Source organism: Antedon mediterranea, chromosome 8 (genome assembly GCF_964355755.1).
Source record: "Antedon mediterranea chromosome 8, ecAntMedi1.1, whole genome shotgun sequence".
NCBI classification, from domain to species: Eukaryota; Metazoa; Echinodermata; class Crinoidea; order Comatulida; family Antedonidae; genus Antedon; species Antedon mediterranea.
Window position 1 is genome coordinate 8,931,749 of NC_092677.1, and position 115,948 is coordinate 9,047,696.

At 35.1% G+C, this 115,948-nt stretch overlaps 3 protein-coding genes and 1 non-coding gene across 6 annotated transcripts; all 4 read left to right on the forward strand.

Annotated features, from left to right (window-relative positions):
• The first annotated feature begins 5,434 nt into the window (after positions 1–5,434).
• LOC140056689 (uncharacterized) lies at positions 5,435–85,361 on the forward strand. Of its 3 annotated transcripts, XM_072102146.1 has the most exons (124): positions 5,435–5,786; positions 7,112–7,211; positions 14,344–14,431; positions 14,829–15,190; positions 15,553–15,875; positions 16,276–16,386; positions 16,662–16,874; positions 17,526–17,672; positions 17,925–18,093; positions 18,701–18,979; positions 19,190–19,318; positions 19,569–19,753; positions 20,189–20,422; positions 20,747–21,038; positions 21,696–21,922; positions 22,362–22,508; positions 23,022–23,186; positions 23,428–23,577; positions 23,823–24,200; positions 24,944–25,161; positions 25,539–25,731; positions 25,937–26,119; positions 26,442–26,561; positions 26,657–26,887; positions 27,222–27,446; positions 27,873–28,058; positions 28,553–28,780; positions 29,133–29,249; positions 29,804–29,996; positions 31,846–32,021; positions 32,293–32,554; positions 32,757–33,034; positions 33,742–33,837; positions 34,145–34,288; positions 34,622–34,783; positions 34,895–35,063; positions 35,183–35,361; positions 35,580–35,735; positions 36,715–36,828; positions 37,184–37,411; positions 37,547–37,915; positions 38,012–38,176; positions 38,810–39,094; positions 39,340–39,579; positions 39,761–39,922; positions 40,433–40,600; positions 40,836–41,069; positions 41,245–41,403; positions 41,563–41,859; positions 42,088–42,336; positions 42,530–42,706; positions 42,917–43,168; positions 43,428–43,730; positions 44,151–44,334; positions 44,501–44,787; positions 44,899–45,045; positions 45,275–45,472; positions 45,999–46,194; positions 46,463–46,668; positions 46,948–47,187; positions 47,618–47,989; positions 48,236–48,518; positions 48,672–48,922; positions 49,137–49,274; positions 49,394–49,583; positions 50,069–50,250; positions 50,495–50,719; positions 50,875–51,018; positions 51,289–51,417; positions 51,798–51,966; positions 52,300–52,394; positions 52,729–52,887; positions 53,301–53,453; positions 53,647–53,826; positions 54,054–54,275; positions 54,366–54,476; positions 54,733–54,969; positions 55,210–55,497; positions 55,839–56,131; positions 56,438–56,741; positions 56,922–57,135; positions 57,608–57,786; positions 58,148–58,327; positions 59,826–60,176; positions 60,272–60,409; positions 61,051–61,206; positions 61,388–61,603; positions 61,910–62,095; positions 62,187–62,564; positions 62,778–63,100; positions 63,259–63,766; positions 63,926–64,157; positions 64,314–64,513; positions 65,073–65,267; positions 65,504–65,605; positions 65,777–65,977; positions 66,245–66,502; positions 66,776–66,988; positions 67,160–67,300; positions 67,442–67,579; positions 67,800–67,925; positions 68,266–68,379; positions 68,719–69,234; positions 69,628–70,016; positions 70,122–70,422; positions 70,642–70,921; positions 71,401–71,563; positions 71,799–71,987; positions 72,289–72,484; positions 72,752–72,888; positions 73,106–73,243; positions 73,419–73,529; positions 73,810–73,922; positions 74,165–74,325; positions 74,450–74,677; positions 74,983–78,479; positions 78,731–78,910; positions 79,119–79,433; positions 79,576–80,064; positions 80,224–80,440; positions 80,662–80,859; positions 81,984–82,372; positions 82,550–82,762; positions 82,972–85,361. In XM_072102146.1, exons 1-124 carry the CDS (start codon positions 5,648–5,650, stop codon positions 83,440–83,442), a joined length of 29,979 nt encoding a protein of 9,992 aa, XP_071958247.1. In that variant the 5' UTR covers positions 5,435–5,647; the 3' UTR covers positions 83,443–85,361. The 3 variants fall into 3 exon arrangements, with proteins under 3 accessions (XP_071958247.1, XP_071958248.1, XP_071958250.1); XM_072102147.1 differs by lacking the exons at positions 5,435–5,786; positions 7,112–7,211; positions 14,344–14,431; positions 14,829–15,190 and having other exon boundaries at positions 15,599–15,875; positions 16,314–16,386; XM_072102149.1 differs by lacking the exons at positions 5,435–5,786; positions 7,112–7,211; positions 14,344–14,431; ... (24 more) ...; positions 29,133–29,249; positions 29,804–29,996 and adding an exon at positions 30,621–30,693.
• A 631-nt stretch (positions 85,362–85,992) lies between these two features.
• On the forward strand, positions 85,993–93,143 carry LOC140056740 (uncharacterized protein CXorf65 homolog). Its single transcript, XM_072102214.1, has 5 exons — positions 85,993–86,394; positions 87,139–87,225; positions 87,651–87,767; positions 87,917–87,991; positions 92,385–93,143. Exons 1-5 carry the CDS (start codon positions 86,370–86,372, stop codon positions 92,522–92,524), a joined length of 444 nt encoding a protein of 147 aa, XP_071958315.1. The 5' UTR covers positions 85,993–86,369; the 3' UTR covers positions 92,525–93,143.
• On the forward strand, positions 91,957–92,147 carry LOC140057859 (U2 spliceosomal RNA). The gene has a single exon (XR_011846979.1). It is a non-coding gene; the product is annotated as a U2 spliceosomal RNA (small nuclear RNA).
• Positions 93,144–93,633: 490 nt separating the features above from the next.
• Positions 93,634–115,178, forward strand: LOC140056674 (transmembrane protein 145-like). Its single transcript, XM_072102123.1, has 13 exons — positions 93,634–93,773; positions 95,577–95,651; positions 97,978–98,064; positions 99,096–99,326; positions 100,220–100,298; positions 102,590–102,661; positions 102,986–103,054; positions 103,234–103,393; positions 105,671–105,764; positions 106,136–106,308; positions 106,681–106,801; positions 110,715–110,957; positions 111,525–115,178. Exons 1-13 carry the CDS (start codon positions 93,684–93,686, stop codon positions 111,570–111,572), a joined length of 1,542 nt encoding a protein of 513 aa, XP_071958224.1. The 5' UTR covers positions 93,634–93,683; the 3' UTR covers positions 111,573–115,178.
• Positions 115,179–115,948: the final 770 nt, after the last annotated feature.

A 115,948-nucleotide genomic window follows, 5' to 3' on the forward strand; every position in this document is an offset into this window, starting at 1 on the left:
CTGGCGTGTATACGGTACACATTAATAAATGGTTACCGAACTGACAAGTACCCATTTCTTTTGATATAGGCCTACCATTGAATATTGTAAATGTAATTGTACTGAACAAAGTACGGTTTATTTTATTTTCCTAGATACGTGTAAATACAGTGCGGTTAAGGAATGAACATAATCTATAGTATACAATTTATTTCAGAATGATTATACGGCGTTCGCAACAACCCATAGATGATAGACATTGACACCCACGCCCTCACACAAAAGACATCCGTGATTTCCGGATTATTTGGGAACTTTTTATATTGTGAGCAGTGATCCTCACACTATTGTGTAAATAAAGGTATGAGGGACAGTGTTACAACCGCTAATGTAGAAAACGCCAGCTAATGTCGAAGCAACCGTTAATGTCGAACAATACACCGATAATGTAAACCAACAGCTTATGTAGTAAATAAAATCAACACCAGATAATGTAGAATGGTCAACTTAATGTAGTAACGGCAGCCTCACACGCCTAAATTAAGTTACAATCGCCAGCAAATGTAGAAAATATTATATATTTTACAAACCTATGGCTTTCAAAAAGCGGCCATCTCGTAGGCGACCACCTCTCTTAAGAGATTTAGCCATAGGTGGTTTGTAAAATATATTTCATTTCATTCATTATATAATATAATAATATTTTTTACATTTGCTGGCGATAATAACTACATTAGCTGTGAGGCAATTTCCGTAACTACATTAGCTGTTGACTTTACTACATTAACTAGTGTTGATTTTTTATTTACTACTAAGCAGGTGTTCTATTAGCTGTGGATTGTCTCTACGGGTGCAGGTCAAGTCGGCCCTAAACCGTCTCGGCCAAAGTCAAGTCGGCCCCACGTCAAGTCGGCCCCAAGTCAACTCGGCCTCAAGTCAACTCGGCCTCAAGTCAACTCGGCCTCAAGTCAACTCGGCCTCAAGTCAACTCGGCCTCAAGTCAACTCGGCCTCACGTCAACTCGGCGAAAAACTAATCGGTCAACTCGACCAAAATAAAGTATGGAACGCAAAAAGTGTTTAATATTATTATGATTCCTACTATCCATGCTTTTAAAAAAATGAAGAAATAAAAAAAATAATATAATTAAATAATATCATATAAAAAAATGAACTCATTGCTGATATGAATATAAGTACCCGCGTGTTACAAAAACACGTGCAGGTACCGCATTTTCGTAAATCGAAGCAGGGGTGGCGCCAGGATCTTCCCGACGCGGGGGATACATTCCCCGACGAGGGGGCTATGCGAGCGAAGCGAGCATCACTAGGCTGGGGGACAGGGGGCCGCCAAGGGCCCCTGGTGGGGGTCCAGGGGGCGAAGCCCCCGGAACCATGCGTTCTAGCGTCATTTGAGGTCATTTTAATCAGATTTAAGGTAGCCATTTTTTCCATTTTTTATAATGCATAAATAAAATACTGCGTGCTAAAAAACGATGCGCGATGACTGTTTCAATCCATATTTTTCAATTAAAAAAATAAAAGTTCAAAGAAAATTTAGAAAAAATAGAGTTGGAGGTCCCGGAAATTGGACTTATTATACTTCAAAACATGAAACAAAATATATAAGTCCCTATCATGGTTGTGACTGAGCTAAGAAATGTTTGAAAAATAGAGATGTTAGGTCCCGGAAAATGCACTTCTCGTTCTTCGAAATATGACCAGCTTTATTGTTGGGGCTGAGCTAAGAAAATGTTTAAAACTAGAGCTGCAGGTCTTCAAAAAATTGCATTTTATACTTTGGAAACGTCAGGCCTAGAGGCTTAAAAAACGCAAGCGTAGACCTTTTTCAGTCGGGGAAATAAGTTTATTCCTCCCAAGTGTATGCGTGCGTACCATCTGGACTTCCGAGTGGTGAGAAATTCATGACATACAGGATATTGAAAATGTAATAACTTAGCTATAATAAGATGTTGGCTAAGCGAAAATGGCATGTTTTTTTGTTTAGTACGGAATGGATGAAAAATTTATTTTAGGTGCCCCACGGTACAGAAGGTTACTTGTAAATTAAAAAATTGGTGAACATACGAACAATTAACATAATTCGTTTTTGCTGTAGTGTAGCGTACGTCGACGCAGTACACGACGTAACCGTCGGTAAACTTCGCCTGGAAAATAACTACAGTACACATTTTGGTCCCTGGATGGAACAACATGATATCACGCGTCTCGACCCAACGTTGAACGATTCGTACAAAGGGATACCGCCAGACAAGTGCGTACCTAGCTATTGTTTAGTAGTAAGTTTAGATCGCTGGCAATAATGAATGCATATAAAGTGCATAATATCACTCTGACGTACTCTCACGGTCAATGAAACGTCGCGGTTTTCTAGGCGCTGAAGCTAGCTACGAAGTGAACGCGAACGCTTTTTACTGTATATTATATTCCCCGACAAAAAGTACCCGTGTTCCCTTCGGTAACCGTCGGTATACTTCGCCTGAAAAATAACCACATTACACATTTTGGTCCCTGGATGAAACTTGATATCACGCGTCTCGACCCAACGTTGAACGATTCGTACAAAGGGATACCGCCAGACAAGTGCGTACCTAGCTAATGTTTAGTAGTAAGTTAGATCGCATAAAAGTGCATATTAACCCTCTGACGTACTCTCACGGTCAATTGAACGTCGTGGTTTTCTAGGCGCTGAAGCTATAGGCCTATGAAGTGAACGCGAACGCTTTTTACTGTATATTATATTCCCCGACAAAAAGTACCCGTGTTCCCTTCGGTAACCGTCGGTATACTTCGCCTGGAAAATAACCACATTACACATTTTGGTCCCTGGATGAAACTTGATATCACGCGTCTCGACCCAACGTTGAACGATTCGTACAAAGGGATACCGTCAGACAAGTGCGTACCTAGCTAATGTTTAGTAGTAAGTTAGATCGCATAAAAGTGCATATTAACCCTCTGACGTACTCTCACGGTCAATTGAACGTCGTGGTTTTCTAGGCGCTGAAGCTATAGGCCTATGAAGTGAACGCGAACGTTTTTTACTGTATATTATATTCCCCGACAAAAAGTACCCGTGTTCCCCGACGGGGGGGATAGGCTCCCCGACGAGGGGGCTAGAGCCCCCGTAGCCCCCCCCCCCCCCCCCCCCGCTGGCGCCACCACTGAATCGAAGACGGAGGCCTACGTTCCACCATTTGGCCATAGAAAAATTGATCGTACATATCGTTTTTGTCCATGATTTGCGTTTTTAAAAAAGGGCAATCCCCCGGTCAGTGAAAACACGTAGCAGTTGTAGATATCGAAAAAGGTGCCAAAGGCGCAGGGAGGCGCAACTAGGAATTGTTTTCAATTGTGCAATTTGAAATTTTATTAAACGTAAATAAAGGAAAGTTGGTGAAATCATTCCTATTTTTTTTGCAATATATTATTGTCTAAATATTAATATTCATTAAAAGTCAGAATTATTTATAGTTAAAAAATTGTGAAGAAATATTATTTTATCAATCCCCTTCATTTGTACTTTTTGCGTTCCATACTTTAACGGGGTCCGAGTTGACCGATTATTTTTTGGCCGAGTTGATGTGAGGCCGAGTTGACTTGAGGCCGAGTTGACTTGAGGCCGAGTTGACTTGGGGCCGACTTGACTTGGGGCAGACTTGACTTTGGCCGAGACGGTTTAGGGCCGACTTGGATCGAATGGATCGAAATCGTTTCTACATTAACATTGATTCAGCAGCAATGATGGCAATAGCAGAACATCTCCTTTACATTATAGAACGGATGTTAGTCAGTGAAAACACATTCTATTGCACAGTACTGTACACCATACCGCGATACATTCATGTCATTGGCGTAGGTTGCGAGGACGCCCCACTCCCCACCTTTCCAAAAAGGCAAAAGGTCACTTGCAATTTATTAAGACCTGCAGCTCAAGTTTGCAATATTTTCTTAGCTCAGGCAGCCCCAATCATAGACGCTGGTCCAGGAGACTTATATATTTTGATTAATATTTCAAGTAAATACTTTAAGTCCTTGTGTCACACAATATCAGAAGTTCATATTTAAAACTTTTCCTACCTACAAGCTGATGCATCATGATGTGAGTGATATCAAAGTCATAATAGAGTCACCACCCGAGTCACCAACAACCAATATTAAATATCTCAGGTTTAGGAGGACCTACGACAGCAGTCTTCTTGGACATTAAGACTTATTGATTGATTTAAAAGGGTGTTGCATTTATTTGGATTAACATGCATCACGTGATCGGTGGAAGTCGAATGATATTCTTCCACGTAACTTTGGTTTTTTTACTGGAAATTCCCAAACGATTATGTATGAAACGCCCAAGGGGACAATAAAACGTGTCACAATAAAAGTGCCCAAAAACAAGCCTACACATTTCATCCCTTAATTCCACACAATATTTGTCTGCACCGTAAGAAGATCTCAAACCAATGAAAATCTAATTACATTAGAACCTCTATTAAGGGGACACTTTGTTTGAGCCCAAAGGGCTACAAGGGTTTGCCTCTTAATTTCAAATTTCGCCTTCTCGTTTGTGTGTCAGTGTAAATTCTAGACTGACGTATTTCGAATCAATATTAGCAAAAAGAATAAACAGACTTGGAGCAAGTCTGGAGTGTGTCCCCAAGGACAATATTTGTAGCGCCGCCTATTCAGGGTTCTATTATGGAACGAAGTCCTAAAAAACAGCAGCCTCACATTTTAAATGCGATTTGCAAACACAATTATTATAATAGGCCTAATTAAATTTATTTTTGGAAATATGTACTGTCTACCATAAGTAATGTTGATATTAATTTGTGTATGACTAAGCGGTCGGTTTGGATTGGTTATGTGATTAGGCTTTGAATAGGCCCGGTTGTAGTTTTTTATTAATATGAGTAGGCTTAATTACTTCGTAAAAAATAAAATAATGATATTTTACTTATAAAAAGACAAATTAAACTATTAAGCCTAAATTAACCAAAAACCATTGTCTACAGACCTATATTTGCTTTTTTGTTCAGGTAAATAATCTTTTTTTTAATGGCAATTTGTTACCATTATAGGCCTATGTGAATAACTAGGCCTTGTATGTGACAATAAAATGGCATATATTTTCAACAACAAAAAAGGGACAACTTTAATATCTATAATATGACTAAAGAAGGACAAAAATTGAATTGAATATAATAAATATTGAAGGCAGATTGTATCAGGGTCAGGTAGGCCTACACAGGGGCTATAATGTCCTAGTTGGTAACACTGGCTGTGCAAACATACCTGTTGAAATATTTATGCAATTTAAACTTTGTACCAATGGATTTATCTTTGTACCCTACGCAACACCCGGACATTTTTATGAAAAGATAAAAGGCCTATCATAATAGGGCCATAGCGATAATGACGTCACTGTTCAGTGAATGAGATTAATTAACAAGCAACAACTGAAGTATAAACTAAAACGAGAACGTAAGAAGAACAAGTTGAACATTTGAATTTAATATTACTAGTACTACCAACGTAACTTTCGATTAAAGATTGGATATTTTTACAATACGAGAAGGGATTTTTAATGTGCATACATTTGAACTATCTGTATTTTTAAATAGTTGAAAAAGGATAATTGTCGGTATGAAATGAGTCTACCGAAACGCGGCGAGCCACGAAGGTTCAACAACCGTTCAATTTGTATTTTGTCATCAATGAATTTAAATATATTTTATACTTTATATATTTTTCTACTGCTTGGTTTATTATCTGTAACTAGTGTTCAAGGTAACTATGGTTTGTTGTTTTTGTCTTTTATTTATAATTGTTTCGTTGATTATATTATCGGTTTTACAACAAATTTGTGTTCAACTCAATATGGCGGCGCCCATTGCTTGGACACACGACGCTTTTAGTGCCTAGTTACAAGGATACTGCATGCTGTGTGTGTGGATCCTGTCGGTTCATTACTACCTAGGCCTAGGCCTAGGCCTAGGCCTACTTAATTCTCATTTTAGAATAATTGTTAAAATTATTTAATGGAAGAGGTAAATTAAGTATGCTTGGGCCCAATATAGTGTATTTAGACTTAACTAGCGGTATAAAATAACCTCTAGGCCTAGCTAGTAGGCCCTACTAGCTAGGCTAGGCCTAGGCCTAGTAGTAGCCTAGGCCTAGCTAGAAATAGAAAAAAAGTATCCGTGACGATTGGGCTCAGACAGTCAGGGGCGGCAGGCAATGCTTTTTAGGTCATATACCTAGGCGAGTAGAAGATATATTCTAGCCTAGTAGTCCTAGCTAAGGCATAGTCCTAGACATACTATGTCGTGGTATAAAAAACAAGGTTGGCATTTAGGTCCCAGGCAGGGGTATACTTTTTTGACCTAAAAAAGTGTGTTAAAAACCATGAAGACCCTCAGATTAGGTCTCATATGTCCCTGCGGCTGTATTGTTGTAGGCCTTCCCTGCCCGGACCCTTACTAATTACTTAGTAATACTGTAGTAGGATTGGACAGCATTTAAGGGGATCAGGGGTCGGATCAAAGATCGATGACACAGACTGCAATGAACTTTCATGTACCAGGACTGAATGATTAAATCTGGTCTATATATTGTAGGTCTGTTTTATTGGTTGTTTGATTGACAATTGCCTCATAGATATTCATATTTCATATTTTTTCTTAACTTAAACAACTCCACATCTCCCCATTATCAAACACCTCCCCATTATCAACACCTGAAAAACCAAACCTCTCAAGATCTTGAGTCAAGTCTTGAACCAGGGCAGGGACCTTGAGATCAAATGCACAGCATTACATACACTTACCCTAAAGTATAGCCTGCTGCTAAACCAGAAACGTTAATACTAGTTAGTTGCCCCATTCTTTTGTAAAATGATTATTTGCAACACGATATTTTGTCAGGTATTCAAAGAATTTATAAAGCCATAGCTTAAACATTCACCTTTATTACATGTTTGTTATGTTTTCTTGAGCATACTTTTTTTTTCAAATGAGTTTAGGACTTCGTTTTTAAGGGACTTTTTTCAAAGTGCAAGTGTAAGAAATTAAACCTTAGTACTATAGTATGATATATTATTGTTTATGTTGCAGGACAATGTGATTGTGAAGTTGATTGTGTTGCCAGTTGCTCTGCTGGTTCATATTGGGACACAAATGCAACAGCTTGTATTGAGTGTCCACCAGGTTCATAGTAAGTATACTACAGTGTAGGCCTACTGTAGATTTCTCTTGTTGAAGGTAATCCTCTATAAGTTGAGAAATATTGATAAGAGTTTATATCATGCTTAGTTTACCTGGATAAACAAACAAATTAGCTTATGCTCTCTCTGGAAAAAGCCATGATATGAAAAGATCAAAATCCCTCTACAATAATAGACTAATCCACCAACCAACACTCACATGTGCACGCTCCCCGTCGTACCATGGCCTCATCAAAATTTGGTAAAGTATTTACAAACTAGAAACCGTCCTAAGATTTCTCAGTCTTGGTGTATCATTCAAATTCATGGTTCCATAAAATATTTTTTCCACTGAGCTATCCCATGTAATTTTAAGTAGCCATCAATTCCTTGTAATTTTACAATGTTTAAAATTGTTGATCTATGCCAATTAATTGTATCAACAGAATAGCTACCAATAAACACCTACAATAATTACTGTATGTAAAGGATTGACAGGGAATAATTTCGCCAGTGTAGCATAGCAAAAAGCTATACAAAACAACAATATTGCTACACATTTCTAAAATTGTTTAGCAAAAAATACAATACAAAACTATGTTTCTTGACTCAAAAATCAGTTTGATTAGCAATTTTGCTAAACAAAATTACAAAATGAAATTTTTCCCTGATTGATTGATAAAGACAGCAAATGTAGATTGTTAATTCGAACATTAATCTGTGTAATATTACACTCTCATTGACAATTAACTAAAAAGCAGAAGAATTTAATTTGATTATCTGATATAATTATATAGATTTAACTACTGTATTCCACATGACTCCACCAAGATTGAATTTGACAGAATCATGTAGGCCTATACTGTAGTTCACATATAAACCTGATTGAAGCTCCAAAAAAAAAAAAAAAATCGTAGATTCAAATCAAAGGAACGTATTTGATTCAATATTTGATACCAAAACTGTATGTAATTATAATTCAGCGATGGGAATACATGTTTGTGATTGGTCAAAATGTTTCACATGATTTACTACTAGTGACCGTAAGTAAGTACCATAAGACCTACTGCACTCAGCTCACTGTAACATCATTAAACCCCTTACTTAGTCACTTAAGTGTAGTGAGCATGTTTATTGAAAACATTGCAAATATCATTTTGTTCGTTTCTGCTTAAATGAACATTCTTTTCATTTATAAGTAGTCTTCTAGGCAGGCCTAACAAATCAATGTTATTTGATACCATTTATCATCACCTAGGAAACATCAGTATCACAAATTAAAAATCAAATTGCCAGTTCACAATACAGTAGTAGTAATTATATATTCTAGTTATACGCCAGGGAAGTTTATGCGGAGTTGATTTTTTCCGGTGTAATAATATGGTAACATGTATCAAATAAATACCTGCCAAATAAAAAATAACGCAAAGTCTACAGTATTAAGAAGTCAAGAAAATACATTAAAAATTGTATCAACATGCTTGGTAAAATTGTAGATCATGTCATTGTCAATCAATAAAGTCTACTACTGTAAAATAGAAATACGTTTGAATACAATATTGTGTATTATGTGGCAGAGCATTTATTCAAATAATAATAAATAAACGGCCTGGGACTGCACTATAATTCTGTTTGTGCTCCCCATGAGATATACAGTACATTAACCATCTAAATTGAACACTTTTTTCTTATGTTTGCTAATTATCAATGATAGACTTATCTTCACAATTCATTTGATTTTGAATGTGACTGTCGGAAGCCAGAAGGTCATTTAACAGCAGAAACCAATACAAATCAATTGGACAATCATTGTATAATAATTCCAAGTCTGCACATTCTTAAAATCACCTTGCATTGCAATTATTATTTCACCGTCCTTGTGTTAATGTGTGTAGTGTTTACATGCTCATTAGTTATTTAATGAAATAATTCTATATTGTCAGCGAAATTAGATTGTTATGGGCTGCATAATTACTCTTGTTTCATAATATTGTTCAAAGGCTTGCAAGCCAAATAAACACTATTCTCCTTTAGTTATTGATGATACCCTTGATATTTTTTTCAGATTCATTGAAACAGTTTAAGAACAAAGTGTTAAGTTTATTATAATTTTCAAATGCTACCTTTTTGGCATTATTTTGTGTTCATGTATTTGTATCCGTTTTGTGTTTACCCTCCTGTTATTGGCGAATTTCTTTCGCTGTTGGTTGGGTTTGGAAATAAAATAAATAAATATAAAGTAAGGTTTGTGGTACAGCATGTTTCCAAATAGAAAACAAAGTTAAAAATGTATTGTTATTCTAAAATGCAGCTTCAATACAGAATGCTGTAATGACTAATGTACTCTTAATATATTTGCTATATGGATAAATGTTTTTCTTTCCTACTGTATTATTACCTTAATAAATTAATCTTGGAATCAAATTAGCCTTATTCTGCTCTAAATTGAACATTTAAATTGAACTTGTCCTAAATTTGGCAATTTCAGAGTGTTCTTAAATTTACATACACTAAAGGTAGTTTTACTTTTATAAATTAGTAATAATTTGAGTTAACAAGAAAGGTTTGGTTTTTAAAATGTATCTAGATTTCATACTACTATAAAGAAGCTCTTAATAATTCATGAGATTGCCTTGGCACAAAATCTATATTTACCATTGATTTTTCTTTAGAAAAAAACATCTGTAACCGGTTTGATTGAAAATGATGCAAGTTTGTTTATATATAATGTAGCCTACTGTTAAACAGCAATCTGCCATTAGTAAATTAAATATTTAAGTTTGTAAGAATTATCATAAATCCTATGATGAATTTTTTTGTTTTTCAATACATGTATATTCAGTAAAAATCAATTTTCGATTGGTAATTTTTAGAAAACCCAGTCTAAACATTTTGTGTATTTTTGCTCATTTCTCCCACTCTCCTATCATCTCCAGAATTATATCATGAATCCTATGACCTTTTGGGGTTTTTTTTAATGTATATTCAGTGTATTAAAATAATTTTTAGACTGTAAATTTATAGAAAACCCTCTCTAAACATCTTGCATCTTGTGTATTTTTGCTCGTTCCTCCCACTCTCCTATCATCGTTTCAAAGCAGAATGTTACTTATTAAGATAATTAATAATAACTTGTTTTATAATGCGCCAATAAACAAATATGGTATCGTTCTCATAGAGCTTTATATTACACCGACAACAACATTCATTTTAATAAACAAAAGCTTCTTTAAATATAATTAAGACAGGGTTTAAAATATTTCATAAGCTACACTGTACATTGTGTTATATCACTTGAAAGTCTGTTCCACAATACTGGCCCACGAATTGCGAATGACAAGCTTCAGATTCTACGCAGACCTCAGAGAGCGCGATGACACTTGTTGTTGCAAGAGTGATTTAATATATTCTGCTACCTCTCAGTGTATGGATTTAATTCATCAATTTAATTAATTTTCAAAGAATATGACGATTTAAAATCAAAAAATATAAATATTATTAGTATGTACCCAATTTGTATACCAATAAAGTACATTTTCTAAATATATTTTAGACTGTATATGTAAACATTTCCATATTATACTCTATTTTAATGTTTGTGCTCCTTCACGATTTTTCTGTTTTGTTAATTTTGGTTTTAAGTATCATCAGTAGGTATGAATTAAATTTATTTTAAATACAATTTAATTCTTCCCATCAGACACTGAAAAATATATAAATAATAATTTCAATTTTATAGATTAGTACATTACTGCAATAACCATTTTTCATGGAAATGACTTGACATTTTGTCCCTTTAGGCTTTCCTCTAGGCACATGTATTTGCCAATATAATAGCTACTATATTTATAGATTTTAAACACTATTGTTTGTCATGATAGAATTTTGCTGTATTATCTGGGTGTTTCTATACACAATCACTGGAGCATATCAATGCAGGTTTGAAGTCTAAACATTGTTTACACTTTATTGAAGACTGTTGCTATGAGAGTGTTTGTACAGTTACCATAGAAACATATTACAACCGTTGTGTACGGTATAAAACCTAATACATTCTATTGTTAAGTACTTTACGACTACTGCACGATTGAAAATACAATAATTATGAGGAAGATATTGGAAACAATTTTTTTCGAATTATTTTATTGATTTTACATGATTTATAGTTCATTTGTTAGTGTCCTTGTATCGGTTTTTGGAAACTTGATAATACTACTGTGTAGTAATGTGATAGATGCTTTTGAATGTGTAGGTATGAAATCGTTATTCACCTTGAATCGAGACAATAGATATATGATGAGTGCTCTTCTTATAGCTTCTAATTACTTCTTTCCACTTAATTAGTCTCTATTGATGAGAAACAGTTGAGCATTATACCTCCATAAGTCAAGTCACATAAATGAATGTAGTTTCTTCTTGGCATACAGATATACTGTAGGGGTTGTAAACAAAATAGAAATGTTTATAATGCCAAACAAAATAGAAAATGTTTATAATTTCTAATCTCCTCTCTCATCAAATGCATGACTTATTTAACTGTTAGTATTATAGTCATAGTCATAGTCATATATACTTTATTGTCCATTTAAAAAACAGAAATGTGATTTGAAAACTGGCAAAATACAAAAATATAAAATACAATTTACAAAAACACACACAAAAAGTTAAGAGGCTAAAAATTGTTAAAATTAGATAAAAATTATCGGTTACATTTTACCTTTGTACTCTGGAGTTATATAAGTGTATAGCATTAGGTACAAACGAGCACCTAAACCGTTTTGTTTTGGTATTAAGTGCACGTAGTCTTATGCCAGAATTCATGAGAGCAAATTGTTTGTTAGCTATTTTATTTTTAAATAATAATGTGAACATCTTTTAAACATCTCATTTAAACAGTAGGAGCGCTACACTGTTAACATTACATCGGTACTGAATCTTTTATTGTTAATGTTGTTTGTACAGTGATCTGTGTATTGGGTATTCATCTTATTGATCATGGTTTATCCTTCTAAGGCTGTTGCTAACCATAGAGAGTTCTTCATTATAATATCTCTATGTGCAAACCTAAACTTCAAATCCTTTATACTGTATACTATAAATACATCGATTGAAAGATATTAGAATATTACAACATTTGTAGAAAGTGTTGCTGTGGAGAGTGTGGAATTAAATCATTTAACATTACCATGAAAAAGAAACCCATTATTTATTATTACAAATATTTTATTGTTGGAAATAAAATGTTGAAGTTTGAAAGTTGAACTTTCCCTTTATATATAAATTTCCCATTCATATTATGGGACACCTGATGACCTAGACTTGCCCCAAGTCTGTATTATCTTTTTTTTTTTTATTTATTTGTTTTTATTTCGACCGCGATTTTTGTCTGAAAATAATCAAGTAGTATACGTATGAAACGCCATATGTGCCAAAATATTTATCTTTTTACTAATATTAAGACAAAACTCCGTCTGGAACCCAGACTACTGATGACCCAGCAAATGAGTATCTCTGAATAGATGTCCCCTGATTAGGGATTGACCTCTTAGTGCGCATCATCTTAGTTGTTGAGTCTTTGAAATTCTGAAATATGAATATTAAAACAGTGTACGAGTGAGTAGCCAATCGCATGCAGCTGAAACTAGTCAACCGGATAATCGTATGCACCAAGAATTCTTGGTGTCAAACCACGTGACTTGTGTGTGTTTCCCCAGACGGAGTATCCAAAATCAAGTAGTATACGTATGAAACGCCATATGTGCCAAAATATTTATCTCTTTACTAATATTAAGACAAAACTCCGTCTGGAACCCAGACTACTGATGACCCAGCAAATGAGTATCTCTGAATAGATGTCCCCTGATTAGGGATTGACCTCTTAGTGTCCCCTGAATAAGGATGTCCCAGAAAAGAAGTTTTACTGTATTTAAAAATTGAGTAGAAAAGTATTTCTAATTGGTGCCTAGGTAGTGAATAAACTTGACATAGAACATAGCCTTGAAAAACACACAAACATGATAGTTTTTTCTACACTTAATTTTTATCATTCTAAACATTTAATAAATTTATTACGTGTATATTTTATTAAAATTAATCAAAAGCAGTAAATTGACCATGATTGATACATAATTAAGTTTTGCCAAAACCACAACTAAGCTAGCCGGTTAAGTCTAACAATGCAGATTCAATTTGTTGTCTAGCAAATCCAAACTGAATAGGAATCTTTCAAAGTATTTGATGTTACTATGCAAACAGGTTTTGACAAAAGCGTGCTGAGTTTATCAGTCAATAAGAGTGCATTGTTATTGATCAGACATGTTTCCGTGTTGCTTTTATTAATTATTACCTCTGCCAAGGAGGTTATAGTCGATCGTGTGTGTTTGTCTATTTGTTAGCAGGATTACTCAAAAAGTTATTGCCAGATCTTTACCAAATTGAAATCACAGATAGATATGTGGTCAACGACCACTCCATCCAATCCTGTCCAGGATCCGAATTCTTAATGTTTTCTTTGGACCTTAATAATAAAATGTCTCATTTAACTGAGAACATTTTCAATCAATAAATATTATGTACTTTAAAGTTGCACTTAACTGTACTGTGATGTATTAAATTAGTGTAATTCATGAGTGCTATTGTTTTATTAGAGAAAAAATAACTGGTTTTACAGTATATGCTACTGTATATATTTTTTATTAATTACCTACATTTTAGAGGAAAAATTAATTTAGTGGAGTAAATACAGTCAACTCTCTCAATATGTGACATACTATAGGCTTATTTTATTATACATGTCAGATTTTCCTGAAATGTTTGTATTTCAAATGTGTTTTTAATAGTATAATTGGGAACCTTTAGACTTCAGAAGTGTCTACAGTAGTATTGGGAGTCGACTCTAACACCTGGTTACTGTAAATATAGTGTTTTTAGTATATTACAATTGCATTTTTATAGCAGCAGACAGAGTACAAAAGTTAAATAACCAGTTAAATTGCATTCTCAATCTATGTGTGTTTATGTTGATTTTTTTTTTAATTGATTATCTAATTCTAATTTGGATAGCAATGTGCTATATAGAAAAACATCATTTTTTAGATTCTAAACTACCAATATAGAACTTCATTCAGTATCTCTTTGTTTTAGCTGTGGTGGAGGAAGTGGAGCACGAGTTCCATGCCCTACAGGTACTTACAACGCACTGTCTTCCCAAGATGAAGAAGCTGATTGTAAGGTAATATTAAATGCTAAAACTAAAAACTATCATGCATATCCCACCTACAATGAAATGTAAGATGATGTTCTTTGATATTTCAATAGAGAGCTTTCAATTACCTTTGACCTACACATTTTGTATTATTATCGGTCATTTGGACCAAGAGTCTACTCCAACGATGTGGAGAAATAACCGTGTGATAACATGAACACAAATGTTTTCAAATCTGCAAAATGAATTAACATGACAAAGCTAGGTCTTGGGTGTGTCATAAATCGTTTGTTTCCTAAAATTTAATCAGTGTGTACGTTTTACAATAAAAAAATGTAAATAACGCTGCAACAATTTATTCATTAACTCTATCTATTTTAAATTTTTTTAAAAGCTAACTACTAAACTGTCTTTTTACTTACAGGATTGTTTAGCGGGTTTTTATAGCTATGGGGGAGCAGAACTTTGCGAGTTATGCCCAGCCGGTCATGCATGTCTTCTTAATGGCACAGCAGCCCCAGTTCCATGTGGGTTGGGCCAGTATGCCCTCAATGGCAGCAGTCAATGTACCACTTGTCCAAGTGGTTTCAAATGTCCATCAACTTATGAGGCACCTGTGTATTGTGAGGAAGGATATTATACTAGTCTGACTGGACAACGTGAATGCTCGATCTGTGAAGGAGGGCGTGAGTGCATACATCGGAATGCTTCTAATGAATGCTCAGCTGGATTTTATAGTCCAGAAGGGCAAGCTGTGTGCTCTCCCTGCCAAACAGGATATTACAGGTAAATTTTAAAAAGGGAATTATGAAGGTACTAAGAGAGGTTCTTCTAAATTAGGTTATATTTGCATAGCTGTAGAATGTGAAGAACATGTCCCAAACCCCAAAATTAGCATAGGCCTAAAGCAGAAACTTAATATGCCATGCACCTTGCCAGGGTTTGGTTTCAAAACTACTAACACCTTTACCTGATTTACCTTGATGTTTAGACTTATAGTTTGTGTGTCCCTCAGTAAAGTTCTATCAAGCTATTACTATATGGGACAAACTTGCATAAAGAATGACATACTTTATATGCTTTCCAGCCAAAGCCTAAATTAATGAATTACATTCGATGACTGTTGATTGGAATACATTTTCTTACAGTTCTGCAGGTGCCACACAATGTAAAATTTGCCCAGAAGGCCAAAAATGCCCAGATCCATCACAGAGCCCTGTGGATTGTGAGCAAGGATTCATAGCACTGGAAGGGTCAAACAACTGTACACGATGCGAGTACAATGAAGTAAATGACGGGAACAACGTGTATTGTCTTCCGTGCCCAGCAGGCATGGTATGCACTGATCCAACACAGGATCCAACAGATTGTAGTGATGGAGAATATGCTGCTCTTGGTGATGGTGTATGCTCTCCATGTCCTTCTGGTAAACGATGTCCAACTGCTACAACTATGTACGATTGCCCATCTGGTAAATATTTTTTAAATATTTTATTTCAATCCATGTCTTGTTATTCAATTTTAACTTTTCTTTTAAAATATTCCTCCTCTAAAAACTGATGAGCTTATTACTCATAAAGCGTTTTTACGTCTGCTTCAGTCCAGCTCTGGCAAATAAAATCGCATCTCAATGTTTTTTTTTTATGACACTCCACACTAGTATGCATAAATATAATTTTACTTGATATGCACATAGCCACGTCATGAAAAAATGAAAAGTTGCCAATATTGCATGCACAATCTGACACAAACCTGAACTGGTGCTAGACTCAGGAAGGTGTGAAATACCCTTAATATAAATTTATGGCATTTGGAAAAAATGTGTTGTTAATAATTTATCATCTACAGTAATACAATCTCCTTTCTTTTAGGAACATATTCAACTGGTAGTTTAACATCTTGTTTACAGTGTCCAGCAGGATCAAGCTGTACCAACACAAGTAGCACACAGTGTTCTCCAGGACAGTACAGTCCTGCAGGAGGTGAGAAAACTTTATTGATATTTTAAGACCACTTTGTATTTTATTTTTGTGAGTTGAAAAAATATGTAAATCTAAAGAGAATTCTTCATATTCACTTATTCATATTGCATAGCTAGCTACATACGGATGAATATAGGCATGCACTACCATGTTGAAAAATCAACTAAATTCATATCATTCAATACAAAAATACCAAATTGGTTTCTACATTTGACCATTTGACATTTATGTTACCAAGGCAACTTTCCTCATAATCAACTAATTTTTCTTTACAGATCAGAACTGCTATGACTGTGCAGCAGGGTACTATTGCGGAGCGCTGGCCTCCAACCAACTTCATTGCCAATCTGGGTTCTACTCCAATTCTTCAGCTGTGACCTGCACTGAATGTCCAGCTGGCTATCAGTGTACAACCTCTACCATTCAAGAATGTACATCAGGATACTACTCACTGGCACAGGCTACTGCATGTCAACCCTGTCCTGCAGGTATATTTCATATTTGCATGCTCACTTAAATGGATAACTATAATTCTTAATTCTTACGTTCTTGGAATTTGTGACATTGATTTGGGTGTGAAGTGTATCTAAGGAAGCAGGCACGTTGCCCCCAAATATTGTGCTCTACATTATTCAATCATTCATGTTTAAGTGTTCATGATCGAAAGATTGGAAATGAGTGTTTTGACCTCCTAAACTTGTATCTTCTGTTCCTCCCTTGTATATTATCTTTTTGGAACTAACTAATATACATGTGTGCTTAATAATGAAAAATTGTTATGTGCAATTCATAAAACAGGATATATATATATTTTTTTATTTATTCCGGTATGGATACTCAAAATGCCAACAAACAGCCATGAATGATTTTGTCTTCATGTCCAAGTATATTTTTCTGGTTCTTCTGGATGCTTTGAGTTAATTACAAATTGCATTTTTTTTTTTTTTATGAGTTACATTTTCTGTACATAGATTTGCATTTCTTTATATTTACAATCTTGATGTTTAAAGCGAGCGCGTCAAATAAAATGTAGGCCTATCAAGTACAACAATGCGTAGAAGTTGACATTCTTACTGTATTAGTTTACAAAAAAAACAAACAATATATGATTCTATTTTTATTTATTTTTTTAATTATAGGGCATCAATGTAATGTGACTAATGCCTCCCCAGTTGCTTGTAACCTTGGATGGTACAATGATGATCCCATGAATAAGATGTGTCGTCAGTGCCCTGAGGGTTCTTACTGTTTAGATGCCACACAAGCACCTCAAATATGTAACACCGGTAAGTAGATATACACATGCAGGTAAAATGTTTGTAAGCTTATTTTAATGAGATATTAATTCATTCTATAACTGCATTGGCCAAAAACGTGGTCGAATAGTCTTGGAAAAAAATGATTTAAGGAGAGCGGAATGTTAGAAGCAGTCAACATTGCCAGTAGTATCCTTATAAATTCCTCCTGATCCCTAGACTCAAATTAAGCCTTTTTTATAATTTTCCATGATATTTTACTTATTTTCCTTTGTTTTTTAGGACAATATAGCAGTGAAGCGGCAACTGCATGTACTACTTGTCCTCCAGGCTATGCTTGCCCCAACACTCTTATATCAAGTAAGGTTGAGTGTGCTGATGGGTATTATTCAACAGGAGGAGCAACTGCATGTGTTCGATGCTCGGCAGGTTTCTACTGTCCAAGTAAAACGTAAATAAATGATTATGTTTAATTTTGTTTCATTCCATCAACAGAATAAACGCCAATAATAAGATTAATCTATTTTGTGCCTAGCTTACCTGGCTAAACAAACAAATGCCATATCGAAGAGTGAAATATACTATACCTGTAACATACAGTGTAAGAGCTCTTATTCAATTAGTGGCAGAATATAAGTTCCCTAACTTGAAACAGTGCTTTTTATATTCCTACAAATGCAACTACACATTTATGATCATAATTTGGAATTATTTCAATCTATGCGTAATGCTATTTCTTGTAAATATAGCTATACCTGTTTTAGTACTTCATTTGAATAATCACAAAGAAGATGTTACATCTCCAATGGTTGTTGGTTTCTCGTATCAAGGCTAAACATTGACAACAGAGATATACTTTCCTTAAATAGTCCTTCAAGGGATTCCATTAGAATGCAATAAAAGATATCAAAAGGCAAACTCTATGTGAAACCCTATTCCAATGTTTATTATGACACAAGAGATGCAAGGGTGCAGTTCCTGCATTCAATAGTTAACAGACCTCCCAATTTAAATGCATGTACAGTTATGACATTCATACAAACTATACTTGCTTTCAGAGATGATATTGTTACTGCATGCGACGATGGAACATATTCTGGTGCAAATGCCACTGAATGTACACAATGTCCTGCTGGATCTGCGTGCCCAAACAAGGACGGCAGCGACATACGTGAATGCCAGCCTGGTGAATACAGTATGTCACGCATGACATCATGTGTGGTATGCCCTGCTGGCTTTGCCTGTCCATTTACCAATAGTGATTATAAGCAATTATGTGAAACTGGTTTTTACTCAATTGGGCAGCAGACTTCATGTACAGGATGCCCTGCTGGATAGTAAGTATAAAATTGATGTCACCTTTTAAAGAAGCATGTTTTAAAGAAGCATGTCTTTGTACATGCAACATATAGAGAAGCATGTAATTTCTTATTAAGCAGCCTCATGCTGTCTGTGATTTATTTTGTCTATGAAATCTACTTTTTGCAAAACTTAGGTTTGACAAAGATTGTTCAAATTTCATCAACTAAATAATTCTTCTTCTAAAGTTTGTGTCCAGTGAACAACCAAGAACTGCTAATTGAATGCCAAGCTGGCCACTATTCATTGGGCAACCAATCGTATTGCTTTGCTTGCCCAGCTGGAAGTGCATGTCCAGATAAAGATGTTGAACCAAGGTAAGATGGTTTTTTTTAATGACCCCATGTTTTCTTTTATTATAAAAATAGATTAACAAACAAGGTGACAATGAAATCCGATGATTAGAAGATGTACTGTTGTTATTCATTATTAATATTTTGTAATAAACCAAACATTTTGCATTCAACCATCATTTTATACAAAGGACACAGAAGCATGGTGGTGCATAGCTGAGCAAAAACTTTTAAAATAAATGGTATTATTAACATCAATTTTCTGTTTGCCTAGTATAACTTGTGAACCAGGAACATATTCACTTGGTACTGCAACATCTTGTACCGATTGTCCACCTGCGTATTACTGTCCGGCGACTAATAGTGGACCACAACGATGCAATTCTAAGTATTACTCAGAGCAACGTGCTGTTAACTGTACTATCTGCCCTGCTGGATTTCAGTGCTCTAATCAAGAAGGTAGGCTTAGTTGATCTCTTTTTTAAGTCTCAAAGGTTATTCTGAATTTAGTAGCATTTGTTTATACTCTATTTCCTTACGTCTTACATTACTGCTACATTCTATGGAAAGGGGGAGATGGTCAATAAGTTTTTAACTCCGTCTCCGTCTCGTTTTTCTGCAATGTTCATTAAATTGTCTTGAAAAAAGAAATTATGTTATGTTATATTAATTCTTGTTCAAAATAAACATTATACATTACATTGTTAGATTCACAATTTGAAGTATGTAACAGAATAAACACACATAAGCAACATGTACAATTATCCATTTCGAGACCTGGATTTTGTTTATATGCCTTATATCTAATCTTGCCTATATTAAGACATTTCTGGGAGTATAGAATATCTGTTGACTTATCCACTAATATTTTCTGAACTTTTTCATTTGTTCTAGTTCCTGAGGAGTGTCCGATAGGCACATATTCATATGAGGGCGCTGTCAATTGTGAAGCCTGCAATCCTGGCTACATTTGTGATGAAGCCTCCACATCTCCCTCCCCTGATGATGGAGTTTGTGATCCTGGTGGTTGGTGTGATGGAACAAATTTTTATTCTTGTCCATCTGGAACATACAACCCTAACAATGGATCTAAAAACCAGATTGAGGCTTGTCTTCCATGTCCACCAGGTATGAGAGTGCACAAACTACTACTATCAGTTAGTTACTACACCAAAAATTCTCCAAGCTAGCCTGCCTCCACCCACAGACAAATCTTGACACTTTATACTGTTCAATGAAAATCTCCTAGGACTAATTCTAAGAAATACAGAACAATACAAGAGTGCCTTCCTAGTGCTAATACCAAAACAAATTATTTTATCAGAGACATCTTAATCACAGATTAGGACATGCACCTGTTTGAGGTTCGGTCCCCAAGGCATAACACATTTTTCTTATTTATTTTTGCTTTTTTCTGCTTTAACCCAACTATTTTTCATATTTTTTATGTAGGATTTTATTGCGCTGGTCCTGGCGAAACTAAATATATTGACAAAGAATGTCCGACTGGTCACTATTGCCCACTAGGAACCACTTTCTCAACCGCGTTCCCATGTCCAGGAGGAACTTACAATGACGAGGTCAATCAAACATCAGCTAGCAATGGCTGCAAAAATTGCCCTAGTGGTTACTATTGTGGAGAGGGGACATCTGAGTATGACGGCAATGAATGTCCAGCTGGTTTCTACTGCTTGGAAGGACAGTCTAGTGCATATCAAAATTCTTGCCCACTTGGTACTTATGGGTAAGTATATTAGGCCACTTTTTTTTGTATGAATTTTGTGGTAATTTAATAAACAAAAACTATAATTTTCAATGTTGAATTTGTGTTCTCAAACAAAAAAAATTCTAAGGAGTTGCTTTTTTTGCTTTGAGCTGGAAAAAACAAAGTTAAAGATGTATTGTCCCTTTGTCAAATTCCAAAAAAAATTAAAATAAAAAGATTTCGATAAAAAGTGGGTCATTTTGAAGTATTATAATAGTTATTAACTTTCACCAAAAATAGTTTAAAAAATAACTTTGACTTCCAGTCAAAGTTTTCGATCAAAACATATCTCATAATGCAATGCGCATATTTGGCTACTCTGTATGCATAATCATAAAACTTCCTCGCGATCTGTGTGAAAACACCTTCTCAACCGTGACAAGTTGTAAACAATCCTAATTAGCATCATGCATAATGTATACTCATGGTTTGAAATCTTTGTTTACTTAATTGTTTTCCAGACGAAATGTAATCAAATTAATTTTAGCTATTAATTACGTAAAATTGTTGTTTTTGTCTCCAATTTTCGACTTAAAGTGAATAACTTTAATACTACTTTGATATGGCCAATTAAAATTTAGTATATTTTGACCTTCATTTTTTTGTGTTTCAATGTAATTATAATTTGTTTTACAGTGATGCTATGGGCTTTAAGAATTCCTCCCAGTGTAAGACATGCCCATCTGGAACTTATTGTCCATATGGAAGTGCTGCAGAGCCTACCACTCAACCCCAAAGCTGTCTTCCTGGTACATACAACCCAGATGAAGGGGCAGGCCACGAATACAACTGTAAGCTGTGTGATCAAGGACGCTCATGTCCTCTCTCAGGATCTTCAAATAGTACACATCCATGTGCTGAAGGTAAATTGATATTTGTAACTGAAAATCATTTTCACATTTTCCATGAAGCAGTACTTTGAACTAATAACAGAGTGAGTTGCAGAGCGGGTAAGACAGTGGAACCGAAATGCATAGCCATAATATGGGCATGTGTTTGTGGCACACTTAAATGCTACATGTTCATAGGCACAGTTTACACAAAACACTTGTGTGAACTTTGTACATCTTTCGAGACGAGTAGGGGTAGTAGAGTGAACCTTAATCGGCTGCACTGACATGACGTGACCCTTAGTGGATAAGCATGTAGTTGAAAATTCTAACATCTGAATTCACAGCACCATAATCAATGATCTATTATTACACCATTCGTTACATTACACTATGTCTGTGGGTATAAAACTGAAATTACACAGCTATAATACCATTAAATGTCAATGATTCAAATCTTTTCATTTTTCAGGTTATTACTGTCCACAAGGTACCATTATAGATACTGAATATCCGTGTCCACCTGGGACATACACTGGCAGAACTGACCTTCCATCATCAGAGCAATGCACTGTGTGTCCACCAGGCATGTACTGTGGTTGGGGAACAGCTGGTCTCAGTAAGTATCTTTCAATTATAACCGAAGGTGTGAAAGCCACTGCAGTTTTATGAATATGGCGACATTGATGTCAAATGTTTTACAATGTACTGTACAAAATATTATGTTCATAATTGAAAAGAAAATATTGTTGGAATGATGCATAGTAAAGAATAATGTGTAAACAATTTAACTGTATTGAGAAACTAAGTATTTTTTAGTTTAGAACTCACAGTTTTTAAAACTCAGTTAATCTATATTTAGTAAGTGTTACCAATAGAGACGGATCCAGGGTCTTCAAACTTTATGTGACAAAAAAAATGTGATGTGCCCATATGGACATGATGCTTTTATATCGGGTTATAGAATTTCAGCTTTTATAATCTTGCATAACGCATTTAATTCCACATTTAACAACCTTTTAATAAGATTGAATGAAACATTAAATAACAAAAATGTAATCTAATTATTACAGTTATAGTAGTTTCACAACCAACAAGAATGTTAATATTTAAAAAAAATCTTTTTTTGCAGATGATACTGTAAATGGGCCTCAATCGTGCAAGCCAGGCTACTACTGTCCTGCCCAGACACCCAGTCCAGACCGTTTCCCATGTGCACCAGGCACATTTTCACCCTTGTCTAACCTTAGTGATGCATCCCATTGTACTCTTTGCACACCAACATACTACTGCTTGGGTATGCATTTTACTTTTCATTTTAAATGTTTAGAATATGTTGATATTACAGTAAAATAAGGATCATTTAAGTCTAATTTTCAACAATAACAAACAAAACATATAGTATTGGGTCACTAGCAATATCTTTTGTGACTGGGCAGCCATGGGCTAAAGTTTGATTGTACATTTCATCATTGTAGTGAACCAAAATGTTTTATGAAAACAACATTGATTTTAACATTTATTAACCAATGAATTAGGTGGAGAACCAGAAGAAACAGCCCTGTGTCCTCCAGGATACTACTGCTCAGAGGGAACAGCATTTGCTGAAGAATTTGCCTGTCCAAATGGAACTTACAATCTGGACTATGGAAAAGATGACGAAGGAGATTGTAAAAATTGCACCCAAGGTAATTCTCTTGACCTAAGCCTAAGGTCACATTCATTGGCAAAAATGTTTCCACTGAAAGCTCTTTAGACACCAAACCACCCTTTACTCCAAATATTCACAGGTAAATTAGACTTGGTTATGGTTAAAATTGGTTATGGAAAGCATTTGCCAAGTACAGTTACTCTCCCTAACCCAGACTACTTTAATACTGAAAAAACGTCTAATCCCAAGCCAAAACCAAACTAACTTTTAATCTATTTTAAGGTAATTTCTGTGAGTACGGCACCGTAACACCCATAAATTGTTCAGCCGGTACATACATGCCTTATGGAATGAACATCAACACAAACATGCAAGAAGGAGAGTCTGCAAAATACCAGGATGACTGTATAGCATGTACTGCTGGTTACTGGTGCGGAGTCGCAACGATTAACCCTTATGAATGCGGCACTGGCATGTACTCGGAGCCTGGTCAGAGCGAGTGTAAGACATGTGAGGCTGGGTACTACTGTGACAGTAATTCCACATCAGAATCTGATATGTTGAACAATAAACGATGTACAGCTGGTAAATACTGTCCTGCTGGACTTCACTCACTAGACGATGCTACTGATTGCAGTATGGCTCATTACTGCCCTGAAGGTAATATAGTACAAATGTTGTCAAATCTATTGTATATGATAAACCTGATGTAGTAAATATCTCCATAATTGGCAATAACATATTATTTATTTTTATTTATTTATTCGGTATATAAAAATATATTACAAAACGACAGTCAAGGACTGAAATGAAATGTATTACAAATGACTAAAAATTAGTTAAAATTGCTATAAAAATAGAAACATCTTAATAAAATTAGATATTGTATCGTATCGTATCGTAGATATTGCTGTGGCTTGGTGGTTATGATGCTTGGCTACCAATCTAAGGGTCCTGGGTTCAAGTCCTGTCATATGTTAGGGTTTTTTTCTCATGACAATTTACAACTCCACTCCCAAAGACTTAATAATAAGTCTTTGTTTATGTAGAGCATCTTGTGTATATGTTTGTCTTGTGAATGGGATTGCCACCTTTGAGAAGGATAGTGAAAGAATTCACTTGTGGTAATCCTTGGCAGTTTGCCTAAAATGAGAATAAAAAAAAAAATAAATAAAAAAAAAAATATTGTTTAAAGGTTAATGTGAATAATCACTATAGTAAAGTAAGGTTTGTGGTACACCATGTGTTTCCAAAAGGAAATAAAGTGAAGTTCTCGGCTGTTATGCTAGGCTGCTAACCATAGATAAAATATAAACAAAACATAACTAAAAAATACATATAATTTTATATTGAAATTATGCAACTTTTAATTAATTTTTTTTATTATCGTCTTTATTTTTAAGCCACCCCTGAAGAAATTAACTGTCCAATAGGAACATACAATCCAGGCACTGGACTAGAAGCAGTCACAGACTGTACACTGTGTGATGCCGGTTCCTACTGTTTGGAAGGTGTTGACAATCCCTCAGGATTGTGCTTACCGGGTTATATTTGCCCTACTAACTTTACAAATCCATATGGAGTAAACCCAGTCAATATTGGTTCATATGGTTCAAAGCAGGTAATTGATTTAAAATAATTTTAAATTAATGTGTAATTAATAAAGCTCTCAGAATCTGAATAAAATACAAAATGCATAGAGTGACAGTGTGTTATATATTTTGGCGCATATTGAAGATACAGAGATGCTTTTTGGCATCAAGGCATGTATTTGTATACAAAAGGGCAACGTTTTTGTGCAAACAAATACTTAAAAGAAGAGAATCTGTCCTATACCTATTATAATATCACATATAAACAAATGGAAGTTTTCAACCGATGATTAGAAAAGCTTGATTTGTCTGATTACTGAAATTTCATACTCACCCTACTTTTATTGCCTGGTCAAAGATATTTATATTTCATTTTTAAATGCTTACAATTTCTGTTTTTTTTTAGGAACCATGTCCAGCTACTACTTACATCAGTACATCTGGTGGAGAAACACTTGCAGACTGTCTTGATTGTCCAGCTGGTTTCTTCTGCCCACTTGGTACAGGTGATCCTGTCTCTTGCCCTCGAGGATATTATTGCCCTGGCAATTCTTCTGCAGCTACCCCTTGCCCTGCTGGACGATATGGCAATACAACAGGCATGTTGCAAACTTTCCAAAACTATTTTGTTGTTCTCCAATAACAATACGATTCACTCTACATATTCTATAGTATTGTTATTTTTAAGCTACATACTGTATGCTGACCTTACTACATATATTTGCACTTTGAGCTATTAACCAATCAGATGTGTGTATGAATTAAACATGTTGTATAATAATAAAACCTTTTTTTGTTTTACAGAAATTGAGTTGTTGGAAGGCTGTCCGCTGTGTGACCCAGGATGGTACTGTGATGCTCCAGGCCTTACTACACCTAGAGCACCCTGTGATGCAGGATATCTTTGCTATGAGGGTGCATACAAGTCAAGCCCAACTGATGGAGTGACAGGAGAGATATGCCCCCCTGGTGGATACTGTATACTTGGTATTTAAAATTTGTATTTTGTAGTTTTGACGCTTGGATGTGTAGTGCAAGATTTTCGAAATAGGCTTATAGTTGGGTCGCTAGTGGGAACCAAGCTTTAGTGTCTGTACAGCAGTTTATTAGAATGAGAATACAGTCAATTCCCTAGCAGACTATTTTAAAGACTGCAAACTCTCCACAAAAACCAGTGCAAAATTCATTTAATACTAATCAAATCACACTAATAAAATATACATTCACATAGAGATATTATACAAAAGTATAGTAACCTGTGTTCAGTTTACAGTGCAAGCAGCAGCAGCTTATGAAACTTCTTTTTTAGGTTCATTTGAAAGTAGTCCATGTCCAGAAGGAACGTACAGTAATGTATCTGGTGCGGTGAACTACCATGGCTGCAGGCAATGTGATCCAGGGTATTACTGCAGCAATGCACGAACACCAGGTAGGCTTAACAATTTTATATTCTTCAATTTTGAAGAACTATATAAAGTGCCTTGCATTTTTCACATAACATAATCAATCTATTCACTTTTGCAGAGCCCACTGGTCCATGTGAGGCCGGGTATTACTGTGTAAGTGGCTCATCTACTCCAACTCCAGACACGTTCGCATTACCAGGTTACTATGCCCCAGAAGGATCAACACAGTCTTTTCCATGTAGCCAAGGAACTTATCAGCCATTTGATCGACAAGGGAATTGTACTGTATGTGATCCAGGATTTTATTGTCCGATGGAAGGAATGACAAATCAGACTGCCTGTCCTGCAGGTAATAATTTATCAATCAATATTTTATTGTCCTCAAATACAAAATAAATGGGGGGAAAAACACTACCGGCTATCAACAAACAGTATAAAGTGTTAAATTCGCTAAATTTTCCCTAAATTTAGTAAAAATATAAAGTTTTTAGAACCGCCTCTAAGTTATTTAATATACTTGTCTGAAACTGCAGGAATTTGCTCATATTCCATATACTTAAAGTGTTTATAATGACTAACTAATTACTAACCATGTGGGTTTAATCTTACAGAAGTAACTTAAGTAACTGTTTTCTTCTATCAAGTATTTTCTGTTTTTACAATACCCTTCATTTTGTTATCAGGTACATATTGTGGTGCTGGAGCGTTCATCTATGAGTTGTGTCATGTAGGAACCTACTCAGAAGTGCCTTACCAGATAAGCATTGACAACTGTACAATCTGTCCTGTTGGGAAGTACTGTTCTGGCACAGGCCAGACAGCTGTTACCGGTGACTGCAAAGCTGGGCACATCTGCTACGAGGGTGCTGAGTTTGATAATCCTGTCTATAATAATGATACTTCAAATGGTAAATTAACATTCTTCTTACAGGTATTCTAGTCTCTGAAAATTCATGATAATGTCTGAAGAAATTATGTTTGTATTTTTTCCTTTTGGTAAACAATAAAACATAGACTTACTGTTTTGTTATGTTTTGGCTACAAGCATAGGTTGCCTTTGTTCACGCGAGTGATATGTTGATAGTTTGAAATCACTCATCGTATCTCGATGCTTTCTTATGTTGTTGCTCTCTGTTCTTGTGTCAGCTTTTCGCTGGTGCCCACCCTTTGGATGTTTATGGGTGCAACTGAGTAGCATGCCATCATAAGAGTTTCTGTCCTCTCTGGTCTCTGTTCATGTTGTTTTTCTGTTCTGATCCATATCGATTCCTTTACTTTTCTTGCTAGGTGATGTCATTTATTATTATATTAGTATTTGTACAATTTGTTTTTAGGCTTTGTACGTTTAACATGGGGCGATCAGTGTCATGAGGGTAGGTACTGCCCTGAGGGTGCTACAAGTATGGTAGAGTGTCCTAAGGGTACTTACATGGATTACAGAGGGGCTACTGCAGAGGAAGATTGTATTGAATGTGACCCAGGCTATTACTGTGATGCAACTGGTCTTTCTGATAAAACAGGTTTGTTTATTTAGTCAATGTTAATACGTTTTTATACATACAGTATATATGCAAAAATTTATAAATAAATATGCAAATTACTATACATAAATATGCAAATTTATGTATGTAAATATGCAAATTTCATAGATTTTTCATGTCTGAGAATACAAACTAGTGGTTTTACTGATCAAATAGTACACTATATGCATTATTTAAAAAAAGGGGACAACAGACAATTAACTTGGGCTCCAATAGTTTTAAAGAACACTTGAAAGGTTAAGTAAATGCCAAAATTATAGTTCCTTGTGAAATGAGTAACTGATGTTTGGGTCCTTGCTGTTTTAGTGCACTTTAGGTCACGTTAACCTCAGACTTGGCATTTGTATGCTTTTATTTTCTTATTTTTTATGCAAAGTATGAACATACAATGAGATAGATTATGTTTCTACAGCGTGTGTGGTTTCTGAGATTTTTCAAATTGTTTTACATTATAGTTTTTATTATATTTAAAGGTCAGTGCCAAGCAGGGTATTATTGTATATTGGGAGCAGATCGTATGAACCCAAATGATAACACCACAGGAAACATATGTGCAAAACGACATTATTGCCCAGATGGTAAGCAAGAACTAGGCTGTCCACCTGGTACTTATGCAAATGAGACTGGTATGGACGCTTGTTTAGACTGTCTACCAGGGTACCATTGTGTACCAGACAATGATCCTGTATTGTGTCCTCAAGGTAAGTTTATCAGTGATAGTCCAACTTCCTCTCAACATGCCAACATGTAATTTTATTTAATCCAGTACAATTGTTTGTTGTTAGACACTGTATTTTATACTGTACTAACAATATACCGTACACCCTTTTTGAGAACAGATGTATATTGTGAACTTTTAGAGATTGTAACACTATAATGCTATTTAAAAAATACATACAAGCTTAGTTTGTGATTTAGAATTTGGTAATGTATTTAAAATATATATAGATATTAGTATTTTGTTTTATTTTATCTAATATGAAAGTAGGATTATTTACCATGACATTATTGTCACTACCTATAGATGTAGTTTAACATTTTCATTTTTTCTAGGCTTCTATTGCCTTGGTGGTTTAGAGGCACCATCTGATCCGGTCCCATGTCCGAAAGGATATTTTGGTGCTCATGAAAAATTGGAAACGGAAGATGCTTGCACTGACTGTTTACCAGGTAGGAACATCTGCAATACAATTCAAATTTGAATTGAAATTGTGTAACATTATATAATTATAAATGTGTGTACAAAAATGAAAATTTCAATACTATAAAACTGATTTGGTGAGGCTAAACAGTGGGATGGTTATTCGCAGATTGCTGGGCATGAAGGAATAAATGTTACATTCCGATGAGTGCAGACACTCTGTTCTCCACTTCCCTCCTGTACTGATGTGTAAAATTCTCTAAGGGTGTATTTTTGGTGAGTGAGTGGCCGAGTGATTAAGACATTGGAACCGTAATCCTTAGCCATAACATCGGCAAGGGTAAGAGGCTAACTCGCTCCATGGTTCTCCAAATCTTCTTCTTTAGGCCGGTGTACTAGTTCACACACAGCCACTGTGTCACGGACAGATGAGAGAGCGCCTTAAAGTGGCTGCACTGACCCTTAGGGTAGAAGCATGTAGTTGAAAATGATTCATTCATTATAATTTGGTGCTATACAAGAACTGGTATGTTATTATTATTATTATATCGTTAAATCGCCTCTTTTTGCATACTTCTTTTAGGAATGTATTGTAGCATTCCTGGCTTGACAGAACCAGATGGAAATATATCAGCTGGATATTGGTCAGATAGAAAGGCGCATGAATCAGGCCCATTTGATGACACGACCAGTACCGATTATGGACTATGCCTTGAAGGCTTTTATTGCCCTGAGGGAAGTGGATCACCCACACCATGTCCTCCAGGAACATATGGGTAAATATTATCTTTCACTTGAAAATTAGAAAATCAATTGATAATGTAAACAAATAATTCAGCAATTCAAAACAGTTATTTGAACAGGGATCTTATTCGAAGAAACTTGACAAGCTGAATATCGTACAGCAAGATCTTCCATTTACCGTGATCATCTGCTAAAGGTGCACTTTTTCATGATTGGAAATACAAAAAAAACATCCTGGTACTTGGTGTGCATCAGACTACCATTTAGGCTCTACTACCAGACCTCTTTTGGTTTACTAAAGGACAAAATTGGCACACATTTTTTAGATGCATTTTGTTCCTCTTTTGTGGCAGAAACCAGCACTTTTATTAAACTAATGTTTTTTTCACTGGCAAAACAGCATTTTATAACCTTCTTGGTCTTAATTCACTACTGATTTAATAATTTAATCTATCGCTTGTGTTCAGAAGTGTAATGGGACACCAATTATTTAAAATTTCTGTCGTTTTTTTGTGAAAAGGATAATTATTGAAAGTTAAAACTTTCAATTAGCCTATTACAAAGCAACATTTTAATTATCCCAAAAACCGCACATACAATTCTACACTTAAGACCATTTGATGCAGGTGATTTTTTTCCATCATTAAAAGGGCCTTTATACATTCATATAGTAACGCAACCTTCGCAAATTTGTTTTTTTCCTTACGAAAGCTTTTCAGATTCAGGAAGGTATGTTTTAATTTGTTCAGAGCTTATGGAAGTGTTTGCATATAAGCTTTTGAAATGTTGTACTTGCTATTTTAAAATATCTGTTGAGCTTGTTACTAATTTCCCATTTTATTAGTTTTTAATTTTTCGATTTTCCTAATCCAAACAAAATATTTTGTAGTTTGCTCTTGATTCAATTGACTGAGGATTCCGCCTTTTGTTGTCATGTCATGCTCTCTCAAGCCAGTAATCAGTAAAATTAATGGACACATGTTAAAACTTCTCCATTTCAAATGATATTCTTTGATATTAATCTATAGTCCAGTCAAGGCAATCGAACCACGGGATGCTGAACTCGCCTTTGATCTTAGGATTGGCTGTTTATTGATAATTCTATACATTACTAGCAATTATACCCGCCCCAGGGCGGGTTTCAAATTTAGTTTAAAATCTTCAGTACATTTCCGATTAATTTGATAGGTCTCCTAACTCCTGGATGCCAGTATCTCCCTATACTCACCAACCTCCACCTCTCTTCAGTCTCACCCCACACTCTGTGATTAATTTGATAGGTCTCCTAACTCCTGGATGCCAGTATCTCCCTATACTCACCAACCTCCACCCCTCTTCAGTCTCACCCCACACTCTGTGATTAATTTGATAGGTCTCCTAACTCCTGGATGCCAGTATCTCCCTATACTCACCAACCTCCACCTCTCTTCAGTCTCACCCCACACTCTGTGATTAATTTGATAGGTCTCCTAACTCCTGGATGCCAGTATCTCCCTATACTCACCAACCTCCACCCCTCTTCAGTCTCACCCCACACTCTGTGATTAATTTGATAGGTCTCCTAACTCCTGGATGCCAGTATCTCCCTATACTCACCAACCTCCACCCCTCTTCAGTCTCACCCCACACTCTGTGAAAAAAAAAAAATCCTTCCCATTACAAATTTCAATTTTTTCAAGCTTTAGCTACATAGCATACCTATTGTTTAACTACTTTGCAAATGTGTAAATGAATAGGTGTCATATTGGCTAATGATTTCAATATCAAATTTTCAGATTAGATATATTTTACAAAGATAGGTTGGTCACATTTAAAAAAATGTTTTTGCATGTTTCATTGTTCATAATGGAATTGATAATCATTACTGTAATCTCTGTACAGCACTGCACACTCCAGAAAAAGCCTGGATGACTGTATTGATTGTGATGCCGGCAAGTACTGTCCCGATTACAATATGACCGGACCAGGTCCTGACTGCAGTGCTGGCTTTTATTGCCTGGGTAAATCGTCTGAATTCCAGCCATCTGATTCTGCTATTGGTGGAATTTGTCCAACAGGTACAGTATTATAATCTGTGTTCTTGGTAAATTAGAATTTTTCTACTAACAGCATTTATCACTTTCATCCTCATACTGTAAAGCACACTTATTTTTGTGTAGTTGTTTATGATAATTTTTAAACTACCACGCAATCAATACAAACACACCAAATTTCTACTTCCCACATTATGGGCTTTATCATCATAAATATTTACTTTCTGTATACTTCACATACTTTGGCTATAGAGACACAGAAAGAGTAATGATTTATTTGAATTATTATCCATAGGATATGAATGTCCAGTAGGTTCTGGCATGCCATCAGCCTGCAATGCAGGATCCTACCAAAACGAGACTGGACAGTCAAGTTGTGAGAACTGCCCAATCGGTTTCTACTGTACTATTAATACAACCGTACCGGACGCCTGCCCTCCTGGTTACTACTGTGAATTGAACACAGCGACAGCCTATGAGCATCCTTGTCCCGAAGGCACATTTAACAATCTTACAGAACGATATCAACCTTCAGATTGTACTGTCTGTTTACCAGGGTAAGTTTAAATGTTGCTTGACAGAAATTTATTTTTTTACATTGTGCTATAAAGGAATTAACATCAACGTTTTATGAAAAATTTTAAACAGGCTAAGCATGTTTTATTTTGATCTTTAGTTTTCTAGGCAAAACAAAGATAGCATTTCCATGTAATTGTTCTTTTATACCACGATATGTTATCCTTTCTTCATTTAACGCAGGTCATACTGTGGAACACCTGGCCTTGAATGGCCTACTGACTTATGTGATCCTGGTTGGTACTGTCTAAATGGCTCTATTGCTGCTCAGCCAACAAACCCTTCCCAAGGTGGTAACTGCGTACCAGGCCAATACTGCCCAGAAGGGTCTTCACAGCCTCTTGAATGCCTACCTGGCATGTACTGTGCTTCGTCTCAGTTATCCTACCCAACAGGCAATTGCTCAGAAGGGTATTATTGTGTTCTTGGGGCTAGTATTAGCAAACCGGAAGACAGTACGGGTAAGTAAAATGTAGGAATATGTAAAGTATGTCATCAGACGAAACGGCTTTCTTTAAATATTCAGTTACAATATAATTACAGAATAGTGTTAACTAAATCATAGTTTCATTTCATAGACAAGTTGTGTTTACAGTACACTTGATAATTGAGCCATATTCATAATCCAAGCAATGAAATACACAATACATGTGTATACTTTTTATAACGTCACCATCAAGAACGAGAAATGGTCTTAACATTTAAGATACCCAGTATAATGGTAACCAATATAAAGTCTAACCAATCAGTATTGACCAATCACAGTTTATTCTGAAAGCCCAATATTTGAAGTAATTAAAACATGGCACAATGCCCTATTGTTTGAAGTAATAAAGCATGGCACATTGTTTACAAAGTGCAATGTAGCATTTGTAAGTTTACTCTGAGCAGGGAGTTGTCTGCTTAGAGCATAATATCATTAGGTCAAAGCAGGGAGTTGTAATTAGAACTCAGAGTCTTCTGAAGACCATTAAATTAGTCTTTTTTGTTCTTAAAGTTAATAAAGTAAATTTGAGAATTATTTTAATGGGTTGTTTAAGAATTTATGGTAGTTTTTTTTAACTGAAATTGTGGACAAATTAAAGTAAATGTGATGTTCAACATATCACATTACAAAGCATGAGAAGATCTTATTGTATGTGAACACTATGATTTGATTAATTATCAGGTGGTATATGTCCTTCTGGTCAGTTCTGTCCATCCGGAAGTTGGGAAGGTATCACATGTCCTCCAGGAACCTACCTCAACACAACCGGCAATAAAGGTAATGTTCATTACTGTAAATTTACTACTAATACTATATATTTACTCATTTGTGCAGGGTGTCTAATAACATGCTAAATTTGCCGCGCAACCAAAGCTACAGTACTCTGGCCTTCGGTGCAGGTGTTGGAACGAAAATATGAAAAACATTTACAAACAAACTATACAATTCAAAGAAAACAGCCTAATAACTTAACATAACCATATCATTTATTATGTACCTTTTTTTAGACAGCAGTTTTTTCACATCATTTGCAATTGTTGATGTTTTGTAAATTGTACTGTAATGATTATTTCTGTTCCTACAGAGCTATCTGATTGTATTAGCTGCACAGAAGGATACTACTGTGAAGGGTACGGCAATATCTACCCTGATGACAAGTGTACTGTAGGCTATTATTGCCCTGAAGGCCAGGAAATTCAAAACCCACCAGATTATACTTGCCCGATAGGTATGTTGTATTCAATATTTATTTTTTAATTTAATCAAATTATTGTTTACTCATTACTAACGATACAATAACAGGAACAAAAAGGATCCTTGATCTAATTTAAAATAAAATAATATAATATTGTTATATTGTATAATTTTATTGTGTTTGATATAATGCCTCTCCCAATTCTTAAATCTGGATAGCATTGTTAAAACAATAGCATTATTGTATTCAACTGAAATGCAATGTAATTGTTCTACCATTGTTATATCTGAAGTCTACATAGTTGTATGATTATATATAATAAATGTATTATTATTATTGTTATAATTTCAACATCTTCATCAAAAGGTCATTTTTGCGAGGTTGGTAGCATTGAACCAGTGCGTTGTGTGTCCGGAACATACCAAGATCAAGAAGGTATGGGGTCATGTAAAGAGTGCCCTCAAGGTTACTATTGCGATAACACTTTGGAACCAGTGGTACTCTTTCAGAATTCCACTTGCCCTGCAGGTAAAAGTTTTTTGTTTTTGGTTATAACATGATTACTATCAACATTATCATCAGTCAATAATTTATTATATCATCATTACCAGTAACTATCTCTAAATATTTTTTCAACAGGTTATTATTGTCCAGCTGGCACACGATACGCTTATGAGTTCAAGTGTCCAAGAGGTACATTCAGTAACCGTACTGGCCTGAATGAGACGGATGACTGTAATCCATGCCCTGGTGGCTATTATTGTGACGAGGAGGCTCAGACGACATACACTAAATTGTGTTCCGCAGGGTCAGTAATATTTTTGAATATTGAGATTTGTTTCTGTCAAATTAATGGTGACTGTTACTAGACGAAATGCAGTACAACTCAAATTTTCTAGACATCGGACATTTTCTGTGTTTTTATAGGTATTTCTGTCGACGAAATGCTTTTGATGGCACACCAGATCAGGACACTGATGCTAATGTTTGTCCAGATGGATACTTCTGTCCTGAAGGAACTGATGAGCCAGAGAGATGTCCACCATCAACATATTCACCAGTGCAAATGTTGGAAGCTGTCGATGAATGTCTTAATTGTACTAAAGGTTGGTTTATTCTCTATTCCTCCCCTACCTACACCCAAATAATGTTGTGTATGTATAAACCAATCTTCCTCTGTTTAAAGTAATCATTGAATAACATCTCACAAGTCGAAAAGTCATGTAATCTGCCAATACATCTCAAATAATCTACAACATGCTGACTTATTAAACCAAAACTTTGTAGTCTAGTTATATTGTACATATACATGTCATTGTTATAGGTTACTACTGCGAAGGATACAACCTGATAGAACCAAGTGGCCCATGCTTGGAGCGGTATTATTGTCCAGAAGGATCAGTCCGCGAAGATGAACTGGATTGTCCTGTTGGTCATTTCTGTCCAAATGCAACCTTTGACCCAGAACCTTGTCCAAGAGGTTTGTATTACAATATAGTATGTATGGAAATAAATGGTTGACAATAACACAGTTTCTGAGTTGTATTACCATGTAATGTAATATAACGATATACTTTTATATTTAAGAAATTGACCTTTGTATCGGAATTTAAATAGGTTCACAAACTTGACCCAGAAAGTCCAGAGGAGAGTTTGTCCAGATGTTTTAATGACCATTTAGTTTATAATAGAGTCCCTAAAGAAAACACTTAGCTTAACTTTGCGACTGTTCCCATCGTAAAACAATTAGATACTGACAGTTTTAAGCAGAGATTCGACAGGGCCAATTCATCATTGTAACCTCCCCAGATAAGATCAATCATTCCCACTTAAACACCCCTGGATCAACTTAGGACCAATCATTAGCTCCATAAATGATGTAATGACATTATGCAAATGAACTGAGCCAATATACCCCCAAGTTTCAGAAGAGCCCAGACACACCTTACAGCCACCTCACGGAGCACACACCTCACAGCCACTTTTTCAGAAGAACATCTACACCTCACAGCCACTTCTTCAGAAGAACATCTACACCTCACAGCCACTTCTTCAGAAGCAGACCTACACACTTCACACCTCACTGACAGCATCATTGATCGTCCGTTCCTTATCTATACTTATAGTTGTATATTGTACTGAAGTATTATACTGAATAAACAATATATGTGTTACGACAGTCAAGCGAGTCAGAGTCTTCATTAGTACCTCAACAACGCAACACTATATTACAGTAACTTGGTGAGGTAGTCTATTGTGAGCAAAAACTAGTTGCTCTGAAATTGTAATCTCGGACAGTATTTCAAACAGGTTTTTTTTTTAGTAGTAATATAGCATGACACCTTAAGTTTCCACAAGCCTTCACATTTTAGGCAGGTCCCTAGTTTTTTTAGAGGTTTATAGTTGGGACCTACTGACTTAAGAAAACCATAAATAATATTTTTTTCTTTTCTTTTTAGGAACTTATTCTAATGAGACTAACCTGGCCTCTGCTGGTGATTGTTACCCATGTACTGGTGGCATGTACTGTGAAACTGAAGGGTTGACTGAGCCAACAGGATATTGTGCTATTGGTATGTATTGATCTTTGACCTTCTGTCATAGCTTGTCAAGATTGTAACCAATTCTTTCTGATGGTTCAATCTTTGTAATTTTCCCAGATTTAAACCAATTTACATTTGTGGTAGGCTACCATAACATGCTAACTTTTGCACCCTAGTGTCAGCGAGATATAATACCTCCCTGCTATTGTATTCTAGTGCTGCACATATTTTAAAAATTTTCACATTCAAAACAGCACCATTATATGTTTTGGATGAGATTTCAGAGTTCTTGTCAACTATTGGAAAATATTTCTAAGTAATATTCATATATATCCATTATTCAAAAAAGAAAAAATTGGTTTTTACTTGTTTTCATTCTCCACAGGTTATTACTGTCCGCCTGGAACGATCCATCAGGAACCAAATGACACATTCTGTCCAATTGGAAACTACTGTCCTGGGGGTGTTGCTTATCCTATACCATGCCGAAATAACAGCGAGGTAAACCATACTCATGCAGAAATGTGTTATGAGTGCCCTGCAGGTTACTTCTGTCAAATTCAAGGATCGAAGGAGATCTGTCCAAGAGGATACTACTGTCCACAAGGCACAGGTTGGTTGATATATCACTATTCTTGTCATCACTTTGTAAGGAAGGCTTTTTCTTAGTTTTTTTCTTTTTGGTTAAACCGTTTATATTTGTAATAGTTTAGAAGGTTAAAATATTTATAAAAAATTATGTTTTTAGGCTATGATTTACAATCGTGTCCTCGTGGGACGTACAGCGACCAGGAAGGCAATTATGAGCTAAGCCAGTGTAAACCATGCGATGGTGGATGGTACTGTGATTCAGAACACCTAGAAATGCCAACTGCCGAATGTGATCCTGGTTACTACTGTGTTTATGGTATCGATCGTCCACAGCCTGATGGGAATAACATTACTACAGCACCAATGAATGACAGCTGTCCATATTTTGATGATGCTCAGACAGGCTTTGGAGGGCGCTGTCCTATTGGTCATTTCTGCGAGAGTGGGAGTATCTATCCTGATTCATGTGTGGCTGGTACATATGCACCTCTAGAAGCCATAGATGCTTGTCTGCCTTGTGAACCAGGTAAAACATATATAAAATATAGACTTCTAATATTAAGACAAATAAATATATTTACCTATGAATGTCAATTTATGTATTTTAATTTTTTTTTTTTAGGATTTTATTGTGAGGTACAGGCCAGTAACTATACAGACAACCCATGTCCATCCGGTCACTATTGTCCAGAGGGAACTGAAAGGTCAACCCAGTTCCCATGTCCACCAGGAACATTCAATAACCTAACTGGTAGCAGTAACATCAGTGATTGTGTGCCATGTTTAGGTAAGGATAGTGCTTTTTTAAGCTGGTATGAAGAGTAGCCATTAGGCTAGTCTAACTTTTCCAAACCAAAACCACTGAATAACTTTCCTAAGCTGTTACATGTCTATCCTAAGCTACCACATGTCTATCAGAAGCTATCACATGTCTATCATAAGCTATCACATGTCTATCATAAGTTATCACATGTCTATCCTAAGCTATCACATGTCTATCATAAGCTATCACATGTCTATCATAAGCTATCACATGTCTATCCTAAGCTATCACATGTCTATCATAAGTTATCACATGTCTATCATAAGCTATCACATGTCTATCATAAGCTACCACATGTCTATCATAAGCTATCACATGTCTATCATAAGCTATCACATGTCTGTCCTAAAACACTACATGCCTAGCCTATAACTTACTAGCCTACTTACCTGGTCTAACTTTCAACTAAAACCATTGTTTTACAACTGAGCTATAGTTTATGTAATCAACTTTTGTTAAATGTCATCAAAGAATTTCACTATTTTACTTATTGTCAGTTTTTGTAGAAAAAATGGCCAGTTTGTTTATTAGTTGATCTCAAGCATTGTTTAGTTATTGTTAGTTTTTGATAGATGGAATTAAAATATTTAATTATAGGTGGTTCTTATTGTGCAAGTGAGGGTCTTTCGTGGCCAACGGGGTTATGTGAAGGAGGCTACTACTGCAACGGGGGATCCAACACCAGTACCCCTGATGGATTTGCAGGTGACATGTGCTCTGCTGGATTCTACTGTCCAGAAGGGTCTACTTTCCCCTTAGCTTGCCCAGGTGGAAAGTATTGTTCTGTGAATAAGCTGTCAAATATCTCTGGAGAATGTGATGCTGGCTTTTATTGCTATTCTAAAGCAGTAGTGCCAAATCCTGAAGATGGCAATGTTACTGGTAGGTCATAACACACATTTGTCATCAATTAATAATTGTAACACAGAAATGTTATTAAGTAAGTGGAGTATGAATTATATTAGTGCAGCTACTATAAGCATAATGCTTGTAATTTGTATTCAAGTTTCAGAGTTTATTTCTGGAACTGACAACACTAAACACCCCCAATTTTACAATGTATCTATCATCCACTGGTACAACAGTAGATCAATGAATGTTTATTATTTGTTTATTGTTGTTTCTAGGCAACTACTGTCCAATGGGTACATTCTGTCCATCAGACAGTGACTCGCCAACTCTATGTCAGTCAGGCACTTATCTGAACAGTACTCACAATGATGATGAAATGGACTGCCTATTGTGTTCTCCTGGCTGGTACTGTGCTGGTAGTGGGAACCCTCTACCTACTGACCAGTGTTCCAGGGGCTATTACTGTCCGGAAGGGCAGGATGAGGCTACACCAGCTGAATATAATTGTACACAAGGTTAGTTTTTTATTGTGGTGGTCAAATGATATTTACTTTAATAGTTTAGCTTTTAGACAGACCAAGTATTAAAACTGAAAAGTTTTACTACATATAGATTCCAGAAATGTTATTGGTTCATGGCTAGTAGAAATTAGCTATTTTCGTTTTGTTTACTCAATTTAACATTTGCATTCTGCAGGTCATTACTGTCCCGAAGGCAGCATAGAGCCTCTTCGTTGTGACTCGGGCACTTACCAAGATCAAGTAGGCCAGTGGACATGTAAGGACTGTCCAATGGGCTACTATTGTGATAACGTAATGGAACCAGTTGTACTGTATAATGAATCACATTGTCCCACAGGTGAATATAAGTTACATCTTCAACGTATTTTGTATAAGTGCCCATTCAAACTTTTTTACCTGGGTTGATGCACATTTATGAATAATTAAATAACTAAGCCTGAAGAGACCCTAATTTATGTTTTGATATACCTTGTATTGTAGTCTATATTTTTGTATTTAAGTACAAATTTTGTTAAACATAGTTCATCCGTTTTTCTTTTTCCATATATGTTTTTTTTTATAATGTTTATATGATGGCCCCTTGATTGTCACCATATGCTGTTTAGGGTCACCCTCACTAAATAAGGTTTAATAAAAAATAAAAAACCTCCACATTTGTTATTACTTAAGGCATCAGCTCTGTTTGTTGGGTAGGACATTAAAAGCTGTTCTTTTTACATACAAGCATGTATTTGCACACAAAAGAACTTTGACCTCTGGGTTTAGCAAGTGAGTGCTCATAGCCGTTATGCTACTGCTCTTTGAGAGTGTTACTTATCTTGGTTTTTGTTATATAATTTTTTTTCAGGCTTTTATTGTCCACAAAACACAAAATATGCAATTGAGTTTCCATGTCCACGTGGGACATTTAACAATCTAACACACAGAACAGAGGAGAATGACTGCCAGCCATGCTCAGATGGCATGTATTGTGAGACAGAGGGGCTCTCACAGCCTACAGGCTTATGCAGACCAGGTATGACAACTTAGATCTTAATGTAGGCTAGTGATTGATGCTAGAAATCAGGGCTAGAAATCGATTAAATAAAGTGACTGAAAGTCAACTATTCAATTCTGGTTTATTAAACATATAAGTGGTACTGCAGAATAATCAGAATTGCGCCACATTTACTAACTCAACAGAAGGCCATTACAAGATGTATACATATAGGTTTGAAAGAAGTACATACATTCTAAATTATTTTTTTCAGGATATTACTGCTTAATTGGATCCAATTCATCAACACCATTGTTTGGAAGTGATGCTGATGAATGTCCAGTTGGTCACTATTGCATAGAAGGCAGTGCTCAGCCACAGGCCTGTCCACCAGGAACTTACAATCCAAGCACAAGACGTGAAGCTGTGGAAGAATGCTTAAATTGCTCTGGTGGTCACTATTGTCCGACTTATGGCATGAATGAAACTGGGTCATTGTGTCAAGAAGGTCAGTAATAAGATTTAATCAATAAGGTGCTATTCACATTTTCTAAAAGTCCAGAATTTCTGAAACAGGAACGCTAATAATAGACTTTAAAGGGGTTCTACTCGTTGAATTGAAGCAAATATCTTCATACTAGAATGTTAACAGACACATTTATCAATTATCTATTAATTGACAGGTTTCTATTGTGATACTGGTGCAGACAACAACCAGTTCATCCAATGTCCTACTGGAAGTTTCTGTATAGAAGGTTCAACTCTTCCAGAAGAGTGTCCCCCAGGAACATTCAGCAGCTCTTATGGTTTGACAGCCGAGTCTGAGTGCACCAACTGTACAGGTTTGTGTTCAAGGCTTTTTTCTTTGTATTATCTATATCTAATAAATTATATATTCATTTGGAAAAAATAGTATTAAAATAAGTATATAAATAATAAAATACTGGAAAACAATGGAACAAACCATCTTATTATATGCATAATGTATATTTACATTTAAGGTGGTTATTTCTGCCCATCAAATGGAATGACTGAAGTATTAGAGCTTTGCTGGGGAGGCTATTACTGCCCCAATGGTATTGCAGTTCCAAATCCACCAGACTATCGATGCCCTGCAGGAATGCATTGCCCTAACGGAAGTGATATATACCAGCCATGTCCTAGCGGATCATTCACCAACTACACAGGTGCATCAGAGTGTGAAATCTGCCCTGCAGGCTATTATTGCACACCAGTCGTACCAGAGAATGCTAGCCTGGCAGCGTTGCCTTGTCCTCCTGGCTATTTCTGTGATTTTGGTAAGTTTGACTTCTGCAATGGGCTTTTTGCAAAGTATATATGTAACTCACAATGATGATTGAGAGGTTATAATTAAACATTTTCATCTTTATCAAATTATCATCACTGAATTCAAGTAAGATTCATAAAGGAAAAAGAAGAAATTGCATTGACTAATAAATTTAAATTGTTTTCTTTATTTGAACGGTTACCTATATAATTATATTACTGTTTGATTTTGTTTACAGGTACTGGACTAGATTGGCAACCATGCCCTGCAGGCACCTACAGTAATGCAACCCATTTGACAGAACAGTCCCAGTGTCTATCATGTGATGGTGGTACATACTGTCAAGGGACACATTTAATTGAACCAACTGATGTGTGCGATCCTGGCTTCTTCTGTACCTCAGGACTGGACCGACCAAACCCAGGAGCAGATAATGTTACTCTCAATGACACCAGTTGTACTTGCCCAGAACAAAGTGTTTATACAGGTAATGTGATTTATTTTTACAGATTCCTGACAAAAATATTGTTTAATTATTTTAAATTCTAACATAATGATGCATATTTCTTTTCTTGCATTATACTGGAGTTAATTAGTGTTTAATGTTTTTTGCTTTGGTGATATATTTGGTGTTTCCTACTAATTCATTAATTATGTATATGATATGTATTTGTATTTAGGTGTTGGTGGAGTGTGTCCAGTTGGTCACTACTGTCCAGCTGCATCTGTTACTCCAAGACCCTGTGAGGCTGGTGCCTATGCAGCTATCACACAGCAAGCAGAGTGTACTGAATGTCCAGCAGGCTACTACTGTGAGATTGAGTCTTCAGGCTTCACAAACTTCTCTTGTCCTCCAGGTATGTAGTGGAATCTTTGGGAGAAAATGCTAAATTGAAAAAATGTTTTTACTTAAATGCATACTGAGGACCATCAGTATCATTACATAAAATATTTTTAGGACTATCAATTACAATTATCAGAAATGTTGTTAAAGTACTGTGTTAAGATATTGTAAAACTTAAATTAAATAAAGATTTCTTTTGATAAGCCTTTGTTTTCTTTGGTAGGTCACTATTGTCCTAATGGCACCAGATATTCAACAGAGTTTCCATGTGCACCTGGCACATTCAATTCTCATACCAATGGACTCTCCGATGCTGATTGTGAATCCTGCCCACCTGGAAAATACTGTGAAGGATCTGGCAACAGCAACTATACGGATGAATGTGATGCTGGGTGGTACTGCGAGGGAAGTGCAACGATGCGTAATGATACTATTCATGGTGGGAAATGCCAGCCAGGCTACTATTGCCCTAGAGGTATGACTTTATACTATCTATAGTTGAGACTACATCCACCATGAACATCTCTACATTTCAGTAACCAAATTAACTCATTTTGCATATACATTCATTTTAAGTTGGATATTTACTGCAATCACATTTCTTTCATCCTCACAATGTATGTTGAACTAAGGCAACATTTAATCCATGATGTTATATTCTTATAGAGAACTTACATTATTGACCCTCAAGAAAATTAATATTATTAAAAATAAATCATGTTATGTGTTTTCAGGTAGTGGAAATCCAACCCCATGCGATGGTGGCACTTTCTGTCAAATTGCAGGACTAGACACACCCACAAACCTGTGTGCCCCTGGTTTCTACTGTATCCTAGCCTCAACTACACCTACACCAACTGATGGTACAGAAGGGGATGAATGTCCTGCTGGCTACTACTGCGAGGAAGGATCTGCCTATCCTAGTGGATGTCCACCGGGAACGTTTAGTGATGCTGTTAGGAACGAGAATATAACCGATTGTACAGAATGCCTGGATGGCGAATATTGTGGAGCTTATAACCTGACTTCTCCATCAGGTAAACATATATCTTCATTCCTAAATAGGCTTTTGATTTGTGACAACCGAGGACCTATGCACCGATGTATCAGGTCTAAAGCCTTGTCTACATTATCAAACTTTATGTGACAAAAAAAAAGTGATGTACCCATATATGAACATGATGATGTCATAGCACTACCACATTTGGGAATATCACTACCATATTTGGACACATCACAGTTTTTTTGTCAAACTAGTTTGATAGTGTAGACAGAGCTTTAGAAAACTGGAATAGAAGAATAGAGTGCGAGAAGTACCTCCCAATTTCCTCAAATGCACAAACATGACACTGTTCTTAAAAGTTAAAAGCATAATGTGTATAAGCAATGTTATTTGTGAGGTATAAAAGATCTGAAAGTATTTCTAGAAATATACAAATATTCTATTAAATTTTCAGGTAATTGTAGCAGAGGTTACTACTGTCCTCGTGGTCAAAGTGATTTCCAAGCATTCCAGTGTCCAATTGGTCATTTCTGTCCAGAACACACATTTGATCCATTCTTATGTCCAAGTGGAACCTACCAACCTGACTCTGGTCAGTGGGACTGTGACACTTGCCCAGCAGGTTACTATTGTGACAAGTAAGTTATTCATTTGATTGTGTGACTTCATCACCAAAACACTGGATTTAAGTTTATTACAGAAGCAATTTTTAAGTATCACATTCAACAATAACATTAAAAACTAATTAATAAAAAACAGGTTCTTTAATTACGGTACTATTGTTTGTTAACATTTAATTTTTAGTTCATTGGGTGTAGTAGTCATCAACGATACAATCACCTGTCCAGCTGGCTTCTACTGCCTGTCCGGCACAAAGCGTGCTGACCAGTACCCATGTCCATCTGGTACATATGGTAATGATACTGGTTATGATGATGTTAACGACTGTACTCCATGCACTGGTGGCTATTACTGCGAGGAAGTTGGACAAACTACACCTGCAGCTCTTTGTGAACCTGGGTTTTATTGCCGCCAGTATGCTAATACATCCACGCCTGATCTTGGATATGATGCTGATGTTTGTCCCCAAGGTATGTTCTTAATATCTTTATATAGATATCAAAATTGGATATGCACTTCTTCCTAAAGAAGTAATGATATCTCAAAAGTTGAGCTAAACATCTTTCTTCTTCATTTTCTAGGCTCATATTGCCAACTGGGTACAGCAGAGCCTACACAATGTTCACCAGGCCGTTTTGGTGCCTCTGAAGGTCTACACAATGCCACTGACTGTACACTTTGTCTGGCTGGCTGGTACTGTGAAAGCCCTGGTTTACTGTCATCTGAGGGTGAGTACAGTATACAAGTATATTCTGTTATTCCATTTTTATTAGTATGTCAATTTTTTAAGGCCTTCTTTCCTTGCTTGTTCATTCCAAAATGAAATTTAGTTGTCATCGTGAACCTGCTATAAACAGCAGGCTCCATAACTGCTGTAAAATCAACATTGCTTAAGAGAGTAAAAAAGGTTAATATTATGCTATTTATCTGAAAATTTTATTTTTTTATATTTTTTAGGCCTTTGCAGTGCTGGATACTACTGTCCCATTGGTTCTGATTCTCGCACTATGGAAGTATGCATCCCAGGAAACTATTGCCCTGAGGGATCAGACTTACCCATAGCTTGCCCTGAAGGAACATTTAGCCCATATGAACGATTTGAGAATGAATCTGAATGTATATTGTGTACTGCTGGCAGCTATTGTGATATGCAAGGTATGCTTTGGTGTAGTGTTCCACAAAATACAAATTAAGTTATTTTAAGTCCTTCTATACACCATACAACACTATAGATAGTACAACATGCACAAACAACTAATTTACTTTAGTAGTCTCATCAACATAACCCCTAAATCAACTTTCAACCCTAAATATAAGTGAACCTTCTATTATTCCCCTTTAGAGTGCTAAAGTACATTAATAGCATCTGAAACAGGTGTGTGTAGTATTACTGTGTTATGTATAGTATTGAGTGGTGTTTATTAGTGTTGATTTTTCACTGCTATTGACAATCAAAAGCTGTACAATATTAAGTAGAACATAAAACATTGTGTATCTTCAGTGGGTTTAAGCTCTCAACTCTTCTTCGTAGCAATTGTAACTGATACATTAAACTACTGCTTCATAGATGCATCTAAAATCAGATTCCAAAATCTGCGGTTCTTACGCAAAAATGCTTTACATGGTCTTAAATTAATGAAAAATATGTTTCTTTATTTTGTTGTCTACATTATATGTGTAGGTATGACAACTCCTGCAGGACCATGTGAACCTGGCTATTACTGCCCAGGTGGTCAGAATTTCTCAAGACCAGCTGAATATGCTTGTACCATCGGCCACTACTGTCCACTAAATTCCAGTGAACCACTACCATGTGCTAATGGCACCTACATGAATCAAACCCATGCATCTGAGTGCTTTGTTTGTCCAGAAGGATGGTAAGATTCCTCCCACTGTCTAATAATCAAATATTCTTGTGCTGTCAATTAGAACCTATTTTGATGTTTTTAATAGTATGTGTTACTCTCATTGACTAAACTCTGTGTACACTATCAAACTAGTTTTTAAAAAAGCCCATATTGTGGCCAAATATGGGAGTGATATGAAGTCATCGTGTCCAAATATTGGTACATTTTTTGTCACTTAAAATTTGATAGTATGAATAGAGCTTAACATGAGCATACATATCATAATTGCATCCTTTAGGTATTGTATACTGGGCAACCTGGTGGATGAATGCCCAGAGGGTTATTACTGCCCAGCAGGTACTGGCTTTGACTGGCAACCCTGTCCTCTGGGTACATTTAATAATGAGACTGGCCTAGCAGAAGAAGAACAGTGTCAACTCTGCCCAGGAGGTTACTACTGTGATGAGATGGCTGGAACAATAGTGACTAAAAAATGTGCAGAAGGTACTGATGTGTATTTTATTAAATTAAACTTTTTAATGTACAGTGTAGGGTAATCCTTATCCATGTTAGTAGTAAACTTGTGTCAGTATTCCATCTCTACCTTCACTGCCATATGCCCTTTCCGATGCAACAACAAATTGTGAAGGTCTTTCTTTTAGCCAAAACAAGAAGATTGTTTTTGCCAATAGTCTGCTAGATTTCGTGCAGATAACCATACCCATAACTCATGGTCTTTTGAGTTATTTCATAAGCTTACCAAGGATTTTATTGCTTTTATAGGTTATTATTGTGAATATGGTGTTGATGTTGCCACACCTCTTGGAGAATACAATGTTACCTTTGAAAATGGAACTTGTCAATTCCTTGATGGACAAACCGGAGTTGGAAGCATTTGTCCAGAAGGTCACTACTGTCCAGAGGGAAGTGAGCGACCAATTCCATGTGTTGCAGGAACATATGCAAATACTACAGGATTTGCTGAATGTCTGGAATGCCCTGAACAATATTATTGCTGGGAAGGTAATTCATAGCTAGTTAGCCTATCTTAAAAGGAGTTCTGTGGTTCTTTTAACGTGTAACCTTGCTCCTGCTCCTCCTAATCATCAAACAAGAATTACACACCTAAATATTCCCATTATCCACTGCAGTTGCAGATATGTTTGTACCCACTTTGGAAAAAGAAAGTGTTTTATTATTCCAACAATAATTGTAAACATGTGTCAAAAGGCTTGAACTTTACTGAATGCTGTTCATACACATACATAAAAAAAAGCTAAAAGTTGAGGTGTTGGCCACCTAAATATTCACATATTCCACTGCAGTTGCAGATATGTTTGTACCCACTTTGAGAAAAGAAAGTGTTGTATTCCAACAATAATTGTGAACAAGTGTCAAAAGGCTTGAATTTTACTGAATGCGGTTCATACACACTGTTTGTTTTTTATTATAGGATCTGTTATCTATTATGACAAGCCATGTCCACCTGGCCATTACTGTCCACCTGGAACTGATTCAGAGTTTGCGTTCCCATGTCCTGAAGGCACTTATTACAACTTTACAAAAGCACGTAACATGAATGACTGTATTCCTTGCCCTGGAGGATACTACTGTGAGGTGGATGGCTTAGAAGATCCAACAGCTCTCTGTGCGCCAGGCTGGTACTGCAGTGGAAGTTCAAATTCATCAATGACAACAATATTTGGTGGAGAATGTCAGCCAGGGTACTACTGTCCTGAGGGGTCATATGATATGACCCATTGTGATCCAGGAATGTTCTGTTTAGTATCTGGGCTTGATACACCATCTGGGAACTGCACAGAAGGTAAAGAACTACCATTTGCAATTCCTTTATAACTCTCTAACATAGCATAAAATATCTGCATATGCTGTTAGATAACTAACAGCAGAGTGAGTGAGTGGCCGAGCGGTTAAGACAGTGGAACCGTAATTACGTAGCCATAACATCGGCAGGGGTTCGAGGCTCACTCACTCCATGGTTCTGGTGATCACTGCCTTTAATATACTATTATATTTTAAAGTCATTTGTACTTTTTTTTTTATTTTGTAGGTTATTATTGCCTGCTTCAAGCTCAAACAGCAACCCCAAATGACAACATCACTGGTGCTATTTGTCCAGTTGGTCACTATTGTCCAGAGGGAACACCAGATAAGGTCCCATGCCCTTCAGGTTACTTTCTGGATTCGGAACAGAACAGCGCTCTCTCTGACTGTATAAACTGCACAGCAGGTAGTTACTGTCCGGGTGTCGGACGAGAGCTTCCTATTGGAGACTGTGCTGCTGGATATTATTGCCCACCTGGACAAAGTCAAGCTAGTCCACCTGAATACATGTAAGGATTATTTTTTTCTAACTAAGCAAATTATATAGAAACATTGATGTCATGATTGTTAATCAAAGTGTTAATATTGCTTGTATTACTATCACTAATGCAAAGTTTCCTACATTCTATAAGAAAGTATATTTTTTGTAACTCTATTTACAGATGTCCAATTGGTCACTACTGTGAGATTGGATCTGATGACCCAGTTCGCTGTGAGAACGGAACCTACCAAGACGAAGAAGGTCAAAGTTCATGCAAGATATGTCCATCTGGATACTTCTGTGATAACACAATGACTTGGGTTGTCCTTAACAACGATACAACACACTGCCCAATGGGATACTACTGTCCTGCTGGTACACAGTTTGGAAATGAATTTCCTTGCCCTATTGGTACATTCAACAATTTAACAGGTAAATTTATTTGACTTTATTTAGAAAATATAAAGTATGTTTATTCAACATTGTATTTATAGAAATGAAATTATTAAGTAAATTTTATGACAATCTATCATTTTGATGTTTTAGGTATATGCAAGTTAACCTTTTTAACCGATAAAAATTATTCACAAATTCAAATACAAGAATTTATCATTAAGAATAAAAAAAAATGTATTTCTTTTTCTAGGCCTAAGCAGTATGGACTTGTGTAGTCCATGCAGTGGAGGGTACTACTGTCCTACTCCAGGCATGGTTTCTCCTGTGGAACTATGTAGCCCTGGCTACTACTGCAAACAATATGCTAACATTTCAACACCAGATCAAGGTAATTACAGTACAAAAAATACATTTTTGATTGAAATTGAATACTGATACAAATAGTTTTTGTAATTGTACAGCTACGATTTGATAATATTTTGACCTAATGATGTATCTTTAATACAGGAGTGGATGCTAACACATGTCCACCAGGCTACTACTGTCCAGAAGGTACAGAAAATCCAGTCCCATGTCCAAAGGGTTCATACAGCGATGAGACTGGACGTTGGGAAGAAGATCACTGTGTCCCATGTACAGCTGGACATTACTGTGCAGAGGTTGGAATGACCAATACTAGTGGGCTCTGTGACCCAGGGTAAGCTTTAAAAATGTTCAAACAATAAAATGGATAGTTTAGGGATCACATACTGTACACATTTGACAATAAAATGGATAGTTTAGGGATCACATACTGTACACATTTGACAATAAAATGGATAGTTTAGGGATCACATACTGTACACATTTGACAATAAAATGGATAGTTTAGGGATCACATACTGTACACATTTGACAATAAAATGGATAGTTTAGGGATCACATACTGTACACATTTGACAATAAAATGGATAGTTTAGGGATCACATACTGTACACATTTGACAATAAAATGGATAGTTTAGGGATCACATACTGTACACATTTGACAATAAAATAGATAGTTTAAGGATCACATACTGTACACATTTGACTGAATTACATTTATGTTTATCTTCTATAAAATTTAAAAATAATATATAAGTAAGTTAACGCTTTCCAAAATTTATTTATCTAATTATCGTTTATTATCTTCTTTCAATAGATACTATTGTATACAGGGTTCCTTAGATCCTAGGAACATATCATGTCCCGTCGGCCATTACTGTGAACTAGGCTCTGGTGTACCAGAACCTTGCCCTTCGGGCACATACTCTAACACGATGAACCGATACAATGTCACCCAATGTGAACTATGTGATGAGGGTACTTATTGTAATGATACTGGTAAGAAATTTATTGACTGTAACTTTTACTTATTTATTTATAAGCTTAACTGTAAACTGCGGAAATTCGGTCAGCTTTTCGAATAGGGTATCAACTTCTTTAACGTAAACTATATGCACACAGAGCCAACAGCTGTACGTCCCGTCCGAAGGATTTCTTTATACTCTTTGTTATCATTTTAATTAATCAAGCAAAGAACTATGTATAAAGTTGCATAAGTTCTGCATCCCTTTTCTTTCTTCAGGTTTATTTGAACCATCAGGAGAATGTGACCCTGGATTCTACTGCCCTGAAGGTCAGCATGTGTCAAATCCAGCTGACTTCCCATGCTCTATTGGTCTACACTGTCCCCAGGGCAGTCCTCTACCAATACCTTGTGATCCAGGGACCTATACTAATTTAAGCCAGCAAGCTGAGTGTTTGGAATGCCCTGCTGGCTTTTACTGTGTACCAGAAGAAGTAATTGAAGGTCAGTAGAATGATATAAATAATAATAATAATAAACAGTATTTATATAGCGCCTAATATAGCAATTAACATTAACTCTATATTGTCCTGCATCTTCCCAAGCAGTATGTATTAGAAAATATATGAATATTACATTAAAACATAATTATTTTTAAGGTAATTCAAGCAGTGGATTCAGACTGTGTCCAAATGGCTACTACTGTCCAGCAGGCACTGGCCGTAACTGGACTGCTTGCCCACGAGGAACATATGGTGATCGTCTTGGTCTGGAAGATGAAGGAGGATGTACCAATTGTGATGGTATGACAAATGTTTTGTAATTGAATGTTTTTAATTGCTTGATGTGCTTGTTGATATGAATTTATTGTCATTTTTATAAAATTTTTCTGTTATAATTCTAGTCAAATGTCCAACAGTTCCATTGGATTTTATTTTTATTAATAGCTATTAATATTTTAACCTTAACAGCTTGGCATGTACCATTATTTTAACTTCTAATTGAAAATAATGTTGAAAATGTAATTGAAAAATAAAATACAGTAATAATTGGATTATTCCATTTTATTATAGGTGGTTACTACTGCCAGGGAACCAACCTGACAAGTCCAACTGATGAATGTGATCCAGGGTATTTCTGTACCTCGCGAGTTGATAGACCAAACCCAACTGCATTTGAAAACGACTCCTGTTCATATGAAGGTTAGTAGGGTCACTTATGGCAAAGAGAGAAATGCATGACAAGACAAAACACCACATTTTTAAGTGGAAACATAATGGGGTTTTCATTAGTGTTTACTGACAGATGTAAAGTCTACAGTGTGTTATTTTTTTGTACCAGAGTTATGTAGGCCTTTTTTTTTTGTTTAAATGTGATAATTTTCTTTTGGTCATGTATTTTCACAAATCACTATCAAACAAAGTATAGTGCAAATAATTAAATTTAAATAATGTTAAGAAACATTAATAATTTAAAATTTTAAGTGTAATGACCCCATGGACGTCAATTTTATTAATTAAATTAGAACGCACATCAGTTTGTTACATTATTTCATTTTAACATTTGTTTAATTGATAATTAGGCGCTCACACTGGATATGGTGGTGTCTGTCCTACTGGGCACTTCTGTGTACAAGGTTCAGAACTGCCTACAGGTTGTCCTGCTGGAACATACCAAGACCTTGAAGGAAAAGCAGACTGTAATCAGTGTCCAGCTGGCTACTACTGCCTGGCTAACTCTACTACTTATTCGTAAGTAATGTTGATGGAAACATTTGGATAAAGATTAATTGAAATCATTGAATTAGACATTTGATACAAATAATGAAATTGAATGGGGAGAGCATTGCATGAGTTGAAATATTGACTGTTCTATTAATTATTGAGATGGCGATTAGTTTCATAGAACAGTCCAGCTTATGAAAATATTTTCACCATTCAATAAAACCATTAAAAAACATTTAATGAAACAGGATACAAAATTAAGAACGTGCAAAAGCAATGTTTAAATAAAGTTACAAACCAGGAATATAGTTGTCAGAACTAGCATTGGGTTAATGTGTTTTTTGTTTGTGTTTTTTGTAGAAACACAATCTGTCCAGCAGGCTATTATTGTCCTAATGGTACTGAATATGACATACAATTTCCCTGTCCTAAGGGTACATTCAACAATCTTACAGGTAGGTATAATAACATTTTTGTTAGTACATCATATCCTGGAAAACTGCTATTCATTCATTAGTGTACTATGGACTGAAAGAATCCTTAACAGTAATGCTGTTTCTATTGTTATTCTTAGAAGGGAAATAATTCAGTCATGTGTGGTGCAGGTTTATATGTGAAAATATTCTTTGAAAGCACTGTCGTGTAATGGTTATTTCAAAGTGCTTAACATTTGTTTTCCCACTGTTTTCTATGAAACATGAGCTGCATATATGGAGCCACCAGCTTCTGAGCTACTGTATATTTATAACTTGCAATCTAGTGACTAGTGTTGATGTTTTTCTTGTACAGGTGGACATGATCTCAGTTCATGCATAGCCTGTCTCCCTGGAATGTACTGCGAAGGTGCTGGAGACTATCCTACTGGGGACTGCAACCCTGGCTGGTATTGTATCTCTGGTGCTTATGAACCTGAACCTAACAATACATCTGGTGGCCAGTGTCAAATAGGTACAATAAAATATTTATGTATTTTATTTTAAACTCTGAATAAGATTGTAGTAAACTATCTCAAAGCAATGATGCATTTTTTTTTACCACATTGATCTGAATGTTAATTTCAAATTTGTGCAGTATATTACAGTGTATCACAGATTTTTGTAGATTTTACTTTTACTTTTACTTACGAGTAACTCGCCAATTGCAGGATAGATAAACTATTTTAATTTAGTGTGCTTATAAACTAAGTCTCATTTTGAGGCTTAAGGAGTTGAAAGAATTGTGAGTTACAACCCTGGCACTAGGTTAGGATTGAACCCTGGATCTTGGGATTGGAAGGCAAGCATGTTAATCACCAAGCTACAGCTCCACTACAATGTTTAGTAGTATCTACAATTACTTATATGTAACGTATTCTTTTCAAGGTGAATATTGTCCAATGGGATCATCTGAACCATTAGCATGTGATCCTGGTAAATATTGCGACGTCCCTGGCATGTATGAACCACGTGGTGACTGTGATGCTGGCTACTACTGCAATCGTAGTTCTCCAACAGCCACACCTAATGGTATTGGAGGTAGGTATTGTCATATAGACAAACCTCCTTAGTTTAGAAGAGTGAGTAAGTGAGTACGAACTACAGATACTCAGTGCCAGTTTCTAAAGATATCCAGACGAAGATTGTATACAAGTAATTAATGTTTATGAGTTAACATGTTTATTCTTGTCATACCTTTAAACTAATTTAATTTTATGAATTATTTTATAAGGTGACAAATGCAGTACAGGTCATTACTGCATTGAGGGAAGTTATAATGAAGAGCCATGTTTACCAGGAACTTACCAGCCCAGTGAAGGTGCAGAAAATTCTACTTGGTGCCTGGAATGTACTGCTGGAATGTTTTGCAATGATAGTGGCCTAGCAGGGCCTGAAGGCCCATGCACACAAGGTAGATACAGTAGTTTCAGGTCTTCCAAGACCCTGTAATTGCCTTTTGAAACACTTATACATAGCTCAGCAAAGATATACACTTTTAGTACAAGTTAATTAATTAAATTTTTTTTTTAAATTACCAACTAGTACAGAAAGTATTATCCATACTGTTTAGGTTACAGATAACTTAAGTTTGTCAGCTTCATAAGAGTTTGTTTCATACTCATTTTTATTTTATTGTAGGTTTTTATTGTCCTGGTGGTCAAACAGTCCCAGAACCTAATGTGTACCGATGTCCAGTAGGCTATTACTGCGAAGAAGGAGTCGGTAACAAAGAAGCTTGTCCAGCCGGTACCTACCAGAATGAAGAGGGACAGTGGACTTGCAAAGAATGTCCAGAAGGTTTCTATTGTGACGATGTCAATGGACCTATTGTTAATTACACTACTAACATCTGCCCAGAAGGTAACTACAAGACAAATAAACTTTAGATAACAAAGACCAATATAACGTTAAACAGAGCTAGTAAAACACAGATTCTAATTTCTTTTTTAGGCTATTTCTGTCCAAATGGTACAACTGCTGCAACGCTACATGCATGTCCCCATGGAACCTTCAACAACATCACAGGCTTAACGATGGAAGACGAATGCACACCATGTTTAGGTATTTTTATGCCTTCATGACATTATCCTCAGACCAACTAATTGGTGACAGTGGCTTAGGCTGCTTTGTGCTTTTCTGGCAGCTAGTGACTATGATATCTTATCTCCTTACATCATGTTTATTTAATTGTTGATTTGTATTATATATTTTTTTTAATGTATTGTTTTGCCTGAATACATAATAAATATAATACCGCTGTTGGTTTGTGTAGTTTAATTTGTGATATAACTTTTAGTACTAATTTTCTATATTTTAGGTGCATTCTATTGCGGCCAGTCTGGTTTAACCTACCCCTACTCATACTGCTCTGCTGGATATTTCTGCAAGGTAGGAGCAACTGAGGCAGCCCCTGACCAAGGTGGTGATGCTAATGCTTGTCCAGTGGCTAAGTACTGTCCAGAAGGCACAATTGAACCAATTGCTTGTCCAAGTGGAACTTACAGTAACGACACACACTTGCAGAATGAAACAGAATGTAACCTTTGTCCTGCAGGTAATAAATGGAATAATTATCATTCGTTTTAATAAATTAGTTTATTTTGTTGTTTGCAGAGTGAAGAATAAGTGATAACACAATATTTGTGCATATCACTTGGTAGCTCTAGTGGAAAACTGAGAGACAAATTTTGTCAGTTTTCAGTAACAGTTTTTACTTCAATCCCTTTTGTTTTAAACATTCTTATTAAAGAAAGTATCTTTCCATTACCAGTTCATTTGATCTATTTAACTTCAGGCTCCTACTGCGAAGGTGGTAAAACAGAACCAAATGGCTACTGCGACTCAGGATTCTATTGTGAGACTGGCTCTGATGACATTGAGCAGTTTATCTGCCCAGCTGGCCACTATTGTCCAGTTGGCACATCTGTGGCAGGAAAGAGTTGTCCACCTGGCACTTATTCTAACGCCACAGGTCTGTCAGAGGAATCAGAATGCCTCAACTGCACTGCTGGATGGTATTGTCAACAGAATGGTCTCACAATGGTAGAAGGTCTATGCTCAGCTGGTTATTACTGTCCAGAAGGTAAAAGGCTGTTTATTCAAAGTATCAAAAAGGAACTAAATTAATTTGTTTATATCCAGTTTTACATTCAGGTTATTTTATGTAAAAATAAATGTAATTTTACCAAGCTCACTTGCACTGTTCACAAATCTCCAAAGAGATAATTGTACCCATGTTACCATATGTTCTTAGTTTACCTATTCTTGTTTTTGTATTGTAGTACTGTTATTAGTCTTGTATTTTTTGTTTTACCATTATTGAATAAATGTTATATTGAACTATAGTCCTACAATTTTGGTTTTAAGTTCTTTTTTTAGTTTGATTGAAAGTAATCTTAAAAGCTGGTAATTTTATATTTATAGGCTCAGCCGCTTCAAATGCTATTGAATGTCCAATTGGTCTTCACTGCCCAGAAGGGTCACCTGACCCAAAGGCTTGTCCGTCTGGATACTTTACCAACACCACCACCAGATCAAGTTGTCTTATCTGTCCTCAAGGCTATTATTGTTTGCCAGAAAATGAAACACTCAGCAATCCAGACCTGAAAGCTGGGTATGATGACTGCCCTGAGGGATACTATTGTCCGGAAGGTACTGGACTTGATTGGATGCCATGTCCAGCAGGTACATACAGTAACCAGACTAACCTCTACAAAGTGAGTATCAATGTTGAATTGTAAAAATGTGTAAATTTAACAGATCAAGTAAATATATGTTTCCAACATTAATCAGGGAACCCTTTTGGGAACTGATTTCAAATCACAGGTCCCATAGACAGATGATAGTGCATGCAATCAGTCCATCTGTGACTAGGTTTAATGCATGTAAATTTGCTACAAGAAGATAATGATATTGCACTAGATCCAAATTCTTAGGCACACTCAATCACACGAACAATATCTAAGAGGTTTATATAACTCGAAACTGACAATGATTATACAGTAATCTTTTTTGTTCTGTAGATTCAACAATGTCGTGATTGTGATGGAGGATATTACTGTGACCTAGAGGGCGCTATTAAAACTACAGGCCTATGTAAAGTTGGTTACTGGTGTGATTCAGGAGTTGATCGCATGGATCCAAATAATGAAGATACAAATTCAACATACAATGCAACCTGCCCACTGTTAGGTGGGCATACTGGTTCAGGTGGCGTATGTCCTCCAGGCTTCTACTGTCCTGAAGGTACCACTCTTCCTCATGAATGTGATGCTGGAACATTCCAGAATGAAGAACGTCAGGGGTCATGCAAGGAATGCCTTCCAGGTTAGTGACCTTACTGTACCTATATTTTGTAAATCAAAGAAAAGAAATCTGTATTTTTAACATTATCAAACCAAATTCATGTTTAGAATTTTCCCTGAAACAAAGTAATTTTTTATTGAAAAAATATAAAATATGAAGTTCAATAATAATTGTTACAATTATTTCACTTTGAATTTTTAGGTCGATATTGTCCGGCAAATTCAAATAATAGTGATCTAATATGTCCTTCTGGTCACTACTGTCCAGCTGGGACTGAGTGGTCAGATCAGTATCCATGCTCCCCTGGTACATTTAATAGCCTCACTGGTCAAACCAATGAAAGCTCATGTTTAGACTGTCTTGGTGGTATGTATTGTATGGGATATGGAAATGTTGAACCGACTGGTAACTGCAGGTAAGCATAAAGTAAACACAGTGCATGATTTAAACATACAAACCTGCAGTTTAAAACCAAAACATGTCTTGGATTTATATTTAAACTTAAATATAGTTAACATTTCTGTGCAGCTCTTATAATAAACTTTAATCATGGAGTGAATAAAGGCCTTAAGTCCAGGATGAAGCCCTTGACAACTGCAGACCATACTGTAAGACCATTACAATATGAAGTCATTCCTAAGACTATCAGCAATTTCAGATTCTAATTCCTTCCATATGTTTAGTCACTGGTTTTACACTGAGACTTTTTTGGGGTCTTAGGTCTTAAGCCAGGCTTTAAGCCTATGTCTTTTTATTGCAGTCCATCAAAGTTCTTTCTATTTTAATTATTTTATTTGGTACCTCTAAAAGTAATTTAATTAAAAAAAAAAATTAATTAGTAAATGTTGAAGCCATTTAATTCTAAATATATATTTTCTATTTTACAGTGATGGTTGGTACTGTATAAAAGGTGCATCAAACCCAATGCCTACTGACGCTATGATTGGTGGTAAATGCCAGCCAGGTTACTATTGCCCAGCTGGTACAGAAGCACAGGTGGATTGCGATCCAGGATTCTACTGCCCTAGTGCTGGGCTACCCGAGCCCTTGGCACTTTGCGAACAAGGTATGAAGGCTAATATTAGGGTCTGTTTGTCTTATGATGCACCACTAGCCTTCTAGCCGGAAAGACATTCACATGCACAGTGAATATGTAGAATGTTAAACTCTATGGATGCATAGATGTCTGCTGCATCTTGAAAACAGAAGATTGCTATTATACATTTATATACTTGTGGCATTTGTACTGTGTAATGTATATATGCAAAAAATCAAGTGTTCGAAAAGTATCCAAATTCCAATGAGAATGTTAATCTCAATATAAGTTTATTCAATTCAAATTTTTTTAATACATTCATATTTATTACATTACCTATTCAAACACATTTTATGCTACATGGTTGCTAATATTTATCTGTATTTTATAGGTTTTTACTGTAGCCTAACATCCACTACAAGCAGCCCTACAGACAACATCACAGGAAATGTCTGTCCAATGGGTCACTATTGTGAGGAAGGAAGCCCCTCTCCAGAACCTTGCCCCATGGGCTTCTACTTAGATGAAGAGCAACAGAGCCAGATTGATAATTGCAAGAATTGTACTGAAGGTAAATAATGGACAACAGAATGATACTACAATATCTGTAAAAATTGTAATATTCTAAAAATAGTTTGCGTCAGAGAGCTAACTTAACTACTCTGACCTAATTGTACTATTGTACAGTCAACTCTCCCAATACCGGACACCCTTGGGCGGGCATATATTTCCTGGTTTTTCGAAAGTCCGGTTTCCTGAAAACATATTTTTAAAGTCATCACGTTGTCACTGAAAATGCTTTGAATCACCGGTCCGAATGCTGCCCGGTACGGTCTAGCGTAGGGAAGGCCTAGGCTATGATAGTGTCAAGCTAGTTTTAATTAAATAAATACTGATAGGCCTAGGCCTACTTTATTAATATTAAGCTAATTCAATTTACCTTTTTTTAAAGTTACATTATTTACTGTACCAATAAAACATGTTACAGTAGTAAATTTTTGTTTCTCAATGTGTTTTTAGCGGCAAAAAGGCCTAGACTAAGCCTACGTACGTACGGTGAACATAATTTTGGTCGTTTATTGTTTATCGCGAGCTAGCAGCAGCAGCATGGGTGATAAAAATAGCAGAGCGGGGCTTTGATTGATGCGCATGTGCAGAGGTGTCATAATCAAATAAAAACACCCACATGTTTTTTAAGCTCCTTTATTTTCACGTAATTTGATAGCAATAAACGAGACAAGCAATAATGACACAATAATTAATTGGTAACATTTCAAAGTTTATTAACACTAGTTAAGTCAAGTTCATTCCGTTTACGTTTTGCCATAATGATTTCCAAATTTATAATGATGCACATTTTTAGTGAAACATTCCAAGTCCTATTGCAATTGTGAATTTAACAATAATTTAAACAAAACAAAGACACAAAGTGGAATGTAAATTGAACTTTATTAAAAAACAATTCATATGCTAAAAAACAGGGAGTTGTTAACAACTCCCTGCTAAAAACAATAGACATTCGATACGCAACAAAGCAATTGCCGCCTCGTGGGTTAACAATGAACTGACCTGTCAATCACAGTGTAGCGCTCCATGGCAACATTATTTGATCGTACAGTACCGCGAAACGTCGCGCACTTCATGCATGGTCCGGTCTGGGTATGGTTAAAAGCTTTTGTACATTGTGAATGTATTGAATTCGAGTCAGCGACGACGATGTTACGTTGTTTTCGTAAATATTTGGAGTTTTTTAACTGTCAGTCCGGTTTTCAGACGCTAATTTTTGTGTTTTGTACTTCATAATTGGTCCGGATTCCCGAATTGGGTATTCCGGTTTTCATAATAAATTATAGTACATTTAGAATAGGGACAAATTGGGCCCTCCAAAAAAGTCTGGTTTTCCGTGAATTCCGGGTTTTGGGAGAGTCCGGTATTGGGAGAGTTGACTGTATATACTCATTAGATGGATGAAAAATTATACTATGGTTTTTACTGTTAATATTAATATTTTACATTTAATTTGACTATTTTTACTGGACTAAAGTACAAAAAAAAACTTGTTTTACTAGGATTTTATTGTGGCAAAGAAGGGCTATCTAACCCAAGTGGTCAATGTGAGCAAGGTTATTACTGCCCTCGTGGACAACTAGTTGCAACACCTGCTTCATACAGTTGTCCACTTGGCTATTTCTGTGTTACTGGTCGGGCAACACCAGAACCCTGCCCATCAGGAACATACCAAGATACAAGAGGCAAATGGACATGTAAGGAATGTCCAGAAGGTTTTTACTGCAATGCTACTTTTGGACCAGTTGATTTCTATGGATCATATGAATGCCCAATGGGCTACTACTGTCCTAATGGTACTCAGTACAGTACACAGTATCCTTGCCCAAGAGGTACCTTCAATAACATCACAGGTAATTTTTTATGTACAGTTCTTTTATCCAATGATTGGGCCACTTCCTATAAACATTGTGTCATTTGTTAATACATGTACCTTACTGAATTGCAGGTCTGCAAGATGAATCAGAATGTGTTCCCTGTATTGGTGGAACTGTTTGTGATGAAACTGGATTAGTGAGTCCACCTCGACTGTGTGAAGCTGGCTACTACTGTAGAGAGGGTGCTAACATAAGTACACCGACATATGGTAAGCTAATCGTTTTCTCTGTTATGTTATAAAATAAAACAGATCTAGCTTGAAACATTTGTATAACACAAATATAAACTCCAAATTGTATTCCTAAAAATAATTGTAAAAAACAAAAGATGATAATCTATATTTTTAAGTGGATAGGACCCTTCATTGGAGGTAAAATTAACAAAACAATAAATTTAAACAACACTGTCATTGTAAAGTGTAGGAGGCAAGAAAGGATAAAATAATCACAGCTCAAGCAAAATATTGTGAGAGTATAGTGCGTGAGTGGCCGTGCAGTTAAGACAATGGAACCGTAATTACGTAGCCATAACATCAGCAGGGGTTCGAGGCTCACTCACTCCATGGTTCTGGTGGTAAAACGAGTCTTCTCGGATAATGACTATAAACCGTAGGTCCAGTGTACACATCTAGCTCGTGTGCACTTTAAAGAACCTAGTACATCTTTCGAGACGAGTAGGGGGTTACCACGGTGTATTAGTACATCACAGCCACTGATCATAACTGGGCCCTCTGGGAGACCAGTCTTTGACTGAAGAGGTTACCCAGTATAAATATATATTTCAATCAATCAAAATAAATAATGTAATACATAGTAGTGATTTCTATGCTAAGTTTCTATTATTTCTTAGGTGAACTAAATGACGAGTGTCCAGCAGGTTTTTACTGCCCAGCTGGAACAGCTGAGCCAATTGCTTGTCCACAGGGTACATTTAGTCCAGATAAAAAATTGATGTGGGAAAACCAGTGTTTGAATTGTACAGCAGGTTTTTTCTGTAACAAGACAGGTAATATAAATACATGTACATTTTATCTTCTACATTCTGTTCCTAATTTTTAAACAAATTATTAAATTAGCTAATAAATTATTTCTGATAAAGAATATTTCTTATTTTTTGATAAAGAAATATGGTACAGTATACTTATTTTTTATTTTTTTCCCCTTTTTTTCTCCTCAAATATTTACAGGTATCACTGCTGAGCAAGGGCTTTGTGACCCAGGCTACTTTTGTATTGAAGGTTCCACTAGACCAGACAATGATATTTGCCCGGAAGGCTACTACTGCCTTGAAGGCACAAGAGATCCATACCCATGTCCAAATGGTACATTCGGAAATGTTACAGGATTGGAAGAAATTAGCGATTGCTTTGATTGTAGCCCTGGCTTTTATTGTGAAGGACTTGGTAAGACAATGAATTAGTATATTTGTTGTATGGTTAAATGTTGTATGTATTATTGTATGGTGGAGATTTCACAACCTTACAAATGCAATGACAAAAACAAATTTCCAATTCCAACAGAGTAGTTAAAAACCTAATTGAAGATGCTTATAAAATTACTGTATACAACTATTTTAACAAATAAATGAACCCAACAGAACTCATCTGTAGCAGAGAAGTACTTAGCTTAGTTAAATAATATTTTGGACCTGGGGTTATCGTCTTTCATGATGAGATTGGGCCGTATATAATATATAATATTTTTTACAGCTAATGTTGCACCTACTGCCACATGTGACCAACGCTATTATTGTCCACCTGGATCAGACAATGCAAGACCTTTTATATGTCCAATTGGTCAACATTGTCCACAAGGCAGTGCAGAGCCATTGGACTGCTTGGCTGGATATTACGTTGACCATGAGGGTTCCTTTGAGTGTAACATATGCCCTGAAGGTAAGATTTAATTTAATTGGTAAAGAAATATTGTTTGATTATTAAAGAACATAGAATAAAGTGTATTAATTCAATATTTTGTTAACTTCAGGATTCTACTGTATATCAGAAAACGTAAATGTTGGCTTTGCAGCAAGCACGTACACCTCCTGTCCAGCCGGTTACTACTGTCCAAACGGTACCGGTCATGACTGGCAACCATGTCCTTCTGGTACATATGATCCATATGGGGGTCTAGCGGAGGCCCTTGAGTGTACACCATGTGACGCTGGCATGTACTGCCAGGGTGTCAACTTGACAGAACCTACAGCAGAATGTTATGAGGGATATTATTGTGTGTCTGGAGTTGATAAACCAGATCCAGTTATGTTGGATGGCAACCAGTGTCCAACAGACACAGTACATCCAATTATAGGTGACGTTTGCCCTGAAGGTCACTTCTGTAAAGTTGGAACTATCTATCCTGAAGGTAAGTTAAAAAAAATGTAAATAAACTTCTACTTGCACAAAAAAGAAAAATATTGGTTGATAATTTCAATGCATGTAAAATACCTTCACACTGAGCCCGGATAAGAAAATATTTAAATACATACATATGTGATAAAAAAAACGTAATGTAGTCAAGTGTTTTCTCCAGCCACAGACAGTGCGAACATAACTTTTATGTATGTTGTACTTCCAGGTTGCCCTGCTGGAACATATAATGACGAAAATAGACAAGCATCTTGTAAGCCTTGCCCAGAGAGCTACTACTGCTATGCCAACACCACAGATTATGTAAACAATATATGCCCGCTAGGCTACTACTGTCCTATTAATACCACTGATCCTCACACATTTCCATGCCCTGCTGGCACGTTTAACAATGACACATTGCGAAGCAGTGAGGGAGAAGGATGCCTGTCTTGCACTAAAGGGTGGTACTGTGATGGAACAGGAAATGTAGAACCAACTGCTGAATGTGATCCTGGTTGGTATTGTAGTGGAGGGGCTGAGGAGGCACAGGTTTGGAAATATTTTATATTTATATTATTATGTTGCTTTGAGTACCTTCCTTGTTTTTTCATTGTACATGTTAGCCCCACTATGTGTGTAATATTTTTGATATTTGTATGAATATAATATAATCATATATCATATATTTCTTTCTATTCATGGTATAGCCAAGTGTTAATGGAGGCTTATGCCAACCTGGTGAGTACTGTCCTCGTGGATCCTATGAGCCTATACCATGTGATCAAGGATTCTACTGCAACTCTACAGGGCTAGATGGTGTTGTTGATGTCTGCGATCCAGGATACTACTGTCCAACAGGTTCCAGTAGTCCAAGGCAGATAGTATGCCCTGTGGGCAACTACTGCCCTTCTGGTAGTGAACGACCAACCGAATGTTCAAATGGGACATACCGGGACGCAATCAAAGGCGATGAATTTGAAGATTGTGAGCTTTGTACAGCTGGTTTTTATTGTAATGAGACTGGAGCATCAACCACATCAGGAGAATGTGCACCTGGTTACTACTGTCCAGAAGGTCAGACCATACCAACACCTTATGATTATATGTGTCCAAAGGGTCACTACTGCCCAGGTAACTCACCAGTTCCTGTCAGATGTGACAATGGTTATTATCAGAATGATATTGGACAATCAGAATGCAAAGAATGTGAAGAAGGTAAAGGTTGTGTGTTCTTAGATAATTTTATAAACAAATATTAATTTAAAAAAATTAAATCTACTCAAAAAAATTAATAAAATCTTTTGTGCTCTTGATCAGAAGAATAAACTTAATGAACTCTTTTAAAATTAACTGTTGTCATTTTTTCCAATACAGGCTACTTCTGTGATAACACTGCTGCCCCTGTGACTGGTTTGTTCAACACGTCATGCCCTAGTGGTTATTACTGTCCATCACGTACAGAGTATGCTAATCAGTACCCATGTCCATCTGGTACCTTCAACAATCTAACCAACTCTGTGAATGACACCAGCTGTTTAGGCTGCTTACCTAAATACTACTGTAACTCACCTGGACTGAGTGCCCCTGAAGGGGAATGTTATGCTGGGTATGTTGAAAATCCGCACTAGAGTACAAAAGTCTTCACTTACTGATTGGAATAAACTGGCTAATTGTTGTTAAATGTATGTAATTATTTATGTAAAGTGAGTCTTGTGAATTCACTATTTCATACCCAACGAGTAACATTTTTTTTTTCATTAAGCTATTACTGTGAAGGAGGTGACTCAACCCCTACACCATCTGAGTCTGAGTGTCCAATTGGTAACTACTGTCCTGAAGGTAGCTACAAACCTACTCCATGTCCATCCGGAAGTATTTCCAGTGGTACGAGGAATACCAATGTAAGTGATTGCGAACCATGTGCTCCCGGACAATACTGCACTGCTGAGAGTTCTGAAACTGGTAATTATTTTTATATTTTGCAAAAAATTGACCAAATTAAGAAAATGTTACATACAGTATACAGTAAAACCCTTAATTTAAGGGACACCTTCAAAACCCAACAAAGTGTCCACTTAAGAGGGTGCAGTAGTGTTAAAACATAGTATGTTGCCCATTTGTTTCACTAGAGGTAAGATAAGATAAGATAAGATAACTTTTATTGATCCTCAAAAAGGAAATTCATTGCTCGTCATAATAACAAGAAAACACAATAAAAACAAATATAGCATAAAACCATTCATATAAAAACATCAAAAAATACAAGATAAAATTATCTTCTTGACTTTCTGTTGTACTGGATGATACCAGAGGGAATAAAGGATTTGGCATATCGATTTGTTTTCACACTGAGGAGCCTCAATCTACCACTTGGATTAAGTTGGTCTATGATCACTTTGTGGAGAGGATGAGAGGCATCCGACTCAATGCGTTCAAAATCCCAAAGAAGGGGTTCTGCATTTATATTTATTACTTTTATGCCTGTCTGATTTTTAACTTCTTCACATTTTTCTGTAATCAGGAGTAACCCTTGATTGCGATCCTGGATACATCTGCATTTCTGGTTCTGACACAGCTACACCTGGAGATGGGGTCAAAGGTTATGTGTGCCCTGAGGGACATTACTGTGAGACGGCTGCTATTCAGGAATCGCCCTGTGATAAGGGAACTTATGCACCAAGCCCTGGTCTTGGAGCATGTCTGTTGTGTCCAAATGGTATGTAATTCAGGCTATATAAAACTATCTTTTTGCCGTCACTTCTAAACATACAATAACAGTATAAAACTTCTTAACTGTATGTTTTTAAAAGTCATATTAATAGTAATGCTAGTTTTTTGTTTTGCTGTGTGGATTGAATTTAGAGTCAATTACATCTTCAAAATGTATTCATAAAGAGTTTTTGTCATTGATATACTAAAATAAAATTGCATATATTTTCTTATATTAATCAGGTACTACATGCCCAGAAAAAGGAATGAATGAAACTATTCCATGCCCAGAAGGTTACTATTGCATCTCAGGAACCACTGATAATGGACAGCCTTGTCCTCCAGGTAAGCAGTAAACCAGTAGTACCATTTTATTTTATACTGAACCTTCTCTAGCCAGAAAAAGTAGTAGCTTAAGTATATAGAAAACAAGATATGGTTTGTCTATAATTATACAAATGCCAATTGTTCATTGTACAGACAATATTTATTTCATTCATGTTTTTTTTTGTAAAGGTACATTCAGTGATCAAACTAGCTTGGATGAGGAGTCTCAATGCCAACCATGTTTGGGTGGAATGTACTGTGAGACTCCAGGTCTTGCATATCCAACTGGAGAATGCTTAGCAGGCTACCTCTGTGTATTAGGTGCGACAGTGTCTGGGCCTGATGATGGTGTTAATGGTCCATGTCCAGTAGGCCATTACTGTCTGAATGGTAAGTATTATTGCATGTACTTTTTAGGTTATCGCACACAATGAATAATATATCTTAAAAATTCTTATTTAGTTTTGAGAATAACATTTATTGATCTGTGTTCTACACTGAATTCTGTTTAAACCAAATTTTAATAGTTATTACAAATAATTAAAGAAAAAGTATAATGTTGTTTAGGTGTGTACTTTATAAGCATTGTTACTTGTGGAAAATGTAAGGTACAATACAATGGTTTATCAATAGCAAGTTTTTTATACTGTATGTTAGGTACCCAGAATGCAACTGCTTGCCCTGTTGGTACCATGAACCGTAATGAAGGAGGAACATCCATCGAAGACTGCTTGCCGTGCGAAGCTGGTCACTACTGTGAAACCACCGGCCTGTCGGAACCAACTGGTGTTTGTAATGCAGGTTACTATTGCCCGAGCTTTGCTGAAATCTACGAACCTGAACCATCAGAATTCCCTTGCCCTGTTGGCTATTTCTGCGAGAGTAATACAGGAGTGCCCGAGGGATGCAGTCCAGGTATGAATATAACCTACTATTCAAGAACATTTAGCAAATATTTTCCCAGCTTCATGAGTTTAACTACTTTGAGTTTATGAGATTTCGGGTGTGGTTTTGAAAATACCTTTGTATTGTTGCTATCTGGTCAAAAGCATTTTTAACTACTGTAAATAAGCATCAATGAATATTAAAAATAACACCTTACTTTATTATTTACACTCAGTACTTAAAAGTTTTTTAAATTTTATAAAATATTCTTAAAGGTATATCATATTATTTTAATCTCCACAGGAACATACCAGCCCAATGAACTATCAACCGACTGTGACCTATGCCCAGTAGGACGGTACTGTATGTACAACACAAGCGAACCTCAACCCTGTCCTTCATATAACTATTGTCCTGAAGGTGTTATAGCTCCAATACCATGCCCTAATGGCACTTACACTGAAGATGATGTCACTGGCCTCACTGTTCCTGAGTCGTGTCAACCATGTCCAACAGGTACAAGAAGTCTTAATTATGTAACCATAGCCTAGATTGTAGTAGTGTAGCTTTATTTTCGTAATTTAAAGCACAAGATCTGTCTAAACTATAACCTATGAGAAGTAAAGAACGTTCATTCATGTTTTGCATTGAAGCATTATTATTACTCTGCTTTTATTGTATTTAAAGGTCGTTATTGTGTTGGTGGTATTGATGCAGGTCCCTGTACAGCTGGTTATATTTGCTATAGTGGATCGGACACTCCAACCCCAGATGGCAGCAACAGCATTGTCGGCAAACCATGTCCATTTGGTTATTACTGCGTAGAAGGTAATTGGTTTTAGATGACACAGTCAGAGATTAGAACATGTCACATTTCCTTATGTAACAATGTTGATATCTGTACATCTGTGAAATTAGACAAATGTTCTAGTTATCCAATTACTCATTGGTTTATTTTATTTATTTTAGGTGCAAAAAATGTATCTATATGTGATCCAGGATTAGTAATCTCATATGAGGGTGCTGGAAATAAAGATGAGTGTGTAGAATGTCCAGCAGGCTATATATGCTCAGACGATAATCCTGTTCCTGTACCATGTACTCCAGGTAAGTGGTTATCTTAATCTCATGCATATGAAGGCTATTTATGCTCAGCCGTTCAACAGCAAGTACTTAGCTGATAAAATTATTTCAAAATCCTGAAACTGCCACTGTTACAGAATGGTTTTATTTAACATGGAATACAAAAAATGGAAGATGAGCTCATATTGGTGTGGTACAGACAATGTTTAAATTTCTTTTTACTATGTATAAATTTTGTTTTCAGGTTACTATTGTGAATCTGCCATTGAGCCAATAGCTTGTCCTAACACAACATACTCGTATGAAGCGGCTGCTACAAACGTCAGTACTTGTAAACCATGTCCACCTGGCTTTTGGTGTAATATGGAAGGTGAGACATGCAAATTTGGTGCCTGTATCACAAAAGTGGTGCAGAGTCGCAATTCATCTATTCATTAGATTTCCTATTTGCTCCAAAAAATAAAAAATAAAATTTCCTAATGCCTTTATGCAGAATTTTATTTGTGAATGACAATCAGGGCCCAGTTGGTTGCACTTGCGCTTCTCCTTTTTAACAGCTAAATATAAATTATAAAGTATGATTTTTTTTTATGTCTAATTTTGATAGGCTATTAATATTGTATTGTAGCGCACATTTGAAATATCCTGGATCTGCTTTAGATTGTATTGAATATATTTTAATATAAAATAATAATGTGTTTTTTTTTTAGCTATGACAAATTATACTATCAGTCCATGTCCAATTGCTCACTTCTGTCCAGAAGCAACTGATGAGCCAATTGCTTGTCCACCTGGAACTTATCGTGATACACAAGAAGCTGGAGGTATGTATATACTGTAGTATTTTGATTATTGTTGAATTTTTGTTTTAAACTGTTTTAAGATATAAAATTTAACTTGTATGCCCCACTGCCCCATTTTACCTTTTATAGAACTTATTTAAAGTTTAAACAATGTAAATGTGCGTGTTACTCTTTGATAATTTTATGATAAAAACCCCATTTTTATAGGTCTAATTATTGTATAATGATTTTCATTTATTTTGAAAAATAATTGTATTTAATTGTCCTTCACTCATTTGAACCAATTTATCATTACTATAATAACACCAAACCTAACCTACAAGCCAATACAGTATTGAAAAATTCCCTTTTTATTCACAGACCAAGTTGACTGTCACCTATGTCCAGCTGGTCACTATTGTCCAAATGATACAGCTAATCACTTTGGCATTGAATGCACAGAGGGTCTGTACTGCCCAGAAGGATCATGGGAAGAACATAATTGCCAACCAGGCTACTATTGTGAGCTAGCTGAGACGCAGGTAGCATGCCCAGGTGGAAGCTACTGCCCAACTAATTCCAGCACTCCACAACCATGTCCGGCTGGACATTACTGTGGTGGAGAAGACTGCAATAATACTGTGCCTTGCCCTGGAGCAATAACCCCGAAAAAGTGCCCTCTGGGATACCAACAGATTGACGGTTCTTTGCAAGTTACGTTTGATGATACTTGTGAAATTTGCCCAGGTGGTCAATATGGAAACGATGATGACCGTCAGTTCTGTGAGATTTGTAGAGCTGGAGTTGTGTGTCTTGAAGGCGCCATAACAGATCTTCCACATGGAAATGAGACCAACTATGGTGTTACTAAAACCAATTCATTTCCGTGTCCAATTGGTATGTTATAGAAGTGTTATTTATTTTTTGGGTGCAAGTGGTATGATTCTTGACATTCTGTTTCTGCTCAATTTATAAATGCACACTGTAAATGATTATAATAATGTTGGATTTATAAAGGATTTAAACACAGTACATTAGGCGTGTTATGTCAATTGACTCCGTCCCCGAACCGCAGTGTCTCATCCGTCCAATACAAGTAGATTGCACACTTTGTTTGTGCTTGGTAAGTGAATAGTGTACACTGGGTCTATTATAATTCTACTAGTTGTCCTGTAAGAACCTTGGAGTGAGTTTTTTGCTCACTATCTATTTTGGTTTTGTGTTTTCTATATCAAGATATAATGAGTTTGTCTAATTTAGTATCACCTTTCTAACTTGAATTTGTTGTAGGCTACTACTGCCCAGCAAACTCCTCTGAATCCACTCCTTGTCCAATTGGCACATACAATAACAAAGAGTATGGGATGTCACTTGAAGACTGCCTTGACTGCCCTATCGACCACTTCAACCACCTTACTGGGCAAGAAGGCTGCTTTCACTGTGGTAGTGAGGCATACCAATCAAGCAAGGGTCAGTCTGAATGCTTATGTAGTGGAACCGGTAGAGAATTTCAACCTAGTGACCGGAAGTGTCCATGTGCTCACGGTTATGAAACGATTCCAGGACGTGAACAAGATTGTGTCAAACATTTGTATGACCTTTGCAGTGAGGGTCAGACCAGAACACAGGAAGGTGACTGCTTAGATGATGCAGGATGGGTAGATTATTGTACAAACCAGGTAAATGTCAACAATAATTTGTAGTATAAGCAAGCACCGCACCATTGCATGTTCAGATTCATCTTGATTCATTCTTTTGTTCTTAAATTTGAATTTCTTAATTAGGGCTGTCTCTCACCGGATAAGTACATTAGTTATGACACCACCCTCTCCCTATGCATATGTGAAGTCGATGACTTAGAGGAGATATGTGACCTGGAATGCCGACTGGCTCAGAGGAACACAATCACAATGGTGTGTGACGATGAACCTTATATAAAAGTGGAATTTACTGACACCGGTGAAACTGTAAATATTCCAGTGTCCAGTCTGACTAAGATTATCAACTCGAGAAATACGCTGACAAGTGATCAGTGTGAAACAAATGATGGAACTGGTGTAACTGTACATCTAATGGAAATGGGAGGTATGAACTAACTTACTTACTTTATTTCTTGATTTGAGTTGATTTTACTTGGTTGATGGGCTTTCACATACACATAAACTCTGAAATTGAACTGTTTAATGCTTAAATGATCTGGTTTAAGAATCAGTAAAACTTGGTTGATGGAAATAATGTTTTTTTTTTGTGTATACTTGTGAACTCTACTTAAACATACAGTATTGAACTTTTTTGTATTCACAGACAATGGGTTCCTTGGTGTGTACACTCCAGACCCAGTACAAACAGCCAATCTATTCCTTGATAATGCAAAGGGTGACATCAACGTTACAGTGCCAGTAAGTAATTCAACAGTGAGTTCCCGAAGACGTAGAGATGTCAGCAATAGTATGCGCCACCTTCTTGCTGACTCCACCAATTCAGGATCAACATATAGCGGTATTGAGAACCCTACAGTCTGTTTGTTGTATGGTGAGACAATGATGTTTAGTGTTGATAATACACATTACCCAGTGTATGATAGGTAAGCTACAACCAACTTTACCACAAAATCCGAAATGAATTCTATAAATACAGTAATGCAAACATACATTTTTTTCTTTATAATAATCTTAATAATAGGTAGGCTTATGTTGACACGTTACTCACCTATTTCCACATAACTTCCCCTGACTACAAAGTAATGCACAGTTGTGCAAAATAATTTGATTGAACATATTCTACCTTTTTGTGAAATAACCTAAACGCAAAATACACTGAATTGCTTCACATGTGCGGTATGGGTAACTGCGATCAGTTCTAAATAGAATTAAACGCTCAAAAACACTGGTTCCTTTTCCAATACTAATCATGATGTGTGTGTGGTGTGGATAACAATCAGTTCCATGTCGACATAAGCATCTAGTTCCTTTCAGTTGAGTTGAGTTTAAATTTTTTCATTCTCTAAGAAAAAAACATTCAATGACAAATAAATATTGCAAACATCTATTTTTTTTTTTTCAGAGAGAATCTTTATAATACTAATGAGCAGTTTGATTATGGTGGTTTCCGTGAACTAGAAGAGTTACAAAGTCAGATCGGCACTTCCACTACTCTCTTCTCATATAAATTTGTTGATCCTGGTGTGTATGTCTTCTACATGAGTGACAATCCAAACAGAAAAATGGTAAATTTAATTTTATGAATAAGTAGATGTTCTTGTTATCTATTATAATAACTTACCTCACTGTACATTATAACATTAGCATTTATTACACACAATACTGAACTCTCTGAAAACCAGGAAAAAACCTACCAATAACCAGACTTTTCTTGAGGTCCAAAAGATTCTAATTTCAGCTCTAAATATTTGGAAAACTTACTGTAGATATTTATTATATTTAACGCATCTTTTTTAACAGTATGTGAGAGTGATGGCAGAGAATGCACAGTGTTCTGAAGATGGGCCATTCTTTCCAACAACTCCGAGATACATCGTACAGAATGGAGTTTCTTTAGAGAGCGACATCCTTCTGACACCAGACTGGATTTTGATCGGCATCATGATGGCTTGTGTTTTCTTCTTAACAATTCTCCTTATCATTGCTTTAGTAAGTTTAAATTTACAAATTGACAGTAGAGTAGACCCCAACACCATGGGATGACCCAAAAATATTAGTGTTCTACTGTATAAGAAATTAACTCCATGTGTTTATTTAAGCTCAGAGGTACAGTTTTTCAGGTGTAACATGTAGTACACTTGTTTACAAAAGTTTATTTAATTTAATTTAATCAGGTGTTCTCATTACAATCATCAATCTCCTTTCATATCTATGTTTTATTATACAAACTTCATGTCAAGATTGAATTTTATAAAATTTATTTTTATTAATCAATAATTATCTCATGTAGATGTTGTTCCGCAAATATGGATGGGAGAAAATCAGTTACATTCGCCCTAAGTACCGTGCTCTCATCAAGAACCATGACTTTGATGACTACTCCTCAAAGGGTTCTGCGGTCCATCACGTTAAGAAATACAGTCGCAATCTAGCTGCTCGTAACAACCAGCCTGATGGAGCAGAAAATGGAGTTGTGTTGGCTGATGGTGAGAAACTTTTACAAGAGGCATACTTCCCACTTGGATGTAATGCAAGGATGTAAAAATAATTTGACTAACCATGACATGATGCATCGTACAAGCTGTTTCTTGTGATTGGGCATTGCATTGTGCCTACATCATTGCATCCAAGTGGGAACCAAGATTTAAGAAATGTTATTGTCCCTGCTTTACTACAGCTAATTCTATAAACTAATGTTTAGTAAAATTATTTTTACTACTATAAAAAAAAAAAATGTTTTTTACTGTTTATAGATGAAGTACGAACAGATGAATTCTGGGATTATGATCGTCAAGTTGATCTAGAGGGCTTTAGTTCTCCTAGATTCTATGATCACCTTGCCAAACAATCTCGACATGTGGCCTCAGAACTTGGAAGACAGAAAGAAGAGGTATTTATCATTTTTGATTGCTTCATTTGACACAAGTTCAATGATATTATGAGAAATATAGAAATACCGGTCAAACTTGAAAATTAGTTTAAGGAGTTCCCAACTGTGTGTTCATTATTATTTCTTATAATTCAACATATACATGACTATTTGAATGTTTGAGTGAATTTGTTCATGTAATGCATTTACAATATGGCTTTATTGATGGATTTTACAGGCCAAAGCATTATACCAAAAGATTAACAACCAAACAGAGTCTCTGAAAGGATTGTGGGTAGCGAAGATGAATCTCGCTGGAAGATCTACTTTAGCAACAGAAGAGGACTTAGCAGATTATGAGAAAAAGAGTGAAGAGGTATAACTAATGCATTTGATCGAGTATAATTTACAGCAGTTAATTTAGGTTGATGATCATTCCTATCAGGTTGATTTACTCATACCATTAGGTCACTTGGGCAACTCTTTTACAATATATTTTAAACTTAAATAACAGATTTGATTTAAGTTTTGAGATTTGTTTATTCTTTTAGCTAAGTATTGAGCTTGAACGACGAAAAGAGCTTGGTCTCAGATTTGAGGCTGTCCTGAAGAAGCAGATTGAACTTTTAAAACAGGATGACCAAGGCAGAGAAGAGCACCAGGTATGTTAATGACAAATAATGTAGTGAACGACCAAATTAAATTGGTTTGAAGACATTCTTATATTATGATGAGTGGCTGTGTGTGTACTAGTACACCGGGGTAACAACCTACTTGTCTCGAAATATGTACTAGGTTCTTTATACAGTAGTAATAGTACGAATTTGTAACGCGCCAATTCCAGCAGTAAATGCACACGAGCCAGATGTGTACACTGGACCTACAGTTTATAGTCCTTATCCGAGAAGATTTGTTTAGACATTTTGTATTTTGTTTTTAAAGGTTGCATTCATGGCCAGTGCACGAGAAGCTATACGTCTTTTGAATGAGGGCGCAGAAAAACTTTCAAATGGAACTAGTCCTGAAGAAGAATTTGATAGTAGCATTATTAGAAAGTGAGTGAATTTCTTTAAATTACACTTATTACTTGTATAGAAGAACCCTTTGGTGACTATCTAATATTTAACATTAGTAATTGTTTAAATTCATGTGACTTTTATGCATTAAAGGTGTGCATTTTCATTGATTTAATGTCATATACAATTACACATAGCTTATCTATTGTATTCCATTTTAAATTTCTAATTCAAATGTTGTACTATAAATATAAAACAACATATATTTTTTTAACACTTAGCGTTTCTGGACGTGTTGGTGCATTATTGAATAGAATGGCTACAGATGTTGGAAGTGAATGCCAACGTATTGGTGCATGGGGTGTCCTTGGAGAAGGTACAGGTGCCCAACTTATCAAACCTGGAACAGACACTATACCAATTAACAGAGAAGAATTATTAGGTATGTTATTTATTTTTTTTAATTACTGTTTATCCAATACAATTTTCTTGTTGTTAAATATATAACGTAAAGTAAAGGCTGCAGTAGTTTACACTAGAAAACATTTGTATTGCTCTCTACTTAGGTCCTGATGGCAATATCTTATGCCCTGATCTGATACATGTTGACAAATCTACAAACTTGATAGTGCCCAACAGTGAGGCATCAATGATCCTTGCCAATGGAGAAGTCAATGAAGTGCCACCAGAGTTCTTCCTTCATCCTCAGAATGGACATGTGATGCCCATCCAAGGCAATGTTGCTTATGATCCTGTGTCTTCTAGGCTTGTCTTTACCATTGATTCTGCAACAGGTGGGTAATGAATTGTGTACATATTTTATATAAGTCGATGATGGTGGTAATAAGTGTGATGGCATCTTATTTTTTATAAAATCTTTCAATGGCTGACACCCATCATACTGACTGACAAAACTAATAATTACTAATAGTTTTGATTTTCTAATTGATTTTCATGTCAACTTATTTACAATGATTTATTGAGCAGTAGTTTTACAGCATTGTGAATATTTTATAAGCATTTTCCTGGTACAATTAGTACAAAACAAACACAAGGAATTTTGTTAATTGAACTTTTGTACCCTTTTTTTTAATCATAGGTGAAGCCGTTCGATCTGATGAACCACTGATTCCATTTATACCATTCCCTACTGATCCTAATACTGGACTTCCAGTTGTGTCCAAGCTGACAAGCACAGAACATAGTACTGACTTGAAATTGAATGGCCCAATGATTGACTCCGAAACAACCCTCAGGTGTCCAATACTTGCAGTCACGATTCATCCACAGACTGGAGTTGTATACCCTGTTGGAGGTACTCACACTGACCCTGTTACTGGCCTTCCAATTCCGATTGAAGTTGGTTCTGTGATGATAGATCCAAACAGTGAACAGCCTGTATCAATTCTAAGCATTGGCATTGATCCTGAAACAGGTGATGTCATACCCTTGGGTGGCATGCTTCAACCAACAGAAAATGAGGCAATGACACCGATGGTCACAGGCTGCAATTATGTTGATCCACTGAGTGGAAAGGTTCTTCAAATTCATGGTGGAAGAATTGAAGGAGACGATGTAGTTTCAACTGGTGGTGGATATCAAAATCTGTTGGATTGCTCTGTCATGGCATGTGAAATTCATACTTTAGATGCTATTAAGATGTATCTAGATGCCATCACTGGAACAGAAGGTGCTAACTGCCGACATGAACAGTCTGTTGTAGAAGGGGCTGTCAAAGAAATGGTAAAAGCAAGAATGAAGGCTAAAGCAAATGAGCTTCGCACAATTCAGGATGTTGATCGTAGACTTGAAAGAGCTTCAATATTAACTACTAATGGTGGATCCCCTGGTATGTTTGAGTTTGCTGGAACTGGCCAACTTCTTCCTATACTAGTTGGAACTACAATTAGAGATCCTAGTGGTTCTGGTCAACAGGTTCCTATTCTTGGAGTTGAAAAAGAGCCATTAACAGGAAAACTAATACCACTTGGTGGTACAATGGAAAACCCAGATGGAGTAGGACTCATTCCAATTATGATTGGAAAACCTGCAATCGATCCTGTAACTGAAGAACTTAGTCCAATCGTTGGTGTTCGAATAAGCAACGAGACAAAAACTGTGGTTCCTGTTACTCTATCATCTGACAAAAAGAAGAAGCCACCACTTGGAGCCGTTGCCATGCTCGAAGATGAAATTGTTGCGCGACGTGGCTTTTGGCGTCGACAAAGACAGCGCGAGGATGACTTAACAACGATTGAATCAAAATTATCAAGCAATCTTTTGAATGAGATGGACAGCATTACTGCAAAGAATGTAGAAAGCGCTTTGAAGTCTATCATTGAAGGAACAACTGAATTAGATAATGCTGCTAAGCGTGAAGTCAAGCGTAGATCATCCTCTGAAGAAGATCTCAATGGAATTCTTCCTAAGAATGTTGTTTCCATACTTATAGGAGGAGACAACTTAGAACATCAAAGTGAAGAAAGGCATCATGGTGCCCATAAGAAATTTGTTGATACTATACAAAAATTGTACAGTAAACTACAGTCTGAAGAGAGCCGATACCATGAAAGAAAATCAGAACTTGAAGGAACGTTAAATCCTGATGCAGCTTCTGCAGTGGAGCACCGTTACCGACAAGCAAAAGCACGCCTTCAGAGTGAACTATTTGACCAACTTCTAACACGAACAGAGAATCTTGATGAAGATCATTCTTCACTTGAATATTCTCGTGAAAGATCTGAATTGCTGAGTGCTGAAGCAAAACTGGTTTTGACTAATGCCGCAATGGTTGCTGGATACTATGATGCCACTTTCTCTGGAGTTTATGGCGACTTACTTATATGCGAAACAGCAGGAAAAGATGTTATCCCTCTACTTAAACGACTCATTGCAATGCTGGAAAGTGGAGCTCATTTCACAATTTCATCAGAAATGCTTCAAGATGTTTCTGGCTCTCTTGCTACCGAGTTGAATATCATTCAAACCCAGATGTCAACTGCTGCTGTAGGTACATCGTCTTCAACAAGTGCATACAACAGTATTAGTGTTTCAAAAATACAACCTCCTAGTGATGCCAGTAAGATACAGACTCAGCTTGTACAAAGTGGAACAGAAAATGTTCGCAGTGGACTTGCAGTACAAGGAATTCATACTACTTCATTGACTGATGACTCCAAGAGGGAACTAGCAAAAACTTTAACTGAAAGACAAACGCTAGAAGCAGTTAAACTTGAAAAAGAACTGAAAGCAAATGAGATTAAAGCTGTAAATGATGTGATACAGAATTATGAACAAAAGAAAGAAGAAATGCTTCTATCAAAGAAAGAAGAATTGAAGAAACAGCTTCGTGCTGCCTCATCTGCAGAAGAAAGAGAATCAATAATGACAGAGTTTGTTGAACAAACTGGCAAAATAGCTGACAGCCTGGAAAAGGAAAAGCAACAACAAATGGAACACTTAAAGAAACGCTTACAACAAAGAAGACAACAAGCTAAACAAGATTTGCATCAGAAGCACATCGCAGAAGCCAAAAGAGAAGGTCTGGGTGAGGATGTTGTGCCAGATATCATTTTGGAAGAGGAATCTGATAAAGATTTGCAACTTCTTATGTTGCAACAACAAAAGCTCATTGCAGACCTTACAAAGGGATATGCAGAAGAAATGGCAGAAGAAGAGAGAAAGCGTAGAGGAGGCCTAGATGACCAAATGGAAGAACGTATGAGACTCTTAAATTTGGCACATAAAGGTCCTCAGCTTAAAGAAATAGTTAAAAACGTATCACAACAAACTGTAGATACAAACAAAGTAAATAATGCAATGAAAGCGAAGATGAAGAACCGTTTGAAAAATCGAAAAAGTACTCGAAAGAGTATGCCTACAAATATTCAACCTGGGTCTGAGGAAGAAGAGCAATACCTATTAGCATCAGATGCTCAATTTGATGCAGATGGTATGAGGAGTTTAGCTGTTGTTATGAGTGCTTCTGAAGAATTGGCAAACGAACAACAATTGCATTCTCATAAAGATGCACTCCAAACTTTGTTGAAAAAAGAAAACAGAACAGAAGAAGAAAAACAAGCAATTCTGGACCAATACTTTGTAGATGTCAAAGGACACCAGGAAAGCTATGATGCTAATCATGACTTACAACGCGAACACATGATGGCAAAACTTGCTGCCCGTAAGCGTCTGAAGGAAGAAGTGGCAAAAGAAAATGCTGTAAGCAAGGAGCTTGATCATATAAGTAAAAAGCAGGTTCTGCGTGGTGACACAGATGGTGCACAAGCTATTGATGCAATTCGTGACAAGGTTTCGTCTGATGATGCCAGAGAAGAACAGCAAAAGCTTCATAAGGATCAAATTGAAGAACAAGCTAATCTAGAAATTGAACAACTGGAGAGTGAATCAAAATTGAAGAAAGACCTTAGTAGTGAACTTAAAAGAGCCCAAAGAAATGTTGAGGAACAACATCAAATTCAAAAGAACAGGTTAAAAGAACAACATAAAGCAGATTATGAGAAGGAACTTGTGCTTAACAAGAAGCATTTGACAGAAGAACAACTAAAAGTGATGATGGAAGAACATGAGAAAGAGGTAAACATTATGTTCTTCAAATTAACACCATAAAGCTCTATCTACACTATCAAACTAGTTTGACAAAAAAAAAAGTATGATGTGCCCAAATATGGTAGTGATATAATGTCACATTATGACTTTATGTCACATTAAGTTTGACAGTATTGAGAGAGCTTTGGACTACTTTAACAATTGTTCTTATAATTTCATATAATTAAAGTTCTCTTCTCTGAATACAAAGTTATATTTTGTCTTATTTGTTGTTGTAGATGGAGAATTTAACTAGAACTATTGATCTTGAGAAGGAGCGACAAAAGAAAATTCTTGCTGATAGAGTTGCTGAAAAGAAGAGAAAGAAGGTGTTGGCTATGAAAGATAAACATCACAATGAAATGGAAGGAGTGCTTCTAAAACAACAGCAAGAACGAGACAATCTAAGTGACCAGCAGGTATGTATCCTTGCATCTCCTCAATGTAATCACCAACTTTAGAGATCTTTTTCCTGGTTCCTGGTATATTTTATTTTTGGTTTTTGAGAGAAACATTATACCTTAGGATTACTTTTATTCTATATTGCATGTGGGCTTACCCATTGTAGTAATAAAATTAAACTAAACTGGAATATGCTTTGTAAAACTTATGTTTGTTAATCCTTAGCAACGTGTTGCTGAACGCCCAACTCTGGAACAATCCCTTGAAGGTGAAGATGGCAAGAAGGCAGAAAGCATCATTTATCGAGTTCTGAAGCAGCGTCACATCAAAGAACAAGTCCACCAGGAAGAGTTAATGGAGAAAGAGCATGTGGCACAAATGATGAATGCTAAAACAAACATGGCAGATAAGCGCATGCAACAGCGTGAGGATCTTGAGGAAGCTCAGCAGAAGGAGTTTATGCAGCTTATTGCCAATTCTGGTTCTTTGGCAGCAGCAGATCTAGCAGAAAAGAAAGAAGATCTTCAGAGGCAACATAAGGTATAAAACTTGTTTACAATAAATTATTTTGTTTGTTTATACAAAACAGCTATTATTACTTCATTTAATTAAATAAAAATAAACAGTACTGTATGTATAAATATACAATTAAATGTTTGTATTTTTATTTGTGATTTTAAAGAAACAATTAGCCGAGTTTGACCGTGTGACTACTCAGAAGATTGAGCAAGCAGAAAAAGATGCCATACCAGCTCTTGAGCTTCAACAAGCATATGCAAGATTGGAGCTGAAAGAAAAACAGTTAAAGGAATTATCTGATGCCATGCGAGAACTTACTCCAGAAGAACACCTTACCAAGCAATACACAGAGCAAGCTTCAAAGGCAGCACTTGATGCAAAGATCTTCCGTGAACAGAAAATGAGAGAAATGGAGAGTGCCATTGAGAAGATCAAAGCTGAGAAACAAAAACGAGAAGAGGAACGTCGATGTAAGATGCAGCAGCAAATCCAAGCATTGGAGGAGGAGATTGAAGCAGATAAGCAACGGGATGAGCAGCGTGCAAAACAAATGGAAGATGATCGTGCACGAGCCCGTGATCACCAAATAGAAGAAAAAGAACGTCGTCTTCAAGCTGATATTGAAAAGGCAGAAAATGAGGATGCTAAAGAGGTAATGATAAATGAAAAAAAAAATAATTTACCTAATAGAAATTGGAATTAATAACATAACATGGTTAGTTTGTATTAAATAAGAACACTAGCAAAATTGTAAAGTATCCTTTGATTTCTGGATTTTTTAAACTATAAGTTGATTCTGAATTTGTTACAGAAATTATTAAAGGAGCACCAAGAAAATATGGAGAAATTCCAAAAGGCTCATGATGCTGAAATGCAGAAGAACAAAGAAAGTGTGAAAGCCAAACTAGAAGAGAGAAGAAAGAGAAAGCAGTCATTGGAGATGGCACGTATCAAGACAGACTCTGAACGTCAAGTTGACACTGACGAAAGACGAGAGCAAGACCAAATGAACCTTATTCAACAAAAAGGTGGGTTTATACTACATGTTAACTATACTGAATGCAGTCGAATCTTACTATTTCGAAACACCTATAAATAATAATAACAATCCTCATCAAAGGCCCATTATAATAATATAAGGGATCTTAATGTATTGTCCAATTTGTCACCAAAAGAACCCCGCTATTTTCAGTATATGTTCTACCGTAGTTTTTCTTAATGTTTATCGACTATGTTTTCTATCCACCAGGTACTGCTGAACTTACTGATACAATTAATAACACTCAGCTTCTTGGTGAGCCTGGATACATACCTCCAGAAGGATTGCCACCAGGAGTTGACCCTAATATGTTCTCTGCCCTCATGACATCCCCACTGTTCCAGAATGTTCGAGAGATGGAAGAGATGTTGATAAATAGTGGAGGAGTGGCTGGCAGTGGTACTAATGGTAAGTGGATTTTTAGTCGCGTGCAACGAGACTGTACAGCTCACTATGTCGGTCAATTGGTTGGTAAACACTAACTTGAGGATGCGACTGCAGCCATGTATATGGCCTTGGTTAACTTTAGTCAGCATGCAACATTCTCTTTTTGAATCATAAAACATTGCTTCCTTCTTCAACTGAGATCAATTAACTTTTTTATGTCTTGTATGAGCGGTTATATCGTGGAGAACTAAGTATAGTATGATACTGTATATCTGCTTATTTCTGCATGTTATATCCTTTATCCATGTTTCGAGGTGTGTTCATTCAGTAAATATTAGGATTTATATAACACCTATATAAATTCCTGTCATTTGATTGGACGAATGTGGGTCACATGGCGTGCAATAGTACGCACTATTCAACGATCGTTAAATAGTACTTTTTGAAACCTTTTTTGTGTACGAAAAAAAAACGTCTAGATGTTATATAAAACAAATAATGAATGTTTTGTATTCGTGTAATGGTACAAATAATGGCACTTGGTGAATGATGAAAGGTTATATCAACTCGGCTTTGCCTCGTTGATATAACCTTTCATCATTCACCTCGTGCCATTATTTGTACCATTGCACTCATAAACATTCATTATTTGTATACTATTACAACAAATAGCAAAGATTATATAGCAAGACAGGTAACTGTTGCCAAGCCTCTATCTTATAACACTACGCGCCCAGTAAATCCGTGGTTGCCATTCGGGCGGACAGGTTATTATTGTGATTTAAATGTAAATGGTTTAAATTTTGCGGTCCGCCTCGAAGTATCTGTGGTTAACCATCGTGAGGATTGATTCATGGAAAATGGAAGAAATTATGTAAACAAAGTAAAATAAAAGTTTCTTTGGGATCTGGACACTTTCCGATTAATTCTGTGTGTTTACATTGAAATGCTTGGTTAGACAACTTCGTTCTTTGACCGAAACATCGTACGAAATTGCCTTGACAACGACTTTATTCCGGTTCAAATTTGTGCGCCGGAATGGCGTCCATGGATTACAAACGTCTCACCCAGTTACCTATCTTGCGCCACGTAGCGGCGCTATACAATCTTTGCAAATAGTAATCAGTACTATGTTCTTTTAAAAGGTGCAGGAAGTGATCCCTTCATTGACATCAAAGATGCCCAGTGGCTTTGCAGAGGAGAACTCACACCAGTTGACATCGACAACATCACCACCAGTCAGTTCATTGTCTATCAATTTGGTGTCTTTGTTATTCAAATGTTAAAGCAGAAGTTGCAGACACCAGATATCACACTGCTGCTTGCGTCGGATCTTCCTGCTAACAATTATGAGAAGAACATGTTCCGTAACTCATTCTTTTTCCAGCATGCACGGAATATTCTGTTCATCCGGCAGGAGCGTCTAGAGTCTGTTGGTGAATTTGTGATGGTGATCATGCACTGCTTGGCTCATATCAAGGTTGATGATCTGATAGATGATCGCAACCCTTTCTTTATGAGAGCCTTCTATGAGGTATATTCATTTTATTCTTTTTTAACAGTATAATATAAGAGCAGCCTAGCACACAGTGTTTGTGTTTAAAACATTCTAATCGTATAGTAGGTTTTCTGCAAGACTTTTATTTTCGAGACTAGGGTGCAGTAAGTTTGGTTTTTATTGTGGTTTATAATTTAAAATTATTTTTTCAAGGCTATAACCTGCATTTGTCAAGACATGTTCTTTGCCAGATCTCGCTCCACAACCGTCACAAGTGCTCTGACAGCTAGCGAACCAGAGGCTGGCAAGACTCCGCTGGAGACTGCGTTTAGGCATGCCAAGACTTCAACAGAAAAGGCAAACGTTGTAGGAGAACTGGTGACATTGAAGGTGTCAGCACCAGTTGAAGCAGACTTCAGTGATCAGGTTGGTGTTAAGTTTATATATTTTGAGGGCTTTATGTAATTGTCAATTTGTGGTAGTTCTATTATTGAAAATGGATGAAGTGCCTTCGGTAACACTAACTGCCTTAGCAGTCTGATTTCTTCCTGTCTATTGCAATACTTATATATATTATATACTAGTTAATAAAAATGTAACAATTTATTTGGATGGGTTTTATGCTAATTTCTTAGAACATTGAAGACCGACTTGATGGATACCAAGAAACAGCTACCAGTGCAAAACTCCGCGAGTTCCTATCCACCAGTGGGGGTGGTAAGATGTCTGGAGATTTTGTATCTGCAAGGTTACGTGAGTTACGAGGCCAAAATGAACCAGAAGAAACAAAACAAACTGTCCATAAACCAAAGCATCATGGTCTGAAGAGTCAAAAAGCACTCCTGGATATGCAAATTATGCAGTTGAATGGTCAGGTGGATAATTATAATACACAATTAGCTCAAGTATTGAATGAGCAACAATCAATCAGTGAAGGCGTTGAGAGATTGCGAGATCAGGGAGATTTTGATCCGTCACGACTTGAAGTCATGAAGAAACAGACAACTATGCTTGGCATTAGACGAGATAACCTAATGAAAAAGATTTCGCAACTTACAGGAGAGGTTGCCAAGAAACAGAAAGAGCGACAGAGCATTGATCACTAAAGATTTCAACTAAACTAGACAAATGCCACTTCAACATATTTAATTATTTTCAATTTGTTTAGTATTATTTTAAACCTTTACAGATTTTAGTTTCATTTTGTGTGAATGTTAATACAGTACTTTGAGAAACCCAGTGCTTTATAACATTTAGTTGTACATGTTTTAAATTTTAAGTATTTTCACAGATGGATGTAAATTTTATTTAAATATATAAGATCTGTAAATATAATTGAATGAACTACCTTATTATAGCAAACAGGTATTGACAAATTGAAAAATTATATTTGTAAATATAAATAAGATATTTTTTTATAAATAACATATTTTATTTGAATCCGTTCAATAATCCTTATCAATTCCGTCCAAGATATTTTCAAATTTCCGTCCTGATGATTAATGTATTGTTGTTCAATATTGAATTGAATAAATATTAAAGTACATTGATATATGATATCATTTCAGCTGAAATAAAGAAAACTAGATTTTGTAGGTAACAGTACATTTGAAAAATGACTGTACTTTAGTATACACTTTTATTTTTAATGTCTACCTTAAGAATTTACTTAATGATAGTAAAGTATAGCATATGTCTACAGTTTGAATAGAATAAGTTGACTAAATTTTGTAAAGCATACATTTTTACATGGATTAGTATTAAATTGATTAATTAAGGCTTTTCGTTGTGTCAAGAAATATAAAGGTAAATTCACACTCGTTAACACTGTTATTCGACGCTATCGTCGTTGATAGTTTAACAGTTTGACGATCGTTTGAAAACGATCAAGTTGAAATGATAACGATAGCAAGTACCTTTTCCTGTAAATCGTTAACATTTCAATGTTTACGTAGAAGATCGCCGATTATTGTTAACGATAGCGTCGACTAACGTCGACAGGAACACAGACTTTAGTTTCATAGAGTGGAAGACTCTACTTTATGAATGAATTAATTTAACTGCGCCATGCGAATGTAGTATACATTTAATGTTTACATTAGGCGTACTTCCGATTCTAAATATGATATAAATAATTCAAATTTATTCATAAACTGTTTATTCAGTTAGGTAGACGATAATCAAGATTCCAAATAAAATATTTACTTTTAATATGCACATTTACTTTTTGATATTCACAGAGCTTTTGTTTGCTTTATAACTATTTATAATAAGATTATAAGATATTTTTTATTTTATTTTTATGGATTTTCTAGCTTATGTAGTACACAATCATTGTACAATAAGAGTATTTTCCTCGACGATCACCAAAAACATTGGTGTATAGAAGTATACTGTAAGTTTTAGACATAAGATTCGCTATATTTAGATGGAAGATTGTAACTGGAGAAAACGCTTTTATCATGTACAAACGAATCTTGATTGACGCGTTCAAATAGGGATTGTCTAAAGTGTAGTTAAGTTAAATTTGCGCTATTTTTGCTTTGATAGATATTAGAGTATATTTAAAAGATGTTATCATGTTGATTGATTGTATGCGATTAATGTATTGTTTGTATTTTGATGTTTTAAATTTGGAATAATAAAGTTCTATGATCAGACGAGCACCGCGTCACATTTTTTTTTCTGTGTTTCTGGGCTTTGTTTTGAATTGAGTGCTTTATTTGTTTTTGTTTTTTTTTTCGAACTTTTTGCATAACCGACCAGATGGGTGAGAGCGACGTAGCCCTTGCCGATCGATTCGGCTATTCTATCGAAATATCGTTATCGCCACAGCTATAACAATACTCGCTATGCATATAGGCCTATATTTAATAATAATAATAATTACACATGCTGACTGAAAAGTTACCAGATGCGGTGAGTCTATTGAATTCCGGACGATCCTTTATCAGTTAACAAAAATACAAACAGTAAGATTTAGAGCCATTGGAATAGACACGATTTCAAACTGCTCGTCGACCCATAGAAGCCCCCCCCCCCCCCCCAGGAGAATCCCCACCAACAAATGTGTGTAACTGCGTCAAACAGTAATAACCTACATTCAGTACACAGCCGCTATACCAACGGCTATTTGCCCATTTGCGATGCTCATAAATGCTGGAATAAAACTTTAAACTAGAACGCCAATGTACAGTTCATTCGAGTCATTTATTTAATAATAAATCGCGTTCATGAACTAAGTCAACCTTGTAGCACGTACGGTAACATAAAATAAAATATCTCTGAAGTCCCCACACAGGTTTCATCTCAAGGGATTATACGAGACATATAGTTTCCTAAAACATAAGCTAAATCTATGTTTTATATAACCGTCTGCCACAATTCGGATTTGTTTTACTCGATTGTGTTATTAGTTGGCTCCGTTAATTGGTATTGGTTTTACCGAGTTCATATTGCTCGTTTATTAATAGTAAGTTATTGATTTGAAATTCAAAACAATCTGTTTCTTGGTTTACTTTGCCAGAGAAGTAAACCTGTCTGCACTTAGTGATTGATGGTTATGTTCTGACCCTCGACTATTCAATCGTAACGTTGCCGTTACTAAGCAGAAAGAATAAATGGAAAATAAAACGATCGATCAACCATGAATTAACAATAGGTAAACTAAAGAAGACGAGTGTGATCCTATTTGAGTATTATAACACGTATAATTAGGTCCGTTTCAAACTATTTTCTTGTACGAGATACCAATGATATTGATTGGGTTGTAAGTTGTATAGTTGGCAAGTTGTATAGTTTTGGACTTTACTCAAAGGCAGACGATCACGATAAGGTTGTTGCCGCATTTTGTTGGGACTTCCCTCCTGTAGTAGCCGATTACTTGACTTCATAAATAAGGCTCGATTGTTTTCACGACATATAGTGTAAAGAGAATGCAATTTGTTTTTCACGACGTATTGTGGATAATAACACTTTAACAGATTGAAAGGAATTTTTCCCACCGTGGAACAACCTGTTGAGCTAGTCAATTATGTTTATTACAGTACGATATGGAGGTAAGTGTATAGCAACCAAAATCATGTTATTGTATAAATAGATAACATAGGGTTAAAGTACATGTATGTTGTAGAGCCGGGCACCATGTAAATTGTATATATTTTGATACATGATTTGATTTATTTAGGGGCGTCAATTTTTCGTTTTGTTTGATGATTGTGGAACTATCTTATTTTTCGATAATGCAAGTTGCTAACTATAGTTAGAACTTAACTTTTAAAGCCAAATTGTCATAATACGTGCGCATTCATTTTATTCATATTCATATTATTTTATTGTGTGTTTGATAAAACTACCATAGTAGGTTGTTAGGGTCTTTGGGTATAGTTCTATTCACTGCATGCAGAATAATGAAAGAAGCAATTTGATGAAGCGTGTGCAATGTAGGCCTAGTTTTTCCAATTGATTTTACATTAAATTCTAACTGTTCATCAAAACAGTCACAGATGTCAATTTTAACAAGGTAGGCCCAGAGGAGTGTGCAATCCCCGATAGCCTACGATTTGTTACATCATGCAGTGTTAGAAGAGCATCATTGTTTAAATATATTCCATTTGTATAGCTTACATAATAACTTGTAGTCTGTGTTCCAGACGGAGTTAAGAGTTTTGTCTTAACAATTAGTTTTTAACCAAATATTTTGCACATATGGCGTTTCATACGTATACTATAAATAAATAAAAAAGACAATAAATACTATAACTTGTTACGTAATAATAATACACAGTACATTTTTCCATCAGAACGGGAGGAGGCGCTGTTTAATCCGAATTGCAAGACGATGTTACTTCTGGAGAATATACGACATCGTTGTAGACTCAGTGAAGATGGTCAGTTTAGCTTGTGTAATATTTCAAATAGAGAATACGATTTCAGGATTTATGGAAAAAAATCACTTTCTCTATATGTGTGGAAAGTATCATTTTAATTACAATGTGTGATTTCAGAGCCTTTGACTAAAGCTTCTATAACCATTCGGTTTATTTATGATTGCATTATCGATTATCAAAATGTTTATATTGATTGTGTCACGATAATGATTAACATTTCATGTATCTAAATGAATGAGTAATTGTTTGTGTAAAGGTAATTACATGTAAAGATAATGAAAGTCGTTTGAAGATCAAGAAATCATTTTGTAATAAAGTTATTCACTTAGTTTGGTTAAAATGGTTATGTAACATAATTATGTAATTAGGAAATGGAAATAAAGGTGGTGGAAATTAATTTTAAAATAAAATCTGCTTTTTTCTAGTCGAAGTTGATCTAGCTGATCCAGAAGGCAATGTTAAACATCTAATTGAAGCTTCCCTAAGATATGCAAATGAGGTTTTGAAAGAAAGAGAAACATTTGTTTTAATAAAAGTTGAAAGTAAGTAAAACTAAAAATATGTCAATCTATATAAAGATCTAGATTCCTAAAATTCAGTTAAGTTTGGTACCTTAGTTTTGTAACAGTAAACTAATTTGGTGTCACACACCGGCTAATAATTCTCAATACCTTAATTTGTATCTTTTCAGAAGATGACGAGTCGCGGAAACCTAGCTATATACCATTATTGAATGATCAAGAGCAAATAGATGCCGCATTTCTAGGTCGGTCAATCTTGTATTTATATTTATTTATTTATTTATTTGTAGATCTAGGGCCTACTTATTACTTTTCCCACTTCACTCACCCCCATTTGTGTGCCGTTGGTTTTGGGAGTTCATAATCAAAGCGTGGAGTTGACGTTGGTATTCATTCAGTCATTGTACTTTAATCCTGCAAGCGTGAAGCTAATTAATATTCATAATCGTTTGAAACTATAATTTTCAGTTTATTAATTTACAAGAACATTACAAAACATTCATTCAATTTTAATCAATTATTTAAAGTATGGTTTGTTAGTATGTGTATTAACAGGTATTTGTTAGCTATCAAAACTTAATACTACTTTTCAACACCAATATAGTAACAGCTAGTTGTTAAGGTATATACCTGTGGAAATAATTACTGGTATTTTTAATTCGTGTAGGCAAAAGAAATATGATGTGATTTTTTTACAGGAAGTTCATTGTGGTATAGATAGCGACCAGTGGTCGCTTGAATGGGGTGCATGCGCTTGTTGGGGTGGAAGCTCCAATCGTAGTGGGGGAGTCGGGATATTACTTCGTTCGGGGCTATCCCTTTCGAAAGTTCGCAGGGATGTGGATGGTACTGTTATCTCGGGATTGGTGAAGTTCGGAGAGAAGTTGGTGCAGCTCTGTTGTGTGTATGCTCCAAATGACCCGGCAATTAGGAAGGCGTACTTCGCTGCACTGCCGGAGTGGCTTTCCCCAGCTGTGCCTTGTGTTCTAGGTGGGGACTTTAATTGCATCATGGATGGAGGTACAGACAAAGTGGGGGGAAACCCGGGGCTCGGAATGTCCGGCTCGGTCGAATTACGTGATTTTTGTCAGGATTATTGCCTGGTCGATCAGTTCCGCGTGTTACATCCTAATACCGTTAGCACATCCTGGAGCTCTAGCGCAAAGGGTGTTGCCTGTAGACTTGATAGGTTTTATGCATCCCCTTCAATCTGTGTTAAGCGCTTTGAGTACTCTGTATGTGCGTGCTCTGATCATGAATGGACAGTAATGGAAGCGGAGGTGTCATCCTGCATACGAAAAGGTAAAGGCGTATGGAAATGCAACATTTCTGTTCTGAATGATCCTGTGTTTACTGAAGACTTCTCTCATAGATATAAGTGGTGGCAGTCGTTAAAGCATGGGCTTTCGTCAATTCTTGAATGGTGGGATGATGTAAAGAGGAGGTCTAAAGAGGTTATTATCTCCCACTCGGTGAGGATCAGTACTTCAAAGAAAAATGAAAGGAGAAAATTAGAGAAAGAGTATGAGCATCTAAAATGCCAGCTCAACCGGTCTAAAGAGACAGCAGTTTTGGATTCAATGGCGGCAATAAAGGTTAAGTTAAACAAGCTAGCCCAGGTAGAAAGAGAAGGGGCCCGAATTAGGGCGAGAGTCCGGTTTTTAGAGGAAGGGGAAAAGAGCTCCAAGTTCTTTTTTGGCCAAGAAAAACAGAGAGGACAGAAGAAACTGATCAGGTCAGTGCGTAACAGTAAAGGCGCGGTCGTCACTGATAGCGAGGAAATCGCTGGAGTTTTTGCTGACTATTATCAGGACCTTTTTGACGGAAGCAACTGCAAGTTAGACATACCCGGACAAGAAAGCTTCTTGAATGGTGTAAAAAGGCAAGTTCCAAGAACAAAGGTAAACGTTTTGGAAGGAACTGTAGATGCGGCCGAGGTACTGAAAGCTATTTCTTCCATGGCCAAGGACAAGTCACCTGGGTCAGATGGCCTGCCAGTGGAATTTTATTTGGAATTTTGGTCGCTTATTGGCGCCGACTTAATTGAGGTTTATACTTCAGTATTTCAGTCCGGTAGCTTGTCGAAATCGCAACGGCTTGGTCTTATAACCCTGTTACAGAAGCCTGGGGATAGCCAAGACCCAAGGAACCGGCGTCCTATCACCCTGCTAAATGTTGACTATAAGATTTTGGCAAAAGTGCTTTGTCTTCGTTTGGGTAGCGTGATGGGTGACTTGGTAGGCCCCTTCCAAACATGTAGCGTTCCCGGCAGACGACTTCAGTCTAATTTAGTTCTTCTAAGGGATATTGTGGAATTTTCATCCAGACGCAAGTTTCCCTTAGCAATCATATCTTTTGATAAAGAAAAAGCTTTTGACAGAGTTAATGTTGATTTTTTATTTCAAGTGTTGAGAAGGATGGGGTTTGGCATGAAGTTTCTTCAATGGCTGCGTGTTTTGTACTGCAACCTATTTCGTGGTGTGATGGTGAATGGTTTTGTCTCTCGTTCATTTCCGTTAACTCGGGGGGTGAGGCAAGGTTGCCCGCTGTCTCCTTTGTTGTATGTTTTATACATGGAAGCATTGGCGTGCAGGATTCAAAGTTCCGAGTGCATTCAAGGGGTAAAGCTCCCCGGAAGCGGGGGGAAAGAATGCAAGTTCATCCAATACGCAGATGACCTCACATGTATTAATTCGTCTCGTTCCTCTGTTATCTCTTTACTAAAATTATTAACGGCGTTTGAGGGAGTCTCTGGTTCCCGATTTAATCTTTCGAAAACATGTGGTCTGTTATGGGGTGTGTGGCGCGGGTTATCTCGACTTCCTGGGGTGGAGTCTGTCCCGTGGTCTGTGAATTCTTTAAAAGTTTGCGGGGTAGAGTTTGGGGCTCAAGATCCCGGCTTGGCTACGTGGGAGAAAGTTGTAGGGCGGTTCGAAACAACAGTTGAAAAATGGAAAAATAGGAAAATGTCTGTAATGGGTAGAATCCTGATTTTGAATTCTATAGCGTTACCTATTGTGTTGTATGTAGCTCCCGTTTACGTTGCTCCTATGGCTTTGGTCAAGCGTATATATAAGTGCATGTTTTCCTTCGTGTGGAAGGGTGGTAGAGAAATGGTTTCACGGAAGACCTTATTTTTGCCGAAAAGTAAAGGTGGCTTGGGTCTGTTAGATCCGGTGGCGAAATGTGAAAGTATTCTAATTTCTTCCATGTCACAGGTGTACAAAGGGGTTGAATGGTCTTTCTTTGGTGCCTTGTGGTTAGGTCGGGTTCTTCATCGACTTGGGATTTTGGTGTGGGATAACAACCGTCCCCATGATATGGAACCTCCGAGGGTATATGTCCATCTGGGAAAATTGTGTCAAGATTATTGGCTCCTATGCAAGAAACAAGTTGCTTGGCATCAGGTATAGAGTAAAGAGGTTTTTAATGCTAGATTAGAGGGGATCAGTCATGTGGCTTCGTGTGTGCGTTTACGTCCGGCCCAGGATTGGGATTAGGCTTTTAAGGCTCTATGGGGTGGTAGAATCCTTAACTGTAGTAGAGAAGTAGGATGGAAAGCGGTGCATAATTGTCTTCCGGTTGGAGAAGTTTTGAAACTTCGCAGAATGTCGGTCAAGCGTTTTGACTGTCCTTGGTGTGGTGTTACGGAATCAATCCGCCACTGTCTTATGGACGGCTCGCATCTCGCTTTAGTTTGGCAGTGGGGGATGGAAGTGCTTAGTCGCTTCCACGGGTTGGATGTCTCAGTGTCTGAGAACCACTTGATATTTTTTTCTTTTAATGCGTCCGAGCAGCTTCTTTATGAATTGGCTGTGTTTTTTATTTCTGAGATTAAGTTTGTTATTTGGAAGGCTAGATGTCAGGCCTTGTTCCACAATGAATTTGTTTCGGAAGAAGGTCTTATTCTCTTAGTCAAAAAAGCTCTAAAAAATCGTATTAATCTCGAGTTTACACGACTCAAGTGTCAGTTATCAATTTTTCAAAATGTTTGGTGCACTCAAGGTGTTCTCGCATGCGTGGTGGGCGAAAAGTTGGTTTTTAAGTTGTAAATTAATTCGATTCACTGCGGTGTCTGTTTTCTCGCATCTCGTTTTTGTTCAGTGTTTAGTTTTTAGAGGCAGGGAGGATCGTACCCTCACGTATTCCGGTCTGCCGTGGGCAGCCTGCCTGGGGCTGAACGCTTAGTGGTTATGTTCTAAGTTAGTTTATCCTTGTTTGCGTTCGCTCTAAATCAAAAAGGAGTATCTGTTCTTTTCAGCTTAATATCTGAAACGCTGCTCATCGAGTAGCTTCTATATTAAACTGATTTTTGAACCTAGGCCATGAAATAGGAGCTTGCTCCATCCTGGCCACGGGTTGGCCTGGTATTGCAGTACATCCAGGATCGGCCCATCCTCTTTGGAGGAAATACTTAATACAAAAATAGAATTTTCATAGTTTAAGCATACTTAATTAAGTTTCACATTAAAGTTTGCCGACAGAGCGCATACCGTACGTACGCGTCCACAATGTTACAAAAATGGCTTAGCGGCGCATGTGCCGTTAAGCTGTACGTCTAAAACTTCATATCCCCAACTTAACAATTAAATTTTGTTCAATTATTGATTGTCTTATTTTATTGTGTTATCATAACAGCTCGATTATCAACGAGGGAACAATCATCTAGTGGAAGTGCCAAAGGTTCAAGAAAACGAAGAGATGCAAACAAATCGAACACGTCCAAACGTCCGCCAAAATCAACCACACCGACCGGCAAGAAAGGATCAAAGCGATGATAGCCGGCCAACCACCGCCAAGATCGTCTTTGTTAATGCTGATGATACCGTACAATGCGTGACACAAAGTTTTTCTTTCAAAATCAGACGGAATTATTAAAAGTTTGCTAAAAAAATATAATATGGCTAACTGCCAGAGGAAAGATCTAGGTACAGAACAAATTCCATGTGATACATCCTTCTGTGTTTAGATGCTGTCAAAGATCTTGATGATTCTTTTTTCTTTTTTTTTTAGTTATAAGGTCAATTTCTCTATCAAACTCTTTAATTGCGCCACATAAGCTGCTGCCGGTTGATACAATCATGGAGCTGCAACACAATTTGTTGCTCCATGATACAACCTATTCCACCACTATGTCTATGTTTATATAGCGCCCCCTATAATGTCCTATTCTATGGTCATAAATTATTCACGATAAGTCTCATCGGAACCATATACTGTATGGCTCTGTCTAATAAAACTACAAATATGCCACGCCCTCATGAAGCAGCGTCCAAAAAAATTAGGGAGGGCCAGGGTGATATTGTTTTAGATAATCTATGAACAAATAAAAAAGTTTTTAATGGTAGTTTTTGTTGTTGATTTTGTACTATTTCTTTTATATTTTATTGTTAGGCCTAATGATAAAATGTCATTTCATTTGTGACATCATATTAGCATCATGGGTCTTACTATTAGTAACGGATTATGCTTTTTTACACGCCACGTTGATAGAATAGATTGAATACTATAATAACTGATTTGATTTGTTTTTACGAAAACATAAGAGTTAAGACATTTTTTATTTTGTTATAGCTTAAAATGATTTATTATTGGCCTAAACCCAATGCTATATCGGGTATACCCTCAAAACTTTGTTTTTGCAATGTTTCTGAAATTCGCTTCGACTACTACTCGTCACAATAATTGCCAATTCATGGCAGATTATTGTTTTTAGGAACCATTCATGACGTACGGTGAATTCTTTTCATTGTCAAATTTGCATAACAACAAGTGTTTTATGTGTCTCAGCAACCGTCATCGTCTCCAAGGAAGCCGGTCAAATATATGAATATTCATTAGCATTGACCTCTAAACATAGCGTTAAAAATAACAAACAACGAAGAGCGAGGCAAGACACACAGGGTTTAGTAAAGTAGTTGCAGAATATCTCTAAAAATGAACTTAATTCTCGGTTTAAGTATCGTATTTTTATCAATAACATGTGTCTCAAGTTTATATCGAGAAGGAATACTAAGAACAACAGAGGTAAAGTTTTGAAATACTGTTATTAATTTGTTTGAAGTTAGGCAAGGAACGAACTTGTGAGAGGCATCTTCTGCACTCTTTTCTCTGAAGAAGTTCGTTTAGTTTGGTAGGCCTATTTATTGTGTGTGCCTTCATAATTTCTTACGATAAAGGTGCTTTTTTATGTTATTAGGATAGAAAATGTATAATCAACTAGCTAGGCCTAGACTAGTATATTGCTTTAAACTAGACATCGGTGTCAGTGATAAACTGCTATAATGGCCTATCCTAGGCCTCCTATTTGTTATATAAAATTTGATATAAAATAAAAAAAGCATTTTTTTTGTCTTTTTTGAAAGTTTTTATTATCTTTATAGGCTATTTTTGATAGGCCTATTACTAAAAATTAGGGTTTAAATTAATAGATATCAAAAGCATGGTACTGTAGTCGTAAAATCAACTTCTATTTCTAGTCTTTTGTATGATGTGCCACTGCTACAGTGTTTTTTTTTTTTGTATGTGCAAATGTTTTATTTCAGTTCAGTTGAACCACTGCTCAAAAAACATACGCAAAAATAAAAATATATCCCTCAAGCAATGGTAACTTAAAAAAGATGATGTTAAATAATTAAATACTGTATAGCCTATACAACAAAATCAATTTCAAACCTGAACATTTGTTATCTATTAATAAACACTGTAGGCTATCTTTCGCATACAGTGCTAAAGGGTGTTTTTTTTTCATTTGGAAATTATTCATTACCTGTATACTATCATACTGTATGTTATATCACCATTTTATGTTTTTTATAGACCACACACTTAATAATATAAAATATAATATACTGTAACACATTAAACATAATTATTTTCAAAATTAACCTTGAACCATCCATAAACCAAACAAAATCAATAATCAGTTAAATGCCATACACTTCAAGATAAATTAACCACACATTTTAACCATTCACTATAAATTGGTTTTTCCAAATTGCTGAATTTAAACTGTACAGTACTATCAATCAGTCTTTATTTCCATCATAATCACACAAAAAAACAAATAAAATATTATGATGGAGGACGTACAATTTATTTTTATACCTCCCTGGTACAAGAACGACAAAACAAAATTGCATTGCCCACTTACAGTAAATACACACCCAATTGATATTACAGAGTAATATACAGTATTGTCATAAGTCGTAGTCAATTAATCGAATGTGCATAGAGATTTAAAACTTAAAAGTATTAACATTTTTTTAATATATTGATTGGTAGATTATTCCAATATTTGGGTCCTGTTGAAAATACAGATTGAATTTTATGAATATTTAGTCGATAGTTGTTTTTATTTCTAGTATTGTACCCATGAAACTGGTAATGACTCATTTTTACTTTAAATTCAAAACTTTTCCCATTCTAACCTAAAAAAAATCAATTAAAAGTATCAATATACAGTAAGTATTTCCAATGTCAATGAGTAGTTTTACAAGGTTTTGTATAAATGTTTTTCAAGAAATGCCACAATCTACAGTATATGAAATACATGCACAGAAAATTATCTGGCATTTCAACAGGTATTGTACAGTACATTCTATTACATGTAGTAGACCTAATTTTCCAAAAAATATTTATTTATTTACTCTAGAGTGTACTGTTATCAAAGACATATTTTACCTTTCTCTGGCAGTATATAAAAAACATAAATACAGAACTACAATAGAAATTATTAAAATATAATTATCCATCTTTTCAATAATACAATTTTTTTCACTTCGTTTTTAAATACCAATACTAATAATATGTTTATATCTTTTCTTGCAGGACTGGGATTTCTTAGCGCGGTTCTGTTTTGTCTCGGAGCTTGGTCGTTTACGGTATGAAGTGGAATACCCTAAGGTTTGTAAAAGATGTTCCTTGTTTAATTAATTCCCATGTCCTCAGCACCTTTACTGTACTGTACAGTTCCTTTTTGTTACTGTTACAGTATTGTTACTTTTATGTTCAGTACTCAGATCTTGTACTGCAGACAACACAATTGTTTTCAAACTATTTGTGTTACTATGCCAAGCTACCTTCATCACCCTGTACAGTACCTCTTCTGATCTCATTACTCCCAACCTTATTGCCCATGCACTCACATCATTAAACCCTCACCTTCCTTTGCCTCATTACTCCCAACCTTATTGCCCATGCACTCACATCATTAAACCCTCACCTTCCTTTGCCTCATTAACCCCTCACCTCTTCACCACTCTTTCAACTATACTCCTCATTATTACAGTCTTGCTGTAGTTTCAAACTGATTTCAAAACATTTGACAAATTCTGTACAAGTCTTACTGTACACTATCTATTAATTATGCAACCATTTTGGAAATCCAACAAAAGTTGAATTACTGATCATTTAAGAATTATATTTATTGTAATACAGTATTCTTGATTAAGTTGTATTTTTGTGATATGCTACTACTATATTTTAGGCTAGCAGCACTGACTAAATTACACTTTTTGTTTGCTCAGTGATTTTTAAGGAACTAGAGTTTGTTTGGCGTTGTTGGGACAACAAGTCACAGTATTAAAAAGATACAATTATATATACAATGGTAGCAGTTGATGCATAGATTATATTAATAATAGTCTTTGAAAGTAACTGTTATCTTTTTTTTATTGTCATACTGGTCCTATACACAACCTAAACAATACATTAACCTTCAAAATGTTTTTACTGTTTGTTGCAGTACTCAGATCTTGTACTGCAAACAACACCATACTGTACTGTTTTCAAACTATTTTGTTACTACTGTAGGCCAACCTACCTTTATTGAAAAAATTGTTTACTAGATTCTTGTAGGTTGTCATAATTTTATCATATTTCCATTTTTAGAACAGTATAAAATAATAAAAATATAATTTCTGTATAATTTTGTACCTCGTACAAGCAGAGCTTATTCATTATAATATAAGGATGGTCCTTTTCATCTTTTTATAATTGTATCCATATTTCTATAATTATTAATATTGTACAGTTTAATTGAATTTTTGATCTTATTTTAATGTTTCTTTCTTATTGTATTTTATCAATATTTTCATTTTTATTATTGGATGAATATTGAATTGAAGAGAAAAGGTTTCATTAATAATAATAAGAATATTGTTTTTACATAACAATGGACTATAACAAGATTCTGCCTATGCAAATTAGAATTTATTACAATATAAATATCATTTTATTTCATCAATACAGTACCATCAAATAATTGCCGTTTTAGCCATGAATAAACTGTATCAAATTAGCTTTAAAGTGCAAAAAAGAACAAATTTAATCCAAAAATGTCACCATCTTTAAAATGATATTGTCTCGCTGAAAAAAAAATGTGTTTGTTTGTCAATTTACCAAAAAAATAGAATTTTAAGGTGAATAACTTCATTAAAACACAAAATGGCCTATTCAAAATGGCCTATTCAAAATGACCTATTCAAACGTTGGTTTTATTCAAACGTTGGTTTTATTCAAACGTTGGTTTTATTCAAACGTTGGTTTTATTCAAACTGTATGGTTTTATTTGTCATGTTTTGGAGACAATATATTTGTCATTTTTTGGATAGGACAGTTACTGTATGCAATAAAATTACAATTCAAATATTTTGTATTGTACATGTTCAGTAAGGTGCATTTCTAAATACCTTTGTAACACTTCATTAAACTAATCAATATTTTATTTTAACGCAACTTCCTCTGTGCAAGGAAATACAGTAATTCCATGCTAAAGTATTGTTTGTAGGAAAAAAACTTGTTTTTAATAACTTAACACAAGAACCTGCAGCTGTAATAATACGTACTATAGAAAGTCCACCAAGTTGTTTTCATCGTCCACTGGACAGTAAACATCACTTCAGCATGTCACAAAAGCCTACTGTTCACCAATGAATAATAACTAGAAGTTAGAATAAGCAAAGAGATTCTGCACAAAATAGTTACTGTATATGTACAAAATAAAACAATTACAGTAAAACTAAATTAATAATATGTTTTGTCTTAAACAGCCTTAAATATTGAAATTGTGCTCTTTTTTTTAATGAAGTTTAAAATTATAAAAATGTCTGAAAATGCCTAATAATACTTTATATCGTCTTTAATTCCATTCAGCTGAAATTTAATTATAGGGTATGATTTAAACTCCATTGATTCTCTGCCCTAAACTATTAATACATTTTTTTTTCAGTCTTTTGCAGTACAAAATTTCTTACTATATTATGATGAACCAGGACAGTGGCCTGCAGTCTACCCACCAGATGAGGCTGTAAAAAAGGTATTAATCATAAAGTACTTTAATAGTACATACTACTGTATACAGCTGTACTTTTAATTAAGTTAAAAAGTAGTTTTTCCATCACTTTTGTCAAAGTTTAGCAAATTCTAAAGAGCGCGCACTGCGCTTCTACATGCCAAATTTTCTTTCAATTGTTATATTTTATAGCTCAATTCATTATCTTTCGATATTGTTATCGACAAGTTTATTTTGATAATGTCATCAGTGCAAAAAAATTAGAACAAAATGTGTGTCCGTAATTTCACCAATGCTACACTGTATATAGATATACAGTATATACTGTACATAATGTATAATAAATGGCATATAATAGGCACAACTCAGCACTATAAGCGTATTATAGGATGACATAAATCAACATTTTACAATTAAATGTTAACATACGTGCATGTTTAAAAAATATTAATGTCAATAAAATGATAAAAATGATCACCTATAATTCGTGAAAGTGACGAATTAAATTCTAGTTAAGACTTTATTTATGTACTTGACATCTACTGTACTGTAAATAGCGACAAAACTTTTGCTTAGGCCTGACATAAATTAAACTGTACCATACAAGGAAATATACAATATTCAATTGGTTACAATACAACTGTAGTAACGAATTTCTTGATTTAATAACATTTTGTACAGTAACCTTTACCTTCTTTACAGTTTCAAGCCTTGTCGTTTAAGGCGAGCGATTGCGATCACTCGCCTAACACCCTCCTAAACTGCCCTTGGGGAGTGCGATTTACAACCCCCTTAAATTTGGCAAACTTCTACACACCAAAATACAAACAGCACACCTTCAGCACCCCTGAATGTATTGAAGAGTGCAATTTGTAGCAAACCTATAATTTTCAAAAGACAAGGCCTGCAGGTTGCTACTGTACATGTCACAATATAAATTAATTTGCAAACTAGACCTCTAGGTTAGATTTCTTGTTGTCATAAAGTTTAAAGTTCCCTTATGATTGTAAGAACCAAAAATTATTTATCGACTAAAATATTTTTTTTTGTAATAGACATGTCTGGAGAAGGAATCTGTTATGAATCCAGCAAACCACCAAATTGTAAATCTGACCAATGACTATATTTGGTCGGGCTGTGTGTTGACCTCAGTGGAAGAGGGGGAAGACAACCATATCTCCGTTTTCGGAGATGACACTAAATTTGTCTGTAAAGGAGGGAGGAGCTTCCGTTCTGTACGTGAGCGATGGTGGTACGTCGCTCTTAGTAACTGTGGTTCTAAAAGCGTAAGTTTTTTTTTTTTTTAAATATTGATAATTTACTGTTTTTCACAGATTAGCATTTGTTATTAATTTAGTCTTTCCTTATATTAAAATCTCAATGAGCAAAAAATCCTTAGATTTGTACGATTATGATTGAAATGATTACTGTGGGTGTTTTTATAGTTTACAGTACCGAGAAAAAAGTATAACACACTATAGTACTTCAACTAGTAATCTAATAAGTACACTTTAATTTAGGATTCAATATTGACATTTTGTCGTCATAAGGATTCATCATTTCAGATGATGACATCATAGATGACGACGAAAAATGTACAGTACAGGGCAGTACTGTAATGTGATTTTCATACAGTAACGTTCATGTATATGCATTTCCGAGAATAATAGAAGAAGTCTGAATATATTTGTTCAAAATCATGTCTTCCGATCTTGTACACACAACATGAGCACTTGATCTCTGTTTGATGAAAATTATCATTGTTCTACATTGCATATAATAAATAAGAAGGTCGTTGAATAACTCTGTGTTTACCTCGTGTTCTTCAAGTTATTGTAAACATGTATTTAATATACCCACATATCATTGATCAAACATTGCAAGCAAATTTACTAACCAATTTGCTTTAAGAGCAATGTATGCTCTAACTGTTGACATTTTTATTTGCTTTTCTGTTACTGTTCAAGCTATTAATCCAGTAACACTGGTACCTATGTAGTTACGACCTGGGCGTTTGTACTGTAAACTTAATGCATTTGACATTAGGAACTGGTTTTATTTTAAGTAAAAATTTAAACTGCAACCTTTGTTTATAAACAAACCAAAACGATTTTAAAGAAAACTGTCAGAATTAAGGCCCTACTAATTCTGTAATTGTTTTTGGTTTTTTTTTTTGCAGGGGTTGTATATGAAATATAAATTAACATTGACAAATGGAGACAATTGGTGGAAAAAGCATTTTTCTGCAGATCAGTTTGGTAAGAAAATTTACTGGGAAAAAAAAATTAAAATGTATTTGACGCATTATGTCTTATGTCTCACTCTTGAGGACAACCAAAGTATATTGATCGAACGAAGATAAGAAACTCAACAGTTCTTTTCAGAAATCAATATCCAGTATGTGTTGTACCGCAAACCTTATATCAACACATTATGTTTCATTTATTTCACAGCAAAGTCTCCTGAATAGTGTGTCCCAAAGGATTAACTGTAACAAATGGCACAGAATTGTAGTAAATAGTATTTTACAAATTTAGTGACACGATCTTCAGACTTAAACACCAGTAGTCCTTTTTACACCAACATGTTCTATATATCAAATAATGTACTTGTACTAATAATATTTCACAAAATCTCAATTCCATCAGGTAAATTTCTTAATAATGACGCAATATTCGATCAATATAAAAGCTTTATCGTAATTGTATTGAGTTCCTGCAAATTGGACAAGTCAGTAATTCACTGAAATATAGTACTTACAGACCTGTCATTGTCTAATTATATTTTCATATATATTGAGAGTGTCCAATATAATTAAGTTTTATACATGATTCAATGTGTGTCGAAGAATGGTATTAAGACAAGAACAATTTCATTAGTAGCCCCTATCTACCTGACTTTGAAACTAATACGTTTGTAAGTAACGTCTATCATTTTCACTAATCAAATTACTGAAAACTCCATTATTATATTATGTATAAAATCTTCTATGTTGATGAAAGATTTGATCAATAATTTTATAAATAAAAATTTATTTTAATATTATTTCAATCTTGTAATCAAATTTACACAGAAAATGAGTATTTCACTCAGTACACTATCTTACTGACCTTGTATACTACTGCATTTCATTCATTTAATAGTCAATCAGTTTGTATGCTTTTTTTTAATGCTTTAATACTAAGTATGTTATTATAATGGATGGTTTAGCATTAATAATGTACTGTCTACAAAGGCAGATGTTATTTTGTAATGATTTACACAGACTTTCAACTTCCTTCCTCCTAAATTTCCAGTCTCTTTAACTGCCACCAAACAGTTATCATTTGTCTTGCCATGAAAACATGGATCAAATGTTGTCTTCCCTAAAGATTCCTTTCATTTCATCATCTGTTTCCACACAATAACATGGTCTAAGATGGACCAGGTCATTGGGGTAACTCTCTATTCTTCAGAAAGATGTACCTTGGCCTATTTAAAGTCTGGCACACAGGCCAGAATTGTACACTGGACCTCCAGTTTAAGTCCTTCTCCAGGTAGTATTAAGTGTACTAGCTCACACAGCCAATGGTGGACAGATGCTTTGGCGCCGTACTGTAGTTGGCAGCCAGTGACATGACGTACCCTTAGAATCCATATTGTGAATATGGCGCCATATAAATCAACATTAACATGAAATACTGTACTTTTTGTTCATGACAAATTATTTTATTATTATTATTATTATTATTACAAAACATTTTTTAATGAAAAAACAATTTTTGTTTCGATATGTGATTTTGATTTATGTCATTTTAACTTTACTCCCTCGACACATGGTTAGGTAATACTTTAACTATTAATTATTAACCATCTTACTGTAGATTTTAGTTCACCTACATAATATCACAATACCCTTTTGTTACTTTTTATTTACAGTGGCTATAAAATGCAGTCACTAGTAGCGTAAAATATCTCGTCTACCTTTATGATGTTGTTTTTGCCACCAATTATGAAATATCTTTTGTATGAATATCTGCTTTTGCTTTTACAGTATTTTCATTAATAATCATAAATCATCTAAACCAAGTGTGTCTATGTGAACCAGAATTCTGATGTGAACCAGCATTATGATGTGAAGCATACTATACTAATACTAAACAACTTTACTGTAATATTCAGAAATAGACAATTTAAACAAAAATTAATTTTTCATCATCTATACATCAATAAAGGTTTAAGGTTTATATGTTTTCATGGTTTTTCACAAGTGCCTTGAGCACTTTAGTGATATGTGCGCTGTATAAATCTTATTATTATTATTATTATTATTATTATAAACAAGCCAATTTATTCCAAGTAACGTCTGCAATAGAATATTTTAAAATGATATGATTTCTATTAATCTATATGTATATATTGATTAATAATTGTACAGATAAACATAATACTGTAAAGTACAATAAACAGACTTGGAATAGTCATTAAAAAATTGTGATAAAAAAAATATCCGTCCATTTTTGTATGTAAAATAGCATTTCATTTGAAAAATTCTTTTTTTTTATTTCAGGTATACTGCAAACCGATATAATATTCCTATGTCTTTTCGTGCTTGTGTTCTTTATTTCCTTATATGTAGCTGGTATGTACAATATTTAGGTTACAAAAGAATGTGACATTTTTATCTTAGGGAACAAAATTTATTTTTAAAAATTACTGAAAAATGTGCTGGATCTCAATAGAGATACAAAAGTAAAAAAGTAAAAGTAAAACATCTTAAAAATGCCAAGTTTTCTGAAAACACTTACAGGTTAGGTTTGTACCATATGACTAGTAGGCCTGCTTTTTTTAGAACTTCAAATATTCAATAGTTTTTGCAAAAATTCAAATGGCAATGTGCTTAAAGTAGATTCAATTATGTTGAAGAAAAATGTTACTTTTCAACTGTGCACATTTTTTATTACAGATAAATTGAAAGAAAAACAGCTTTTCCATACAACATATAAAATGTATATATCAGTACAGTTCTTTTATGGTAAGTGAAACTGAAACAGATCAACATACAGGATATAGCCACCTTTTTAGGGAGATCTAAAAATATAATTGTTGCTACCTATTAAGTAAAGATTGTATACAAATAATGATTGTTTATGGGTGGAATAGTACAAATAATTTCATGACGTGAAAGATATATTTTCATTGTTTTTCCTACAGTTATTTCGCTTCTATGCTATCTTATATTCTACATTGAGTATGCAAATGATGGTACGGAGGCCGAAAACATGAAGCTATTTGCTCGCATAATGCAATCTGTTGCAGATGGTATATTTCTTCTTATGTTAATCTTAATGGGAAAAGGATATACAATAACAAGGTAGGTACAACTCTTTTTTTTTTATTTTGAGAAAAAATGTTGCCAACAATTTTAAGCAATTCACAAGTGTATGTCTTATTATTTTAATTTTGAAAATGCAACAATATTTTTCAATTTATGGATAAAAAGGAAGAAAAAAAAAACACCATTTTATACACCCTTTATTATAAGCCCACATTGGAGTAAGCCCACCAAAAAGTTGTATACAGTATTTTATTTTTTTTTTAAATGCAACAATATTTTTAAATTTCATTGAACAGTCCGAAATGTTGTAAAGTCAATTCTATTTGTGGAAACAGCCTTTCTATTATAATATTAAAGAAAATACATGAGTCTTGTACATTGTTCTAATGAAAGAAAATCAATAATGCCCAGGCAACCAAGTAGTTTAATCAATCCCTTCTAGTAGGAGCCTTTGATTAGACAGCCTTGATACAATAGATATTATTGACGGTGTATTTTCATACAACCTTTCATAGAAATGTTTTCATTAGAAAACATTCTACTGGGTTACGAACTTAACCTCAAATTATTTCGCTATAAAGTGCTGTATATCATAAAATGAAGTAGTTAGTTATAAAATGAATAATATATTTATACTATACACTATGTATGAATAGCGATAACATTGAATGGAACTGTAAATTTAAGCAAAATTTGATTATACAGTATAATGTATGTTTGTATGATGTAGTACAAATAGCTTCTTTCCAGGAGCTATTAGAGCCTTAAACATTATGTAGACACTTTTTTGTAATGTTTTTGTTTTAGATTTTGTGTTGTGTCCGTTGGATATTGTGCTCTGCCAACAGAGCAAACAGAATGTCTATGTTTTTTCTTAAAACAAATGATAATAAATGATACTTGACTTGACTGTATGTTTAAGCGGATATTAGCCCTTGATGGCATTTGCAGAAATAAACAAATTGAATTGAATTATAATGGTAGAATAAAATAATTCAAGATTATAGGGAAGGGAGTTCATGGTTTAAAGAATACATATTATAAAGATACAGTTTTTACTTGGCTGCAAACACGTCCATAAATGAAGCCATAGATGGTGCATCTTCTTTCTGTCCAAGTCTCTTCATAAAATGTAGGCAAATATGTTCAGTATCTAAATAATTATATAATACTTTATGATGAAATTATGTAATTTGTCTGCCTGGCAGATTAGATGAGTTAATTGCTATAATCATAGATCATACTTGTCGAAGTTAAGCGCCCCTACAATTGGGAAATTTACATTTACAAACTAAATGATAAATTTGTAGTGATATTAATATCCGCTGAGTTAAAGTCTTAGTACTGTACCATCCGCTGATCAAATAACTCGTAACGTTTGTCATGTATTTGGCAAAGTTGAACTATGCAAAAAATATGCAGAAAGTTTCTTTATTATATTTCATATTTTAATTAATAATTACAGGTTTAGTAAAATAATTAAATATTAATTTGCAATCATTCTTTTCATTCATTCTTGTGTGCATACAAATTCTGTGTAAAGATTGTTTTGATTATAAATATCGATTATTACTTTAGAGTAAAATGTTCGTAATTAAACTTTAAAATATTTGTGATTATGAAGCTTATAAATTAATATATTATTCATGATTAAGCTTTATTACATATTCATGATTAAGATTTAACATATTTATTATTGAAATTTAACATATTTATGATTAAAATTTAATATATTCATGAATATGCTTTAAAATATTCATGATTAAGATTTAACATATTCATGATTAAGATTTAACATATTAATGATTTTGCTTTACATATTTATGATTAAGCTTTACATTCATAATTAAGATTTAAAATATTCATGATTAAGATTTAACATATTCATGATTAAGATTTAACATATTAATGATTTTGCTTTACATATTTAGGATTAAGCTTTACATTCATAATTAAGATTTAAAATATTCATGATTAAGATTTAACATATTCATAATTAGGCTTTAACATATTCATAATTAGGCTTTAGAATATTCATAATTAGGCTTTAACATATTCATGATTAAGATTTAACATATTCATGATTAGGCTTTAACATATTCATGATTAAGCTTTAACATATTCATGATTAAGATTTAACATATTCATCATTAGGCTTTAACATATTCATGATCAAGCTTTAACATATTCATGATTAAGATTTAACATATTCATGATTAAGATTTAACATATTCATGATCAAGCTTTAACATATTCATGATTATTAATTTAATTATGTTTTTACTGTATTAACATTTTATTATATAATTATAGAGGGCGCATCAGTCATTCTGGCACAGTGAAAATAGCTGTTTTAATGTGTGTCTACGCTGTTTTGTATGCTGGACTATTCTTCTACGAGTCTTCGGTGAGTTGGTTATTTCCAATAAAATGGTATTTTGACACACTTCAAACATGATGAGATGACATAAATCCATACTTCTGTAGTCATGTGTGATTCAGTGACAATGAGAAAATATGTAGTACCCTAACAGATCATTTGAACCAAGAACCTAAACAAAAAAGCTTGCTTTCCATTGAGGATGCAAATCATGAATGTAAGTGCCATGCAAGTAATTTGACCAATCACAATCAATGAATTATTCAAACTTTCATCTGTCGTAAACTCGCTCGCGTTGAGTTCTCGTCCTTGCGTTGCGCCTAGGTGGGAAGAAGGACTGGTTATCTTTGTGTTGGTGTCTGGAAATGACCAATTAAAAGTATTTGTTTATTTTACAGCAATTTGATCCAGGTGAAGTGCTCTACCTGTATGAAAGTCCAGCTGGGTTCGCTCTTATTGGACTCCGTGGTTTCTGTTGGTTCTGGTTTATCTACGCTATCTTCTTCACGTTGAAGCACTATCCCGAGAAAGGATCGTTCTATTATCCATTCTTTTTTATTTATTCAGTATGGTATGTATTATTCCTGTAGTGGTATATAACCAAGTATAATCTTAGGCAGCTTAGGTATGAAATTTGGGGACAAATTGACTGTTCTGTAGCTGTGCATCCTACCCGATGTTTGTGTCGATAAATTGAGCGTTGTAAAAGATAGGTTGTGATTAAATCTATATTTGCCTTTATTTTATTGAGGAAATTGTACGTTTCCACCATACAACAATGAGATGGAATTTATGAATTGGCCTTATATGGAAAAGTTTAGTTTATAAGGAGGACAGAAAGCAGGAAACTTTGGGTAGAATTTGTCATTCCCCCAGATTTCCATATTCAGTTAAATATTTATTTATTTCTGTGGTAAATAAATACACTTCTTTCTTAATATAGGTTCATTGCACTACCTATTATGATTCTGGTTGCTACTTTTGGAATGCCAAAATGGTGGCGTGAAAAGGTCATGAATGTTATTGAGCTCACCATTGCATTTACAGGACAATTGATCTTTTTGGTAAGAATTTTAAAATAATAAAAAGGTTCATCTGGATCACTGTATAGTATTTTAAGTACATTTTCTTTTGGATGATCCAAAGTCGAATAAAATTCGTAAACTTACGTTTTTTACTCTAGCTTTCGCTGGTCAACGACGCAGCTTAATCGTGAGTGAGTCTCTGTGACTTGGACTTGTTACCATTAGATCTCGTATATGGTATAGCGCCATCTATAGATCGTTCAGGTTTTCCCAAATGGGATTGTCGGGGCCTCCTCTTTAGTAAGTTGTTGTACAATTTTGGGAGTTCCAAACCGCCGTCGTCTCTGTTCATAGTGTTACCATGTTTTCTTATTTTTATTGATTCTTTTATTTTCCTGTCTTTCCATGACGATTCTGTGCCTAGTATTTTTACGTTCCAATTTGGTAAATGAGTGTGAGTGGTCATGTGATCGGTGATGGCTGAGTTGTGAACAATTTCTGAAGCTGAATTTCTGGCTGAACGTGTTAGGATCCCTGTACAATGTGAAGTGACATCTGCTTTGTGTTCTTTTATCCTTGTGGATAAGGTTCTGGCTGTTTCTCCTATATATGCTTTTTCGCAGTTATTGCAATTTACTTGGTATATTACACCAGATTTGTCATCATTTTTTATTTTGTCTTTTGGGTGAACTAAAAGATTTCTTAATTTGTTTTGTGGAGTAAAATAAGTGTTGACATTGTAACTAGATAAGCAGTGTCTAATTCTTTCTGATATTCTTGGTATGTAAGGTATCCCTATGTTACCTTTGTTTTTGTTGGTTGTATCTTTTGTTTTTTGTTTGACATTTTGTTTTCCTTTCTCCGATCTTTTTTGGATTATCTTGTCCATGGACCAATTAGGGTACTCGCACCCAACGAGCGCATGTTTAATCTTTTTCATTTCTGTTAGTTTCTCGTCTCTTTTAGTGACAACTTTTTCACATCTGTCAACCAGAGTATTAACCACACTTAACTTATGTTCCAATGGATGGCAGGAGTGAAAATTTAAGTATTGGTCTGTGTGGGTCTTTTTTCTGTAAACTGTCGTCGTCAGGTCTCCATTGTTCAGTGTATTTATGATGTCTAAGAAAGGTAATGTATTGTTAGACATATGCTCAGTTATAAATTTTATGTTACCTGTTTTGTCAATTGTGTTTAAGTGTGAGTTAAGATGTTCTGCTGATCCTTCTGGAATGAGAGCTAATATGTCGTCAACATACCTTTTCCAATATGTTGGCTTCATTCCGTCTGGTGCTGTTTGCAGTGCTTTTTCTTTTAAATCCTCCAGATACAAATTTGCAACAATCGGGCTGATGGGACTGCCCATGGCAATACTGCCAATCTGTTTATATATTTTGTCCTGGAAGCTGAAATAAGTGGTATTAATAACAAGTGATAGTAAATCTATTATATCTCTAATGACCATGTTTCTGCATTTTTTCAGTGTCTTATCTTGTGAAAGTCTCCTTTCTACTAATCACACCATGGTTATACTGTTTACCCAGAATCCACAAACCTGATGTTCCACTACGACCTATTGTGGATTGCATAAACACCATCTACTATAACTTGGGCAAAAAATTAGCTGAAATCCTCTCTCCGTTGTTTGGCACCTCCTGCCACCACGTCGACAATTCAAAACAACTAGTTGAGGAACTAATCACGCTTGACATTCCTGAAAATCACACATTTGTCTCGTTTGACGTTGTGTCTCTTTTCACAAAAACCTCCACCAAAGAAGCAATAGAAATAGTAGAAAGGAGACTTTCACAAGATAAGACACTGAAAAAACGCACAAACATGGTCATTAGAGATATAATAGATTTACTATCACTTGTTATTAATACCACTTATTTCAGCTTCCAGGACAAAATATATAAACAGATTGGCGGTAATGCCATGGGCAGTCCCATCAGCCCAATCGTTGCAAATTTGTATCTGGAGGATTTAGAAGAAAAAGCACTGCAAACAGCACCAGACGGAATGAAGCCAACATATTGGAAAAAGTATGTTGACGACATATTAGCTCTCATTCCAGAAGGATCAGCGGAACATCTTAACTCACACTTAAACTCAATTGACAAAACAGGTAACATAAAATTTATAACTGAGTATATGTCTAACAATACATTACCTTTCTTAGACATCATAATTACACTGAACAATGGAGACCTGACGACGACAGTTTACAGAAAAAAGACCCACACAGACCAATACTTAAATTTTCACTCCTGCCATCCATTGGAACATAAGTTAAGTGTGGTTAACACTCTGGTTGACAGATGTGAAAAAGTTGTCACTAAAAAAGACGAGAAACTAACAGAAATGAAAAAGATTAAACATGCGCTCGTTGGGTGCGAGTACCCTAATTGGTCCATGGACAAGATAATCCAAAAAAGATCAGAGAAAGGAAAACAAAATGTCAAACAAAAAACAAAAGATACAACCAACAAAAACAAAGGTAACATAGGGATACCTTACATACCAAGAATATCAGAAAGAATTAGACGCTGCTTATCTAGTTACAATGTCAACACTTATTTTACTCCACAAAACAAATTAAGAAATCTTTTAGTTCACCCAAAAGACAAAATAAAAAATGATGACAAATCTGGTGTAATATACCAAGTAAATTGCAACAACTGCGAAAAAGCATATATAGGAGAAACAGCCAGAACCTTATCCACAAGGATAAAAGAACACAAAGCAGATGTCACTTCACATTGTACAGGGATCCTAACACGTTCAGCCAGAAATTCAGCTTCAGAAATTGTTCACAACTCAGCCATCACCGATCACATGACCACTCACACTCATTTACCAAATTGGAACGTAAAAATACTAGGCACAGAATCGTCATGGAAGACAGGAAAATAAAAGAATCAATAAAAATAAGAAAACATGGTAACACTATGAACAGAGACGACGGCGGTTTGGAACTCCCAAAATTGTACAGCAACTTACTAAAGAGGAGGCCCCGACAATCCCATTTGGGAAAACCTGAACGATCTATAGATGGCGCTATACCATATACGAGATCTAATGGTAACAAGTCCAAGTCACAGAGACTAACTCATGATTAAGCTGCGTCGTTGACCAGCGAAAGCTAGAGTAAAAAACGTATGTTTACGAATTTTATTCGACTTTGGATCATCCAAAAGAAAATTTACTTAAAATTTTAAAATATAACCGAAAATTCATTTTTTTGTACCATTACTATAATTATATTATTATTATTATCATATCAATATTTATAAAGCTTGGTTATTTATTATAACTTGTGAATAGAAAGTAGGAAAACACTTTTCCAAAACCAGACTTTTCTCGAGGTATAAAATGTCCCAAATTCATTTTTACCATTAGAAACAGATTCCAAATACCAACCTTTCCAGAAAACCAGTCATATTACTGTAGGCCATCCCAAAGGTGTCCAGTATTGAGAGAGTTGACTGTATTACAAAATATGTAGCCTCAAAAGAATTAAATTCAATTCCAATTTATTTTCATACACTCAACTCATACACTAATAAATAATAATACAACAAAAGTTCTCTTCGTACTGGTGAAAACTACTAAGATTTAAAATTTCATAATATATATATATACTTCCACTGATGAAACTTTTCTGGCTGTTTTACTTTATCGTTTTGATTTAGCTTTTTGCTTTTTTCTTTATCTCCATTGATATCCAGCCACTGATACCCACAGCATTGTATTTTTTTTTAGTATTTTGCCTTTGAATAATTTATATATACATATACACAAAGCTCAAACAATTTGAAAATGGAGGACAATAAACTGTGATACGCTATTTTAAAATGAGCAAGTTATATGTTAAAGCTCATTTTCTAATGAGTTTTTAACAAGAAATGTTTACTTAGTATATTATGCTAATATCTAATCATTTCAACAGATATTAACACGTCCATCTGCAGCCAATTCAAACTTCCCATATCACGTCAGGACATCCCAAATCGGTGTTCTCAATACACCAGAAGAAGGCAATCCAAATAACATAGACAACTTTATGCATCATGGCTATGGCATAAACGCTCTTGCTCGTGATCAATATCGGCCAAATTTCACCGAGATGTTCACAGTTGGAAACCCAAACCCTCCTCCTTATTCGTCTACCATTTACAGCAATGGCGTTCAGGTAAGACCTTATTTTGTTTTTTTGATTTAATTATTTATTTAGGAAAAAGTATAAAAACTAACAGTAATAATCAAATGCACCTCATCTATTCACATGACCATTGTACAGTAATATTATTCACATTCACATATTATAGCTATTGAGCCTAAAGAGCCTACAAGTATATTTGTGGCCTTGCATTTTATATGCCAAAATTTATAAATATTACTAAACAAACAAACTTTACTTTTGATTATTTTACTCAATATATTCTGTGAAAAGAGTGGAGTGAATTTATAACTCAAATCTGTTCTCTTTGGAAGTTTATGAAACTTTTGTAAGCAATTCTGTGAGAAGAGTGGAATGAATACAAAAGTTGCATACACAATATATAATGTATAATATGTGTAACTTTGTTTTGCCCTACAGTATAATCCCGTTAAATTTGGTTACTCATTAAATCATAAAAGGCAACCAAAAGTTTCTTGCACTATGAAATCCATAATGTTGGAGATGCATACATTTTTAATAATGGGATACTAACTATTAAATTAATTTCACTATGTTTTTCTTTTTGAATTCTTACAGAATGGAAACTCCGAAAAAACGAATGGTTTTGGTGAAAGTATACACTGAAAAAAATGACTGATAAAGAAATGTTAAAAAGTGTATAGTACACGTTTCAATAAATATCGTTTTGTTTGCTGTATCGAGAATGTACATTTGTTTCTAATAGGTAAGTGTAGCTAAGCTACCTTTTCACCTTTAAGAGTAAACAACCTATTCCAAATACTGCAATTTGTACATAGGACAAAAATAAAGTTTAAAGAATATTTCATTCAAGCTATTTTTTTATTTTCTGCAAACTGATTCAACCATAATAAGTAATACAATAATATATATATTTAGAATGAAGAATGTCCGTCCATTAATTATGCAATTTATGAATTCCATCCATTTGCATATTTTAAATTAAAGGTAACCTGTATGTAAATTAGGAAGTGGGAACGTTACTAGTAGGTTCTTCATGGAATTTTTGCATCTTATTTTTTTTGCAAAATTTATAGCCATACCAAAATATTATTAAAGAGGAATGTCCATCAGAATATGCAATTTATGAATTTTATCTATTTGCATATTTAAATTAAACCTGTATGAAAATTAGGAAAGGGTTCTTCATGGCATTTTTGCATCTTATTTTTTTGCAAAATTTATAGCCATACTAAAATATTATTAAAGAGGAATGTCCATCAGAATATGCAATTTATGAATTGTATCTATTTGCATATATAAATTAAACCTGTATGGAAAGGGTTTTCGTGGCATTTTTTGCATCTTGTTTTTTTATTGCAAAATATATAGCCATAGCAAATTAATATTAAGGAAGAATTTCCATTAAAATATGGAATTTATGAATTTCACAATTTGCATATTTAGGTTAAAGATAACATGTATGTAAATTATGTAGGGGAAGAGTGTTGTTCATGACATTTTTTCATCCTATTTTCCTGCAAAAAGATTTACCAAAATATTATGTATGTAAAAAGGAAGAATGTCCAGCAAAATATTGCAATTTTATGAAGATAACCTGTATGTAAATTATGTAGGGAAGAGTGAGAATTAAGTTCTTCATGACATTTTTTGCATCCCACGATTACTTTAAAATCAAACAGTCTTAATGTATTTTTTATAGTTCAACACTAATTATACTACACTAGGACCAAAAATCGTACGTAAACCTACGATCAGTAAAATCAAAGTTCACCTTAAATTCGTCCTCTCAACATCCTCCTACAGCTAAGAAAGCAGTAATATTTTGTTTAGCTTACAGAGGCCTAGAAATGTAAAACATTTAATGAATGGGAAAACAACGTACTACAGTCAACTCTCCCAATACCAGACTTTCTAAAAATCAGAAACTTTTTTTGAGGACCAAAGTTCCCAAATTAATTTTTACCATTAAAAGCAATTCCGAATACCAGACATTTTCCGGAAAAAGGTGTCTGGTATTGGGAGAGTTGACTGTATTATCTAACCGAAATACAACAAATTGAATTCCAGTGAACTTAAAATCAGGGTACATAAAATGTAGGTCCTATGTATTTTTCCATCCTTCAGCAATATGTTGACTTATCGTCCAATCAGCAATCAATTTCAACTTCGTCCATTAAATAATTCATAAAACTAAATCTTCTTGAATATGATGTAAATAATAGAATTGTATAGTTAAGACATTATTTGAAATGTTGATGCATATAGTATTTTTCAGTTCAGGTGGACTTGTATGCTTGTATTTTCCTATTGACATTGTGTATATATATTTGAAGTGTGAATTTATTTTTGAAAATGGTATATTGGTATATTAATTGTAAATAGCTGTGCAATAGTGAAGGATAGATATAAATAGGTTAAGAAATAGTATTAATATTGAACCTTGTAATGTATTGAGCTAGGATACTTTTTTGCAATCTGTAGTAAGAACTATAAATTGTGTCGTTGGTCGTTGCCTGACCCTATAATTTGCCCAGACCGTGTCGGTGATCTATATAGGATGCACGTCCCAATGAGCACAATGAATTAATATGATGTAACTAGTAGTAGGTTCTAGGTCATCGCAAATTAAAGACCCAGTAATGTACGTATGGTATATATGCCGCTACCTCCATTGCTATATGGCCTTACCACGTTGAAACACCAGTTCTCGTCAAATCACCGAAGTTAAGCAATGTTGGGCCTGGTAGAGCTTGGATGGGAGACCATCTGAGAATACCGGGTGCAGTATATGGAGCTAGCTGGGGTCCCATTAGGCATTTGAAATCAGCACTGCTGACTCTTATGGCAGCCCCTGCATCTAGTATCTGTCTCAGACGTATTGGTATATGCCTCTCCTCTGGTTAAGGTAGACACTGGACGAGAGAAGCCCTTCCCTTGGTCAATGTTGGGACCAGCCAAAGGTGCTTTAAACAGTCCTGGCTTAGTCATTATTCAGATGAATGTAAGACTAATTGACATTGTCGTTTACGACAGAAGTCGGCCATTAAAAAAAAACCTCCATTCATTGCTTGTTTGCTTTGCTATGGGAACATTACAAAAGTTAAAATGGACATGGATACTTTGTGTGATTGATCTTGTTAAATGTATAAGAATAATTTGAGGTATAAAAATAACACACCAAAGGGCCTTTGCAAGCTTTCATGCAATTGCCATCGAATATCCCACAATGCACCTACTGTACAAAGTTACCAGCAGCTTAGGATATGAGATTCATGGATTTGTGCAATGGAATCATCTGTAAGTTGTGTTATTGTTAGATTTAACTTTATTTTGTAAATGCTGCCCTCAATATTATGGTGTAATCTAATACTATCATCAACATATTATCAGACATTCTAATGTTTTCTACCAGACACATTAATGTAAACTGGCAATAAAAAAAGTTCATAAAAATGTTTGTGTATTCTTGAGGTATCGCACAGTAAAATTTAACATACCGCCCCCTAGGTATAACTGATAACATTATTAAGGGATCGTGTATAATAACCCGCTGGTCCCTGAAATGAATAACTAACTTATGCTTATAAGCCAGACATAGAAAAAAAAAAACAAAGCATATTTTAATGATTATTTTTAATTTAAATGACAATAATAAAAGATTTTTAGAAGCATTCTGTAAATAAATGTGTGTTTATTTAAACAGTCATACAGTATAAACAAGATCAGTACTTGCATTTCTGGTTGTTGGTTTGTATACAAAATGATTATTTAAGGTGTGCCTCAATGGCTGCTATTTTTTATTTTTTCAAAATTATTTAAGATTACTGTAATTGATTGTACTATTTTGCTAGCAACATTCATTTAAAGATGTATTGTCCCCCTAAAAAAATAATTCTTAACATAATAGTTAAATAATTCACATTGACCAAAAATTGGATCTAAAAAATTTGTATTTGCCTGAAAAAAAATGTAGTTTTTAGGCAAAATGTGCCATCCAGTGGTTTTTGGTTGAATTTAACCATTTATTTTGTCAATTTATAATTTTTTTTTCTATGGAAGTGATTAACTTTATTAAAACTACAAAATAACATATATTCAAAGTCTGATTTAATTAATCTTCATTTTTTATCTTTTTGGAAGACAATACATCTTTTAAGTTTTGTATAATTTGTTTTATATTGAATATTACACTTTTGAGAATTATTTACTAACCCTCTCTTTAACTTTGTTGAGATTTAAATCTATGAACATACACATTATATTGTAAATGTAATACATATACGTTTGATCTTAAATTTATTTTCATTTAAACATTAAATTAAGTTTTAGAAATGGGTTGTTCAATTTTATTACTAAACTTTAAACATTTTAATATTACTGAGAAGGCTTCAAAACAATTTTAATAATTATTATTTTAATATTAAAAACAATTTTTTCAGTAGAGTAACAAAAGTGTATTTAAACATTCAACAAATAATGAAATTAATCCTTATTTTCAGAGAATGTCAAAAATATTGACACAATTCAATAATTATGCACTAATTGTTATAGATTATTGCATTATCATCATCTTATGGACTTATAGTAACCATCTATGTCAAGGAATATAAGGGTCAAATTTTAAGGTTTTTTTTTAAGAAATGGCAAATATTGAATATTAAGTCATTTTTTAAAATTTGAAATTAGACAAATTTTTTTAAATCCCTATACTATAGGGATGATATACTAATCAGTCTAGTTATGTAAAACAAGGCCATATAGATGGCTAAAGTCGCGTGCTTAGTGTTTACCGACCGACCGACCTACCTACCAACTGACCGAAATTACTGAACATGTTTAAAAATGTTGAAATATTTAAAAACAGTTATATTTTTTTAATTTACACGTGTGTAGCCTGTCACTTTTGATGTGCTCGTATAACGTAATTTCGAGTTGAAAAGTAAGTCAAGAAAACAGAAATCGGGCAAAAAGAGTGCGCTACAACATTTAAAATCTGCGCACTCATGGCAATTTTGTAA

What these genes read in the sequence shown, in the direction of transcription:
- LOC140056689 (XM_072102146.1), top strand. Translation starts at nt 5,648, where the DNA reads ATGAGTCTACCGAAACGCGGCGAGCCACGAAGGTTCAACAACCGTTCA. An exon ending in TATGTACGATTGCCCATCTG is followed by an intron (nt 15,876 to 16,275) that starts GTAAATATTTTT and finishes CCTTTCTTTTAG; the next exon opens with GAACATATTCAACTGGTAGT. An exon ending in TAACAGAGAAGAATTATTAG is followed by an intron (nt 74,326 to 74,449) that starts GTATGTTATTTA and finishes CTCTCTACTTAG; the next exon opens with GTCCTGATGGCAATATCTTA.
- LOC140056740 (XM_072102214.1), top strand. Translation starts at nt 86,370, where the DNA reads ATGTTTATTACAGTACGATATGGAG. An exon ending in TTGTAGACTCAGTGAAGATG is followed by an intron (nt 87,226 to 87,650) that starts GTCAGTTTAGCT and finishes GCTTTTTTCTAG; the next exon opens with TCGAAGTTGATCTAGCTGAT. An exon ending in AATAGATGCCGCATTTCTAG is followed by an intron (nt 87,992 to 92,384) that starts GTCGGTCAATCT and finishes TTATCATAACAG; the next exon opens with CTCGATTATCAACGAGGGAA.
- LOC140056674 (XM_072102123.1), top strand. Translation starts at nt 93,684, where the DNA reads ATGAACTTAATTCTCGGTTTAAGTATCGTATTTTTATCAATAACATGT. An exon ending in CAGATGAGGCTGTAAAAAAG is followed by an intron (nt 98,065 to 99,095) that starts GTATTAATCATA and finishes TTTTTGTAATAG; the next exon opens with ACATGTCTGGAGAAGGAATC. An exon ending in TATTTCCTTATATGTAGCTG is followed by an intron (nt 102,662 to 102,985) that starts GTATGTACAATA and finishes TTTTTATTACAG; the next exon opens with ATAAATTGAAAGAAAAACAG.